At 33.0% G+C, this 144,179-nt stretch overlaps 6 protein-coding genes across 7 annotated transcripts; 1 reads left to right on the top strand and 5 right to left on the bottom strand.

Annotated features, from left to right (window-relative positions):
• Positions 1-88,831: 88,831 nt before the first annotated feature.
• LOC139839934 (putative receptor-like protein kinase At1g80870) lies at positions 88,832-91,113 on the bottom strand. The gene has a single exon (XM_071830149.1). The coding sequence runs from the start codon at positions 90,958-90,960 to the stop codon at positions 89,032-89,034; it is 1,929 nt and encodes a 642-aa protein (XP_071686250.1). The 5' UTR covers positions 90,961-91,113; the 3' UTR covers positions 88,832-89,031.
• Positions 91,114-103,364: 12,251 nt separating this feature from the next.
• LOC139839427 (putative cyclic nucleotide-gated ion channel 8) lies at positions 103,365-106,860 on the top strand. Its single transcript, XM_071829491.1, has 6 exons — positions 103,365-103,904; positions 104,452-104,664; positions 104,792-105,096; positions 105,268-105,379; positions 105,719-105,955; positions 106,150-106,860. The coding sequence occupies exons 1-6, from the start codon at positions 103,365-103,367 to the stop codon at positions 106,858-106,860; spliced, it is 2,118 nt and encodes a 705-aa protein (XP_071685592.1).
• A 142-nt stretch (positions 106,861-107,002) lies between these two features.
• LOC139840531 (protein LPA3) lies at positions 107,003-111,813 on the bottom strand. The gene is made up of 12 exons (XM_071830794.1): positions 111,467-111,813; positions 110,840-110,870; positions 110,640-110,732; positions 109,543-109,605; positions 109,324-109,435; positions 109,086-109,177; positions 108,790-108,848; positions 108,236-108,338; positions 108,072-108,132; positions 107,920-108,002; positions 107,762-107,842; positions 107,003-107,214 (listed from the first exon to the last, which is right to left on the bottom strand). Exons 1-12 carry the CDS (start codon positions 111,769-111,771, stop codon positions 107,155-107,157), a joined length of 1,143 nt encoding a protein of 380 aa, XP_071686895.1. The 5' UTR covers positions 111,772-111,813; the 3' UTR covers positions 107,003-107,154.
• Positions 111,814-119,745: 7,932 nt separating this feature from the next.
• On the bottom strand, positions 119,746-124,529 carry LOC139840406 (uncharacterized). Its single transcript, XM_071830676.1, has 10 exons — positions 124,419-124,529; positions 121,951-122,154; positions 121,676-121,857; positions 121,458-121,581; positions 121,296-121,379; positions 120,983-121,198; positions 120,823-120,893; positions 120,678-120,729; positions 120,484-120,573; positions 119,746-120,298 (listed from the first exon to the last, which is right to left on the bottom strand). The coding sequence occupies exons 1-10, from the start codon at positions 124,527-124,529 to the stop codon at positions 119,777-119,779; spliced, it is 1,656 nt and encodes a 551-aa protein (XP_071686777.1). The 3' UTR covers positions 119,746-119,776.
• A 988-nt stretch (positions 124,530-125,517) lies between these two features.
• On the bottom strand, positions 125,518-130,283 carry LOC139843923 (uncharacterized). Its single transcript, XM_071834106.1, has 10 exons — positions 130,143-130,283; positions 129,173-129,376; positions 128,891-129,072; positions 128,647-128,770; positions 128,488-128,571; positions 127,593-127,763; positions 127,431-127,501; positions 127,310-127,361; positions 127,126-127,215; positions 125,518-126,287 (listed from the first exon to the last, which is right to left on the bottom strand). Exons 1-10 carry the CDS (start codon positions 130,260-130,262, stop codon positions 125,760-125,762), a joined length of 1,626 nt encoding a protein of 541 aa, XP_071690207.1. The 5' UTR covers positions 130,263-130,283; the 3' UTR covers positions 125,518-125,759.
• Positions 130,284-131,485: 1,202 nt separating this feature from the next.
• On the bottom strand, positions 131,486-140,192 carry LOC139843859 (uncharacterized). Of its 2 annotated transcripts, none has more exons than XM_071834030.1 (13): positions 140,088-140,192; positions 137,404-137,607; positions 137,127-137,314; positions 136,020-136,143; positions 135,773-135,931; positions 135,567-135,665; positions 134,546-134,616; positions 134,415-134,466; positions 134,107-134,196; positions 133,672-133,736; positions 133,547-133,598; positions 132,929-133,018; positions 131,486-132,372 (listed from the first exon to the last, which is right to left on the bottom strand). In XM_071834030.1, exons 1-13 carry the CDS (start codon positions 140,184-140,186, stop codon positions 131,914-131,916), a joined length of 1,752 nt encoding a protein of 583 aa, XP_071690131.1. In that variant the 5' UTR covers positions 140,187-140,192; the 3' UTR covers positions 131,486-131,913. The 2 variants fall into 2 exon arrangements, with proteins under 2 accessions (XP_071690131.1, XP_071690132.1); XM_071834031.1 differs by having other exon boundaries at positions 134,546-134,601.
• Positions 140,193-144,179: the final 3,987 nt, after the last annotated feature.

Raw genomic sequence — 144,179 nt, 5'->3', positions numbered from 1 at the left:
AGTCTAGTTCATTTGATTTCAAAAGGCCATTCTTTTAAAGTGTATGCATTCGATTTTTGTTTATGTGACCAAGGCGACAATGCCATAAGTAGGAATCACTCAAATCCCTTTTGAGTTTCTTGGTGCTAGTATGGTATATTGAGCTACTAGATGATGTGTCATCATGAACCAATTGATAAATTCCATTTGAAGGCGAAGCCTTAAAATAGAATACATTATCTAAATAAACGTGGATAACATCATTAACAAAATTAAGATAAAAACCACATTGTTTTAAACGGGAAACTGAAATAATGTTTCGACATAAATCCGGTGCATACAAAACATTGTTCAAAATAAGTTCCAAACCACTTGGAAGCTTTAATACAAAGTCTCCTTGAGCCTTCACTTGCACTTTGGCTCCATTACCCATAAAGAGACTTGATGTTCCCGTTTGCTTGCTACTTCTTTTGAACCCCTGCAAAGAATTGCAAATGTGAGTTCCACATCCAGTGTCTAATACCCATGTATTAGAAGAAGTAATACTAAGCTCTATATATACCATATATATATTACCTGAGGTTTTCCCCGCATCCCTCTTTTCCTTCAACTCCTTAAGGTAGACCGGGAAGTTTCGTTTCCAGTGACCCATTTCACCGCAACCGAAGCACGGGTCTTCCTTGGGGTTTGCTTGTCCGGCAACTTTTTGCTTCTTGTTCTTGTTTTTGGTTGGGGTAACCATCCTCCCCTTTCCCTTGCCTTGATGGGCGGGTCCTTTCCTCTTAGCCGCCTTTGGCTTAGAGGTGTTATTACCTTTGGACCCACCATCATTGATCATTAGCACGGGTGAAGCCCTCTTACCCATGCTAGTTTCTGCCGTCCTAAGCATGCCATGAAGTTTGCCAATGGTCTTATCCATCCCATTCATATTGTAATTAATTACAAATTGGTCAAACCTCTTTGACAAGGAGTTTAGGATAAGATCTGTGGCTAGCTCATTAGATATGTTGAGATTAAGACGGTTTGCGCGATCAATGAGGCTTTTCATCTTAAGGACATAAGATGAAACGGATTGGGAGTCGTCCATACGACATGCATGAAGCGCTCGAACCGTTTTAAAGCGCTCGACACGAGCTTATTGAAGGAACATCTCCTTCAATTGCGTGATCATGTCGTATGCAGTATGATGCTCGAAATCCTTTTGGAGTTCGGGTATTATAGTCCCAAGCATTAGGCAAGCAACTTGCACCGAATCGGCGCAATACTTATCCCAATAAGCCATGCCTTCCGTATCATCCTCGTCGGGTTGATCGGGAATGGGGTCTTCCAACACATACGCCTTATCCTCAAGTTTGAGGACAATCCTAAGATTGCGGAACCAATCCATAAAGTTCGTATGGTTGAGTTTGTCTTTCTCGAGGAGAGACCTTAATGATAGGTTGTTCAAGTTAATAGGTGCGTTTTGCATGTTGTTGTTATTGGCGGCCATCTACAAAATTTAACAAAGTTCATTTAAGTATCGATTTTAAATTTAACAATCAATACCCTTTAAATCCAATTGATATATATATTAAATTTTAGAATCCAACGGTAAACCAAATTTTGGTTAGGTGACCTTTATCCCGTCATTTGATTTAGCTAGGTAGTCATTATATGACAATTGCAATCCTTTTGCAACTTCTAAGTTATGGGATCATGCAATCCTTTTGCATGACATATTATCCCATCAACGCCTATTTGTTCATCATGCTTCGGTGACCCTAAGTTCATGATTTCCAAATCAAGTCGTCCTACTTGTTTAGACATGTAAACTTAACATACAAGTGGTTAGGTGACCTTTATCCCACAAGTGTGCGAAATTTACCTTAATCATATTAGTTTGCTCATAACGGTTAGGTGACCTTTATCCCATTGTGAGTTCCCTAATATTTTTAAGCGTTGCAAAAAAGGATGGCGTTTAACTTGTTTGCCTCGTTAATAAGGGATTTTAAGTTTTCATTAATTCTAGTTTGAGAAAACTTTTATGCCATACACCAACATGCATTTAGTGTATGGTTCATTTGAAATCCATTTTCATGTCTATAAACCATTTTATATATATGATCCTAATCATGTTCTTAATAACCGTTTATTAATGTCCTTTTAGCCATTTTTAATTTAACCAATTAAATTATCGTTTTGCTTGTTGTTAACTTGTGTGATTAACTTGTAGCATACAACCATACAATCCACAATCATACAATAAACAACCATGCATGCAAAATAAATATGTTCACAATCAAGCCATTTTGGTAGACATTTGTTTAGCCGAAAACAAATGCCACCGGATAAGGGGTTATAACACAAAGTAGGAGATTTCAAATCTCCCACTTAACCTTGCATCCAAATGCTTCTTCATGTGTTCTTCAAGTCTTCATCATTCTTCATCATTTTACAAAATATATCCTAATACATTTTGTCTAAAAAATGAAATTACAACCTAATCTATTTTACATACCAAATATAAAATAAATTACATAACCAAATGAATTATTACATGCCAAATGAATAAATATTATTACAAACCAATTGAATAAATATCAATCAATCATGCATGCAACCAAACACAAGGTCAAGGCTTAGATTGTGAACATCATCAACATAAGTGATAGGCAATACAGAATCACAAGTGATTGGAAACACAGAATCACAAGTGATCTGCAACACAGAATCACAAGTGATTGGCAATACAGAATCACAAGTGATCGGCAACACAGAATCACAAGTGATTGGTAGTACAGAATCACAAGTGATTGGCAGTACAGAATGCAGAATCACAAGTGATTTTGGCCAAAATGACAAACCACCCAAAACCGAAAATTTTACATTCTACTTCATGCATGTTCATAGAATGCAAAATTATAGTGGGTTTAATAACCATCTCGAAGCATATTTCAACAACTTCGGCTCTAGATACCATTGTTGGGATTTAACAAGTTCATAATATACTTAAACCATTTTAAGAATTAAGAAAGCGGAAGCACGTTAATTACCAATTTTAGTCTTGTTAAACTTTAACCAATTAAAGTTAAATCCCAATTAGGATCAAGTTGTGAAACATACTTACAAACTAAGAGTGGGTTTAGAGATTATACCTCCTCAAGCTAGTTGAGGGTTGTTTTCAAAGTTGCAAGATGATGATGAAGATGATGATGAATGCAAGCCTCAAAGTGATGAAACCTCAAGAGATTATACCCCAAACTTTTCACCAACACCCTAGCTTTTAGTTAGGATTTATTTGACACTTGAAACCAAGCTTGAAAAGAAGAAAATGGATCTCCTTATGACCTCCAAAGGCCACGGCTTGGACAGCTGCAAAAGAGGAGTTTTGTGCAGTTTTTTTGAAGTGTAAGTGCATGTGTGTTTTGTTCCAAGAGTCAAGATGCTAGTATATGGAAGTGGGAAAGCATGGGTTAAGGAATCTAAGTCATAAGCATGTGAACTTGCAACTCCAAGGCCACTTACTCTTCCATGTTATAAAATAAGTTTTATATAAATTAAATTTTATAAAACTTTTATAAAACTTCCATATCAATATATATTTGTTATGTACATATATTTTATAAAACCAAAACTTTATAAAATGTAACATAACAAAATAAATTATTTAACCTATAAATAATTTAAACCCTTGTTATATAAATTATTCCATAATTTATATGTATACACATCAAGTAATATTTCAGAAAACCATTTTTCTTAAAGTTCAAGTGTCGCGTATTTAATCAATGATCCAATCGTTAAGATTAAATACGTATAAGGTGTCGGTAAGTTTGTTATTGGGTATGACCCGACTTGGATCATAACACATTAGCCACATTAATTTAATATGTCTCTCGGGCATACGAAATACCTTCACTACAGTGATTTGCTACAGTAAATAATATTTGCTACAGTAAACACTATTTGCTACAGTAAACACTATTTGCTACAATAAAATACTATTTGAGTTCGACGAACTAGCAAACAAAAACGGAAAAGGCGGCCATGCGATCGCATGGCAAAAACACTGAAAACTCGTGCGATCGCATGAGCTACAGTAAATCAAAAAGTACTATAAAAGGTCAGTTTTGCTCGACGAATTTTTCATAATCATTTCTGTACGTAAATTTTATATTTATAATTATAATTATAATTTTAATTTTAAGTTTAATAATAATAAAGTATATTCGAGGGTATTTTTAATTCGGGTTTCAAACCGTTTTAAAATAAGGAAATATTGGGTATTGTTCGGGGTATTGTTCTTGAATCCAAGACCAACCATACAGTCGTCTACCATCATTACGTCTACGCAATTTGCCTACAATATTGAATCGCAATATTGAACTGTGAGTTATAGTCTCCCTTTTTAAATACTTTAAATATTTTTGGGCTGAGAATACATGCAATTTATTTTAAACGCAATAAGACACAAGTACATACAAAATTCTACACTGAGTTAAACCAAAAATCCCTTAGCTTTGGTAACTAGTAGCTGCCAGTACATAGGATATGGACTGGTGGGCGCGAATAATTGTATATGGATCCATAGGGCTTGACATCCCCATCCGAGCTAGAGCGCTAGCCTTTTAACGGACGTATGTTATATGAGTTTAAGACATGTTGGTTTGCGCGTATTAAAACGAATGGGGTAATTATCACTATAGCGTTAAGTTTAGTTACCAGGGTGCTCTGTTACGTAGAATCTATTGATAAACTTTTGATGAAATCTTGTGGTCTATCTTTATATATGTTTATGACTCGAGCAATTAAACCTATAACTCACCAACATTCGTGTTGACTTTTTAGCATATTTTATTCTCAGGTCCTTAGACTGCTTCCGCTGTGATGTGCTTGTTGCCTGCATGGAGTCTCTCATGCTTTGTACAAAGTTTATTGCATTCAAAATAAAACTGCGTTGTGTAATAAATAATTGGACTGTGAAGTCAACCTGTAAATTAAAGACTTATGTATTTTGGGGTTTTGCTTATACTTAAGCACTCGCCCACATGTTTATAACTTTCTATGTTTAGAAAGTCACTTATTTTAATGAATGCAATATTTTATCAAAACGTATCATATAGAGGTCAAAACCTCACTGTGGAATCAATGATTAACGTGCTGCGTCAATAGCGATTTTGACGGGTCGTTACAGTTGGTATCCGAGCTTGAGGTCATAGGGAACCAGAAATTACATTAGTGTGTTTAACTGGTAATTGTTAGGATGCATTAGTGAGTCTGGACTATGACCATATTTGTTTTTACTGAATTTTGCTTATCATTTGGTTAAAAACATTATATGTGATATATTTATATGCTAACGTAATTGTTGTTTTAATTATGTGACAGATGACTTCTTCTAATCCTATCATTTTGTACGACTCGGAATCGGACACTGAATCTATTCTATCCACAACTGAAAAGGGCGTTCCAATACCTATTAAAGAAGAAATTGTGTTAGCCGGGGAATCTCAACTCCCGGTAAACCCAGAGGAGGTTCCAGCTCCACCCAACTCTAGTTTTCCGGAGCCACAGTATCGTTGGCATGGACCCATGATCCCTGGAGTAAATGAGGATCGTCCATTTCTAAACAAATATGGACATTGGTCCAGATATACCGCCGACGGGCGGGTTGTGCCGATTACGCCTGGCAGATTTCGGTTCATGACCACCGGTACATATTCTCGCAGTTCGTCATCATATTCTCCTACACATGACTCAGACAGTTCGTCTTCAGACGAGATCAGTAAGGAGGAGGATTTCGCTAATGAAATAAAAGAGATCACTAAGGAGAAATTCCAACTTGCTATAGATAATAAAAACAACCACAATAATAAAAAGTCCTTAATTATTAAAAAGGAACAGGACCATTCGATCCGTAACCACCCTTATTGTATTAAACCCACTGAGGCAACGGGTACCTTAAAACCCCAACCAAAAATAAAATACACTGCCAGAATGTCTGTCGGACCATGTGCACACAAACAATTGGCAGAGAGAACCAAATGGGAAGAAGTTTCTGATAGTTCTGAATAAACGACCTCGCAACAATAAATCTTCCATGCGCTATTCTATTGCTTATGTGTGCTACTCTATCTTGTTATGTAGAATAATCATATGTAAAATATCGGTATTGTATAGTATTGTATTATTTTGGTTTATTAATAATAAATGCATGGAATGATTATTTGTATTATTAATACTTATTATTATTATTACATAATAACGTAGTAACTCGCTATAATTTTTCATAGTGGAATATTATTAGGATTTTAGTAGTTAATTCCTTGTACTAGCTATTATGTATGAACTTAACGGGTAGGTAATACCCTAGAAATAATTATAAAATGCTAATAAGAAGAAAAGGCTTTTATAATAATCGGTTCATATTATTAATATGCTACGATTAACTATTGACAACTCATTTTACCTATAATATTCTATATGATTAAATTATATCTGTTGTGTTTATTGAAGAAACATGTCTCAAATGTCGGATGCTGAGTTTGAGCAACTAGTCGAGAAACGTGTGAATGAAAGAATTGCTGCAGCCGAGGCAGCAAAAGCAACAGCCGAAGCAGCAGCCAAAGCAGCAGCCGTAAACACAAACTCACGAAACGGATGCTCATACAAAACTTTTCAAGGATGCAAACCGCGGACATTTAGTGGAACCGAGGGACCGGTCGGTCTAACCCGATGGTTTGAAAAGATGGAGTCCTTTTTCAAAATCAGTAATTGTGCGAACGGAGACAAGTCAAAGTATGCTTCGTGCATGTTGCAAGACGGTGCACTTACTTGGTGGAACAATTATGCTAAAGCAGAAGGAATAGATACGGCATATGATATCTCTTGGGAAGAACTGAAAAAGATGCTAATCGAGGAGTACTGTCCTCGAAACGAGATCAGAAAAATGGAATCTGAGTTACGTAATCTGAAGGTTATCGGCGCGAATCTCAATAACTATGAAAAGCGTTTCATGGAACTAGCCTTGTTGTGTCCCGAATTGGTGCCAAACGAGAAACGAAAGATAGAAATGTATATTGACGGTTTATCGATCAATATCAAAGGAAATGTTACATCGGCCAAACCGAATACGATGCAGGAAGCCATGACAATGGCACACCAACTCATGGACCAGATCACAGAGAGTTCGATTAAGGCACCAATTACCGAAGTCAAGACAACTGAAGGAAAGAGGAAATGGGAAGACTATAAGGGCAAAAGTACTCAACTGAAGAAACAAGAAACTTTTAAAGGTAAACAAGATGGGGCAACTGCAAGTCCAAACTATAAGGGACCCCATCCGTTCTGCAAAAGACGTTACACACATCATGCAGGTTATTGCCAAGTGGTCTATGACAAGTGCAACAAGAAAGGACATGTGGCGAAAGATTGTTATGCCACCGTTTCTGAAGTAAAGACAAAATCGACCGATGTCAAGAAATGTTATAGATGTGGGAAGTCTGGTCACTTTATAAATCAATGCCCTAATAAGGAGAAGAATAAAGAACCCGCACGTGGGAGGGCATTTAATGTTAGTGCCAGTAAAGCACGTGAGGATCCTAATCTTGTCACGGGTACGTTTACCGTTAATAATCAACTAGCTTCTATTATGTTTGATACGGGTGCTGATAGAAGTTATATGTGTAAAGACTTTAGTTTTAAACTAAAATGTCCATCATTACCTCTAGACGATAATTATACTATTGAATTAGCTAATGGTAAACTGATAAAAGCCGATAAAATTTGCCATGGTTGCGAAATGAATCTCGCTGGTGAAACCTTCAAAATCGATTTGATACCCGTAGAAGTAGGAAGTTTTGACATAATCGTTGGCATGGACTGGATGTCCAAAACAAGAGCAGAAGTTGTTTGCGCTGAGAAAGCAATCCGCATCCCTCGTAAGGATGAAACGTCATTAATGATTTATGGGGAGAAGAGCAACTCAAAGCTGAACTTTATCAGCTGTATGAAGGCCCAGAAACTTATAAGAAAAGGTTGTTATGCTATTCTGGCACACGTAAAGAAGATCGATACTGAAGAAAGAAGCATTAATGACATGCCGGTTGTAAGAGAATATCCCGGAGTATTTCCAGAAGAATTACCGGGGCTACCTCCACACAGATGTGTAGAATTCCAGATTGATCTCATACCAGGAGCTGCACCTGTAGCCCGATCTCCATATAGACTTGCACCTTCAGAAATGCAAGAATTACAAGACCAGTTGCAAGAATTATCGGACCGTGGATTTATTCGTCCTAGTTTTTCACCTTGGGGTGCTCCTATTCTGTTCGTCAAGAAGAAGGATGGATCTATGAGAATGTGCATAGATTACCGAGAATTAAACAAATTAACGATCAAGAATCGGTACCCATTACCGAGGATTGATGATTTGTTTGATCAATTGCAAGGATCAAGTGTTTATTCCAAGATTGATCTACGCTCCGGATATCATCAGTTGAGAGTGAAGGAAGAAGATGTTCCTAAAACCGCGTTCAGAACCCGTTACGGTCACTATGAGTTTCTAGTCATGCCTTTTGGATTAACTAATGCTCCGGCAGTATTCATGGATCTAATGAATCGCATCTGTAGACCGTATTTAGACAAATTTGTCATTGTTTTTATCGACTACATATTGATTTACTCGAAGAACAAGGAAGAACATGAGCAACACTTAAGACTGGTACTAGAGATACTCAAGAAAGAAGAATTGTACGCAAAATTTTCGAAGTGTGATTTCTGGTTACAAGAAGTACAATTTTTGGGACATGTTGTCAGTAAACATGGAATTAAAGTTGACCCTGCCAAGATCGAAGCCATTAGTAAATGGGAAACACCGAAGACTCCAACACAAATCCGCCAATTCTTAGGTCTTGCTGGTTACTACCAAAGATTCATTCAAGATTTCTCTAGAATCGCCAAACCCTTAACTTCATTGACTCAAAAGGGAAATAAGTATGATTGGTCCACGGAACAGGAATCCTCATTCCAGTTATTAAAGAAGAAGTTAACGTCTGCACCCATTTTGTCATTACCAGAAGGAAATGATGATTTCGTGATCTATTGTGACGCTTCGCGCCAAGGTTTAGGATGTGTATTAATGCAACGCACAAAAGTTATCGCATATGCCTCACGACAACTAAAAATTCATGAAAAGAACTATACGACACACGATTTGGAACTTGGAGCTGTAGTTTTTGCACTCAAAATATGGAGACACTATCTATATGGCACCAAGTGTACAGTGTACACCGACCATAAGAGTCTTCAGCATATTTTTGATCAAAAACAACTCAATATGAGGCAACGTCGCTGGGTAGAGTTGTTAAATGATTACGATTGTGAAATCCGTTACCACCCCGGAAAGGCTAATGTTGTAGCTGATGCCCTAAGTCGAAAAGAAAGAGTAAAACCTCTTAGGTTCCGAGCTTTGAATATTACAATTCGTACTGATCTCACAAAGCAAATTCAAGCAGCACAGTTAGAATCTTTAAAAGAAGAAAACGAAAAAGGTGAAATGAGTAAAGGGTTAGAAAAACAACTTGAAGTAAAAGACGATGGAACCCTGTATTTTGCTGGTAGGATATGGGTACCAAGACATGGTAACCTAAGGCAACTAGTACTAGATGAAGCACACAAAACGAGGTACTCAATTCACCCAGGAAATGGGAAAATGTACCACGATCTCAAGAAGTTCTATTGGTGGCCTAATATGAAGACAGAAATTGCTACTTATGTAAGCAAATGTTTGACTTGTGCAAAGGTTAAAGCTGAGCACCAAAAGCCGTCAGGATTACTGCAACAACCAGAAATTCCACAGTGGAAATGGGAAAGAATAACCATGGATTTCATTACGAAATTGCCAAGGACTGCAAGTAGTCATGATACTATTTGGGTGATAGTTGATCGTCTAACTAAATCAGCTCACTTCCTACCAATAAAGGAGACAGACAGTATGGAGAAATTAGCACGCCTATATTTGAAGGAAGTAGTTTCCAGGCATGGTGTACCCATCTCCATCATATCTGATCGCGACACCCGATTCACATCACGTTTTTGGCAATCATTACAAAAAGCATTGGGAACTCGATTAGATATGAGCACCGCTTATCACCCACAGACAGATGGTCAAAGTAAAAGAACAATACAAACATTGGAAGACATGTTACGGGCATGCGTGATTGACTTTGGAACCAGTTGGGATCGACACTTACCGTTGGCAGAATTTTCATACAATAACAGCTATCATACAAGCATCAACGCAGCGCCATTTGAAGCACTTTACGGTAGAAAGTGCAGATCTCCTATCTGTTGGAGTGAAGTAGGAGAAAGACAACCTACTGAACCAGAAATTATTCATGAAACCACCAAAAAGATCATTCAAATACAACAGCGATTGAAAACGGCCATGAGTCGCCAAAAGAGTTATGCTGATGTAAGAAGAAAACCGCTAGAATTTCAAGTGGGCGACAAAGTCATGTTGAAAGTGTCACCCTGGAAAGGCATAGTACGATTCGGTAAACTAGGAAAGTTAAGTCCTAGGTACGTAGGACCCTTTGAAATCACAGAAAGAGTTGGAACAGTTGCTTATCTGTGACGAACCGAAAATTTCCGACTAAATTTAAACTTTATCTTTATATTATTCTGACACGATAAGCAATGTTTGTTAAGTTAAATCTCAAGGATTTTAAACTATGTTTATACATTCATTTAAACCTCGACCAAATTCCAATGATTCACGAACCATTAAATGAACATATATGAATATGTATGTATATGTGTATATGTTATAAATTGAAAATGTCAACAAAGTATTTAAACGTATAATGCTTTATATGAACGTATTTGTTTCAATATGATTATCGACGAAATTAAAAAAAATATATTAAATGATTGAATTATCAGAAACATTGAATTATGATTACAAGTCTCTGTTGAGAGGTCCACTATGATTTGAGAAAATCTATTCCTCTTAACGATATTCGGAATAATTTGTAAAGCTATTTATAAATAAAAATAAAAAGTGTCATTTACGAAAGTTAGATAAAAGCTAGTGGAGAATTGGTTTCCATAATATTCTATTAATCTATTTTCAAACGTACAAAAACGTTTTCAGTTTAAAAAGAACTTTATTATTAAAACGTATATAACTTTTATAAATATCTAGAATCACTTTTGACAACTCATTACTTAACCAGCATAATAAATATAAATATATTTATATTTTATTTCATTAAATATATATAATGATTTAAATTAATATTATATATATACGCGTATTATACATACATAGTTTTTATACTTTTACTATACTTTAACTTTACCTTTACTTTACTTTTACTTTACTTTAACTTTAATAATTCACTTTAATAATTCATACTTTAATAATTCACTTTAATAATTCATACTTTAATAATTCACTTTAATAATTCATACTTTAATAATTCACTTTAATAATTCAAAAATCTATTATAAATAGAATTCAATAGGTTTCATTATTTCATAGAAACTTGAAAATATATTTCTCTAAACTCTCTCAATCGATTTACACACACACACACACACACACACACACATATATATATATATATATATATATATATATATATATATATATATATATTTGCTCTGTATTATTTCAAGATATTATTAGTATACATAAAATATTACGACGGAGTGATGTCCGAGTGATTTCAAAATAGTTTTTTTGAGTGAGTCGAAGCTAAGAAAATTATGGGTTATAGCTATGGAGGTGATGGGTATGGTTCATGGGTATGCTCGTGAGGTCAATCTAGTGTTTATCATCTCAGTTTCGTCTACGTACTTTCCTGCAATATTGAATCTCAATATTGATACGTGAGCACTCATAACTTAACTTTTATATTTCAATAGTGTATCCCTGACTAGTGCTTGAGTATATAGGATTATGCATGCTTGTACATTCGATATTGTCCTTAGATAGGTTTGTTGAATCCTGAATTAGATACATATGCTACTGAGATAGGATATATGATATGCATGTCATTGGAAAGCTAGCGAAAAATTAAGAACTTTTCATTTAGATATCGAATGGTTTCGATGAACGGATTAGAAGTTATAGTCAACTGAATTTTAGTATTATTGTTAAAATGATTATTATTACTATCGTCGTTATTATTTTAATAGAAATATCATTGTTATTATAAAATATCATTATTAGTATTATGTTAGTATTATCATTTTATCATAATAACATTTTTAGTAAATATAAATATTGTTATTTTTTTATAGAATAATAATAATTATTATTACAAAATAATACAACTTTTATTTATTATTATTATTATGATCAATATTATTTTATCAAATAAATAGGGGATACAAAGATATTTTTCACCAAGCGTAATAAAATTACATTAATAATACTTACCACTATAGTTTTACGATATTAAGTGAACTTTATAAATTTTACTACTTAAGATATATAAAAGTATATTTTATCATATATAAACGTTAATATAAATTTTTATTAATAAATGACTTTTATTATTATAAAATCTAATAAATATATTTAAATATATAAAATGACTATAGTTAAGTTATATAATAAACACGTATAAATTTTAGAAGTCATTTTGGGTCAAGTTGACTTTTGTTGACTTTTGCATATTAGTCTCGAGCATATTAGTCAATGATAAACTCCATTTTATCGAAGAACCTGTTGAAATCATGGACCGTGAGGTCAAACAATTAAAACAAAGCAAAATACCGATAGTTAGGGTTCGTTGGAACGCTAGACGAGGACCCGAGTTTACTTGGGAACGTGAGGATCAAATGAAGCAAAAGTATCCACATTTGTTCACTGATATCGCTCATGAAACAGGTACTACTCAAAATTTCGGGACGAAATTTTCTTTAACGGGGAGGTTATGTGATGACCCGGAAAATTTTGACTAATTTAAACCAATTCTCTATATGATTTAATACTATGTATATATATATATATATATATATATATATATATATATATATATATATATATATATATGTATATATATATATATATGTACAAGTAAAAATGACTTTGCTACAGTAAAACACTATTTGCTACAGTGAAACCGTATTTTGCTACATTGCTACAGTGAAAACGACTTTACTACACTATTTGCTATAGTAAACACTATTTGCTACAGTAAACACTATTTGCTACAGTAAAATACTATTTGATGTCGACGAACTAGCAAACAAAAACGGAAAAGGCGGCCATGCGATCGCATGGCAAAAACACTGAAAACTCATGCGATCGCATGAGCTACAGTAAATCGAAAAGTACTATAAAAGGTCAGTTTTGCTCGACGAATTTTTCATAATCATTTCTGTACGTAAATTTTATATTTATAATTATAATTTTAATTTTAATTTTAAGTTTAATAATAATAAAGTATATTCGAGGGTATTTTTAATTCGGGTTTCAAACCGTTTTAAAATATGGAAATATTGGGTATTGTTCGGGGTATTGTTCTTGAATCCAAGACCAACCATACAGTCATCTACCATCATTACGTCTACGCAATTTGCCTACAATATTGAATCGCAATATTGAACTGTGAGTTATAGTCTCCCTTTTTAAATACTTTAAATATTTTTGGGCTGAGAATACATGAAATTTATTTTAAACGCAATAAGACACAAGTACATACAAAATTCTACACTGAGTTAAACCGAAAATCCCTTAGCTTTGGTAACTAGTAGCTGCCAGTACATAGGATATGGACTGGTGGGCGCGAATAATTGTATATGGATCCATAGGGCTTGACATCCCCGTCCGAGCTAGAGCGCTAGCCTTTTAACGGACGTATGTTATTTGAGTTTAAGACACGTTGGTTTGCGCGTATTAAAACGGATGGGGTAATTATCACTATAGCGTTAAGTTTAGTTACCAGGGTGCTCTGTTACGTAGAATCTATTGATAAACTTTTGATGAAATCTTGTGGTCTATCTTTATATATGTTTATGACTCGAGCAATTAAACCTATAACTCACCAACATTCGTGTTTACTTTTTAGCATGTTTTATTCTCAGGTCCTTAGACTGCTTCTGCTGTGATGTGCTTGTTTCCTGCATGGAGTCTCTCATGCTTTGTACAAAGTTTATTGCATTCAAAATAAAACTGCGTTGTGTAATAAATAATTGGACTGTGAAGTCAACCTGTAAATTAAAGACTTATGTATTTTAGGGTTTTGCTTATACTTAAGCACTCGCCCACATGTTTATAACTTTCTATGTTTAGAAAGTCACTTATTTTAATGAATGCAATATTTTATCAAAACGTATCATATAGAGGTCAAAACCTCACTGTGGAATCAATGATTAACGTGCTGCGTCAATAGCAATTTTGACGGGTCGTTACAGAGGGGGAGCATGAGAATGAAAAGGCTCCTAAACAGCAAAGGAGAGATGGTGATGATGGTGGTGATGGTACTGGCACTAAGCCCAGCAACACTCATACTGAAGCTGGTGTATAGGCAGCTGGTGAATCTCAACCCAGTGTGTCTACCACATTAGTGGATGATATTGGTTCTGGCAGTAAGCCCAGTGACATTTCTGAATTGGCTGTTCCTGAATCTTTTGCTGTCTTTCAAACCATTGAACGTAAATTGAAAAGAAAAATGGAGAGACATCAGAAGAGACAACAAGAATTAGATGCTGCTTTCAACGCTAAGTTTGGGCCCTATGCTGCTCTAAAAATACTTAAAATGGAGCGTAGGCGAACCCTCACTCCTGATAAGCGTGAAATTGATGATGATCTGATCAGCATTGAAGAATATAAAAGGGCTACCCTGAAAAGAAATGCTAAGTTCATGATCAAGTATGATAAAAAGAAAGCCAAGCTGTATGCTGAACGAGCAGATAGAATAAAGAAGATGACTCCTGAAGAGATGAAAGACTATTTAGCTTCTACTGAGTCAGGAGGAGTTAGAGTTGATGTATTTATGAAATGGCTAGATGCAATATTAGAAACCAGCTCATCTTCTCGACCAGTATCGTCTACTCAGCCAGCTACACAACAACAGCCAACAGATGTTGATGTTCAGGGGGAGCATCTTGCTATTGTTCCCCATATGCCACCACAAGAACCAGTATCAACACAAGAACCATCAGCTGAACCCAAGCCAATTGACAAACAAAGGGTGAAATCTGCTCCTAGCGACAACGAACCCCTAAGGAAAGGACCCCTATTTGAGGCAGCTGATGAAGATACTGTGGCAGTTGTGCAAGCTGATACTAATCAGTCAGCTGGTACCGAAGACACAACAAGGAGTGTTGTGAATGAAGACCCAGCCAGTAGTGTGCTGCTGGGTGAAACAAGTGTTGAAGACCCAGCAAAGGTGGATGTGCTGGGTGCTAATCAAGATGATGATACGGTTAATCCTGCCGACTTTACAGTCTGGGGTAGTGGATATCACTTATTTGTTCAATCACCTATCTCTCCCCGGACCCTCATTTATTTTAACAGAACACGGGATAATCGTGTTAACCAGTTTCCAGTGAGTTCATCTGGCATAGGTGAATCAATCATGTATCCTCCATCTTCCACAAAACGTCATGGTAAGCACAGAACTTGGGAAGATGATTCAGTTGCCAGTGGTGAGCCAGATCTATTTAGAACGAATCCAGATGAAAGAGACGCTTACAGGCTGGAGATCACTGTACCAGAATTGCTTGAGCAAAGACAAGCAACTATTAATGAAAGGATACGCCAAGTTAGATTGTTGCATCATCCTCTTGATCAGCCATTCTAAATCACTGCCTTAACTTAAGGCATTGAAATTGGTGTATACTTAAATAACAGTGGTCAAAGGCTCTCTACTGATGAGGAAAAAGCTCAATTTCAAGAGGCTCGCCAGCTGGGTATGGATTTAAGGGAGTATCATGCTGCCCTTAGAACTGAAGAGGGTAGAAAGATGATTGAAACAGCAAAGTCCCTAAAAATTACTGCCAATGATTATCTGTTGGGCTTAGAAGCTGAAAAGCAAACAAGGGAGGCTGCTGATGCTGAACTCGCTGAGAGGTTAAGGCTTCAGCAAATAGAAGACAAATTGGCTGCAGATAGAAAGCTAGAGGCTGAGTCCCTCAAATTAGCTAAAACCATTGTCAAGGAACAGGATAAGGCCTTTGATGAACTAGAAGCTGCTGAGAAAGCACTTGCTATTGCTCCTATAGAAACTGCCCGAACCATAGAACTATCTGATCATTATTATAGGAGTAAGTATGGTGATGTGATGAACAGAAGATCAAATCCGAGCAAGATCATCAAAGTGCACAAGGGCTCAAAAAGAGTTTTCAATGTCAGCAGGGAAAATAATGTTCAAGAAAGGATAAATTATGATGAGTTACGATCCTTAGGATTCAGTGAATGGATGGAGATATCGGAATACTTCATTGGTAAAGCTGAAAGTGGTATTAAAAAGGCATTGAAGCCAGAACTTCAAGACCTCTTCAACAAAGCTACAAAATTTGGGAATGCACCAGTAGTAAACGTAGAAGAAGTACTTTCTCAAAAATCTAAAGGAAATAAATCTACTGGTGAAGGCCCACAAAGAAGAGATCGCATCATTCTACCTTCTCATATCCCTGTATTTGATCCTGCTGATATACCTATCTTATTTCCTGAAGCCTGGAAAATCAAACAAGAGGAGCTATCTGAAGAGGAATTAGATAAAGATAAAGATAGATAGCCCTCTAGTGCTCAAATTGTATCTTTTGTTTATTTTATTTTTCATTATGATGTTCTTATAATTACTGTATATACTCTATTGTAATGAAAGTGAAATGAGTTTATCTTCAAAATCATATCAAATTATAAGATATACATAACTCAGCAAAAGATCCCAAAAACAAACTTAAAAAGGGACAAATTTACTGCCTATTTTTCATTAGGTCCCTCGGTGCTAGCTTTAGTGTTTTCTCTATATGTCATAGGTTTTGTCATCATCAAATAGGGGGAGATTGTTGAGTCCCCAAAATGATTAAGGATTTAATTATGACAAAACTGTAATTTATTTGCACTAAAATGTTATGTGCAGCCAGCACAAGTTTGTTTATGTATAGTCAACAAATATTGCTGTGTCAAGTGTTTAGTTTGCTGCTCAGTCTACCAGCACAAGGTAGACAGTGTTCTTTAATCAGCACAAGATGTGTACTCAGCAGTTCAAGAATATCAAGTGTCTCAGCAATGAAGAACCAGCACAGCTGGAATGCAGCTTACTACACTAGACAACTATGATCCATTATAAACATAGTATTTTCCCGAGTGGTATACATCAATTGTACTATTCAACAGAAGTCAAAAATAAAGTTTAATAGTACAATTGATGTAGACCACTCGGGAAACTACTATGCTTATAATGGAGCATAGCTGTTTAGTGTAGTAAGCTGCATTCCAGCTGTGCTGGTTCTTCATTGCTGAGACACTTGATATTCTTGAACTGCTGAGTACACATCCTGTGCTGATTAAAGAACACTGTCTACCTTGTGCTGGTAGACTGAGCAGCAAACTAAACACTCGACACAGCAATATTTACTGTCTATACTAAACAAACTTGTGCTGGCTACACATAACATTTTAGTGCAAATAAATTACAGTTTTGTCATAATTAAATCCTTAATCATTTTGGGGACTCAACAAATAGTATTATTACTCTAATTATATTTTACTTAATCAACCTTCATTATATAATCTTATCATGTTTATTAAAACAATAATGTTTATCAAAATCTCATAATCATAATACTTTCATTCATATCCAAATTACCATTCAATATTGTGATTCAAGTATTATCTTTTAAAGTTCATGTCTTTTACCAAATTTAAATACATAAAATTTATTCATGTTCATACGTATACTTTATGTATGTTATATATGAAAGGACCCATTCATATACATTATAAACGATTCACAATAGTTGATTACATTGCGAGGTATTTGACCTCTATATGATACATTTTACAAACATTGCATTCGTTTTTAAAAGACAATCTTTCTTTACATCGAAAATTGACAGGCATGCATACCATTTCATAATATTCACTATCCAACTATAAATTGATTTAATAATAATCTTTGATGAACTCAATGACTCGAATGCAACGTTCTTCGAAATATGCTTTGAAAAACTCCAAGTAATATCTTTAAAATGAGCAAATGCACAGCGAAAGATTTCTTTAACACCTGAGAATAAACATGCTTTAAAGTGTCAACCAAAAGGTTGGTGAGTTCATTAGTTTATCATAATCATTTATTTCCATCATTTTAATAGACCACAAGAATTTCATTTCCAGTTCTCATAAATATACGTCCCATGCATAGAGACAAAAATAATCATTCATATGGTGAACACCTGGTAACCGACATTAACTAGATACATATAAGAATATCCCCTATCATTTCGGGATCCTCCTTCGGACATGATATAAATTTCGAAGTACTAAAGCATCCGGTACTTTGGATGGGGTTTGTTAGGCCCAATAGATCTATCTTTAGGATTCGCGTTAATTAGGGTGTCTGTTCCCTAATTCTTAGATTACCAGACTTTAATAAGAAGGGGCATATTCAATTTCGATAATTCAACCATAGAATGTAGTTTCAATTACTTGTGTCTATTTCGTAAAATATTTATAAAAGCGCATGCATTCTCAGTCCCAAAAATATATATTGCAAAAGCATTTAAAAAGGGAGTAATGAAACTCACCATACTGTATTTCGTAGTAAAAATACATATAACGTCATTGAACAAGTGCAAGGTTGGCCTCGAATTCACGAACCTAAATTAATTATATATATTTATGTGTTGGTCAATATTTGTCTAACAAATTAGGTCAAGTCATAGTGTATCACAATCCTAATGCTCGAGACTAATATGCAAAAGTCAACAAAAGTAAATTTGACTCAAAATAATTTCCAAAAATCTAAACATGATTAATATATAGTTTAAATATCGTCGTTTTACATTTTTAAATATTTTTAAAAGATTTATTAGAGTAAATAATATAATTTATTTATTAATAAATAAAATTTTATATTAAATTTATATAATAAAATATACTTTTATATATATTAAGTAATAAAATTTTATATTGTTCATTTAATATTATAAAGATAATATGATAGGTATTATTAAAGTAAGTTATTACACGTAGTAAAATATGTTTGTATCACATATTTATTTGATAAAATAATATCTATAATGATAATAAGTAAAAGTTGTATTATTTTGTAATAATAATTATTATTATAAAAATATCAATATTTATAATTACTAAGATGACATTATGATAAAACGATAATTCTAATTATGATAACTTTAATATTTACGGTAATTTTTAATATTATCTTTAAAATAATAATTCTATTTAAAATAATAATAATAATAATGATATTTTATAGTAACAATGACATTTCTATTAAAATGATAATTTTTGTTAAAATGATAGTTTTAATACTAACGATACTTTTAATAATAATAGTAATGATAAAAATAATAAGAACGATAATTTTATCTAAATCAATATCTTATAATATTTTAATTTCATCATGATACTCTTACCCATTATTTCCTAATCATTTCGTTTAATAGCTTTTAATCGTCTTTTATATCGTGTTCATAATAATGATAATAATAGTAATCAAAATAATTAGGTGTTATAAATATTTATTTTAATTACACTAATATTAATAATGATAGTTACTATAACATTATTAACGATAATACTAATAATTATCTTAATGATAATATAGTAATAATAATAATAACAATAATCATTTTTAAATAATGATATATATATATTAATAATGATAATAATAATAATAATAATAATAATAATAATAATAATAATAATAATAATTGGATAATAATAATAATACTAATTATAACTTTAACGATAATAACGATAGTAATAAAAAAATAACAATTTTTAATGATAAATCTCTTTTATTGATAAAGATAATAATAATGATAATAATAAGATAAAACTAGAACGACGATAAAAACGACGATAATAATAATCATTTTTAATAAAAATATCGAAAATTCAATTGATTATAACTTCTAATCCGTTCATCGAAACCATTCGATATCTAAAGGAAAAGTTCTTAATTTTTCGCTAGCTTTCCAAGGACATGCATATCTTATACCTTATCTCAACCGCAAGTGTAACTAAATCAAGATTCAACCTAACCTGTCTAAGGGCAATATCAAAAGTACAAGCATGCATAATCCTAAATACTCGAGCACTAGTCAGGGATACACTATTAGTATGTAAAAGTTAAATTATGAGTACTCACGTATCAATATTGAGATTCAATATTGCAGGAAAGGTACGTAGACGCAACAGAAATGATAAACACTATATTGACCTCACGAGCATACCCATGAACCATACTCAATCACCTCCATAGCTATAACCCATAATTTCCTTAATCCTATCCCACTCGAAAAACAATTTCGAAATCACTCGGACAGCACTCCGTCGTAATATTTTATGTATACTAATAATATCTTGAAATAATACGGAGTAAATATATATATATGTAAATCGATTGAGAGAGTTTAGAGAAAAATATTTTCAAGTTTCTATGAAATAATGAAACCTATTGAATTCTATTTATAATAGATTTTTGAATTATTAAAGTGAATTATTAAAGTATGAATTATTAAAGTGAATTATTAAAGTATGAATTATTAAAGTAAATTATTAAAGTATGAATTATTAAAGTGAATTATTAAAGTATGAATTATTAAAGTGAATAATTAAAGTATGAATTATTAAAGTATGAATTATTAAAGTGAATTATTAAAGTTAAAGTAAAGTAAAAATAAAGTAAAGGTAAAGTTTAAGTATAGTAAAAGTATAAAACTATGTACGTATAATACGCGTATAAATATATATAATATTAATTTAAATCGTTATATATATTTAATAAAATAAAATATAAATATCGTTATCTTTATCATACTAGTTAAGTAATGAGTTTTCAAAAGTGGTTCTATATATTTATAAAAGTTATATACGTTTTAATAATACAGTTCTTTTTAAACTGAAAACGTTTTTGTACGTTTGAAACTAAATAGATCAATCGAGTCTTTATGAGATTCAATCTTCCACTATCCTTTGTCTAGTTCTCAATGATTGACAATTTGTTTTTATTTATAAATCACTTTACCATTTTCTGAATATTGTTAAAATGGAAAGATTTCTCAAATCAACGTGGGCCTTTCAACAGAGACTTGTAATCATAATTCAATATATCTGATAATTCAATCATTTGATCTTATCTTCTAATTCCATTGATAAACATTTTGAAACAGATACAATCATATAAAGTATTTAATCTAATATTTTGTTCACGTTTCAAGTTATAATATATATACACATATACATATATAATCATATTCGTTTAATGGTTCGTGAATCATTGGAACTTAGTCGAGGTTGAATGAATGTATGAACATAGTTTAAAATTCTTGAAATTTAACTTAACAAATATTGCTTATTGTGTCGGAAACATATAAAGATTAAAGTTTAAATTTGGTTGGAAATTTCCGGGTTGTCACAGTACCTACCCGTTAAAGAAATTTCGTCCCAAAATTTGAGTGGAAAGGTCGTGAATGATAATAAGTATGTTTTCATGATGCATACGGGCTGAAAATTAGAGTTTTATCATCAGCGAATAATTTGGATAAACAATTCATTTATATGAAGAGTACAAATGAAGCTAACATAGAAGAGTGAAATGAGTAAGTGTAGATTCATCTTATCATTTGACGTAGATATGATTGATTCCCAGATTTCAAGGGATTTGAAGAAAATCTTCTTAATAAGATTTGACTCTCCGGTAATCAAGGGAATTAGGATCCGCTTTAAATGAGATCGTCCATTTTAATTGTTCTGTCAGAGATTTTCTTATAAATTCACCTCCTTCATTTCCTTAAAATTCACACCTTCTGTTGATGCATTTTATGCAAGTCCCTAGACATCTACCCACGTCCATTGCAGGTACAACAGTTTACAGGCCACCATGATTGCTCATTATTATCCTATTCGTGTTTGTATATGGTTACAGGAACTGCAGGAACGAGATTTAGATGTTTGACTATGTTAGACTTAGTCAGACGTACGAGTGAAGCCTCACTAGTACGGCTGACAGGCTCATACGCACGGTTGATGCTGAGCTAAGTCACAATTACAACCTAAATGAGAAGACACGAGTGAGTGATCAGCCGTACGGCTGATGAAGCCAACTCGTATGTGTGATGAATGAATCGTATGGGTGAGTCAACAGCAGGGGTATATAAAATCTTATGTTCTTCATTTTAGGTTAAGCCTCTCATTTGTTACACAAACTCATATCTAGTGAGCTCATCCGATTCTCTCTCAGTCCAAATCACCCAGGTGGTGAATAATAGCTCTAGGTGTTGATCTAATCACACTTGATTTAGTTGTGGTTTGACTAAATTAATCAAAAAAAAACTTAATCTATTCACTAGAGGGTTTGATTCACTTATTCTGCCATTGTGTGAGTTAAATCTGTTGATTTCTAAGTTCCTAGTCATGTTTCATCACCTTCTATTCTTTCCCCCTCAACTCATATTTTAAAGTATTCATCAATATGCTCCATCCAGTTCTGATTCTCGATATACTTCTAACTTTCATATCGGTCATTCTTCTTTTTCATCTACCGCCGGAAGAATCTATTTACTTCTACTATACTCTTGGGTTTATAGTATTTCTAGTTCTCCCGTGTCTTTATTTTGCTATATGCATCGATATATATGGTTTATAATTTCTGGTTTATCGTTGGGCTTTATATGTTCCCTTATATTTCAAAGTCTCTACTTTTGTCTTCTATAATCATTATCATTCACAGTTAATGCTCTCTTTTATTTGCTGCAATTTATACCCCAATTTTTATTTCGGAGTTTTGTCCTTTCGTTTCTTCTTCTTGTGATTAAGCACCGCTTGTAATGGTCCAGAATTCACAGATATGAATTTCGAAATGAACATTGTTAATGTTCTAGGAAGGAAATTGTGATGGCACGATCTTGACTTGTCAAATTACTAGAATACCTTGGAAAATGCCGAATCATCAAGAAATGTTTTCTTGATATTTTAAAGGTTAAATAGAATACAAGAGTCGTATAACATGGCACATGATGATGTTATGATCTGTGAATCATCACGTTCCATTTAGAAACTCAGTATGACTTACTGTAATATAATCACGTTGATCAAGTGTCATTATATTATACTAATTCATGCTTCAGTTCCCAACACTACTTCAAAATATTCCTATTTTAAACTTGAATGTTTCAGAATTTAGAAACTAAAATAGTTTCTTTTATGATGTAATACAGATAGCGCGAAGAGGTAAATGATTTCAAATAAGAAAAATTAAGAAAATATCTTCAGAAATATGGAGGATATTTATAATGAAAGATATGATGATATTTTAGAATTTCTAATATCAAAAGATGATGAAGAATATTGTCCGAAGGGGTTTAGAGTCAGGAGCAAGGTATTCGTTAATGACTTCAGCAGGTACTGAATCATTTGGATCCTTTGAAGTCAGGTTCAGTCTTTGTAATTTGTTTACAGCCTCCTTCCTACTTTGCTCAATCCGTTTTCCAGTTCCAAAACTTCTCTTTTTCTGCGCTTTGCCAGCACACTTCATCATTATCATCCAGCTTTTATTGTTTAAAGTCGTTTATAGTTTTTGCTGCTTCATCAGTATTTTTTCCATTTTCGGAGAACCAATTCGTAGTTCGGAGTATTTTTCAGAAACTTCACATTCAATTTAAGTCCAGAAGATAGACGTTATATATACACATATAACTGTTGGCGTAGACATGCTGCGAGATTTCAAAATACTGATTACTAATTCCCAATGATTCGTATGGCAATTCTCATTACAAGATGCGAATGAGTAAATGATGGGGTTTCAATAAATAATTATAATGACTTTTTGGAGAGGCTAAAGTCAAAGGGTAATGAAGTTATTGGTACATCTGCTAATAATGTGGTGGAATGTAAAAGGTTCCCTGGTAACGATGGTGTATATCTCAAGGTTATAATAAGGTTAGTCTGACTGAAAAGTCGAAGTTGACTTGCTGGAGCTGTGACAAAACTGGCTACTTTGAATAGGAGTCGCAAAGTTATTTTTGCTAATAAATGCCAAAGAATCTGACGAAGATACGTTGTTTAAACTTTTACTTTGGTTTCAAGAGTTTTTCGGGTACATAACTGTGGGTAACATGTGGTTGGATCATCATCTCGATTGCTCATCATTCGAAGTGTCTTCAGAAATTTTCAAAGGGTTTGAACACAGATTGTAATCGTTAACATACATTTGATGTTCTAACACAGTTTTGAAGTCAAAATATAGCTTGTGAAAGATGTAAGGATCTAAGAGTGATGATTTTGGTCATATCTCGAGTTGAATTTTGAGATTTCAAAATCAGAATATGTAATTAAATTTTAAATGAGTATGGTTGTTTTGATTTCTATAAAAGAATGTATATTGTTATGAAAGTAGGGAGTATAATGGATGATTTGCTGAATCAGATTAGAAGAATGTAACATATTATTTGTGAATTTATATATCTCTCGGGTATTACCTACCCGTTAAAAAAAAATTCACAATTAATATTTTGTACAAAAGAATTTTATTACAGTCTTTATGAAATATATATATATATATATATATATATATATATATATATATATATATATATATATATATATATATATATATATATATATATATATATATATATATATATATATGTATGTATGTATATATATATATATATGTATATTTTCTTCAGATGTAACATAGATTTAATGAGTTAATGTTAAATTAAACTCATTTGATTTACGGTTGAAACTAGAATTGAATAATCCCTAAAGGCTTTAAAAAGTACATAACTTTTACGCAGTATTTCTTTAATGACATTGAAATTATGAATCAATACTTCGTTATTTGTTGATGTATGATGTTCGGTTCGTGGAATTCTTGTGAATTTCGCAAAGTACGAATGATGTTATCTGAAAAGTTTCGGGTACATCGATGATGAAAGTGTAAAATCAAATATATACTTGATTTATTATGAATTGGAATTTGTTGAATTGCGAAAGAGATTGTAGTTAACGTTGGTTAAGTTGCGGCCGAAGGACGTACATTATTGCATATTTGTAATATGAATTAACCGAGTAGTTAAGATTCACACACAATAGCTTAGCACGGAAAGATTTATTTCAATATATATATATATATATATATATATATATATATATATATATACATACATACATACATACATATAATTTCTTCAGAGGGAATGAGTTAATTCTTCATAACTCGTTGATACAATATACACGTTATTGATTCGTAATGATGTCCACAGTGATTCTTGAACTGACGGAGTATGTGATGTTATCGGTGTTGTTGATTCGGATGTTGACTGTACTGACGATGCTGGTAACGCTGACGGTACTATTGATGCTGTTGGTAAAGCAAGTTTAGCTTGTTAATCACACACCATTTTTGTCAGGGTTTCTACTCTTCCTTTTATCATTTTGGTTCGCTTAACTGATTTATGGTTAGGGCTAGATTAGATAATCTCTAAGACTTTAGAGATTACATAATCGCCGCGGAATGTTTCTCCAATGAAGTTATGAATTAATACTTCGTCAGTTATTGTTGTTGGTACTACTTGGTATCTATGGTGCGTATGATGTTGATGCTCGTGGGACAGATTATGAAGTTGAGGTTTACGACGCGGTTGTGGTTGGAGGTGGTAATGGTACTATTGGCGTTGATGATGGTGGTACTGGTTATGCTGCTGATGCTGCTGCTGGTGTTTATAATCTCTGCACCATATTCTCCAAAGCCACTACCCGAGCGCGAATTTCGTTGACTTCTTCTATTACACCGGGGGTGATTGTCGGTTCGGACGAGCGGATAAATAAAATCTAAAATTTGATGTAATATATAATCGTGACAAGATACTCTGGAAATGAGCGAGAATATGGTATTTCGGACAGGTTCGCCGGTAAGTGCTTTAGGTTCTTCGTCAAGAGGGCAATGTGGTGGATGGAATGGATCACCTTCTTCTTGTCTCCAATGATTGAGGAGGCTATGAACCCATCCCCAATTCATTCAGAATAGGTAATGACTGATTGGTTGATCTATTCCGGTCACACTGCTTTCGGAGCTTGAATGGGATTTCATTTCGAAATCTGAGTGACTTGAATTGATGACGAATTCCATTTCGCACGATTGGATAAAGGATTTTTTTTTTCCGATATGAAATGATTTTGGCTAACGGATGGTATTCTAATTACATATAATATATATATATATATATATATATATATATATATATATATATATATATATCAAAAAATTTCGTAGATTACGGAGGACTTTGCGGGATATGTCAGACAAAGTTTAAAGTAACAGATACGATAAGATATGATTTAGCAGATATGCTAAGATATGAATTTTTGTCTATACACTATTCATGCAATCAATGCAGCAAGACGTGTCTTAGACTAAAAATGATAAGCATGTAATTTCCCGAGGATGATAAGTAGTTAATTTTCGACACAAAATGATAAGCAAAACTTTTGACATGCAGACACGGTCGAAGTCCAGACTCACTAATGCATCCTATTGACTTATCAGTTAGACACACTAATGCAGACCTGGTTCGCTAAGATCACCGCTCTGATACCAACTGAAAGGGCCCGTTCATATACATTATAAACGATTCACAATAGTTGATTACATTGCGAGGTATTTGACCTCTATATGATACATTTTACAAACATTGCATTCGTTTTTAAAAGGCAATATTTCTTTACATCGAAAATTGACAGGCATGCATACCATTTCATAATATTCACTATTCAACTATAAATTGATTTAATAATAATCTTTGATGAACTCAATGACTCGAATGCAACGTTCTTCGAAATATGCTTTGAAAAACTCCAAGTAATATCTTTAAAATGAGCAAATGCACAGCGGAAGATTTCTTTAACACCTGAGAATAAACATGCTTTAAAGTGTCAACCAAAAGGTTGGTGAGTTCATTAGTTTATCATAATCATTTATTTCCATCATTTTAATAGACCACAAGAATTTCATTTCCAGTTCTCATAAATATACGTCCCATGCATAGAGACAAAAATAATCATTCATATGGTGAACACCTGGTAACCGACATTAACTAGATACATATAAGAATATCCCCTATCATTCCGGGATCCTCCTTTGGACATGATATAAATTTCGAAGTACTAAAGCATCTGGTACTTTGGATGGGGTTTGTTAGGCCCAATAGATCTATCTTTAGGATTCGCGTTAATTAGGGTGTCTGTTCCCTAATTCTTAGATTACCAGACTTTAATAAAAAAAGGCATATTCAATTTCGATAATTTAACCATAGAATGTAGTTTCAATTACTTGTGTCTATTTAGTAAAACATTTATAAAAGCGCATGCATTCACAGTCCCAAAAATATATATTGCAAAAGCATTTAAAAAGGGAGTAATGAAACTCACCATACTGTATTTCGTAGTAAAAATACATATAACGTCATTGAACAAGTGCAAGATTGGCCTCGGATTCACGAACCTAAATTAATTATATATATTTATGTGTTGGTCAATATTTGTCTAACAAATTAGGTCAAGTCATAGTGTACCACAATCCTATTGCTCGAGACTAAAATGCAAAAGTCAACAAAAGTAAATTTGACTCAAAATAATTTCCAAAAATCTAAACATGATTAATATATAGTTTAAATATCGTCGTTTTACATTTTTAAATATTTTTAAAAGATTTATTAGAGTAAATAATATAATTTATTTATTAATAAATAAAATTTTATATTAAATTTATATAATAAAATATACTTTTATATATATTAAGTAATAAAATTTTATCGGGTTCATTTAATATTATAAAGATAATATGATAGGTATTATTAAAGTAAGTTATTACACGTAGTAAAATATGCTTGTATCACATATTTATTTGATAAAATAATATCTATAATGATAGTAAGTAAAAGTTGTATTATTTTGTAATAATAATTATTATTATAAAAATATCAATATTTATAATTACTAAGATGACATTATGATAAAACGATAATTCTAATTATGATAACTTTAATATTTACGATAATTTTTAATATTATCTTTAAAATAATAATTCTATTTAAAATAATAATAATAATAATAATGATATTTTATAGTAACAATGACATTTCTATTAAAATGATAATTTTTGTTAAAATGATAGTTTTAATACTAACGATACTTTTAATAATAATAGTAATGATAAAAATAATAAGAACGATAATTTTATCTAAATCAATATCTTATAATATTTTAATTTCATCATGATACTCTTACCCATTATTTCCTAATCGTTTCGTTTAATAGCTTTTAATCGTCTTTTATATCGTGTTCATAATAATGATAATAATAGTAATCAAAATAATTAGGTGTTACAAATATTTATTTTAATTACACTAATATTAATAATGATAGTTACTATAACATTATTAACGATAATACTAATAATTATCTTAATGATAATATAGTAATAATAATAATAACAATAACAATAACCATTTTTAAATAATGATATATATATATATATATTAATAATAATAATAATAATAATAATAATAATTGGATAATAATAATACTAATTATAACTTTAACGATAATAACGATAGTAATAAAAAAAATAACAATTTTTAATGATAAATCCCTTTTATTGATAAAGATAATAATAATGATAATAATAAGATAAAACTAGAACGACGATAAAAACGACGATAATAATAATCATTTTTAATAAAAATATCGAAAATTCAATTGATTATAACTTCTAATCCGTTCATCGAAACCATTCGATATCTAAAGGAAAAGTTCTTAATTTTTCGCTAGCTTTCCAAGGACATGCATATCTTATACCTTATCTCAACCGCAAGTGTAACTAAATCAAGATTCAACCTAACCTGTCTAAGGACAATATCAAAAGTACAAGCATGCATAATCCTAAATACTCGAGCACTAGTCAGGGATACACTATTAGTATGTAAAAGTTAAATTATGAGTACTCACGTATCAATATTGAGATTCAATATTGCAGGAAAGGTACGTAGACGCAACGGAAATGATAAACACTATATTGACCTCACGAGCATACCCATGAACCATACTCAATCACCTCCATAGCTATAACCCATAATTTCCTTAATCCTATCCCACTCGAAAAATAATTTTGAAATCACTCGGACAGAACTCCGTCGTAATATTTTATGTATACTAATAATATCTTGAAATAATACGGAGTAAATATATATATGTAAATCGATTGAGAGAGTTTAGAGAAAAATATTTTCAAGTTTCTATGAAATAATGAAACCTATTGAATTCTATTTATAATAGATTTTTGAATTATTAAAGTGAATTATTAAAGTATGAATTATTAAAGTGAATTATTAAAGTATGAATTATTAAAGTAAATTATTAAAGTATGAATTATTAAAGTGAATTATTAAAGTATGAATTATTAAAGTGAATAATTAAAGTATGAATTATTAAAGTATGAATTATTAAAGTGAATTATTAAAGTTAAAGTAAAGTAAAAATAAAGTAAAGGTAAAGTTTAAGTATAGTAAAAGTATAAAACTATGTACGTATAATACGCGTATAAATATATATAATATTAATTTAAATCGTTATATATATTTAATAAAATAAAATATAAATATCGTTATCTTTATCATACTAGTTAAGTAATGAGTTGTCAAAAGTGGTTCTATATATTTATAAAAGTTATATACGTTTTAATAATACAGTTCTTTTTAAACTGAAAACGTTTTTGTACGTTTAAAACTAAATAGATCAATCGAGTCTTTATGAGATTCAATCTTCCACTATCCTTTGTCTAGTTCTCAATGATTGACAATTTGTTCTTATTTATAAATCACTTTACCATTTTCCGAATATTGTTAAAATGGAAAGATTTCTCAAATCAACGTGGGCCTTTCAACAGAGACTTGTAATCATAATTCAATATATCTGATAATTCAATTATTTGATCTTATCTTCTAATTCCATTGATAAACATTTTGAAACAGATACAATCATATAAAGTATTTAATCTAATATTTTGTTTACGTTTCAAGTTATAATATATATATACACATATACATATATAATCATATTCGTTTAATGGTTCGTGAATCATTGGAACTTGGTCGAGGTTGAATGAATGTATGAACATAGTTTAAAATTCTTGAAATTTAACTTAACAAATATTGCTTATTGTGTCGAAAACATATAAAGATTAAAGTTTAAATTTGGTTGGAAATTTCCGAGTTGTCACAATATAGTAATATAAGTTATATGTATGTTGTATATAAATATTCTTATTTATAAACTCATATAGTATTTATATTTATAATACGTTTGAATCTTTATATGTCTATATAAGTTGATAAGTACTATAATAATAACATTAAATAAAAGAGTTATTGTATTATAATTTATAACTTGCATATACTATATGAAATGCCCCGTTCATATACAATATAAATGATTCACAATAGTTGATTACATCGCGAGGTAATTGACCTCTATATGATACATTTTACAAACATTGCATTCGTTTTTAAAAGACAAACTTTCATCACATCGAAAGTTGACGGCATACATACCATTTCATAATATATCCAACTATAATTGACTTAATAATAATCTTGATAAACTCAACGACTCGAATGCAACGTCTTTTGAAATATGTCATGAATGACTCCAAGTAATATCTCTAAAATGAGCAAATGCACAGCGGAAGATTTCTTTCATACCTGAGAATAAATATGCTTTAAAGTGTCAACCAAAAGGTTGGTGAGTTCATAGTTTTATCATAAAACAATAAAATTCATCATTTTGATAGACCACAAGATTTAAATCCTGCATGGTACAAATGGGCCCGAATCCTATACCCACTTGTAATGTACATGCGATATCTTTTAAATACAGTACACTTTTCTCGTGTACGAAATCATCTTTCATAAATCTTAGTAACCGTACACATATCTTGTGCACAAAAATAACATACACATAACCTGTGTATAAAATCATTCTCTCGATACATAACATTCATTTTCATTTCTTTCATAGGTTCGCTTGGTAACCGACCTTAACATATAATGCGCATAATAATATTCTCAAAATAGAACATCTCGTCTGTATAATAATCATATAAACTTCGAAGTACTAAACACCACGCCCACTAGCCCTTCCGTTTAGTGAACATTCTAGGTGGGGGTGTTAAACCCGGTAGCTACCTTTAGGATTCGAGTAAATTAGGGCCATACCCGATTCTAATTCTTAGGTTACCAAGCAATAATAATTAGGGGAAAAATATATTCATCAATTGGTGACAATTATCACGTCCACATAATTCATTCGAGGAATGTTTTGCTTGTGTCTATCTCGTCAAACATTTATAAAATCTTTTCATGTATTCGCAGTTCAAAATATATTTCAAAAGCATTAATAAAGCAGTTGTAAAAATAGCGTATGTATTCTCAGTCCCAAAAATGTAAAGAGTAAAAGGGAATCAAATGAACTCACTGTACTGTATTTGTAGTAAAAATACATATGACGATATTGAACAATGCAGGGTTTGGCCTCGGATTCACGAACCTATATCATTTGTATATTTATTAATACTCATAATCGTAATCGAACATATATATTTATTATTATTATTACTGATAAAATTTTTGTATTAATAATTTATATATATTTTATTATTTAATTAAATGTATTCATTTTAAATGAAAATATTAATATAGTTAGGTTAAATATATTTTTATATGATTATCATTTATTTGTTGAAAGTATTAATTATTATTATAATAAGATACTACTTGAAATGGTAAAAATGATAATATTGATAATACTTAATGTTACTGATAAAATATTAATATTAATAATTCTAATAGTGATAATAATAATGATAGAATTACTAATTATGGTATTACTAATAATTATGACATTACTAATATTAGAAATGATAATGATACTATATAATAATGATAAAAGTTATAATAAGGTTAATAAAAATAATAATGATTTTGATAATGATTTTAATACCATGTTGTATAATAACCAGTGTTGTAAAAGTCGGCCGACTTGGCCGACGCGTCGGTCGATGCGTCGTTTTTTTGGGTTTCCCGTCCCGTTTTTTCTGAAAACGACTCAAAAGACGGTCAAAGCTAAAAGTTCAGTCAAAGTCTGTCAAAGACTGTCAAAGTTGGTAAAAAAAAGGTCAAAATCAGTTAAATTTTTGTCAAGATGTGATATGTTTATAAATTAAGGTTTGTTTTCATTTTTTGAGCCGCTTTTTTTTCTGTGTCCTTACTGATTATGTACTCGGTAACATTAATTGTGTTTGAAGTTTGATTGTATTCAAATTCAAGTTCTTCTTTAATAAATTTATGATACATAATCAACTATTTTATAAATATATCAATATATATTTAAGAAATTATTAAACAAGTCAACGCTGGTCAACGACCGATGCGTCCCCGACGCGTCCCCGACTCGGCCGACGCGTCCTTTTTAAGTCTCGACCGATGCATCCCCTACTCGCGACTTTTATAACCTTGATAATAACAATGATATCAATAATTATGATAATCCTATTAATTTCTTTAAATCATAATCTAATTAAAATTTTAACTTAATCAGTTCCATAATAATATTTATATTTAAGATTTCTATAATTATATCTTAACAATATCATTAAAACTTTTATATTCATAATAACAATCATAATCTTCGCGTTTAATTTCTAGCTAGTGACTAAAGTTTCTTTAACATTGATTTGTAATCCTAATCATAATAATAATAGTAGTACTTATATTAATAATAGTCTTATAAAATTAATAATAACGATAATAATAATAATATTTAGTGATAATACTAATAATGATAATGATAGTAATATTAGTAATAATAAAAGTTATATTATTAATCTTAGTGCATATATAATAACAATTATATTTACTAACAATAGCAATAATAATAACAATAACAATAACAATAACAATAATAATAATAATAATAATAATAATAATAATAATAATAATAATAATAATAATAATAATAATAATAATAATAATAATAGAAAAAATAAGAGTGTATACCCTTGAAAAGTTTTCTAAAAAGAATTGTCCCATTCGAGACTCGAACCCGTGCCCTCTCGAACCCGAAAACACACATAAACCATGGCCCTGTTGCTACATAACTGATTAAAACCCCATATTAATTTTATTTATCCCGTTTCCTATTTGTTTTTCCTTCTTAATCTAATCCCATTTATAGCCTAGTCCATTTGTGTAAAAGAAGCCCAAGTTTGTAACTCATTTAACTAACCCAAATCCATTTATATCATAATCTGCAATGAGTTCGATGGTATCCTGGTACAACAGAACGGCGAGCACCCTTCGTTCTTCAATCATCATCCTCATATCATCACAATATCATCCTCTTCATCGGTTAACAACATTAACAAACATACACTATTCACCATCTTTTTAAATGGGTTTCTGTTAGCGACAACAGTGGGTGTGGTTTCCGATGGTGGTTTGATTTGAACCAGAAACAGAAGCGAAAAGACGAGTGGTAGAAATGGTGGTTTGCTGTGGTTGTTCACAATGGTTTTATTGTAGGTTCACGAACGAGAAATCAAGAAAGAAGGAGGAGAGATAACTAGCGGGTTACAGCCAAAATGGAATTAGAATAGAAAATAATAACAGTAGTGATCGGTTCCATAGCCACCATGATGGTTGTCATGAGTGGTGATTGTTTAAGACATTGATACGGTGGTTTAAGATGGTGATGATAGTGTGGTTGTCAATGGTGTTTGTGCTTGACAAAAGAAGAAAGAAACCGAAGAAGAAACGCAATTGTAGCAAAATAGTAATGAGGGTGGTTTCGTTCGTCCACAGCAGGCATGAAGGCAGTCATGGGTTATGGTGGTTTGAAATGGTTGACGGCTACAATCAAGAGGTAGCATTGAACAGTGAGCAGCAGTAATTCTTGATGGATAGAGTAGTTCTTGAAGGATAGGTGGTGTTCACGAAGAAAATAAGAAACAGCAAAACAAAGTGATGATGTTGAAGATCTTGAAATGGGTCTCGATGGTTGTTGTTGTAGTTTAAAGGTGATGGAAATGGTTATGGCTTCGGTGGTGATTAATTGGTTTTTGATGAAGATGATCATGGTGAGGTTTCGTTTGGTTTTAGTGTAGTCAAACAATATAATTATCAAGTAGAGTGGTTGGAGCAGGTAGTGTGGTCTTGGTTGTGGTTTCTTGATGTAGAAAGCTAGGAGTGAAAATATATCAAGTGGGTTTGGATAGAAAGCAGGAGATGTGTTAATATATCTATCTAATATGTATATGTGCATATAAAGAATTAGATGGTGGAAACAAAGTCAACATAGTACACAAATAATAGCAGTAAATTATCGACAATATTGAGGGGAGATTTGCAAGTTGATGGAAGTCCACACACATAAATATACACATCACTTATTATTTTAATACTAATCATGCGGATAGATATCAAATTTTTAAATCATGAAAACGTGTTATTGCCAATTAGAAATAGTATGTAGTCAATAATTTGGTGTCACTCTACCGACAGTTTTCACGGACTACTATTTCGTATCCCGTTGACAATTAATGGCGGATAAAAGTTTTTCAGAAAAATCCCATATTTTTAAATTAACTATATTTATTTATTATGGTCATTATGGTATAAAATTCGATCCTTAATTTGTTAATTAATAATTACCTCAACTGTCCCTCTCAATTCTGGGTAAAATACAAAAAGTGTTAAAACTTAACAAATAGTTTCCTAAATACATTTTTAGTAAGCCTAAAATTTATAGAACTCATTTTCAAATCACCGTTTATTTTAAAATTACATAAGTTTGAATTTAACTTGCTTAATATCAATCGAAACATCAAACGAGTATTACAATCATATAATATTTATTTTTTAATATACTTTATTTATATAGAGAGATTTATTTTAAATAATAATTATTATAATATCCTATTTTTATTTTATTAATTTTTTTAATAGCAACAACATATAATACTTCAAATTATATTTCGAATTATTATTTATATATACATACACACATATCTATTTACAATTAGTTGTTCGTGAATCGACGAGAGCAGTCGAAGGTCAATTGAATATATGAAACAGTTCAAACTTTTTGAGACTCAACCTAACAGACTTTACTTATCGTGTCAAAATCATATAAGAATTTAAGTTTAAATTTGATCGAAAATTTCCGGGTCGTCACAGTACCTACCCGTTAAAAAAATTTCGTCCCCGAAATTTGATAGTGATCATTATGGTTGACAATAAGTATGTTTTCATGACGAATATGAGTTGATAAATAGAGTTTTATCATCCTTGAGTAATATGAATGAAACAATTCGATTACTCGAAATGTACGAGTGAAGCTACCACAAAAGAGTGAAGTGAATGAAATAAAGATTCGTCTTAACTCTTGACGTAGTCACATTTGATTTATGGAATTCAAGAGATTTAATGAAAATCTTATAAAGATTTGATCCTTCGGAAATTAAGAAAATTATGATCCTCATTAATGTTCTAAGAAGGAAATTGTAATAGCACGATCTCGATTGGTTAAATTACTAGAATTTAAGAGAAAAGATAGAACTATCAAGAAAATATGTTCTTGATATGTTTAGAGATTATGTAGAATGTAAGAGTCGTGTAACATGGCACATGATGACGTTATGATCTGTGAATCATCACGTTCCATTAGAAACTCAACATGACTTACTGTAATATAATCACGTTGATCAAGTGTCATTATATTATACTAACTCATGCTTCAGTTTCCAAAACTACTTCAAAAGCATTCTTATTTTAAACTCGAAGGTTTACAGAATATAGAAACTAAGACAGTTTCCTTTTATGATATATCACAGATAGCGCGGAGAGATAATTTATATCGGACTAGAATATTTATGAAGATATCTTCAGAAATATTGAGGATATTAATAATGAAAGATACGATAATATCTTAGAATTTTTGAATCAAATTGTGATGAAGAAATTCATTCACGATGATTTAGAGAGATTAAGGAGCAAGGTATTCGTTAAAGATTTCATCAGAATCAGAATCATCAGGATTCTTTTATGTACAAGTTTAGTCCTTGTTCAAAGTCTCTTTCATGATTTGTGATAAGGCTAAAAAGGAACATATATTTCATAGCAAAATCCCCCAAGAAAGACAAGATTTTAGTTGCAATTGTTCCATTTTCGAGTAATATTCGTTTATTTTAAATAAGTGCGAAGACAAAAGGCGAAAACGAAGATTTGAAGACGCAAAGGTCCAAAAAGCTCAAAAGTACAAGATACAATCAAAAAGGTTCAAATTATTGATGAAGAACGTCTAAAAATGACAAGAGTACAAGTTACAAAACGCAAAGTACACGATATAAAATTGTACGAAAGGACGTTCGAAAATCCGGAACCGGGGCATGAACCAACTTTCAGCGCTCGACGCAACGGTGTAAAAATTACGAGTCAACTATGCACAAGAATAAAATATAATATTTAAATAATTCATAATAAGAATAATATTAAATAATAAAAAGTTGTTAATTGAGCATAGTTCAGGGGTCGTAAATGAAAATTTAATTTCATATTTTGCCTATAAAAGGCGATGATTGTCGATGTATTTTAGGCATCCCTTTTTCTATCCTAAAAATCTATTATCAATATCAATATCTAAAAATCTCTATCATAATGTTAATGTAATAAGATATAACAATAATCTTAATTTTAATTTTAAATTATGATAATAATAAGATTTATGATAGAGATCGTTTGAGTGTGTAAGTCGAAATTCTGTCCGTGTAACGCTACGCTATTTTTAATCATTGTAAGTTATGTTCAACCTTTTTATATTAATGTCTCGTAGCTAAGTTATTATTATGCTTATTTAAAACGAAGTAATCATGATGTTGGGCTAATTACTAAAATTGGGTAATTGGGCTTTGTACCATAATTAAGGTTTGGGCAAAAGACCGACACTTGTGGAAATTGGACTATTGACTATTAATAGATGGGGGGTATTGTCTAATTGAGTGACAACTCATTGGAGTCTGTCGAACCTATCTTCAAATTAATTATCCTAATAATTAATAATGATTATGGTTGTCCTATTTAGTGACGTTCATATGGAATCTACTATAATCATTTAATTAATTATTCGGGTTGGGTAATTGATTATTCAAACTGATCAAGTGGATGAATTAATATTCATAAACTAATTAAAACGGAGGTGGATTACATACAGTGATAACTGGTGTAATTGTTGACAGAAGTGATAACTGCGTCACAGTTTAAATCCTTAATTAGTTGGAATATTTGACTTCGGGTATAAGGGTAATTTGACGAGGACACTCGCACTTTATATTTATGACCGATGGACTATTATGGATAAAAACCAGATAGGTATCAAATAAACCATGACAAAGGACAATTAACCCGAGTAACAATTAATTAAAATCAAAACGTCAAACATCATGATTACGGAAGTTTAAATAAGCATAATCCTTTTATTTCATATTCTATCGCAATTTTATTTATTGTTATTTTATTTATCGTCATTTATTTATTTTACGCACTTTAATTATTGTCATTTATCTTTACGCTTAAAAATATAAAATCGACAAACCGGTCATTAAACGGTAAAAACCCCCCTTTTATAATAATATTACTACTTATATATATATATATATATTTATATAAATATAGTTTTATAAAAATATAGTACGTAATCACTAGCTCCCTGTGGAACGAACCGGACTTACTAAAAACTACACTACTCTACGATTAGGTACACTGCCTATAGTGTTGTAGCAAGGTTTAGGTATATCCCATCCGTAAATTAATAAAACTTGTGTCATATTTTGTAGTATTTCCTAGTAAAAATAATACTATTTCGTACACCCCGCTGCACACATCAAGTTTTTGGCGCCGCTGCCGGGGAGCGCTAAAACGCTATATTTTTAATTATAATAATATTGAAATAAAATATAATAATATAATAATATTGAAATAGAATATAATAATATAATAATATTGAAATAGAATATAATAATATAATAATATTTTAGAATTTGATACGTAAATTTTAAAAAAGTCGTATTTATTAAATACTTCAGGGGTATATTATGTAACTTATAATTAATAATTTCTATAATGTCGCTTTCATGTGAATAGTAAATTAATTAATTTCTTTTCATTTACTATTCATGAATAGTAAATGAGTTAAAAAAAAATTTGTGTAAAAAAAAAAACGTTTTTTTTTAAAGAAAAAAAAATTCGTTTTTTTTATAAAAAAAAAAAAAATTGTAAAAAAAAAACGTTTTTTTTAAAAAAAAAATTCGTTTAAAAAAAAAATTGTAAAAAAAAAATCTTTTTAAAAAAAAAAAAAAAAAAATTAAAAAAAATAATAAATAATAATATTTTTTTTTTTAAGTTTTATTACCTTTAGATTTTTAGATTATAGTCGCAACTTTTAGTATTAAGTTTAGTTTTGCCATAGTTATTTTCATTTTTAGATTTTTAGGCTTTGCCGTAAAATCCCTTAAGTGCTTATTCCTTAGACTAAGTTTTAGGTGCTTTAAAATTTTGCGACGCCATTTTTCGCGCTATTTTCTTATTTTTATTTTTCGACGCGTTTACCTATGTATCAATTACAATTCCAATTAGTGATCTCCATTTGTAGCTTTAATTTTAAGATAGTGATCGTTATAAGGTTGGATTAACCGCGTGTTTACAAACCACTCTTCGTCTTTTTCATTTTTCGACACTTTTCGACGCGCACTCTTTTTCTCTCTTATTTCTCGCCATTCTAGTTTTTAGGACTTAGATTTTTTTCTACTTCTTCTCTAAATTTCTTAAAATTACGAAAATTTATTTTAAGTGGTTAAATTGATAGACATCAAAATTTTCTGGTTCGTAGTAATAGTTGGATTTGTACGTGGATCGGGTTATTGGAGCCAAACAGTACTCAATTATTTTGAGACCAAACGAATCCTGCCCCTCTGCTGCATCTTTTGGCTATTCGAAACGTGGGCAAAATCAGAAAAGTCTATTGATTGGATAACTTATATAATTTTTCTTTCCTTTTAAAAAAAAAAAAAACTAATAGGATATTCAGTGAATGCACCGAGCAAGACGTTCGCCGCCGGTCATACGTTCACCACCTGTAACTCGATCAAGACATCTAGCAAATATTGTCGCCGTTGATTTTTCTTTAGAATCGTCATCTAGTCGAACAAGAACTCCAACTCAAATTTCCGATAATCCATCTTTTGAACCCGACTTCACAATTAAGAACCCGGAGCATATTCAAGGACAATTCCAAGATCTTGAACCACTAATTATTCCTCCTGAGCCACAAACCATTAAATCAGAATCCTCTAGTGATTCGTATTCAACAAATTCAATTATGGAAGTAACGGAACCTCTAAGTATGGAAGATCGAATGAGAGCCACACGCACGGGCCAAGGTCACGCCATTATTAAGCCAGAAGTTAATGCGCCAGATTATGAAATCAAAGGACAAATTCTACACATGGTAACTAACCAATGCCAATTCAGTGGTGCACCGAATGAAGATCCTAACGAACACCTTCGTACGTTTAAAAGAATTTGTACACTATTCAAAATCCGAGAAGTGGAAGATGAGCAGATCTATCTCATGTTGTTTCCCTGGACTTTAAAGGGAGAAGCCAAAGATTGGTTAGAATCGTTACCTGAAGGGGCGATTGACACATGGGATGTTTTAGTTGAAAAATTTCTTAAACAATTCTTTCCGGCATCTAAAGCCGTGAGACTTCAAGGAGAAATTGTTACGTTCGCGCAAAAGCCAAATGAAACATTATATGAGGCGTGGACAAGATTCGGAAGGATGTTGAGAGGATGTCCTCAACACGGTTTAGACACTTACCAAATAGTACAAATATTCTACCAAGGTGTCAACGTTGCTACACGAAAAGACATCGACATAACAGCTGGTGGTTCCATTATGAAGAAAACCGCAACTGAAGCTTACAAAATTATTGATAACACAGCCTCCCACTCGCATGAGTGGCACCAAGAAAAAGATATTTTTCGTTCATCTAAAGTGGCTAGAGCCGATTCTAGCCATGACTTTGATTCCGTTTCAGCAAAAATAGATGCTTTCGAAAGACGAATGGAAAAGATGAATAAAGATATTCACGCAATACGAATCAGTTGTGAGCTATGCGGTGGACCACACTTATTGAAAGATTGTCACATTGAACCAACATTGGAACAACGAGAGAATGTTTCCTATATGAACCAAAGGCCTGGAAATAATTATCAAAATAATTATCAACCGACAAAGTTAAACTTCAATCGAAATCAAAACATTCTTTACAATCCAAACGGACCCAACAACAACTCGTACAACCAACAAGGTCCGAATAACCAACCAACTCAAAACAACACTTTCAATCAACAAAGACCTAGCTTGTATAAACCACCACAACAAACCGAAGAGAAAAAGCCAAATCTAGAAGAAATGATGGCAAAGCTGATTGAATCTCAAACACAATTCATTACATCTCAAACCCAAACGAACGAGAGGTTTGATCAGTCATTAAGAACTCAACAAGCTTCCATTTTGAATCTAGAAAAACACGTAGGTACTCTTGCTAGCATGATGAGTGAGAGGGAACAAGGAAAGCTACCGAGTAATACTGAAGTAAATCCTCGGAATGAGAATGTTAATATGGTTTCAACGAATTCTGAAAAACCAGCACCAGAAGATGGGAAGGTTTTAGATGAGAGTAACAATGAAGAAGTTACACCACCACCACCCGAGTATGTAAAGCCAGTGGTGGCACCATACAAACCACCCATCCCGTTTCCAAGAAAAGGAGTTGAGTATGAGCAAGTGATAGGTAATAAAGATTGTGATACCTCTGGAAAGAAGAAGAAGAAAAAGAATAAGAAAATGCAAGAAACAAAAGCCGTAAATATAAACCCGGTGAAGACAGTTTCACCAAAACCTCCACCTAGGGTAGGTGATCCGGGTGAATTTATTGTTCCTTGTCTACTTAGTGATTGTGTCATGTATGATGCACTAGCAGATTTAGGTGCAAGTGTAAGTGTTATGCCTCTTTCCTTATATAAGAGATTAGGTGTAGGTAAGTTAAGTCCAACGGATATGAGTGTTCGACTCTTTGATCAAACCATTAAGCACCCAGTTGGAATTGCTGACAACCTACCCGTTCAAGTAGGCAATTTAACCTTTCTAGTCGAATTTATTGTCATTGACATAGAAGAGGACTCAAACATTCCTCTAATTTTAGGTCGACCATTCTTAGCGTCCACCGGGGCGTTATTTGATGTAGGAAATGGAAGAATGACACTTAAAAGTGGTAACAAATCAATCACCTTTATGATTCGAAAGTCTAAATCTCCACCAACTAAAACCGTTGAACCAGTAAAAACGATTGGTAATAACCATGTTGTTTTACCAACTACAACGGTAGTGCTTAGCAATAATAAAACGCCTAAGTGTGGGGAAAATGAAGTAACACCTAATGATGACTTGATAATAAAGAACCCCGTTGTTGATACGAAATTAAATGACCCCGTTATTAACAGTTCAATGAAGAAACTTTTTAAACGGGCTATCGATGCTAGAAGTAAGGGGAACTTTAAGTTATGTAACCGGTTAGTATCCAATCTGTCACCTAAAGAAAAGGCGAAACTAGTTGAAATTGTGGATATTACTGGAGAAGCTAGTCAATGGCTTAAAGAAAAAGTCACATATATGCAAGTTGATTATGGACCAAGAGAAATTGAAGATGAAGTTAATCACAATTACGACACCACAGCTACCTAAGTGTGGGGAGATTCAAATGTTCTAAAAGAAAATGTTATTTAGAATTAGTTGTTCTGTTCTCGTGTAGTTCCGAGAATGGAATCCGATTGGTCTTTTCCGCTAGCAGACACTAAAGAACTAGTTTTCTCCCTCCATTCTGAATTTTTGTTTTGTAGGTCTTATATGAAATTAATATGCTTTTAAGTTTTGTGTGATATTTAAAAACAAAATTTACTTTATTACATTAAGTTTAAAAAAATTGATTTCTGAAATTCGTCGTGAGTTGAAGACTAGGTCGTTGAGCCGAAATTGCTTTACCCGAGGGCGGGGCGACAAATTTTGTTATCATTATTTTTAATTTTATTGATTTAAAGTATGCCAAAAAAATATTAGATTTTTTTTTTATATAAATTTTTGAATGTGGGGTAATATACCAAACTTCAAAAATATGTATATATGTTTGTATTTTATCTTATGTACAAAACAGGGTAAAACAACGCACTTTCAAAGACTGTCATTAAAGTTCAGCAAAAGGTACTAATTTTGACGACAAGACGCAAAACAACAAATATGATATAACAAATGAAGGAATGAACGATGAGGCGCCATCAATCATTCAACGAGCTTTGTAATTACAAATTCGGTATTTTTAATCACTTTTCTACACTAATCACCCTCATGAATTTATAATTATAGTCTGATTTCATGCAAATGAGGGCATTGCATGATCTCAAGTGTGGGGAAGGGTTATAAATTCTCTCGGGTTTATACTTGGTTTATTTGCCAAATTTTGTGAAAATTTGAAAAATTTTCAATTAAATGAAGTCAAAATCATGTTTATACATATTTATGAACGATGAAAACTAGGTGTTAATGCCGAAATTATCGTTACCTCGGAAAGGACATAAATTGAGAAACAACCAAAATGTTAGAATTCATTTAAGAATGGAATAGAGGAGAAAAAGGCAAAGAAAAACATAAATAAAAGCCAAGTGTGTGAAAACTCTACCAAGTTATTCAAAATATATCACATATTTTTGTACAAACAATTGAAAATACTTTTGTTTTGGACGATAATCAACTGTTTTACCCGATGAAAGAAAAGAAGAGATGGATCTACACGATGAATCAATTCCATCATTAGAAGGAAGTAAAGTCTTCCGAAAAAGACACGCGCTTCTTGATTTAGGTCAAGAAGTTGTCGTCCAGACCAGCTGTAGGTTGACGAAAAATCTAGAAAAGTCATCTCTAAAATCAGAAGGAAATCCATGGACCTCAGCATCAAACAGGGTCGCCAAGTGGTCAGATTTATCCTAACCATGAGAAGGATTTATCTCGTACAATGGGGGGGTACCATGCAAATTAGCTGGATAAGACTAATGAATCAGATCCCCAGAAAGGATAATCTCCTTAAAGATTAAAAATCAGCTTTTAAGCCTGATATTACTCAATCCTTGAGATTGACCTTAAAGATTGAGAATTTAAACTCATGGAATTCGATGATATCTAAACTCGAGCTTGAACGAGAAAATATTTTGATCAAAATTATAAACCGATTTGTTTTCTGAAAACCCATTTTCAATGCGTTCATTACCATTGAACGTAAAATCCTAGGAATTCACCTGGAATTCATTAGGTCACCTGAACCAAATCGGGTGTCAACCGTAAGAACGGTGGTTGCATAGCATGGTCGGAGACAGGACCTTGTGCCAGACCGAAAAATTATAGGATGATCTTTACTATTGCTCCTACCAAGGATAGTTCTAGCATCTGACACGTTAATAAGACCATAATCATCTGCATGTCATGGGACATTGCCCTAACAGTTTCTTGTTCATCGCTTTCCTTTACAACTGGACGGTAGTTTACCGAAAGGTAATATACGGAACAAGTAAATTGGATGTGTGCTTTCCGATACCGGGATAGCAGTGGATTACACGAACCTAAATGTTTTTAGCCAAAATATTGATCCACAAATATATTTTGCAACACCGATGGTGGGTCAAATCAGAAAACTTGTCTAGGGTAAAATCTAGCTTGAATTTTTAAAAGATCAAATGTTTTCATAAAGATCCAATTTCCTAAAGGATCTACATTTTTATAGTCATGTGGGACTGTAAACCGCCTTTCAAATGTGCACTTTGCTTTGGAAACCGAAAGTAAATCGGCTATTTGATTGCAAGTGTCGTTGACCTAAACCCAAGGCAACTGTGGATGACACACCCACCTTTAACCATGGTTCTATTGTTAATATCATTGTTTATACCGCTCTATCAAAATCACTGATGTACAAAGTGTGAAGAATAAAGAAGTGATTCGTGTGATGTATTATATTATTTCAAGACTGTATTGCTTGAGGACAAGCAACGCTCAAGTGTGGGGATATTGATAAGGCTAAAAAGGAACATATATTTCATAGCAAAATCCCCCAAGAAATACAAGATTTTAGTTGCAATTGTTCCATTTTCGAGTAATATTCGTTTATTTTAAATAAGTGCGAAGACAAAAGGCGAAAACGAAGATTTGAAGACGCAAAGGTCCAAAAAGCTCAAAAGTACAAGATACAATCAAAAAGGTTCAAATTATTGATGAAGAACGTCTAAAAATGACAAGAGTACAAGTTACAAAACGCAAAGTACACGATATAAAATTGTACGAAAGGACGTTCGAAAATCCGGAACCGGGGCATGAACCAACTTTCAGCGCTCGACGCAACGGTGTTAAAATTACGAGTCAACTATGCACAAGAATAAAATATAATATTTAAATAATTCATAATAAGAATAATATTAAATAATAAAAAGTTGTTAATTGAGCATAGTTCAGGGGTCGTAAATGAAAATTTAATTTCATATTTTGCCTATAAAAGGCGATGATTGTCGATGTATTTTAGGCATCCCTTTTTCTATCCTAAAAATCTATTATCAATATCAATATCTAAAAATCTCTATCATAATGTTAATGTAATAAGATATAACAATAATCTTAATTTTAATTTTAAACTATGATAATAATAAGATTTATGATAGAGATCGTTTGAGTGTGTAAGTCGAAATTCTGTCCGTGTAACGCTACGCTATTTTTAATCATTGTAAGTTATGTTCAACCTTTTTATATTAATGTCTCGTAGCTAAGTTATTATTATGCTTATTTAAAACGAAGTAATCATGATGTTGGGCTAATTACTAAAATTGGATAATTGGGCTTTGTACCATAATTAAGGTTTGGGCAAAAGACCGACACTTGTGGAAATTGGACTATTGACTATTAATAGATGGGGGGTATTGTCTAATTGAGTGACAACTCATTGGAGTCTGTCGAACCTATCTTCAAATTAATTATCCTAATAATTAATAATGATTATGGTTGTCCTATTTAGTGACGTTCATATGGAATCTACTATAATCATTTAATTAATTATTCGGGTTGGGTAATTGATTATTCAAACTGATCAAGTGGATGAATTAATATTCATAAACTAATTAAAACAGGGGTGGATTACATACAGTGATAACTGGTGTAATTGTTGACAGAAGTGATAACTGCGTCACAGTTTAAATCCTTAATTAGTTGGAATATTTGACTTCGGGTATAAGGGTAATTTGACGAGGACACTCGCACTTTATATTTATGACCGATGGACTATTATGGATAAAAACCAGATAGGTATCAAATAAACCATGACAAAGGACAATTAACCAGAGTAACAATTAATTAAAATCAAAACGTCAAACATCATGATTACGGAAGTTTAAATAAGCATAATCCTTTTATTTCATATTCTATCGCAATTTTATTTATTGTTATTTTATTTATCGTCATTTATTTATTTTACGCACTTTAATTATTGTCATTTATCTTTACACTTAAAAATATAAAATCGACAAACCGGTCATTAAACGGTAAAAACCCCCCTTTTATAATAATATTACTACTTATATATATATATATATATATATATATATATATATATATATATATATATATATATATATATATATATATATATATATATATATATATATTTATATAAATATAGTTTTATAAAAATATAGTACGTAATCACTAGCTCCCTGTGGAACGAACCGGACTTACTAAAAACTACACTACTCTACGATTAGGTACACTGCCTATAGTGTTGTAGCAAGGTTTAGGTATATCCCATCCGTAAATTAATAAAACTTGTGTCATATTTTGTAGTATTTCCTAGTAAAAATAATACTATTTCGTACACCCCGCTTCACACATCAATTTGCTCAATTCATTTTTCAGTATCAAAAACTTTGAGCTTTTCCAACACTCCATTCTTTATCATCAAACTTTTGACTGTTAAGGCAGTCTTTAGTTTTCACTGCTTCATCAGCTTTTTCAAAACTCGGGAAACTGATTCATAAGCTAAAGCGCTTTTCAGAAATTCAGAATTGAAATTCGTAAATCCAGGAGATAGAAGTTATATATATATATATATATATATATATATATATATATATATATATATATATATATATATATATATATATATATATATATAAATTGTTGTCGTAGAATCGCTGAGAATTTCGAGATTATCGCGTGATGCCTTCCGGTACTTGGTATGGTAATTATTGTTACGAGATACCGATGAGTTCATGATAAGACTTCAATAGATAAATATATTGATTTGTCGTAGAGATTTAATCCAAGGAGTAACGAGGTTGCTGGTACGTCTGCTGGTAATTTAGTGGAATATAAAAGATTCCCCGGTAACAATAAAAGAGCACGTATATATATATCAAGGTTATAATAAGGTTGTTTCGAACGAAAAATCGAAGTTGACTTGTTGGAGTTGTGACAAAATTGGCTAATTTGAAAAGAGTTTGCAAAGTTATTTTCGATAATAATAACGCTAAAGGAATTAGCACAGCTACGCGTTAAACGTTTACTCAGTTTTCGAGAGTTTTCAGGTGCATAACTATATGCATCGATCTTTTCTTCCGTAGATGAAGTGCGGTTGGTTCATCCTCTCGATTGAGGTGTTTTCAAGAATTATGAAAGGTTTGAACGCAGATTGTAACCGTCAAAATACCAATGAGGTTTAAGACAAAATCAAGTGGCAAACTTGAAGAAATGTTTAGTTTCATATGTTATAATCAATATTTTAATTCATTTTAATTGTCCAATATTAACAGTCCACAGTTAGCAGTCCAATAATTCATATATAGTTTATAATATTCGAATTAATTAATACGTATCGTGACCCGTGTACATGTTCCAAACTCGATCACAACTCAAAGTATATATATTATTATAGAATCAACCTCTACCCTGTATAGTGAACTCTAGCATTACAGCATATAGAGTGTCTATGGTGATTCCAAATAATATATATAGATTCGTCGATATGATATGTCAAAACCTTGTATACGTGTCCCGATATTTAAAGTGCGTAAAATAAATAACAGAAATTAAATGACGATAAATAAAATTGCGATAATTAAATTGCGATAAACAAAATGTAATCAGTTAGCTAGGAACAGTTAGCTGGAAACAATTAGCGTGGATTCTTAACAAAATTTTTCTTAGTTGATTTGTTTGTTTCTAACAAATTTTATTTTGTCCCATGTTTTCTTCATTATGCCACTTGTTGGATTCTGATAGGTCAAAATCCAAATATGAAATTGAATGAAAATGGTTATTCTGCGGTGAACGGATTCGTATCTCTGTAGAGGTAATTAGGATAGTAAATGAATGTTGAATCAGATTTGAAGAATGTACAGTGTAACTTATTAATGTGAAATCTAAATATTTCTCGGGTATTACCTACCCGTTAAAATATTTTCACAATTAACAATTTGTACAAAAGAATTTTTAATTACAATCTTTATGAAAAAATATATATACATATATATTTTCTTCAGATGTAATCATGGATTTAATGAGTTAATATGATATTAACCTCATTTGATTTACCCTTAGAATAAGAATATATAATCTCTAAAGCATTAGAGATTACATAATCGACATGTCGAATGAAGATAAATGACGTAGAACGTCATGTAGAACGAAGATAATCAAGGTAGGACATCATGTAGTATGATGATTATGCTGGAGGTACAGAATGTGAATTTGAGGCATGTAGTGTTGAGGCTTGTGCTGCAATGCTGTTGTTGGTAGTACTGGTGTTGCCGGTGCTGTTGTTGAAACTGGTAAGTTTTGCACCATGTTTTTCTAAATTGATTACTCGAGCGCGAAGCTCGTTGACTTCTTCCATTATTCCAGGATGATTGTCGGTTCGGACGAGCGGATGAATAAGATCTAGAATTTTAGATAGAATATAATCGTGGTGAAATACTCTGAAAATGAGTGTGAAAATGGTGTTTCGGATAGGTTCGCCGGTAAGTGCATCAGATCTTCACCAAGAGGTGAATTCGGTTGGTGGAAGGGATCACCTTCTTCTTGCCTCCAATGATTAAGTAGGCTATGAACCCATCAGATGAATTGGGGATGGCTGATTAGTTGATTCATTTCATTTACACTGCTTTCAGAGCTTAGGTGAATATCCATGTCAGAATAGCTGTCGGAATAACTATTGGAATAGCTATCGAAATCTGAGGGCCTCGACCTGGTCGAGGGATTCATCTCGTACGATCAGATGAAGGATTTTCGATAAGAAATAGATTATAGGATGTAGATTAGTACCCTGTAATACATAATTTACATATGCATATATAATACTAAAATGCCATAAGTTACGGAGGAATCTACGGAAGCTGTCAAACAAAGGTAACAATAACAGATACGCTAAAATATGAATTTATTTATACACTGTCTATGCAATAGAGGCAGTAAGACATGTCTAGACTTTAGGGATGATAAGCAAATAATTTTCGACACTAAATGATAAGCAAAACTTTTGACATGCAGACACGGTCGAAGTTCAGACTCACTAATGCATCTAAACAACTATCAGTTAGACACACTAATGCAAGACCTGGTTCGCTAAGACCACCACTCTGATACCAACTGAAATTCAGTTGGCGACACCACACGTCCCACCCAGTGTCTTCCCAGCTAACCGCCTGGTGACCACTGAGTGTACCTCAGACACTGATTTTACGGCCCTGCCTCTCGTCAAAACCAACCATATTCGGACCGCGAGGAGTAAGAGCCAATGCTTCGTCACAGGTAACACTGTGAGAACCCCCTCTACGATTAAGCAGACGACACAGCTTAAACCAGCTCTGATACCAATTGAAATGCCCCATTCATATACAATATAAACGATTCACAATAGTTGATTACATCGTGAGGTAATTGACCTCTATATGATACATTTTACAAACATTGCATTCGTTTTTAAAAGACAACTTTCATCACATTGAAAGTTGACGACATGCATACCATTTTATAATATATCCAACTATAATTGACTTAATAATAATCTTGATGAACTCAACGACTTGAATGCAACGTCTTTTCAAATATGTCATGAATGACTCCAAGTAATATCTCTAAAATGAGCAAATGCACAGCGGAAGATTTCTTTCATACCTGAGAATAAACATGCTTTAAAGTGTCAACCAAAAGGTTGGTGAGTTCATAGGTTTATCATAAAATAATAAAATTCATCATTTTGATAGACAACAAGATTTAAATCCTGCATGGTACAAATGGGCCCGAATCCTATACCCACCTGTAATGTACATGCGATATCTTTTAAATACATTACACTTTTCTCGTGTACGAAATCATCTTTCATAAATCTTAGTAACCGTACACATATCTTGTGCACAAAAATAACATACACATAACCTGTGTATAAAATCATTATCTCGATACATAACATTCACTTTTCATTGCTTTCATAGCTTGGCTTGATAACCGACCTTAACATATAATGCGCATAATAGTATCCCCAAAACAAAACATCTCGTCTCTATAATAATCATATAAACTTCGAAGTACTAAACACCACGCCCACTAGCCCTTCCGTCTAGTGAACATTCTGGTGGGGGTGTTAAACCCGGTAGCTACCTTTAGGATTCGCATGAATTAGGGCCATACTCGATTCTAACTCTTAGGTTACCAAGCAATAATAATCAGGGAAAAATATATTCATCAATTGGTGGCAATTATCACGTCCACATAATTCATTCGAGGAATGTTTTGCTTGTGTCTATCTCGTCAAACATTTATAAAAGCATTTCATGTATTCGCAGTTCAAAATATATTTCAAAAGCATTAATAAAGCAGTTGTAAAAATAGCGCATGTATTCTGAGTCCCAAAAATGTAAAGAGTAAAAGGGAATCAAATGAACTCACTGTACTGTATTTGTAGTAAAAATATATATGACGATATTGAACAATCCAGGGTTTGGCCTAGGATTCACAAACCTATATCATTTGTATATTTATTAATACTCATAATCGTAATCGAACATATATATTTATTATTATTATTACTGATAAAATTTTTGTATTAATAATTTATATATATTTTATTATTTAATTAAATGAATTCATTTTAAATGAAAATATTAATATAGTTAAGTTAAATATACTTTTATATGATTATCATTTATTTGTTGAAAGTAGTAATTATAATTATAATAAGATACTACTTGAAATGGTAAAAATGATAATATTGATAATACTTAATGTTACTGATAAAATATTAATATTAATAATTCTAATAGTGATAATAATAATGATAGAATTACTAATTATGGTATTACTAATAATTATGACATTACTAATATTATAAATGATAATGATACTATATGATAATGATAAAAGTTATAATAAGGTTAATAAAAATAATAATGATTTTGATAATGATTTTAATACCATGTTGTATAATAACAATGATATCAATAATTATGATAATCCTATTAATTTCTTTAAATCATACTCTAATTAAAATTTTAACTTAATCAGTTCCATAATAATATTTATATATAATATTTCTATAATTATATCTTAAGAATATCATTAAAACTTTTATATTCATAATAACAATCATAATCTTCGCGTTTAATTTCTAACTAGTGACTAAAGTTTCTATAACATCGATTTGTAATCCTAATCATAATAATAATAGTAGTACTTATATTAATTATAGTCTTATAAAATTAATAATAACGATGATAATAATAATAATATTTAGTGATAATACTAATAATGATAATGATAGTAATATTAGTAATAATAAAAGTTATATTATTAATCTTAGTGCATATATAATAACAATTATATTTACTAACAATAGCAATAATAATAACAATAACAATAATAATAATAATAATAATAATAATAATAATAATAATAATAATAATAATATTATTAATAATAATAATAATAATAATAATAATAATAATAATAATAATAATAATAATAATAATAATAATAATAATAATAATAATAATAATAATAATAATAGAAAAAATAAGAGTGTATACCCTTGAAAATTTTCTAAAAAGAATTGTCCCATTCGAGACTCGAGCTCGTGACCTCCCGAACCCGAAAACACACATAAACCATGGCCCTGTTGCTACCTAACTGATTAAAACCCCATATTAATTTTATTTATCCCGTTTCCTATTTGTTTTTCCTTCTTAATCTAAGCCCATTTATAGCCTAGTCCATTTGTGTAAAAGAAGCCCAAGTTTGTAACTCATTTAACTAACCCAAATCCATTTATATCATAATCTGCAATAAGTTCGATGGTTTCCTGGTACAACAGAACGGCGAGCACCCTTCGTTCTTCAATCATCATCCTCATATCATCACAATATCGACATATAGTTATCATCATACTATATCTTGTATCATTATCATCGTGCGTATCATTATCATCATCAATATCATCCTCTTCATCGGTTAACAACATTAACAAACATACACTATTCACCGTCTTTTTAAATGGGTTTCTGTTAGCGACAACAGTAGGTGTGGTTTCCGATGGTGGTTTGATTTGAACCAGAAACAGAAGTGAAAAGACGGGTGGTAGAAATGGTGGTTTGCTGTGGTTGTTCACAATGGTTTTATTGTAGGTTCACGAACGAGAAATCAAGAAAGAAGGAGGAGAGATAACTAGCGGGTTACAGCCAAAATGGAATTAGAATAGAAAATAATAACAGTAGTGATCGGTTCCATAGCCACCATGATGGTTGTCATGAGTGGTGATTGTTTAAGACATTGATATGGTGGTTTAAGATGGTGATGATAGTGTGGCTGTCAATGGTGTTTGTGCTTGACAAAAGAAGAAAGAAACCGAAGAAGAAACGTAGCTGTAGCAAAATAGTAACGAGGGTGGTTTCGTTCATCAACAGCAGACATGAAGGCAGTCATGGGTTATGGTGGTTTGCAATGGTTAACGGCTACAATCAAGAGGCAGCATTGAATAGTGAGCAGCAGTAATTCTTGATGGATAGAGTAGTTCTTGAAGGATAGGTGGTGTTCACGAAGAAAATAAGAAACAGCAAAACAAAGTGATGATGTTGAAGATCTTGAAATGGGTCTCGATGGTTGTTGTTGTAGTTTAAAGGTGATGGAAGTGGTTATGGCTTCGGTGGTGATTAATTGGTTTTTGATGAAGATGATCATGGTGAGGTTTCGATTGGTTTTAGTGTAGTCGAACAATATAATTATCAAGTAGAGTGGTTCGAGCAGGTAGTGTGGTCTTGGTTGTGGTTTCTTGATGCAGAAAGCTAGGAGTAAAAATATATCAAGTGGGTTTGGATAGAAAGCAGGAGATGTGTTAATATATCTATCTAATATGTATATGTGCATATAAAGAATTAGATGGTGGAAACAAAGTCAACATAGTACACAAATAATAGCAGTAAATTATCGACAATATTGAGGGGAGATTTGCAAGTTGATGGAAGTCCACACACATAAATATACACATCACTTATTATTTTAATACTAATCATGCGGATAGATATTAAATTTTTAAATCATGAAAATGTGTGATTGCCAATTAGAAATAGTATGTAGTCAATAATTTGGTGTCACTCTACCGACAGTTTTCACGGACTACTATTTCGTATCCCGTTGACAATTAATTGCGGATAAAAGTTTTTCAGAAAAATTCCATATTTTTAAATTATCTATATTTATTTATTTTGATCATTATGGTATAAAATTTGATCCTTAATTTGTTAATTAAAAATTACCTCAACTGTCCCTCTCAAGGGTAAAATATAAAAAGTGTTAAAACTTAACAAATAGTTTCCTAAATACATTTTTAGTAAGCCTAAAATTTATAGAACTCATTTTTGAATCACCGTTTATTTTAAAATTACATAAGTTTGAATTTAACTTGCTTAATATCAATCGAAACATCAAACGAGTATTACAATCATATAATATTTATTTTTTAATATACTTTATTTATATATAGAGATTTATTTTAAATAATAATTATTATAATATCCTATTTTTATTTTATTATATTTCGAATTATTATTTATATATACATACACACATATCTATTTACAATTAGTTGTTCGTGAATCGACGAGAGCAGTCGAAGGTCAATGGAATATATGAAACAGTTCAAACTTTTTGAGACTCAACCTAACAGACTTTACTTATCGTGTCGAAATCATATAAGAATTTAAGTTTAAATTTGATCGGAAATTTTCGGGTCGTCACACTATATATCCCAATATAGACAGTGTACTTGAAATCCTTTTTTTTCCTTTTTTTTCACACAAGCTAATAATATATCATATGTAAATATATGTATTTTAGTTTTAGTGATAGTTTATAAATATGGTTATAGTTCAGGGACTAAATTCATTATTATCCTAAACTTTATCATCATCTTTCTTTGTTACATGTTAAACAAGTACTACGAACTTTTTTCTTTTTTTTTATATACGAATATTACACATATAATAAATAAATATTTTAACTCATTGTAATATGAAACAACTAGTAGCAATTTGGTACATATATTCTTTTATTTATATATACATATATTGGTATTTGTGTTTGTGTTTGCATAAAAGAATATTAAAATACATACACATACTTAGTGTAAATTACATGATACATATATATGGTTAATGATATAAATTTAACAATTAAGTTATTGAGTAAAAGTGTACCTTTAGATTAAGTATAAAAAAAAACAAGCAAGAGTGCATCTGATTTTCGGTGACTAGTAACAACAACAAGAATTAGAAGTTGAAAAAATTCAACTTGTAGGTGGTGTTTGGTCAATACACGTGGAATTAGAGCAAAAACAATTTGCTTGTGGTGATCGGCCACAAAGCCGATGTGTTTTGTGGTGTGAGTGTCGACAAGCACAGGAGGGAGAGATTTTGAGGTGTTTTCAAGTGAATTTGTGAATGAGATTTGTGAGGTTACGATGGGTTTATATAGGGTAACAATTAGGGTTGGTCTAGCATACTTAGAGTAGGGACCAAGTAATTAGGAATGATCTAGAATGCTTGGGGACCAATTAATTAGGTTTATTATCGCAGAAAGCATAAACTTTAATTAACAGAGAGTGTCGACTAAAAATTTACTATTTGGTCAACGTTTTGGTCAAATAAAGTTTACGAGCACACAAACCCTAAGGGCAATTTAGTAAAATATGAATGGAAAAATGCGGGTTGTTATATTATTGTTAAGGGTACGTGCCGCGAAACGCAAGGTACTAGTTTTCTATGCGTTCGAGAGACCGGAACATAAGTCGAGTGACAACATACGAGTCATAGGAACAAAATTACAAGTTAACTATGCACGTGAATATAATATAATATATAATTAATTATATAAATTAAATATATTATATTATATATAAAATATAATAAAAATCGTCGGAAAGAAGAAGTTAAATGGGAATGACCTGGATTTCCGGAGTACCGCGATTGCGGAATCAAACACCTCAATACCTCCGCTATTGCGGAGGCAGTGGGTTCTAGAACGGGGCTATAAAGCTCGAGGTTTCGGTTGAATTCAATTCATCATTCTATCTCTCGATCTAATTACTCCTTATATATTTATTTTTATTATTATTATAATTAATCTTATTAATCTTAATAATATTATTAGTATTATTATTATTATTATTATTATTATTATTATTATTATTATTATTATTATTATTATTATTATTATACATAAAATACTACGACGAAGTCATGAGCGAGTTAGTTCAAAATGGGTTTTTGGAGCGGGATATAGCTAAGAAATTATGGGTTATAGCTATGAAGGTTATGGATAATGTTCGGGGGTATGCTCGTGAGGTCAATCTAGTGTTTATCATCCCCGTTACGTGTGCGTACTACCCTGCAATATTGAATCACAATATTGATACGTGAGCATTCATATCTTATCTTTTATATATTAATAGTGTATCCCTGATGAAAGGACCCGTTCATATACATTATAAACGATTCACAATAGTTGATTACATTGCTAGGTATTTGACCTCTATATGATACATTTTACAAACATTGCATTCGTTTTTAAAAGACAATCTTTCTTTACATCGAAAATTGACATGTATGCATACCATTTCATAATATCCAAACTATAAATGACCTAATCTGTCATTTACTTAATAATAATCTTTAATGAACTTCAACGACTCGAATGCAACGTCTTTTGAAATATGTCATGAATGACTCCAAGTAATATCTTTAAAATGAGCTAATGCACAGCGGAAGATCTCTTTCAAACCTGAGAATAAACATGCTTTCAAGTGTCAACCAAAAGGTTGGTGAGTTCATTAGTTTATCATAACCATTTATTTCCATCATTTTAATAGACCACAAGAATTTCATTTCCAGTTCTCATAAATATACGTCCCATGCATAGAGACAAAAAATAATCATTCATATGGTGAACACCTGGTAACCGACATTAACTAGATACATATAAGAATATCCCCTATCATTCCGGGATCCTCCTTCGGACATGATATAAATTTCGAAGTACTAAAGCATCCGGTACTTTGGATGGGGTTTGTTAGGCCCAATAGATCTATCTTTAGGATTCGCGTCAATTAGGGTGTCTGTTCCCTAATTCTTAGATTACCAGACTAAATAAAAAGGGGCATATTCGATTTCGATAATTCAACCATAGAATGTAGTTTCACGTACTTGTGTCTATTTTGTAAATCATTTATAAAAATTGCGCATGTATTCTCAGCCCAAAAATATAAAGGGTAAAAAGGCAAATGAAACTCACCATACTGTATTTTGTAGTAAAAATACATATAACATCATTGAACAAGTGTAAGGTTGGCCTTGGATTCACGAACCTAAATTATTATGTATTTGTCAATATTTGTCTAATACATTAAGTTAAGTCATAGTGTACCACAATCCTAATGCTCGAGTCTAGTATGCAAAGGTCGACAAAAATTAGTTTAACTCCAAATGATTTCAAAACTTTATAAATGTTTTATTATATAATTTAAATATCGTCATTTTATATTTTTAAAATATTTTTTTTTTTTAAAGATTTAATAAAGTAAATAATATAATTCGTTTATAAATAAAATTTTATATTAAAATATACTTTTATATATCTTAAGTAATAAAACTTATAAAATTCATTTAATATCATAAAAATACTGCGATAGATTCTATTAAGGTAGTTATATAATTTGTATTACATTTCTAGTTAATAATATAGTATTGATAATAATAATAAGTAACAGTCGTGTTATTTTGGAATAATAACAATTTGATAAAAAAAATTAAGACAACGATATTAACGACGATAATAATCATTTTTACGAAATTTTAATTGACTATAACTTTTAATCCGTCCATCAAATCTATTTGGCATCTAAAGGAAAAGTTCTTAATTTTTTTCTAGCTTTTTAAGGACATGCAAATCTTATATCTTCCTTCAACTATAATATAACAACCTTTAAGATTCGGCATAACCTATCTAAGGGCACTATCAAATTTACAAGCATGCATAATCCTATTTTCTCGAGCACTAGTCAGGGATACACTATTAGTATGTAAAAATTAAATTAGGAGTACTCACGTATCAATATTGAGGTTCAATATTGTAGGAAAGGTACGTAGACGCAATGGAGGTGACAAACACTAGTTTAACCTCACAAGCATACCCATGAACAATACTCATCACCTCCATAACCATAACTCATAATTTCCTTAGCTCTATCCCGCTCATAAAACCCGTTTTGAAATAACTCGCCCATGACCTCGTCGTAGTATTTTATGTATAATAATACTAATAATAATAATAATAATAACACTAACAATAATAATAATAAATATAATTATAGAGAGAGTGTGAGAGATAGATAGTTAGAAAACAATTATGATCGATCCTATATATATAGATTTATAAATAATATAATAATATAATATAATATTAATAAAAATTAAAAACATGTTGCATAGTGAGCCGCCACCAAAATATGTCGGCACAAGATTACACGTTTCGTGTAGATAGGTACACGATTCGTGTATGGTGTCTTCATGAAAGTTGTAGATTTTTGAGTTACGGTCGTTTGGACACCGGAATCACCCTTTTTCGAGTCAGTATGATTTAGTTATGATTTTTCTCGTGCAAGTGCGCAGGTTTAGTGATTTCCAACATTTTAACTTTCAATCTTGTGATGAAATGTTGTAGTCTTTTGGTGCTCATTAGAAATCTTTATTTTATATTTATTTTTATTTTTATATCATTGAAAATCCATAAAAATATTTTATAATCAAATTCTATTATATCGAAAAAAAATGTGTTTGTACTAAATTGAATAAATATAATTTAGTTTTCCAGAATTAGTTATATTCAAAATCATTCTTTAAAAGGTTTCATCTATATCGTAAAACGTCTTCAATATTAAGAAAACTAAATAATTAACCTACCAAGTGACACAAGTCAATCATTGCAAGGTACGCTTTTGTTAATTAAACGAGACTCTCCGCTAACCTCTGTCTAATCCTCAATAATAACACTTTTGTTCTTACATGGAATCACTTTACTAAATATTCCGAATACCGTTAAAAGTAAGAGTTTTCTAATTCAAGTGGACCTCATAACAAAGACTCGTAATTATAATTCAATGTACCTGATAAATCAATCACTTGATATTATCTTTTAATCTCATTGATAAACTTACATCGAACAAATACGTTCAAGTAAAGTATTATTCACTAACTACTGTGATAGCATTTCTATGTTCATAAAATAGATCTCGTAGCTTATATTCATATCAACTAATTCGTTCAATGCTTTCAAGTCACATAATAATCTCATAATCTATTTTTGTATCACCAAGCTCTTAAATGTTTTATCAATATTTCTTAGCTTAAAAAAAAATACACATATGTACATACACATACATTTCTATTTACACATTTTTGTTCGTGAATCGTCAGACATGGTCAAAGGGTAATTGATTACATGAATATAGTTTTCAAACTTTTCGAGACTCAACATTACAGATTTTGCTTATCGTGTCGGATACATATAAAGATTAAAGTTTAAATTTGATCAGAAATTTCCGGGTCACTACAGTACCTACCCGTTAAAAGAAATTTCGTCCCGAAATTTGATAGAGGTAGTCATAGCTAATAGTAAGAATGTTATTATGACGAATATAAGCTGATACATAGAGTTTTATCATGATTAAGAAGTACGGATAAAATAATTCGATTTCTCGAAGCGTATGAGTGAAGCTATCGTAAAAGAGCGAAATGAGTAAATGTAGATTTGTTTTAACTGATGACGTAGCTATGATTGATTTCCAGAATTTAAGGGATTTAAAGAAAATTTTCGTAATAAGATTTGGTTATTCGGCGACTTAGGAAATCAGGATCTTCTTTGAGTAAATGTAATAATCTGTTCCGATTGCTCTGTCGGATATTTTTCTATAAATCCACCCTCTTTGTTTCCTTACAACTCACACCTTCTATTCTTTCTCCTCAGTTCATACTTTAAAACATTCGTCAATATGCTCCATCCCATTTTGATCCTTGATATACTCTTAATTTTTACATCTGTCATCCTTCTCTTTCATCTACCACCGGAAGATTTTATTTACTTCTACTATTATCTTGGGGTTATAGTGTTATTAATTTTTCCGTGCCTTTACGTGGCAATACGTATTGATATGCACGGTTTGTAGCTTCAGGGTGGTTGTTGAGTTTTATATCTTCCCTTATATTTCGATGCCCCTGCATCTGTCTTCTATAATCATTGTCACCCATAATTAATATTCTCTTTTATTTGCTGCGGTTTATGCTCCAATTTCTAGTTTGGAGCTTCATTCTTTCGTTTCCTCTTCCCGTCCTCGAGTCAAGCGAGTAATGGTCCAGAATTTGCAGTTATGAATTTCGGAATGAACATAGTTAATGTTCTAAGAAGGAAATCTTAATGATGCGATTTTGACTTGTCAAATTACCAGAATATCCTGTAAAAGATCGAATCATCAAGAAATATTTTCTTGCTATGTTTAAGGATTAGATCGAATGTAAGAGTCGTGTAAATGGCACATGATGATGGTGCTGTGAATCATCACATCCCATTAGAAACTTAACATGACCTACTGTAATATAATGACGTTGATCAAGTGTCATTATATTATATTAACTCATGTATCAGTTCCCAACACTACTTCAAAAACATTCATATTCGAATTTTTCAGTATTTAGAAACTAACACAGTTTCTTTTTATGTTGCAGATATTACAGAGAGATAATTGATTTCAAATGAGAATACTTATGAAAATATCTTCAGAATTATCAAGGATATTTATAATGAAAGATACTATGATATCTTAGAATATTCAAGATATGATGATGATGAAGAATATTTGTCTGTGGAGATTTAGAATAAGAAATAAGGTGTTCGCTAACGAGTTCAGCAGGCACTGAATCATTTGGATCCTTTGAAGGCAGATTCAGTCTCTGTGATTTGTCCATGGCTTCCTTCATACTTTGCTCAATCCATTTTTCAGTACCAAATCCTTTCTTTTTCTGAGCTTTACCAACTCACTATCTTTTATCATCAAACTTTTGACCGTTTAAACCATCTACCATTTTTATGTTTCCTCTGCATTTAATGCAATAATATCTGAATCTCTGGTTATCAATCTGAGGTGGGTTCAGAAGAATCGTGTTTTAGATGATTAAACGCTGGTGGTAATATGGTGGAATATGAAAGGTTCCCCAGTAATAATGACGAAAGGGCAACGTATCTATCAGGGTTATAATAAGACTGGTCCGACTGAAAAAATCGAAGTTGACTTGCTGGATCCGTGACAAAATTGGCTACTTTGAAAAGGAATCGAAATGTTGTTCTTGCTAGAAGAATTCGACGCAGGTACATGTTAGATTATGACTTTGGTTTCGAGAGTTTTTCAGGTACAAAACTTCGGGTAACGTGTGGTTGGATCATCATCTCAATTGTTTATTATTTGAAGTGTCTTCTAGAATTTCGGAGGGTTTTGATTGCAGATTGTCATAGTCAATATCCAAATGATGAAATCGTCCTAAATCCCGAATGATTTCTCATATCCATCTTGTGTGTTACGATTAAAAGTGATGTGCTATCACAGTTTTGAAGTCAAAGTATAGCTTTGAAAAATATAAGGATCTAAGAGTGATGATTTTGGTTGTATCTCGAGTTGAATTCTGAAATTCCCAAAATCAGAATATGTAATTAGATTCGAATGAGTAGGATTGTTTTGATTTCTATAGAAGAATGTATATTGGTTTAGTTGATGATTATTGAATCAGAATTGAAGAATGTAACATATTAATTGTGATTTTATATATCTCTCGGGTATTACCTACCCGTTAAAAAAAAATTTCACAAATAATATTTTGAACAAGAATTCTCATTACAATCTTTATGAAAATATATGTGGGTATATTTTCTTCAGATGTAGTACAGATTCAATGAGTTAATATCATACTAAGCTCATTTGATTTTCGGATTGAATTAGAAATGAATTTTCTCTAAAACATTAGAGATTACATAAACTTTGCGGAGTATTTCACTAATGTAATCAATGCTTCAATATTTATATGTATTTCCTTAGTGAATCATGTTGATGCTCATGGAACTCTTGCTAACTTCGCAAGATACGAATATTGTTTTCCCGTAAATTTCGGGTATATCAAAGATGAAAGTGTATAATCAAACATGTTATTGAATGATACACTTGATTTATTATGAAATAAAATTCATTGAGTTGAAGCAGAGATTGTAGTTAACAATGATTAAATTGTTAACGAAGAATGTACATCATAGCAAATTAGTAATATGAATTAACCAGATAGTTAAGTTCCATACATAATAGCTTAGTACAGAAAGATTTATTATGGTAAAAAAAATTTTTTTTTTTATAGAATATACATATAAATTCTTCGGAGGAACTGAGTTAATACTTCATAACTCGTTGATACAATATACTTGTTATTAATTTGTAATGGTTTCCACAGTGATTCTTGAATTGGCGAAACTTGTGAGGTTAGAGGTGCTGACGATTCTAACAATGTTGACAGCATTGACTGTGTTGGTGAGGCTATTGGTACTGCTGATGATGTTGGTAAAACAAGTCTAGCTTGTACCTTACGCACCAGTCTTGTTAGGGTTTCGGTTCTTCTCTCTATCATCTCTGTCCACTCATCTGGTTTACGGTTAAGGCTGAGATAGATAATCTCTAAAACTTTAGAGATTACCTAATCACCACAGAATGTTTCTCCGATGAAGTTATGAATCAATACTTCATCGTTTGTTGTTGTTGGTACTCCTTGGTATCTTTGGTGCGTGTGACGTTGATATCCGATATACAGATTGGGATATTGAGGTGTGTGATGCGGATGTGATTGTTGGTGGTGGTAATGATCCTGTTGATGTTAATAATGGTGGTTGATGTTGATGTCGGTGATGCTGCTGGTGCTTTTAGTATTGAGACTTGCGATGTGGATGTTACTGGCGGTACTGGTTACGCTGCTGGTGCTGCTGATGGTGTTTGTAACCTTCGCACCGTATTCTCCAAAGCCACTACCCGAGCGCGAAGCTCGTTAACTTCTTCTATTACACCGGGGTGATCGTCGGTTCGGACGAGCGGATAAATATAATCAAGAATTTGGTGTAGTATATAATCGTGACAAGATACTCTGGAGATGAGAGAGAAAATGGTTTCTCGAACAGGTTCGCCGGTAAGTGCTTCAGGTTCATTGTCAATAGGGCAATTTGGTGGATGGAAAGGATCACCTTCTTCTTGTCTCCAATAATTGAGGAGGCTACGAACCCATCCCCATTTCATCCAGAATAGGTGATGACTGATTGGTTGATCTATTCCGGTCATACTGCTTTCGGAGCTGGAATGAGACTCCATATCGGAATAGCTGTCGTAATCTGAGGAATTCGAACTGGTTGAGGGATCCATCTCGTATGATCAAGGGAATGAATTTTTGATATGAAATAGATTATAGGAGTTAGATTTGATATCTTTCTATACATAATTTACATATGTATATATAATACCAAAATCCCATAAATTACGGAGAATCTTTGAAAAATGTCAGTCAAAGTTCACAGTATCAGATATGCTAAGATAAGAATTCGTCGATACACTATTATGCAATAAATGCAGGAAAGCGCGTCTAGACTTAAAAATGATAAGCAGGTAATTTTCGACACGAAATGATAAGCAAAACTTTTGACATGCAGACACGGTCGAAGTCCAGACTCACTAATGTATCCTAACGACTTATCAGTTAGACACACTAATGCAGACCTGGTTCGCTAAGACCACCGCTCTGATACCAACTGAAAGGACCCGTTCATATACATTATAAACGATTCACAATAGTTGATTACATTGCGAGGTATTTGACCTCTATATGATACATTTTACAAACATTGCATTCGTTTTTAAAAGACAATCTTTCTTTACATCGAAAATTGACATGTATGCATACCATTTCATAATATCCAAACTATAAATGACCTAATCTGTCATTTACTTAATAATAATCTTTAATGAACTTCAACGACTCGAATGCAACGTCTTTTGAAATATGTCATGAATGACTCCAAGTAATATCTTTAAAATGAGCTAATGCACAGCGGAAGATCTCTTTCAAACCTGAGAATAAACATGCTTTCAAGTGTCAACCAAAAGGTTGGTGAGTTCATTAGTTTATCATAACCATTTATTTCCATCATTTTAATAGACCACAAGAATTTCATTTCCAGTTCTCATAAATATACGTCCCATGCATAGAGACAAAAAATAATCATTCATATGGTGAACACCTGGTAACCGACATTAACTAGATACATATAAGAATATCCCCTATCATTCCGGGATCCTCCTTCGGACATGATATAAATTTCGAAGTACTAAAGCATCCGGTACTTTGGATGGGGTTTGTTAGGCCCAATAGATCTATCTTTAGGATTCGCGTCAATTAGGGTGTCTGTTCCCTAATTCTTAGATTACCAGACTAAATAAAAAGGGGCATATTCGATTTCGATAATTCAACCATAGAATGTAGTTTCACGTACTTGTGTCTATTTTGTAAATCATTTATAAAAATTGCGCATGTATTCTCAGCCCAAAAATATAAAGGGTAAAAAGGCAAATGAAACTCACCATACTGTATTTTGTAGTAAAAATACATATAACATCATTGAACAAGTGTAAGGTTGGCCTTGGATTCACGAACCTAAATTATTATGTATTTGTCAATATTTGTCTAATACATTAAGTTAAGTCATAGTGTACCACAATCCTAATGCTCGAGTCTAGTATGCAAAGGTCGACAAAAATTAGTTTAACTCCAAATGATTTCAAAACTTTATAAATGTTTTATTATATAATTTAAATATCGTCGTTTTATATTTTTAAAATATTTTTTTTTTTTTAAAGATTTAATAAAGTAAATAATATAATTCGTTTATAAATAAAATTTTATATTAAAATATACTTTTATATATCTTAAGTAATAAAACTTATAAAATTCATTTAATATCATAAAAATACTGCGATAGATTCTATTAAGGTAGTTATATAATTTGTATTACATTTCTAGTTAATAATATAGTATTGATAATAATAATAAGTAACAGTCGTGTTATTTTGGAATAATAACAATTTGATAAAAAAAATTAAGACAACGATATTAACGACGATAATAATCATTTTTACGAAATTTTAATTGACTATAACTTTTAATCCGTCCATCAAATCTATTTGGCATCTAAAGGAAAAGTTCTTAATTTTTTTCTAGCTTTTTAAGGACATGCAAATCTTATATCTTCCTTCAACTATAATATAACAACCTTTAAGATTCGGCATAACCTATCTAAGGGCACTATCAAATTTACAAGCATGCATAATCCTATTTTCTCGAGCACTAGTCAGGGATACACTATTAGTATGTAAAAATTAAATTAGGAGTACTCACGTATCAATATTGAGGTTCAATATTGTAGGAAAGGTACGTAGACGCAATGGAGGTGACAAACACTAGTTTAACCTCACAAGCATACCCATGAACAATACTCATCACCTCCATAACCATAACTCATAATTTCCTTAGCTCTATCCCGCTCATAAAACCCGTTTTGAAATAACTCGCCCATGACCTCGTCGTAGTATTTTATGTATAATAATACTAATAATAATAATAATAATAACACTAACAATAATAATAATAAATATAATTATAGAGAGAGTGTGAGAGATAGATAGTTAGAAAACAATTATGATCGATCCTATATATATAGATTTATAAATAATATAATAATATAATATAATATTAATAAAAATTAAAAACATGTTGCATAGTGAGCCGCCACCAAAATATGTCGGCACAAGATTACACGTTTCGTGTAGATAGGTACACGATTCGTGTATGGTGTCTTCATGAAAGTTGTAGATTTTTGAGTTACGGTCGTTTGGACACCGGAATCACCCTTTTTCGAGTCAGTATGATTTAGTTATGATTTTTCTCGTGCAAGTGCGCAGGTTTAGTGATTTCCAACATTTTAACTTTCAATCTTGTGATGAAATGTTGTAGTCTTTTGGTGCTCATTAGAAATCTTTATTTTATATTTATTTTTATTTTTATATCATTGAAAATCCATAAAAATATTTTATAATCAAATTCTATTATATCGAAAAAAAATGTGTTTGTACTAAATTGAATAAATATAATTTAGTTTTCCAGAATTAGTTATATTCAAAATCATTCTTTAAAAGGTTTCATCTATATCGTAAAACGTCTTCAATATTAAGAAAACTAAATAATTAACCTACCAAGTGACACAAGTCAATCATTGCAAGGTACGCTTTTGTTAATTAAACGAGACTCTCCGCTAACCTCTGTCTAATCCTCAATAATAACACTTTTGTTCTTACATGGAATCACTTTACTAAATATTCCGAATACCGTTAAAAGTAAGAGTTTTCTAATTCAAGTGGACCTCATAACAAAGACTCGTAATTATAATTCAATGTACCTGATAAATCAATCACTTGATATTATCTTTTAATCTCATTGATAAACTTACATCGAACAAATACGTTCAAGTAAAGTATTATTCACTAACTACTGTGATAGCATTTCTATGTTCATAAAATAGATCTCGTAGCTTATATTCATATCAACTAATTCGTTCAATGCTTTCAAGTCACATAATAATCTCATAATCTATTTTTGTATCACCAAGCTCTTAAATGTTTTATCAATATTTCTTAGCTTAAAAAAAAATACACATATGTACATACACATACATTTCTATTTACACATTTTTGTTCGTGAATCGTCAGACATGGTCAAAGGGTAATTGATTACATGAATATAGTTTTCAAACTTTTCGAGACTCAACATTACAGATTTTGCTTATCGTGTCGGATACATATAAAGATTAAAGTTTAAATTTGATCGGAAATTTCCGGGTCACTACACCTGACTAGTGCTCGAGTATATATGATTATGCATGCTGGTATGTTTAATTTTGTCGTTAAATAGTTTATGATAAATCATGAATTTAATATATATGCTACTAAAGTAAGGTATAGGATATGCATGTCGTTGGAAAGCTGGCAAAAAATTAATAACTTTTCATTTAGGAATCATGTGGTTTCAATGAACGGATTAAAAGATATGATCGACTGAATTATTATTAATTCTAATATTATTATTATTATTATTACTATCGTCGTTATGGTTATCATTATCATTATTATTATTATTATCTAATAAGTATTTTTATTATTATTATCGTTATCGTTATCAATATACGTATTATCATTAAAATTGTTATTGTTATTATTAACACTATCGTTATTATCACTAAGGTTATTATTAATATCGTTATTAGTATTATTATTATTAAAAGTATCATTAATATTAAAACTATCATTTTTATTAAAATATTCTTTTTTAATAGAAATATCATTGTTATTATAAAATATCATTTTTATTATCATTTAGTTTTATTATTATTAAAAAGTATCATTTTGAATAGAATTATTATTATTATTACAGTTAGTATTAAAAAGTATCGTTATTATTAAAATTTTTATTTTATTATAATTAATATCATTATTAGTAAATAAATATTGTTAATATTATTATTAATAGAATAATAATAATTATTATTATTATTACAAAATAATACAACTTTTATCCATTATTATTATCAATATTATTTTATCAAATAAATATGTAATACCAAGATATTTTACCACACGTAATATAATTACATTAATAATACATATCACTATATTTTTATAAAATTTAGTAAACTGTATAAATTTCATTACTTGAGATATATAAAAGTATATTTTTATCATATATAAATTTTAATGTAAATTTTTATTAATAAATGACTTGTATTATTTACTCTAATAAAATTTGATAAATATATTTAAATATATAAAACGACTATATTTAAGTTATATAATAAACATATATAGATTTTGGAAGTCATTTTTGAATTAGATGACTTTTGTTGACTTTTGCATGATAATCTCGAGCATTAGGATTGTGGTACACTATGACATGACCTAAATTGTTAGACAGATTTTGACCAACATATGTATATATATATATATATATATATATATATATATATATATATATATATATATACATACATACATACATACATACATACTTAATATAGGTTCGTGAATCCGAGGCCAACCTTGCACTTGTTCATTGCCGTCATATGCATAATTACTACAAAATAGAGTATCGTGAGTTTCATTTGCTCCCTTTTTAAATGCTTTTGCAATATATAGTTTTGGGACTGAGAATACATGCGCTGTTTTATAAATGTTTGACGAAATAGACACAAATACTTGAAACTACATTCTATGGTTGGATTACTATACCGAATATTGCCCCTTTAACTTGGTAACCTAAGAATTAGGGAAATGACCCCTAATTGACGGGAATCCTAAAGGTAGATCTACGGGCACTGACCAGCCCCAATCAGGGAATTTGAACTGCTTTAGTACTTCGATTTAAATGGTGATTGCGATTGCCAGTATATGGCATACTTGCGAGTATGCGGGGGATATTCTATATGCATTAAAGTTAATGTCGGTTACCAGGTGTTCATCATACGAATGGATTTTATACACTTGCGAGTGTAATGATATTTATGAAAAATGAAATCTTGTGGTCTATTAAAATTATGGAAATGATTGATTACGGTAAACTAATGAACTCACCAACCTTTTGGTTGACATTGAAAGCATGTTTATTCTCAGGTATTAAAGAAATCTTCCGTTGTACATATGCTCATTTTAACGATATTACTTGGAGTCATTCATGGCATATTTTAAAAGACTTTGCATTCAAGTCGTTGAGTTCAATAAAGATTATTATTAAATAAATGACAGATTAGGTCATTTATAGTTTGGATATTATGAAATGCTATGCATGCCTGTCAACTTTCGATGTAATGAAAGTTTGTCTTTTAAAAACGGATGCAATGTTTGTAAAATGTATCATATAGAGGTCAAATACCTCGCAATGTAACCATATGTTATTGTATTCATGCTCATGGATTAGGATGGGTTGCTTCACATACCAGATCTTAAGCCGGAGCAGCAGATTTCTGGGCTCATACATGGTATAAATTCAGAACGTCATCCAACGCTGGTCAAGCGTCTGCGCCATACGGTGCCAACAACTTATGCTGAAGCACTTAATGAATGCCACGATTATATGCAGAGTGGTAAAGATAATGATATTCCCACCGCTAGCTCACGCAATGAGAGGAAAGACGATGATGATCGTTCGCGCGATCAAAGCCGCGGTAACAGTTCTCGCAGAAGGTATCCTAGCGGTGGTCCCATAAGAAGTCATAAGGGACAGGCAAGTGGTAATTATCGAAACAATAATCAGCGCGACATTAATTATCAGAACTACGCGCTGCTCAAAAGCCTGTCTAAAACACCAAAGGTGATTTTGGCCACTGAACCAGTATGCGCAAACTTTGCGGTCCAACTCCGCTAACAGAATTTGGTAAGTGGAAAAAAACAAAGTACTGTGAGTTCCATGATGATCACGGCCATGACACAAATCGATGTAAAAACTTAATGGAACGAGTCCTGGAGGCACTGCGCGTAGGAAATATAGATCATTTAAAGCCACCAAAGAAGGATAAAGGGAAGTCCGCGAAAGAAGGATCTAAAGCCAAAACTTTTGCGTGGCAGAAAACGGACAAAGCTAAAAGCGCCGAAATAACCATCAATATGGTTGACGCGGAAAAAGTCGGTCAGCGAAGAAAATACAATGACCATAAGGATTGGGAACTCGTCCCAATTTCATTCCCTCCTGTCATGTCAATCGACACAGCTAATGAGCCTGTTATCATCAAGTGTCGCATTCCTGATCGGGGAATACAAATCAGATGCATGCATATTGACACTGGAAGCGGTGTCAACATTATGTACGAGCACTGCTATCGTTTTCTTTCCGCAGAAGTCAAGGCGCAGTTACGCCAGCCTGATATTACGCTGTCAGGATTTTCTGGGGAATGTTCATGGCCATTGGGCCGGATAGAGCTCGAAGTTGAACTTGCGGATGACGAAAACCCGTAGTTGGTTCGGAGCGAGTTAATCAACTTCTATGTGGTTCGTTCGACTTCGCGATACAATGCGCTTATGGGGAGAAATTTCATACGACGTTTCAACATTATACCCTCAGTGGTGCATGGCTTGATTAAGTTTCCCACCACGAGTGGAATTTCCATGATTGCGTCACATCAAACAACTGAGCTATGCTGTTCAGTTGTGACCATAGAAGTTCCCATCGTAGGCGAACAACTTAAGAACAGCGCAGTCATAGCTAATTAATTAAAATCTTGCTAGCTAACGCAGATGTTTTTGCATGGCAAGAATCAGATATGACTGGGGTTCCGCGGGACATTGCGGAACATAAGTTGAATGTTAATCCATCACTCACGCCTGTTAGACAAAAGAAGCAGCACATGTCCCTGTAACGTAGTGATTGGTTATGCGCAGAAGTCGATAACCTGGTCAAACCAAACATCTTGCGGGAAGTGCGGTACCAAACATGGGTTGCTAATCCTGTGTTGGTAAAGATGGCTGACGGCAATTGGAGGATGTTTGTTGACTTTAAGGACATTAACAAAGCGTGTCCTAAGTATAACTACCCTCTCCCAGAGATTGACTGGAAGGTAGAATCGTTATCGGGTTTTCGATACAAGTGTTTTCTCGATGTATACAAGGAAATTCTCATGGCCGCCAAAGATGAGGACAAAACTACTTTTCATACACCACAGGGTATTTATTGTTACACTAAAATGCCCTTCGGATTAAAAAAACGCAGGCGCTACCTATCAGCGCGTAATTAACGCGGCTTTCAAACACCAAATTGGTAGAATTCTTGAAGCATATGTCGATGACTTGGTAATTAAAAGTAACACCAAAGAACAGATGCTCGCGGACATCCTAGAAACGTTTGCGTCTTTGTGCAGGATAAACATGAAGCTTAATCCACTCAAGTGTAGTTTCGGGGAAGAGGAAGGTAAGTTTCTAGGTCATGTGGTGACAGCGCGAGGAATCAAGGCGAATCCCAAAGGGATTGAAGCCATTGATAATTTACCATCTCCAAGAACAAAGAAAGATGTGCAGAGTCTAACCGGAAAGCTCGCGGCGATCACGCAGTTTTTGTCAAAAGCTGCAGAGCGGCAGTTGCCATTCTTCAATACTTTGAAGAATTGTTTAAAGAAGAAAGACTTCGTATGGACTCAGGAAGCAGAATCAGCCTTTCAGGAGATGAAGAAGGTGCTTGCGGAATTACCAACATTCACTGCGCCGGTATCGGGTAAAATGCTTACGCTGTACCTTGCGGCATCAAAAGAGGCTGTCAGTTCGGTTCTCATCGCTGATCGCGGAAAGGTAATCCATTTTCCTTTATTTATATATATGAGTTATTTATTTCGTGTGCAATTAACGCTGAGGTTTTCTCAGACACAAATGCCAGTCTACTTCGTAAGCAAGACGCTGACAGCAAGCGAAGTAAACTATTCACCAATTGAGAAGCTAGTATATGCGCTGGTCCACACAGCGTGACGTTTGCGTCGGTAATTTCAAGCACACCCAGTTGTGGTACTAACCGATCAGCCAATTAAACAGGTTGATAACTGCCTATATTGCGGCAATGTCCGGGAATACAGCATTGACTAACGTAATTATCTTTCTTTCAGGTGTTATACAAGCCTGAGGTTTCTGGCCGAATGGCTAAATGGGCAGTCGAGTTAGGGGAGCACGAAATAAATTTTTCTTCACAAAGCGCGGTTAAGGGTCAAATACTTGCGGATTACCTAGCAGAGTTACCTGCAGATGTTGAAGCATCAGCTAAACATCACGACACACCTGCACCAACTGTGACACCGTGGGAGTTATATTCCAATGGTGCCTATAGCGCAGTTGCCGCAGGTGCGGGGGTAATTTTAATCGGCCCGGATGGCGAAGAGCATACATATGCGCTGCGATTTAATTTTGCTATTACAAATAACGAAGCAGAATACGAAGCTTTGTTGGAAGGTATGCGGATTGCGCATAAATTAAATGTTAAAGTTCTGCACGCTTTTGTGGATTCAAAGCTAGTATGCAGCCAAGTTAATGGAGACTTTGAAGCGCACGACATAGCCATGCAGCAGTATCTATCGCTTATTCATAACCTCGCTGATCAGTTTGAGGTTTTTCAAATTTCTCATGTAATGTGAGGGCAAAATAAGAAAGCGGATGCGCTTAGCAAGTTGGCTGCATTGGCCTTTGATCATCTGGGGAAGAGAGTTCTCATAGAGGAACTGCATGCGAAATTCATTGTTATGATACCTTTAGTGGCACCTGTCGAGGAATCCAGCTCAACATGGATGACACCCATAATTGCTTTTCTGCGGGAGGGAACTTTGCCCGCGAACTCTGTTGACTCAAAGAAAGTTCGTACCAAGGTACCAATGTATGCCCTTGAGGGTGACGTCCTATATCGAAGAAATTATTAATGACCATATTTAAGGTGCATTAGCCCAAATGAAGCAGAGGAGGTTACACACGAGGTGCATGAGGGTGCATGCGCTCTTCATTCGGGGCACAGGTCTATTGTGTCAAAAATAATGCGGTTAGGTTATTATTGGCCAACTATGTACGCAGACACTACATGCATAGTTAAGCACTGCTAATCATGCCAAATATATGCACCAATCAGCAGAGCACATGCGCATCAAATGATTCCAGTCTCCTCACCATGGTCATTCTGCAAATGAGCAATTGACATAGTCGGACCATTTCCAAAAGGCTAAGGTAATATAACCATTTATGTAACATCATAATTACGCTACCTACATCAGTATCTTACGCATACTCTGCATAAGCAGGAAATATAAAATTCTTGATTGTTGCAATTGACTATTTCACAAAGTGGGTAGAAGCGAGACCGCTGGCAACAATTTCAGGGAAAAAAGTGCGGAATTTTGTATGAGAAGACATCGTATGTCGATTCGGCATACCAAACGAAATTGCTGGTGATAATGACACGCAGTTTGCGGGGGATCCTTTTCGCAGTTGGTGCGCAGAGCTCAATATTAAGCAAACTTTCACATCCGTTGCGCACCCGCAAGCAAATGGTCAATGCGAAGTTACCAACCGAGATATAGTGGCTGGAATAAAGTCCAGACTGGGTCATGGCCGAATTGGTTGGGTAGATGAGCTACCAAAGGTGTTGTGGGCACATCGAACAACGTCTAAAGCAAGCACGGGTGAGACTTCGTTCAGCTTGGTATATGGGTCAGAAGCTATTATGCCCGCAGAAATTGGGGTACCAATGTTCCGCATCCATAATTTTGATGAAGAAACCAACTCGGAAGCTTTACGAGAGAATCTTAATTTTCTGGAAGAACGCAGACTCTCTGCGGCAGTCAAGGAAGCTAACAATAAGCAGAAAATCGCAAAGTATTACAATCAACGTGTGCGTTCATGCTCTTATAAGTGTGGGGATCTAGTACGGTGTCAGAATGACGCAAGTCATGCAGAAGATACTGGGAAATTGGGCCCCCGCTGGGAAGGCCCATACAGGGTAGTAGGAGCAAGCAACACCGGGGCATACCATCTTGCTACGTTGGATGGGAAACCTGTGAAACGCACTTGGCATGCAACGTTATTGAAAAAGTGTTACATATATCTGGTTGGACCTGATCATTCCAACATACTTTAGAGCATTATTTTTCCTTTTAATGAAATTTCCGTCCGTTTGGATGTGTCGCGGTTATAACCACATTTAATGCCAATGAAAATATTTATTCGCGCATACTTTTTCTATATATATGTTTTCTTTTCGTATGCGGTTTCCTGCCTACATAAGGGGTGTCCTCTAGCCCCCGCACGGCAGAAGCCTATTTGGTTACAAGGCTAGATATACACGGCAGGTGAAGGGAATTGGTTTTCCCTAGCCAAGCGCCACGCAGACTAAAAGGCTGCAAAGTCGACTTAAAATACAAGCATTGGTTTGCTTCTGCAAAATCACTCTATTGCATTGGTTTGCTTGAGGAACTCTTAAGTATAAAGGCATTGGTTTGTTTTTAGTTGCGTTGCTTACCGTACAGCTAAAGTGCACCTCTAGTACATGACAAAGCAAGAACGCAGTAGCTTTTGAGTCTAAAAAACTTAGGGTAAACTTGCTAAAATATTGGTTTATTTTACGCAATGCCCGTGTATGCGCATAAGTTTTGGTTAACCCATACGCATAGGCATGCGGTTTATATTTGTTTTGATTCGCGATATATAAACACTATAATGAAGACGCGTGCAAAAGATACAAACATAATATACATAAATATACAATGAGAAGTATTGTTTTAAGCGTCTGCCCAACACGGGACTTAGGGCTCCAAAAATTTAAATACATAAACCAGCCTAAGCATAGGACTTATGGCGTGGTTGTTGGGGGCATTATTTATAGTTTACAAATTTTCCTTTAACAGCTGATCGATGGAGGCTTTGGGATCCGCGGAGAAAGCTGCGAGCTTCGGGATTTCAATGCATTGGATCACTTGTTTTGCGTCCATGAGTACTGCGGCCGTGTCCTCCTTGATATGTTTCTGGATGGCATCTGGATAGGGGGAGCAAGGTCGCAGCATTGGAGCACCTCCCTCACAACCTTGTTGCGGTCATGCTCCATGGTAGCGTCCACATAAGCATTGAACTTTTCGGTTACAGGCTCCGTGTCCATGACCTTTTGCGCGATGGCTGGGAGTGAGGTGCGCACCTTCATCAGGTCCGCTTTTGCAAGCTCGGGGCCCATCACAGCATCATCTTTTTCTCTGCGGACCTTTTTGAGTTCAGACCTTAAACGCTCTGTCTCTCCCTTAGCTTAATCCACGGCCCCCACAAGCTCGTGGTTCTTCTTCCGCTCGGCAATCAAGGCAGTTTTTTTTCTACCGCAACAGTTTCAGCAGCCTTGTGTGCTTCGTCCGCATCTCTCCTATCGTTTCTCAATTGATCAACACCTGCCTGTAGTAGACTAAGCTCAGTTTCCTTTCGCAGTGCCACTTGGTATGTGACGACCCGGAAATTTCTGACCAAATTTAAACTTGATCTTTAATTAAATTCGACACGATAAGCAAAGTCTGTAATATTAAAATCTCAAAAACTTTGAACTGCGTTCATGTATACATTTGACCTTTGACAAATCCCGACGATTCACGAACAATTGTTGACAATATATATATATATATATATATATATATATATATATATATATATATATATATATATATATATATATATATATATATGTGTGTGTGTGTGTGTGTGTGTGTGTGTGTGTGTGTGTGTGTGTGTGTGTGTGTGTGTGTGTGTGTGTGTGTGTGTATAAATTATAATGTGAAATAATAAAATACAAATTTATTAGTAGAATTAGTTATGTAAAATTAAATTTAATATAATAAAGTTATTAAAAAAATACAATTTAGCATTTATATTGTTAATGATGATTATAATCATTTTCATAATCGTTAATGTTATTATTAATTATTATTATTATTATTATTTATAAAATTATTATTATTATTAATATTAATATTATTATTAATCTATTTAATTATTTATTAATATCAAATATGTAAAGAAACTGTATATATAGATTTGGCAGCTCAGAATTTGATTCGGGTCATTGTCCTTCTATTGGTGATTGTCAAATTCGTACAAATTAGGTTTCATCTTTACAACAAATCCAAAATATGTTACCTTTCTCCATCTACTTTTATGTTTCTTTTGTTTAAATCTTTCCTGATCGAATATATGATGTCGAGAATCATTGGGCTATAACTCAAATGAATTACTCATTGTTATTGATAAAAATAAAACACTTTTCACTCCCATTATCAACTATAGCTATCTCTTACTACAATTGAGATTTTAAAAACCAAACACCCTACACCTATTCGATATGGTCGTTGTTACTACCCTTTTTTTTTAAAACCGAAGCCAAACCCAGCAACCATCACTTTTTCTTCTTGTTTTCTTTTTCGTAAGAAATACCACTTCACCACCCAACCAAACTAACCGCCACCACATATGATCAACCACCCTTCACCTTCCTCTCTTCATCTATCTACCACCCCAACAAGCCACCATTCTTCACATGTTTTAGACCCATTTAAACCTTCACTCTAATGATTCTTCAAATCATTTTCTGTTAAACGATTTATGTAGCAGTTTTACTTCCGTTTGAAAACCAATGACAATCACAACCTTTTAGATGTTGGGCTGCTTAACTACTACTGCTGCTATACATATTTCTTTTATAGAACCAAACAAAGTTAGAAGATTGATGCAGCCATGTATTCGTTTCTTTTTCAAAACAATGAAAGGATATTGGGACTTTAATAATGATGAAGAGAAAGTAATATTACAGCTATTGGTTATATATATTCTAATCCAATATAACTCAATCATCATTGATTTTATATAGTTGTGGTGATCCCCACTTGCTTGACTAGCGGATATAGCACTTTCCATTTGATAAACAACGTACCGAATCATATTACCTAACTTTTTTTGGCCGAAGGTTTCAATCAAACAAACCCCACAACCCACGATCCAATTTAATATATGCCAAACTTTTCTGTGTCGGTTGATAAAACTTTACCTAATGCTGGACAAATCGACATCTATAGTTTGATACAACTTGGAGCTACTTTATTCTCTTTTGGCCGAATGAAACAAAAACCCCACCTTCCACTAAACACTTGCCCCCTTTAATTTAAACATGATATAATAAATTTTGATTATAGAAGTGAAACAGGCACGTACGAATTCTTTTTATTCTTCCCTTGCGTTTTCTAATCCAGTCGACTTGAAGGCTCATTCAAATTATGGATTAAATACTCATCTTGGGCCGTATATAGATAATGGACTCACAAAATAGGTTTATTTGTTGGGCTGACTCTTATATAATGGTATGGGCCGTAGACTTTTTAAGTAGGAGGAGTACCGATATATTTTTTTGATGCAGGAAGTTAAAGGGGTTTGCTTGTGATAAATGGGAATATTATCATCATTATGGTGCTAATGATGATCATAGTGATGATGATAATGACGATCGTAATAAGTGATGATGTTAACTAGGATGATGATGTTAATTATGTTGATGATGATAATGATAAAGCTAATGATAGATGATGATGGACAATATTGAGGAAGTAGATAATGAAGATTATGGATGATTAGATTATGATCATGATTATGATTAGAAGAATGATGATGATAAGGATGTTATGATTAAATGATGACGAAAGATTTAGATTAATAATGAAATAAGATAAAGATGATAAATCGTTTTGTACGGGTTAAATACTACAACACGCGACTTATAATCAGAAAAGCAATAGTAGAGTAGTGGTTAAGGATTAATTTGGGTTAGCGGGACGTCGCGGGTTTAAACCTGGACTTGGGCATTATTTTTAAGAGCTATTTCTATTGAGGTAGTATGTTCATTAATATTATTATTATTATTATTATTATTATTATTATTATTATTATTATTATTATTATTATTATTATTATTATTATTATTATTATTATTATTATTATTTATATTTTTTATTATTATTATTATTATTATTATTATTAGTATTATTATTATGAACATAAGTATTATTATTATTACAAATTATTATCATTATTATTTTTATCATTATTTTTATTACTAGTATTATCATTATTATTATTTTTACAACAAATAAATATTATGTATATAAAATTATACTTATAATAACATTACATATTATAAACATATTTTTTTATATAAATATTCATATATAACAAATGATGTATTTTTAATGTAATGTTAAACATATATAAATATTAATATAATTAAATAAACATTAGTCATTTTTAAAGATACATACAAATTAAATATATATAATATATAATTTAAAATATAATAAATTTGTTCGATTACAAATATATGTGTTAATATATATAAATGATATAGGTTCGTGAATCCGAGGCCAACCCTACTCTTGTTAAATGATGTCATATGTATTTTTACTACAAAATATAGTATGGTGAGTTCATTTGCTCCCTTATACTCTTTACATTTTTGGGACTGAGAATACATGCGTTGTTTTTACAACTGCTTTATTAAATGCTTTTGAAATATATTTTTGAACTGCAAATACATGAAATGCTTTTATAAATGTTTGACGAGATAGACACAAGCAAAACATTCCTCGAATGAATTATTATGCAGACAGAAGTTCTGTGGATTATTATTGAATTATGCGGACTTGATAATTGCCACTAATTGTTGTGAATATTTTTCCCCTGATTATTATTGCTTGGTAACCTAAGAATTAGAATCGGGTATGGCCCTAATTCACGTGAATCCTAAAGGTAGCTACCGGGTTTAACACCCCCAACCAGAATGTTCACTAGACGGAAGGGCTAGTGGGCGTGGTGTTTAGTACTTCGAAGTTTATATGATTATTATACAGACGAGATGTTCTATTTTGGGGATATTATTATGCGCATTATATGTTAAGGTCGGTTACCAAGCCAAGCTATGAAAGAAATGAAAAGTGAATGTTATGTATCGAGAGAATGATTTTTGTACACAGGTTATGTGTATGTTATTTTTGTGCACGAGATATGTGTACGGTTACTAAGATTTATGAAAGATGATTTTGTACACGAGAAAGGTGTACTGTATTTAAAAGATATCGCATGTACATTACAGGTGGGTACAGAATTCGGGCCCATTTGTACCATGCAGCATTTAAATCTTGTGGTCTATCAAAATGTTGAATTTTATTGTTTTATGATAAACCTACGAACTCACCAACCTTTTGGTTGACACTTGAAAGCATGTTTATTCTCAGGTATGAAAGAAATCATCCGCTGTGCATTTGCTCATTTTAAAAGACATCATTTAGAGTCGATCATCACAATGGGACCAGATGTTGGTGACTTCGTCCAGATAGATTAGGACGGGGTATGACATGGTACAGATTGTTGGAGCGGTGGGCGTAATCTGCAAACATGCCAAAAAACACGAGGCCATTTTGAATGATGGCATCATGTGCTTGGCGGAAAGGCAGCGCGGAGAGTTGGTAGCGAAATTCCACCGGAAAGATTTGTTTCAAAAAGGCAGATTACTCAGCGGCATTCTCTACGGAGGACTAGGTGAGCTGGGCTAGATTGGCCAGGCGGAAGCTACGCGGTGGTGTTGGTGTAGTATCTGAACCCAAGTCTATGGCCTGGTCTTTGGAGGTTGCGGTTGCTTCGAGGTCAGGATTCACCTGCGTCGGTGTTTGATGCGTATCATCAATGTGCTCTGCGAGGACTTGCATAAGTTAGAACAAAAATAATGCTCCTGTTAAATGAAAAATGAAATGCTTACCAGTAACTGGAGGAGGCAGGTTTGTGGATGGCTGCTCTATGGGAACGAAGTTGTCATTCCGCATATCCTATTTTTGTTTCGAGGTGAGCTTCTTCTTCTTGAATTGGTTCATTTGTAGGGTTGCGGCTTCCTTGCGTTTGTTGGCCGAGGTCTGCGAGGCGGATACCTCATTCTCTCCAGTCTTTTCCTGCTCTAATGGCTCCTCCACATTCTGTTTGCGGAAAGAGATTGCCGCAATCTCCTTCATGGTTAGCACCCTCTTCATCTTCATCTCTGCATACACAAGCACGCAGATTCAATGCAAACTTATATGACTGCGTAAAATAAAATACACATAAAACTATTCCTACCCTTGCCATTCGGTGCGACTATGGCTGGTCGCATGTTCTCTCATGGCCAATGGGCAGATATCTTCCCCAACCACAGCATCACGTTCCCATAAGCGCAGTGGACAAGTTGTACGTTTGCTCATTCCGCAAGCAGCTTGGCTTCCTCATCATCCAGTTTTGGGGTTTTGTTCACATATTTGGCTACACCATCGCACCATACCAGGGTCTGCGGAAAATTCGTACCCACAACGGTTTGGAGGTTTTCGTAAAGTTTTGGCATGCGAAGAAAAATGTTTCCTTCCATTGGCCGACGTTGGATTTGGGGGTTTTCGTAAAGTTTTGGCGTGCGAAAAAGGTAAACCAGGATTTATGATGAATGTCAAGGTGGTATAGATGACAAAATACATTGACCATGGGTACTTTGTTTAAAGCCACGCACCACATTTCGAAAAGAACAATCTTTTCGATAGCATAAGGGTGCAATTGCCCTAATCTTACGTGATAATGATCTAGAACGCCTAAAAAAAATCCGACGGTGGTACCCTAAAGTTTCCATGCTTAAAGGTGTGTTCGTAAATGGCTACCTTTTTCTTCGGTGGTTCGTGGGCACGTTGATGGGTGAGGGGAGGAATCGGGTTATATTGTTTTAACGGCGGATATTGTTTCACTAACGAATCTATATGCTTCTGTTCTATGACCGATTCTACGCTATCTACATATGTCTCAGTGGCTTTCGTCATTTTCAAAGAGTGATCGAAGAATTACTGACCTTTTACGACTTGCCGGAATGTACGTAGGTTGATCGGAATTGATTCAGCAGCGTGTTGGAGACGATTTGGCTGAAAAGTGGAAATGAGAGTTTTTTGCGTGTATTTATAGGCGAGAGTGGGATGGCAATCTCATCGTGGGCGTACACGTGTTTAAATCGAACGGTTATTATTTATAACCCATGAATCATCAATGGTTGTCGTTCCCAATACAGGGCGAGTGGTTCACGCACGCCGAATCACTGTTGCTTTATGTCTTGTCAGCCGGACAGGCTTCTGTGGCAGTGACAGGTATTAAATAGTCTCGGGCCGCGTGTGGAGAATTTAATGCTCTGCGTTTTCTTTTTCTTTTTTTCTAATAGTTTGCTATCATATGTCTTGCGTCACATAACACCAAACTGGGGGGACATAATAATACCGCGGCCCGCAAGCGCATGCTATACATACGCGGGCAAGCACTAGTATGCGCATGCGCATGGAATCTCTGTGGTATGCGTAGCGTATTGAATACTTTGTTCCCGGTAGGGCGGTTACTTGTTGACCAAGTTCGGTAATCTTTTCCATAATTATGTCTGATATATGGGGGAGTTGGTTATGGAAAGGATTATCACAATCATGGGTGAATCTAGAATTAAGGTTTGCCTATATATACTAACCCTAATCATCATTCTTGAGGTAACACATCTTATGTAACATCTATCATCATCTCATCTTCTAAGGTTAACAGGTTAGTTCCCCGTCGACTGTTTCCTACAACCTTATCTAGGGCCTTTTGATCGACAACCATCATCAAAGGTGGACTTAACCACTTAGCCACCCCCGCCGACATCATCATGTCAGCCTGGGTTATTCACGGTAGCCGGACCGGAGAGCTAAGTTCTAAGATCCTTAAACCCCTTTAAACGTATTGAACATGCATATTTACCTTCTGAAAATTATACACATGATCATTAATATATTGTAATATGTTGTACTACACAAATATTTAACATTATGAAGCATGTTTCGTAATGTATGTACAAAAAATGATTATGTGCGGATCACTTCTCATTGAAAAATAACTCGACCAAAGGTACATTACTTTGTTAAAAGAATTAAACAACTCATACCTTATTATTCAAAATTCGACCTTAGCGTGATATGAAAGTGAAATAGAAGGTAAATGTTGCTAGTATATAAATTTTGTTTTAATAAATGTAAATTATAGAAAGTTAATTTGGTAAGTAGAATGTAAAATTGGAGGACGTTATAAAACTATCAATAAAAATAATAATTAGATTATACTCTACTTTAACATTGAGTTGTAGTTCAGTTGATAGTGGTCTGCCTCTCTTAGCGAGGGGTCGAGAATTCGAATTCCCTTGGGTGCAACACTGTACTCAATGTTATCCCTGGTATGAGGTATTCCACTCAGGTCGCCTTTCGCTTAGTGCGGAGTGCAGCGGCAAGAGGGAGGGGGGGGGGGGGGGGGGGGGGGGGGGGGGGGGTTGTTTGGGGGGTTTTACCGGCATGCTCTCATATTGGTCCGGATTTCCTCAAGAGCAGTAGTTGGGGCGAGTTATGCAATTACGGGAGATAATCCCCTCTAGATGATATTTGAAGAATAAAGTGTAACTAATTTATACTTTAATTAAATAATGCACGTTTAATTAAGTTAATTAAGCTGAATACATGAAAATCATGAATAATTTAATAAAGCTTAATTAAGTTTAATACATGATCACAATTATATATAATTAGAATATAATATTACTTGACACGGTAAGTGTTCAAAATTCGAAGGGTATGACAAGGTAACTATAAGACCATTTGTAGTGATTGGGAACGTGGGTTGAGAACGTGAGTTGTTTTTTAATGACTATGACGTGTGGGTTGTTTTGTGTGAAGTGGTGGGGGTGTGGGTTTATGGTGTGGGTTTATGGTGTAGCTTAGGAGTATTGTGATGATGTGTTAAAATATAATTAAGTTAAGTATTAAAAAGGGATAAAAATAATAGTTTTAAATTAAATAAAAAATAAAAACTTAGCAACAATGTCGTTGCTTCTTCCGTTGCATAGCAACGCATAGCCAAGCAATGCCCCAATAATGCCCCAATACACCATAAATTGGTGTTGCTTGCTTGGCACCTATGATTGGCCACGCCTTTTTTTTTTTTTTTTTGCTAACCTGGGTATCCAACATTTTTTTAACTGACTAATCCCAGGGCGACTACCCGCTTTGCGAGTAGTCGGGAGTCATTGCAGGCGAACTTCCTGGCCATGAGAGAGAATAAGTTAGGCGTTTAGATATAAAAGTCCATAGTGGTAGAAAAAATAAGTAGAGAAATTTTTATCTTCAAAGTAGATATAACAATAAAAACCTAAAAAACCTAAAAAGAAGACAATGTTGGCCACTATTTTCACCGAATAGAATGGCGGCAACAATGGTAGGTTAAAAAAACATATTAAAATTAAAACTAAAATATATATAAATAAACTTTTGCTTTATGAAAATATAATATCATACGGAGTATATATTAATAAAATTGAATAACTGTTATAATTTAGGAGTTTATGACTACCTTTTAGGCTTAATTCTGGACTACAGACTACTAATAGATATAGATATTAAAGATGAAAGAAGTGAGTATATGAAATATATTCAAGTAAGAAGTGTCTCGAATGTTTACATCTCATGAGTATTTATAATACTAGAATTTACTGTACGTTTATCATGCTCATTTGGATTCATATGAAATTGGCAGACACTTTTTCTGACTTTTATAACACTCCCCCTTGGATGACAATTTTAGTTCATTATAGAGCAACTAGTACTGCCTCGTTAAAAACCTTGCTAAAGAAAAATCCAGTGGGAAAAAACTTTAGTCAAGGGAAAAAGGGTGCAGTATAGAGTTGACTCCCCCTCAAGTAGATATCGCTGAGTCGTCACATCTTTTGAACTTGCCCCATGTCAATATTGTGAACGTGTGTTCTAAAAACAGCGGTTGACAGTGCTTTGGTATAAAGATCAGCAGAGTTGTTGATTGAACGTATCTCATTTTAATCTGGTTGTCTTTTACGAGATCTTGAGTATATGAGAAGAATCTGAGGTTTTCATCTAAAACTGTATCATCTAAATCTTTTATGTACAAGTTTAGCCCCTGTGATTTGTCTACAGTCTCCTTCATGGTTTGCTCAAACCCTTATTTCAATTCCTATTCCCTTTTAGTCTTTTCTGAGCCTTACCAACATACCATTCTTTTCCATCAAACTTATGACCGTTAAGACCGTCTATGGCTTTGGTGCCTCGTCAGCATTTATATTTTGTTCTGTCACTTTTGATACTCTTCTTTCATTTGTATTATGCAAGCTGCATTATCTTCATATATAGTTGTTGGTGAAGATAGTTGTTGGTCTTTTATAGCGTTTTAGTCCACAAAAATCAATAATGATTTGTGTCATTGATCTCAACCAAACACATTTTTCGAGTAGTTTTATATAATGCAATCACTTCGTCATGATTTGATGATGTTGCAACAAGTGTTTGTTTTAAGAACGCCATGATTTTGTGGTACCTCCATTTAGGAATACATATCGAGTTTGAGATTTATCTTTATGAGGATTTAATGAATGACCTGCATATACATAATCAACCAAATCTTGTTTTGAAGCGTTAGAATAAAATAATTTTAAATCAGCAGTTCCTCAAGGGTATCAAAATATCTGCTTGATCCCATTTCAATGTCTTTTTGTAGGGGTTGAACTGAACCTTGTCAACAAATTAACTACAAAAGAAATGTCAGGTCTTGTACAATTTGTAAAATACATAATAACCCAAATTGCACTAAGATATGGAACTTCTGATCCGTAAAGATCTTCGTGATCTTCACAGGGATGAAATGGATCAGTGTCAATATTGAGTGATATATCAACAAATGGTTTTGTCTTTAAAAATGTTTTAAAATCTTTTCGGTATAGTTTGTTTGATGTACAAGTAAACCATTAGGCATATGCTCAATTTGCAATCCAAGGCAATACCTTTTTTTTTTCAAGATCTTTCATTTAAATTTTTTTAGAAGTTGAATGATTTCATAGATCTCTTTATTTGTTCATATGATGTTATGATCATTGACATAAACAACTTACAATCACATATCCGGACATTGTTTTCTTAATAAGAACACATGTTCAAATAAGATTATTTGTATACCCTTTTTCTCATCAAGTAATCACTTAATCAGTTATACTATTGTATCAACCCATATAAAAATTTTTGTGATTCAATGGAATACATTTCTTTGGGTTTTACATTAGATGTTTTTGATACCTTAAACCCTTCATGGATATTCATGTATATATCACTATCAAGTGATTCATTTAAATAAGTAGTAATAACATCCATGAGATGCATTTCTAAATTTTTAGAAACTATTAGGCTGATTAAGTATCTAAAAGTAATTGCATCCATAACAGGAGAATAAGTTTTTCTCATAATCCATTCATGGTCTTTGAGAGAAATCTTGAGTTACAAGTCTAGCTTTATCTTGTAACTTCATTTTTTCTCATTTCTTTTTCGGATAAAAATTCATTTTTTATTTCATACGTTTCACATCTTTAAAAGTGATAACGATTGATACGAAAACTTTTCTTTTATTGAGCGATTCTAATTCAGCTCGTATTGCTCCTATCCATTGAGTCCAATCATGTCTATTTTGACATACAATGACATATTTTGGTTCCAGATCATCATCTTTATTCATGATGTCATCGTAAGATTATATGAAAAATCAATATTTGTCATTTTGTTTCGGTTCCATAATATTGCTTAATTTATTGCAATTTATGTATTTACATCGTCAATATCCTCTGCAGAATGAATATTGATATGTGGTTCTTCTTGAACACCTTTTTTTTACCTCATTATCAGCTGATTTTCTTTTTCGATGATTTTTATCTTTGGAACCAATTGGTCTCCCACGTTTCTGGCGTGGCAAAGACTCAAGAGTGACATTATTTCCAGCTTTTGGAATTTCAATTCGAGCTGGAGCATTTGCTGCTGGTATATATGATTTAGTCACTCTTTTTGTAACTGTAAATGCATCAGGCAATTTATTCGCAAGTTCTTGCATATGCATTATTTTTTGAACTTCGGTCTCGCATTCTTTTGTGCGAGGATCAAGATACATTAATTGAGGTTCACACTATGAAACATCATTTTCTTTATTTTTTATTTCTCCCCCTAATTTAGGGATAAATGTTTCACTAAAGTGACAATCAGCAAATCGTGCTGTAAAAACATCACCCGTTATGGGTTCAATATATCTTATGATTGAAGATGTTTCATATCCAACATATATTCTCATCCTTCTTTGAGGACCCATTTTAGTACGTTGTGGTGGTGCGATAGGAACATAAACCACACAACCAAATGTTCTAAGGTGGGAAATATTTGGCTGATGGCCAAAAGCAAGTTGCAAGGGAGAATATGTATGACTTGCACTTGGTCTAACGCGAATTAATGATGCAGCATGTAAAATTACATAACCCCATACAGATACTGGGAGTTTTGTTCTCATTATCAATGGTCTAGCTATTAACGGCAATCGTTTAATTAGTGATTCGGCTAAACCATTTTGTGTATGCACATGAGCAACAGGATATTCAACAATCCCTGTAGACATATAATAATCATTAGATGCTTGAGATGTTAACTCACCAGCATTATCAAGTCTCATCCTTTTAATGGTGTAATCAGAATAATGTGTTCTCAATTTAATAATTTGTGCAAGAAACTTTGCAAATGCCATATTACGGCTTGATAACACACAAACATGAGACCATCCGCTAGATGCGTCTATTAGAACCATGAAATATCAAAATGATCCACATGATGGATGAATTGGTCCATATATATAACCTTGAATTCTTTCAAGAAACATTGGTGATTCTTTCTCAATATTCTTTTCATTAATCACCATATGTGCTTTTCATTAATCACCATATGTGCTTTTTCGTTAATCACCATATGCGCTTTTCATCATATATCCTTTTCACCATATGCGCTTTTAATCATATGCGTTGCGCTTTTCATCATATGCGATGCGCTTTTCATCATATGCGCTTTTTATCATATGTACTTTTAATCATATGCGCTGCGCTTTTCATCATATGCGCTGCGCTTTTTATCATATGCACTTTTAATCATATGCGCCGCGCTTTTAATCATATGCCCTGCGCTTTTCATCATATGCGCTTTTTATCATATGCGCTTTTCATCATATGCGCTTTTTATCATAAGCACTTTTAATCATATGCGCTTTTCGGTGCTACATAGGTATTTCTCATTTCCGGTTATCAGGTATTTCTCATTTCCGGTTATCATTGACTGATAATCATATCCATTATGATATATATCAGAGAAACTTAACAAATTTCTCTTTGATTTGGGAGAAAATAAAGCATTGTTTATCAGAAAATTCACACCATTTGGTAATATATATTTTTGCCTTTTCCGTTCCTTATATCAAGTTTGCAAGACCTGATATAGTATTTATAATTCTTTCATTTGATTTAAATCAATGAAATATTTCTTAGATTTGATTATAGTGTGTATGTTACCACTATCTGCAATACATAGGTCTTTACCATTTAATTGATGTTTTATTTCAGCAGGATTCATACTAAAACTTCAAATAAGATAAGCAAATAATGAGTTATATTTCAGCAAGATAATCAAATTATATTACCTGCAAACAAGTTACAATCTGAAGTACATAAAAGATAACACTTAATAAACATATGCGTTATGGTCTAAAATCATTTATTTATGAGTGATGCATAACAAGCTAGACATCTTAGAAAATTCAAACCATTCAAGTCTCAAGATAGCTCAGGGTTTATTTAATCAAGATTTTTCAACAGATTCACTCTCGTTTTCTTTTCTTTTGGGACTTATTTGTAGAGATAAACAAATTGTTCATGTTTTCAAGAAATACTAGACTGATGATCCACGTTACCAGATCATTAATAAGGATTCTTATAAGAGCGTCTACTAACATCTTCAATTTTATTCTTTCATGGATCACCGTTATTTCTTGATAATTAATATCGTATCTATCTTTGAGTATTTTTCATAATACACTTAAATCTTCGATCATATAATATGTAGATTCTAAAGACTCGTCAATATGTTTGCTAAGAAAAATACTTGCTATTGTTTTCTCTTGTTCGGAACAATTGTTATTTTCATTCAGGGTTTCTAAAATACCGATTGATTCGAGATGTTTTTCTACATTCATAACCCATGTTAAGTAGTTGTTCCCACTTGATTCTAAAGGAGCAAATTTAAGCCTTTTCAAATTCGACTTTTTCTGTTATCAAAAAGATGAACAACATAAATCATAATCATAATCAACTTCTATTCATAGACAAATAATAAAATGAAATTAGAATCATTTTAAATTCATAAGTAGCAAACAACAGAATAACGGCATGATTACAAATGATAAAACCACAAGAGCAGAATAGAATATAGGTTCACCCGGTGGTATATTAGCAATAATGATGATAGTTAGTATGACCAATACAATAAGAAAAATCATTCTTGTGTGAATCATCTTTACAAAAAACTTTTTTAGAGTGGTAATCTGAGAAAATGAAGATTGATTTGTGAAAATGTGAAAACAGAGATGTTTATTTTATATTTGAAAAATATAGTCGTTGTAACGTTGTCAGTTGACGTTAACAACCGTTATGTATATATGACCGTTGTAACGTCGTTAGTTGGCGTTAACGACTGTTATGTACTCGTTGTATTAATAATAATTTTAATAAAAGAATTTTATTAGTACAAATACGATTACTATAAATGCATTTAATATAAATACGTTTAGTATAAATACGAAGATTAAGAGAATAAACATATTATGCATAAATAATAAATTTTAAGAATAAACATTAGTATGCATGAAATAAATAATGATTAATTGCATAAGTAATCATAAATGTTAGATAACATAAATATAAATGTTAGTGAAGTTAATAAAAGTTAGATTACATAAATATAATTCAGGCGGTATAACCGACCATATATAACTTAAATAACATAAATATAAATGTTAGTGAAGTTAATAAGAGTTAGATTACAGAAATATAATTCAGGCGGTATAACCGACCATATATAACTTAAATAACATAAATATAAATGTTAGTGAATTTAATAAAAGTTAGATTACAGAAATATAATTCAGGCGGTATAACCGACCATATATAACTTAAATAACATAAATATAAATGTTAGTGAGGTTAATAAAAGTTAGATTACAGAAATATAATTCAGGCGGTATAACCGACCATATATAACTTATGATGATAATAATATTTACCTTGCTAATAAATAATAGAAGATATCGTTAAAGAATTTCTTACTTTGATTAGTGACTTGTGCTTGCTTAGATAAACCTTGATTATACGGAGCACTTCGTGCTGATAACGTGTAATAATTTAGGAGTTTATGACTACCTTTTAGGCTTAATTCTGGACTACAGACTACTAATAGATATTAAAGATGAAAGAAGTGAGTATATGAAATATATTCAAGTAAAAAGTGTCTCGAATGTTAACATCTCATGAGTATTTATAATACTAGAATTTACTGTACGTTTATCATGCTCATTTGAATTCATATGAAATTGGCAGACACTTTTTCTGACTTTTATAACAATAACAAGTTTAAATCCCATCACTTTTTTTATAATTAAAGTTATCACAAAATGGATTGGAACGTTTTGATTTACAAAGTAGACAATTGTCAAAAGCAACAACAAAAATCAGAATGCCAAACAAAGTTAACATAAGTATAGGAAAATGGTCCCATGAACAAATAATCGATCAAAAAAATGTCTATTTATTATAGCAAAAACATTCCATCACTTTTAATATAATATAATAAAAATACTTTATGTACACACTTTTGTTTGTATATTTATATTTATTATATTATATTATAAAACAATATAAATGAATCTATCATAAACCACTTCCAATATTAACATTAGAGGTTCAAATATCGCACATTAAACATATCTTCTTCTTCTTTAACATCAAAGAAAAAGTCAAAATTATCACAAAAAATACTGTTGTATGATTTAACTGCATATATATATTTTATATGAGTAATTACAGTAACACTAGCTTTATCTCACTCTTTTATCCCACATGAATTAAAAATTCAAAAGCTATAACAAAGTGGTGAACTTCCTATCCACAGTTCTCCAAACCAACAAATAAAACCAAAAGACAAAACAAAATAAACAATAGGTATACAGAAAAATGATCCCCGTGAGCATATAATCTGTCAAAAAAACTCATAACTAATAAATAATCATATACAAATACAATTTTAATCCATCTATCAACATTTCTTTTGTAACTTATCCGTTAGATAGATATAAAACTTAATATCAACACTTAAAATCTAAACAAATTTCAATCTACATTACTCTTGTTCTTCCTTTTCGATCTCGATCCCGATCTCCCGATCAATTTCGAAGGAGGAGAGGGAGAAAACTCGAACGGAACAACCGGTAGTTCCATTTCCCCTTTCAAAACCTTAACAATATCCCCGATATCCGGCCTCAACTCCGGCATCTTTTGTAAACAAGCAAGAGCCAAATTCACACACAAACTCGCTTGCGCTTTATTGTACTCGTTTTTCAATCTTTCATCAACGAGTTCCAACAAATCGCCGCCATGAGCCAATTGTCGACACCAACTTATCAAATTCGCCTTTTCAAGCTTCATAGGCGAAGCCAAAACATGTAATGGTCTTCGACCCGAAACAATAACAAGAATCAAAACACCAAAACTGTAAATATCCGCCTTTTCCATTAAGTAACCACAAGCACCGTACTCGGGTGCTACATAACATAGTGTCCCCCTCATACTCGTCGTACTACTTAACTCCCGACTAAAAACGTCACCCCCATTCATTTCGACGTTTTCTTTTGAATTCTTTCGAAAACTAAACTCTGTTTTGTGATCCTCGTGCTTCACTTTTCGTCTTCTTTTAAAGATCTTGATCTTGAATCTCCGTTTACCTTTCGTTTCAACTTTCTTTTTCGCAAGCTCGTCTAGGTGTTCTTCTTTCCACCATTCCTGCATTTTCCGATGTTGCTTCCACTCGCTTCGTTCATCGGACACTTTATTCACGTTCTCGTTCACATTATTACTCAAATCGGGTTTTTGAGAGTTCTTATCGTCGTCCCAATCTGCATTCGCCGATGGACAAATCTGACTCCCGATCCATTCCCGAACGTAATCTTTCGAACAAAGCTCACCACTCCCTTCTTGCTTCCACCACCAATCTTTCCCCCATTGTTTCTTACCAACTTTATGATCATCAGAACCAATCAAATTTCGTTCTCTAACACGATCACCATCAAAATTTCGACTTAAATCATCATCATAACCGCTAAACTTATCGTTCTCCCAATCGTCTGAAATATCCTTCCCTTTTTCAGTCCCAAACCCTAACCCTAATTTTTTACACACAACCTTACTATTAATAGGAGTTGAAGATGATGAAGCTTGTAAAGCAAGTGCAAAATCTACCTCATTATTACTACTCATTTCAGCTGGAGTCCCAATAGCAGGTGATTCAATCGCACCCGCTACCAGAGCTCCAGATAAATCCTGACTGAACAGATCCGCTTCAAATTCGGATTCAATTTTCAATCTGGATAGTCCGAAATCCGAAACTTTCGCTCTGAATTCGGCATCGAGTAAAACATTACTAGGTTTTATATCTCCGTGAATTACGGGAGGATCACACTCGCAATGTAAAAACTCGAGTGCTCTAGAAACATCTAGAATGATCTCGAATCGTCTCTCCCATTCCAATCCACGAACCGAAAACAGCAATTCCTGTAAGCTTTTATTAGGCATGTACTCATAAACAACCAAACGTTTACGTTTATGAACACAATAACCTAGCAACGAAACGACGAATTGCGATTCCAATCCGCCGAGAATTCGCAGTTCGTTTTGGAATTCACGTTCGGCTTCTACCGAATCGTTATCGAGTAGTTTAACCGCAACGAGTTTACCGGTTTTTAGAATACCGCGGTAGACGGTACCGGAACCGCCTTTACCGATGTAATTATCGGGATGGAAGTTATTAGTAGCGGAGTCGAGTTCTTTATAAGTAAAACGACGTAGTTTTAAGAAAATTGGACACGAATCGAGTGGACTGGTACGTGTTCGGTGGATTAACGAGTACCATACGTAGTAAATTAAGTAAATGATACCAAAAATTACAATTAGTGAAGAGAAGATTGTGATTATAATGAAAATGAAAGTTGTTTTATGCTTTGTTGATTGTTGATGAGTGAAAGAAGAAAGTTGTCTTGAAGGCATCTTTTGTTGGGCAGATTTTGTGTGAATAAGGATTTGTAGGTGTTTATCATTTGGAAATTTATTTATGGAATAAAATGATGAGAAGTTTAATTTAATTTAATTTAAATTGGATTGAAGAAAAAGGTGGATTGGTGTGGGGGAGATTAAAAGGGGGCCATTAGGCAGTATGGCTTTTGACTAAAGAGAAAGAATTTGCAGGTAAAGATAATGACTTTCTGGGAGAGATGAAGGAAAATGGAGGGAATATAGTGACAGGTGGATTGCAGTATCAGCGGTTTATTTTATTGTGAATTTTACCTTTTATGTTTACTAAAATTTATATTTATAATTTATTCATGTTTTACACGTCCTTTTGTTTGATTGTTACTACAATTGAGGCATTGAGCAGAATTTTTTTTTTTTTTTTTTTTTTAACATTGAAAACATCACTTTTCATGAATTCGAATAACATTTTTTGACAAGTCTCTTTAAAATGTACTCCGTAATATACTAATGAGATTTGAATCTTAAGATTTTGTGGAAAAATTTTGAACATCAATCACCATACGGCACTTGTGAATCCAGAATGAAAAATCAGTAGGGTTTTAAAATAAATTTCAAAACTAATTATAATTAAAAAGCACTTTAATGGTTATTTATTTCCAAAAAAATCATAAATTTTAAAAATATATAAAGTCATATACGTAGTAGTAGTTAATTTTAATGAGTTGTAATCACTTGCATCCATAAATTTGCTTGAAAACAAAGGAACCAATGAGAACGCGACATGTGGCGCGAAAATCACATGTGATTGAAAAAAAAAAATCGAAAATTTTTTTTTTCAAATTTTTTTTTTTGAAAATTTTTTTTTTTGAATTTTTTTTCCGAATTTTTTTTTTTAAAATTTAAAAAAAAAAAAATCATATGTGATTATGCATGTCAATCACATGTGATTGTAAACCCAATCACATGTGATTATGCATGGCAAATCCAATCACATGTGATTGTACAATTCAATCACATGTGATTGTGCAGGTAAATCACATGTGATTGTAAAAAAAAAAATTTTAAAAAAATTTTTTTTTAAAAAATTTCGAAAAAAAAATTCAAAAAGTTTTTTTTTCAAAAAAAAATTTTTGAATTTTTTTTTCCAATCACATGTGATTTTCGCGACACATGTCGCGCTCTCATTGGTCTCTTGAATCTCAACTTAATTTATGGACTCAAATGAATATTCCTCTAATTTTAATGATGTCTTATAGTCATTACAAATTGAAAAATACATAGTATATTTTTTTTTCATATTATTAAGATCATAAGACCCCACCCTAATGCACTAGTATTATTTTGTGATGATTACAACTATTCATTGTAAATTTAAAGTTTAAACTTCATCTTTGATCTTTGAAGCTCTTTATAGTGAATGCTTCATCATCGAAGCTCTAATACGTACTGTTGTGTTTAATTGTGTCATTTAACTTCTTATTATTATTATTATTATTATTATTATATTATATTATTATTTAATCTTATCTTATCTTATTGGTTAATTACTTTTTGTGTCTCTGTGCTAGAACTAGTACTATCTTCCCTACTCTTAAGTGAATCTTGATTTTTAAACTCGGTGTCAAACGGGTCTTTCGTAAATGGTTCATGATTTGGCAAGTTGTCTTATACTCTTATAACAAGTATGTGATCGAAATACAATAAGACAATATTCATGTCAACTTGGGGTTTATAAAAGATGAAGTTTGATTATTTTATAAGTTTTTTAAAAAAACGCATTTTATCTATGCATCTTTAGGAGTTGCAATCTTCTTCAAATGCTAATGAAAGAATGAATGTATTCTATTTCATTTCAATTCTTTAAATTAATTAATTTAATATTTAATAATTATCAAATAAACAAAATATCTTCTAACCTCGAAACATTATTCGTGACGCAATTATCACTCCTCATTCTCTAATAAATTTTGCCTGGCTTGTAAAAAAATAGGACTATATGGACATGCATTATACTAGTACTAGTATTATATTACTCCTACTACTGAACGAAACTAAAATCATACCGTCATTATGCAAACAAAGAGGGTCACTGGCTTATAATATTCTTTTTTTCTTCTTCCTGAATTGGTGTTATCAAAAAAGTTTGAAGGACTATTTTGTCTTTATAAAAAATAGTTTCATGGGATCCTTTTTAAAGTGGTGGTAGTGCTTTTTCTACATCATACAAATTCTCTCATTATTATGTTTCCAAGGGGGATGATTCTAACACACCCTTTTTTGATCCTCACACATCTATTTTAACCTTTTACTCTTCTAATAATACTCTATTTCTTTAAATTGGTGTGTGAGGATCAAAAAAGTGTGTGTGAGAATCATCCCCCTTCCAACAATGATATTATATTTCTTATATATTTTTAAATACTAAAATTAAAATATTATTATTTTCTTACTAATTATTATATTTGAACAGCAGTACAACACGGGGATATAAGTACTCACGTTCATCTCACGCAGTTGCATAACCTGCCCCTAACTACTGCCCAGGAGAAAACCCGACCAAATCCGAGGACATGTGCAGTAAAACCCCCTCCCTCACTGCCCCCGCAGCGCCATGTGCGGAAGGAACCCATGCATGGAATTCAAAGGTAAAAGGTCAACCTTGTGGGCAATGCTGCACCCCACAGGAGTCAAGCTCCTAATCTCTCGCTAAGAGAGGCAAATCACTACCACATAAGCGACAACACAAGATTATTATTTTCTTATTATATACATTTTCTAAATGGCGGTATTAAACTCGTTTACGGCGGTCATTAGTCACCCACCTGATCACATCCAAAAAATCACATGTCATATCACTTCCTACACCCGTTATGAGAAATCAGAAAACTCCCTGAAAAAACCTTGTTAAATATGGAGATAACTCACAATTTGCAAGAAAAAACCCCTGAGACTTCATAACCAGTTGTAAAGTAAATTTCATTACAAAAAATTACGAATTGAAGCTTGAACTCGTAACATCCGGACACCCAGAAAAGGTTGATATCCACCGGATGAATGGAGATGGTTTATTTTCTTATTACATTATTTCATTGTATTATTATTATTATTATTATTATTATTATTATTATTATTAACGTCTAGGTATCTTAATCTTGTAGTTACTATTATATCGCAACTAGTTGGTTTTTCTCTTTTTTATAACAACAATAAGGTTTTGTTTGTTTTTTAAGATGTTTTTTGTCTGAAGATCTGCGGACCATGTCTGTAAAAAAGATGTAGACTGAAGGTCTGTATGCTGAATAATGAAGACTGTTTGTTTTTAGGTCTGCAACATAACTTAATTCTGTCTGCAGCACTTAGAAGCACATTCCTAAGTCTGCGAGGCTGCAGACATAATAAGACATAATTTTATCTTATGTCTTCAGAAAAACAAACTGTCTGCAGTCAAAACGTCTACGAACGCGCAGACATAAGACATAATAAGGTCTGCAGCCAGCAAAACAAACAACAACTAAGAGTCATGATGGTATAACTTAGTGTCTACTTCATTGTCTAAGAACACACTTAAAAGAGATTTTAAGTGGAAAATTGAAAAGTGGTTTAACGTCTAATTCAGTGTCTAATTTTAATTTAATTCATTTTTAAAGTTTTTATAATTATCAAATTTAAATTAAATTAAAAATATATAAAAAAATAAAATAAAATTACATTAATTAAAAAATTACAATACGTTGAATAAACTAATAACATATATATATATATATATATATATATATATATATATATATATATATATATATATATATATATATATATGTGTGTGTGTGTGTGTGTGTGTGTGTGTGGGCGCGCGCGCGCGCGCGTGCGTGCGCGCGTGTGTGTGTTGCGCGCATGCACACGAGTGTGAGTGTGTGTGTGTGTGATTGATTAAAAAATTACAATCACTACATTTCAAGATTAGCTCAAAGATGTTCCACCAAGTCAGATCGTAAGTTTCGTGTACACTCCTATCACCTATTACTTTTGTATGTTTAACACATCTTGATCCAAATAGTTTGCATATTATAAACTCGTTAAGAACACCAATCATTTTCATTAGTCATTGAATAGCATTGACATTGTAAGCCCTTGTCGGTTGTTGCGCAGTATATGTCAACGACCCTGTACAATACAAAAATTCCACAACATCCTTGCGGGCAACCACTTGTTTCTTTGAAATGTAAGAACGTTATGCATTACTTGCCTTCCATATTTCTGAGAAATATATGTTGGCCGTCATTTGAAATTCTCATTGTGATATTTTGGATCTTCAACAATATTTATTGTGACGATCGCTCCAAATCCATATGGACGAACACGTCATTCATTGATTTCATTGCGAGGTATTTGACCTCTATATGATACGTTTTGTAAACATTGCATTCTTTTGAAAAGGCACACCATAAATGAATATTTAAATCAAAGGTTTTCGACATCTGATGATTTCTACATATAGACAATCACCATAAATAATAGTTTACAACATCATTTCTGTTGACAATGCAGTCAAAATAAGATACATGGTGATGATTTGGTAAATGCAACGTCTCCTTGAAAAATATGTCACGCAAGACTCCATGCACATAGCTTGTTTAACATCTAAGCAAACAGCGGAAGACTTCTAGGAAACCTGAGAATAAACATGCTAACAAGTGTCAACACAAAGGTTGGTGAGTTCATAGTTTTAATGTTGCTCATAATCTGTATATAAAGGTGGATCACAAGATTTCAGTTGTTTAATCCATAAACGTTTATCAATAGATTCTACATAACAGAGCACCCTGGTAACTAAACTTTAACGCTTATATAATTTGTACCCTTTGTATAATCATCTTAATAATACACGCAAACCAACGTGTACGCTTCTCAAATAGCATACGTCCGTTAAAAGGCTAGCGCTCTAGCTCAGACGGGGATGTCAAGCCCTATGGATCCATATACTACTACTCGCGCCCACCAGTTCTTATAATTGGCAGTTACTAGTTACCAAAGCTAAGGGATTTTCGGTTCAAACTCAGTGTAGAATTTAGTATGTACTTGTATCCATTGCGTTTAAAATAAAGTGCATGTATTCCCAGCCCAAAAATATATATTGCAAAAGCAATTAAAAAGGGAGCAAATGAAACTCACACAAAATCAGTTTTAGTATTTGTATCCATATAGTAAAACAGTTTATAATACTGCGCATGTATTCTCAGCCCAAAAATATAGTTTGAAAAAGGGATCATATGAAACTCACGCATATAAATATTGTATATCGGTTAATAAAACATTTGCATGTATTCGCAGTTAAAAATATATTTCAAAAGCATTTAATAAAGCAGTTGTAAAAATAGCGCATGTATTCTCAGTCCCAAAAATATAAAGAGTAAAAGGGAATCAAATGAACTCACACAAAATCAGTTTTAGTATTTGTATCCATTTAGTAAAACAGATATAAAAGCATTGCATGTATTCTCAGCCCAAAAATGTAAAGAGAAAAAGGGATCATATGAAACTCACACAAAATCAGTTTTAGTATTTGTATCCATTTAGTAAAACAGCGCATGTATTCTCAGTCCCAAAAATATAATTTGAAAAAGGGATCATATGAACTCACACAAAATCAGTTTTAGTATTTGTATCCATTTAGTAAAACAGATATAAAAGCATTGCATGTATTCTCAGCCCAAAAATGTAAAGAGAAAAAGGGATCTCATGAAACTCACTATTTAATATTGATATACAATATTGTAGAAAAGCACGTAGACGCATCGGAGATGATAAACACGAGGTTTGATTCACAAAAATACCCTCGAACATTACCCATAATTTCCTTGGCAATAACCCATATTTTCCTTAGCTCTAGCTCGCTTGGAAACACGTTTTGAAAATTACTTGGACAGCACTCCGTCGTAATATTTTATGTACATTATTATTTTTGTATCGCAAAAATAATAACATTAATAATAAAAATAATAAGATTAATAATAATCTTATTAATAATAATAATAATAATAATAATAATAATAATAATAATAATAATAAATAATATTACGGAGTATATCTATATTTGTGTATGTGTGTGATTATCTCGAGCCAAAAACTGCAATTTATAGAACCTGGCCTGAAATCTGGAGTCATGCGACTCGCATGGAAATGGCCTTCTGGCCATGCGACTCGCATGAGGACCAGGGACAGCTCACATTGTTTTGTATTTTAGTTTGTCGACATATTTAAATATAATATATATTATATTTAATTTATATAATTATTTATATATTATATTATATTTACGTGCATAGTTAACTTGTAACTTTTGTTCCGATAAGTCGTACGTTGTTACTTGACTTATGTCCCGGTTCCGGTTTCTCGAATGTCCTTTCGTACGCTGAGAAAACTTGCATTTTACATTTCGTGACTCGTACCTTTGTTAAAATATAGCTTTAAATTATTCCTAAACTATACCACTCAAAGTATATCTTAAACTTTCGAGTATTTTGGTCATTTACTTCTATAAATCATCGTCTCACTATTTGTTAAAATACATTTTTAAAATAGTGGTTTACTGTAGCAAAGTTACTGTAGCAAAGTCAATTTTTACGGTAGCAATTCACTGTAGCAAAGTCAATTTTACTGTAGCAAATAGTGATTTTCGAAAATACTGTAGCATTTTGGGTACTGTAGCAATTTGAAAATACTTTATCAAATTAGTGTTTTACTGGTTCATCTTAAACGTTTTAGTTAACTTATCTAAATATCAATCAAATCAATAATCGAATGTTACTATCGTTTACTAAATAACTTGAAATCATATATATTCAATTAGATATATAAACCAATAAGTTTAATGTACGGTATTATGCAATGAAAACTTTGTTACGTTTTCAAGTTATAGTATATATATGTATCTATTTACATATAATTGTTCGCGAATCGTTGAGAAAATCGAAGGGTACTTGAATAGTTCAAAAATTTTGAGATTCAGTTTTACAGACTTTGTTTATCGTGTCGAAATCATTAATCCTTTAAAGATTAAGTTTAAATTTAGTCGCAAATTTTCGGGTCATTACATTTATCAAATAGACGTCTATGTGCAACACGATGTTCACATTGTATATAACGTTGTGTGTTTGAATTGTTCGTATGTCGCTCGATATATCATCGTCGTTTAATATATCAAGCAAAAGTAAAGTACATTGATCATCGGAAAAAGATGTAAAAGACATAATTTTTGATTATATAAAATATATAGCGAGAATTAATATGTAAAAGTGTATATTTATCTATAACACGTTTTGCAACCGCTGACTTTTTTATTATGATTATGTCAAACGCATAATCAATTTTGAAAACGCATATCCAAACACCCCTTAAATTATGATTTATTTGATACGACTTGAAAGGCATATCTTTAATCAATTTTATAAGAATTCTATCACTTTGTGTGGGTCTTGCTAGGGATGGCAATAGGCACCTGATCCACTGAATATCCACCCGATGCATCCGCTTCGTGATGGATATAGATGAATTTAAATGGATACAGATATGGATGAACACAAATATATATGGATATGAACATGGATAAAAAGCTTCATCCATTTATATATCCATTAACACCCGAAATACATATATAAATACATAAATATAGATATATGCTTACATATTTACTATTATAAATACACTCACCATTAGATTTACAAGTTGCTTTCGACCTTATAAATACACTCACCATAAGGAAATCGGGTGTCTTGGGAGTCAAGTTTAACTTATGGAGCAAATATATTACTTTAGGAAAGTTCTTTAGCTTGAAGGTCAAGAACGTGAAAGACTTGGTCGAAAAGTAAATTCTGGAAGTTTCTGGGAAGATCTCGCAGTTGCGAGCCTAGCTTGGCCAGTAAGTCGGTTTAGATTGTTTCCCTATTTAGTTTTACCTATATAATGTAACCCTGACCTTATTGTAATGTATGCACGAAAATTATTTCAAAAATCTCTAGTTTGTGCTCGTGGAGTACACTCTTCTCTGCGTTCTGGAGTTGGAATATAACCACGTTAAATCTAGTGTCGTTATTATGCTTTTATTTATCGTTCTTGCTTTGGCTACTTCGTTTATCATTCGTGAGTGTGTGATTAGTTTAAATCACACGTTTGTTGGGTCCTACAATTCCTAACATAAAATGTGTATATCTAACAAATAAACATACATACTCCGTATTACATATTGAATTTTTCATAATCTATATTCAATATTGAATTTAACAAATTGTATTTCATCTTCGACAAAAATTACACATTATCAATTGTGGATAGATTTTAATTATGTCATGTTATATTTATTTTTGTTATATCACGTTTTTGTTTTGATCGCATATTAGAAAATATTATAATATTTTTTTTAATATATTCAATGGATATTCATTAACCCGCTTAATACAGTGGATATGGATATGAGTGGATGAAGTGAAATTAAATGAATATGGATATGGATAAACATAATTTAAATGGATATGAATACGTCATTACCCGATCTATATCCGATTCATTGTCATCCTTACGTCTGGTTATCTTTAAAAAGTATATATCCGAAATTGATACGGAGTACAATATTTCAAAAGGGCCGACTAACAAGTACATGTATAGATCGATCGTAAGGCTACTTTCTATATGCTTTGGAAGTAGCTAACAAAACAACATGGTAGGGTTTATATTTTACTCTCCGTTTTGTATGAAAATATCAATATCAATAGATGTTTGACAAAAGATTCTTTATTATAAGTTTTTTTTGTCAAGATTATTATTATTATTAAAAAGTGAGTGTATCATTTAAAGTTGTCGTAACATGTAAATTCGTAAAATCGTATTGTACAATTGAATATCTAAAACTATAAAATTAATAATCTATCAATATGTAAAATATTTTATGTGTGTTAAAGACTACTTCAATAGCAAGTTTAAAAAAATTCTCTGTTAATTACACTATTAACTACTACGTATTAATTTTTGCATCATCATTATCGCTCCATATTGGTGTTTTTGAATATTTTTGGAGGTCAAAACTAAAACTTTGAGACAAAGAAGGTTATACTTGCGTGCACCTATTATTTTACTCACATGCCTTTAGTAAATGGGTGAATATACCAGAAATGAGATCTAAAAGCATAATTCATCACTTCCTTTTTATGGTTAGCCTTTTTGATTTGGCTTATGAGTATGATTGATTTGTTTCTTAATCATATTGTTTTCAAAATCATCAAGAAAAAGTTTTGGCACATTATATACTTTTAGGTTAATTAGATTGGCAAAGAAAAGGAACTCCATTAAAGCCAACACCATGGCTCCTTATATACTTTCTATAAAGCTTCTTTAATTTTGCATGAAAGCTACTACTAGTACACAAAAGGACCAATTAAAAGGTAATTTATATCATTATGTGTATCCAAAATGAGATTTGAATCATAATCAAACTCTATTATTGCTAAAACATACCGACGCAAAATGCTTCATAGATATGTTTACCATTTACTCCAATATCCACTTATAATAACTAAGGTTTTATATTTAAACATCTAGCATTCGTTATTTTTGTATGATATCGAGGGTGTTTGCGATTGCATATACGGAATAGATATTGCATTTATGTAATGGCATTTTGAAAAAAAAAACACATTTTCTAAAACCAATTGGTGATAGAGAGACTTCCCCTTTGACTTATATGCATATATTTGTTTTTATCCATGATCGATGTGGGATAACTTCCCAACAAAATCTCACAATCGGACTTGAGTTCTTGACTCGTACCAATAATTATAGCCTAATAGTTATAACCAAATACAACATATACAACATACTATGCAAACAAAAGCTTATTTTTTTAAAAAATATAACCAAATGTGGTTTGATATCTTTACAACATGCCATTTATTTTCTAGTAACTCAAACATTAATAGGTACTCCGTAACAACGCATATCACTAATAAAAAATAAACAAAAATTACGGAGTAATAAAAAAAAAAAAAGATGATGAATATCAAAACGCCCACCACACTTGTCACACAATTGCGAACCAAACTACATATGTAATGTACCATGTCTCAAATACGTCATATGTCCGTACTCTAACCATTATCTGGAGATGAGAGAATGGTATCATTAAGCTAAAGTGACATGGTAATTTCGATAAGCTGATATTTTGAAGCAACTAGTTAAATATGGATCTCATCTCGTTGAGGAAAAAAAAGGAAATTTTTTTTAGTATAGATGACATCATGATGATGTCAACGACTTAGTAAAAAGAGGAAAAAAAAGGAGAAATTGTAAAAAGACCTACCGGTGTAAACAATAAAACTTCTATGATAATTACCAAGGTTGTAAAACACATAAGTCGCAGACGTGTCGGTCGAGATCTTGACAGGACGAGTCGGTCGAGACGGGGACGTGTTGGACGTTGATCAACATTGACTTTTTAAAATAGTTTTATTAAATATATATCTATTATATACTCGTATAATATATAATATTATAGAGAAATCGAATCTTAAAATATTAATTATATTTACAATAAACATGAACAATTAACAATATAATACTTTTTTACTTTGACCGACTTTGACCACCTTTGACCGACTTTGACCGAATTTGACTGACTTTTCCGAATTTGTGACTTTTTTCGACTTTGACCGACTTTTTACTGTTGACCGTTTTTTAGCCACGACGCATGGACCATGCCTAAAAAATGACGCGTCGACCAATGTGTTAGTCAAATCGGCCGACTTTTACATCACACTGGTAATTAGTACATGAGGAAATGTTATGCTTTTCAAGTCATGCTAAGTATCAAAACAATGAAGGAGCTTCTTTTTAATTTTTATATTGTTTATATTTAATAAAAAAAACTATTTATTTATTTATATTAAAACTAACAAAACTTTAGACTTGTTTCTAGCGTATTTAAATATTTCAAAGATGGTGCGGTTTGTAAATTTTACTCCCAATCTCACCAAAAAAATGCGTATGATTGGTGATGAAAAAAGACAATGTTAATAACAACTCTGAAAGTTGTCATTTAAAAATTTATACATATAAGTTTTAATTGTACATTCTAAATAACTACTTTATTCTATGAAAAAAAGTACAATCTAACTTACAAATATACTACTATTATTGCATAAAAACAATTTAATAACAACTCTAAATGTTTTCAACCATACATGATAATAAAGTTTAGAAACACAACAATTTCTTCTTATTGTGAATCCTCAATTAATTAATAGAAAAAGGTAAAAAGGTAAAAGTTATAAGGTGTTTTTTTTGTTTTGGCTACCTGGAAGGGCAAGTAATCCGACCACATATTCTGGTGTACGCAGACTAGTAGGATTACTCCGTGGCTGTTTTCAACTCATCCCCGACCACCACTAAATATTTGTTATAGACATGATTCGAACCTAATACTTCTTAATTTTTTATATTTAATTTATCACTTACAAGCTCAAATTAGGTATTGAAGTATATAAAATCTATACCATGTTATTTAATCGTAAGCAAAATCCATTTTTATTACCCTATAAATAAATTGAGATATAAAGATATTAACCAACGGCTAACCATATTTAGCGGGAAATACTCCCGTTAACACCTCTTGATATTTTCTGTCAGCAATTTCCCCCTTTTTTACGCGCCAAATTATTTCCCCAAAATAAACTCTCATCTGCATCTCACGCGTGTGAAACCCTAGTTTCGTTTTGATTTCGATCCCTTCTGAACACAATAAACAGATAATCTTAAAGGTAAATGAATTCCTCCATTTTGATCTAAAAATGTTAAATCTGTGCAACGTTGCTAATTTTGCTAATTTTTTATTCTCAATTTTCGTCCCGCTGTTACATGAACTTGGCGAATTTCTTCATCTACAGAATATACATTTTCTTGCGTGATTTAGAGATACATCCCCATTTTAAATCCTGTCATATGATTCAGGTAAATTTCTAGCTGTTACATGATTTTTCATATTATTACAATAGTGTATTTTCAGCTGAATTAATGACTAAAAAGCTTCATTTTTATTTGTAATTTAATAATACAGATTAATTAATAACATGGATTGTTGATTGTCTGCTGAAGAGATTGCATTATTGCTTCTCTTGTTTCATCAGGTGATATTCACGTTTGTAATTTGGCGTTCATCATCGTGTAATATAAGCGCCTAGATACATCTCGAAAACAATTAATAGATGTCAATCAGAATATTCGGCTAGTTGAAGATTGTGAATGTCATGTTTGTGATGATTGGAAAATTCTAAAAGTATTTGACAGTTGTTACAAAGCAACATATATAGGCACCCAATTATTATTCGGTTGTATGATCTGGATTTGAGATTTGTGTATATATTCTTCGAATACCAGTTATGATGAAGAGGTGTGGGTTCAATATAGAAGGAGCGAACAATACTGTTCCTCCTCGTCCAACTGCATCCAAGTCGATAAAGTTAGGAATGAGACGAGGGTCCGAAGGGCTAATAAATTTTGGTCAAAGTTTAAAAACCGGAGTCACACGTGCAGTTTTCTCCGAAGATCTGAAAGTGTCGGAGAAAAAAATAATCGATCCGCAAGACAAGAATCTTTTGATATGGAACAAGCTTTTGGTGTTATCTTGCATTCTTGCAGTATATGTAGATCCTTTGTTCTTTTATATCCCTGTTTATCATAATAAAGAAAGATGCTTAAAAATACACAAAAGTTTAGCACATTCAATTACAACTGTGAGGACTATAGTTGATATTTTCTACCTTGTTCGTATCGGTCTCCAGTTTCGTACAGCATATATTGCACCGTCATCTCGAGTTTTCGGACGTGGTGAACTTGTTATTGATCCTGCTCAAATAGCAAGGCGTTATATGCAACGTTATTTTGTAGTTGACCTTCTATCTGTGCTACCTTTACCACAGGTTAACCTCTGTTATATGTGTTAGAGTAAATTACTTCGTTAGTCCTTATAGTTATATCAAAACTACTGAGTTGGTCCTTTTAACTTGATTAATTATGTTGATAGTCCTTTATTTAAAAACTTATTACCTAGATAGTCCTTTATCTATAACATGTTGCCCAGATAGTCCTTTAATCTAAATTATCAACATTTAAATTATTAACGTTAATTTGATTAATCGACCGTCTAGGTAACAAGTTTCTTATTAAAGGACCGTCGACAAGGACCAACTAAGTAATTTACTCTTTGCGTTATTTTTTTCTCCGTTTTAAAGGGTGTTCCATGATGGGGTGGCCATGGAAGGGTTGGAAACAGCCATATAGTATTCCTAATGGGCTGCGTACAGTAGAGTATGAGGTCAGATTACTCGCCCTTCCCGAGTAACCCGAACATGGAAAACCTTACAACTTTACTTTATAGGGTGTTTTGGACGAGTTATTAAAAGGTGCTTATCTTTAACACTCTTCAAATGAGGTACCGAATTGACATTTTTTGATGATTTTGTGCAGATTGTGGTGTGGAGGTTTTTTCATCAGTCGCATGGTTCGGGTGTGTTGGGTACAAAAAATATTTTACTGTGGATTGTGATCGTACAATACATTCCTAGATCCGTTCGTATCTTACCGCTATTTTCAGAGCTTAAAAAGACTGTTGGTGTCATTACTGAAACAGCTTGGGCTGGTGCAGTGTATTATTTAGTTTGGTTTGTTCTTGCTGGTCACGTAAGTTTTATCGATCCCAGTCAATACATCACTTTTGAAAACTTATAAAGATTAAGTTAAGCTTACTTTTCAAGAAAGATGTTATGATATGAGCAATCTAGTTATATGATATAAGCTATTTTAACAGATTTTTGGGGCGTTCTGGTATATGTTAGCGGTAGAACGTAAAAGTTCTTGTTGGGAGCAAGCTTGTATAAAGGAAGGTAAATGTGAAATAGAGTATCTGTATTGTGGACATGAAAAAACAGATGGGTATAAAGCTTGGGCGGAAGTTAGTAAGACGACACTCGATGAACACTGTGTTGAAAACGAGGCGTATGGAGAATTCGATTATGGGATTTACTTACAAGCGGTGCAATCGCAAGTTGATTCATCTGAACATTTTATATCTAAATACTGCTATTGTTTGTGGTGGGGCTTAAGAAACTTGAGGCAAGTAAATTTACTTTCTAAATTTTTAACAAATAAGTTACGCATCAAATTATTATTACAAAACTGATACAATTGTACTCTGTTTATAAATGAGCCTCAAATGCTACATTGTATCTATAAACAAGTGAAATGTGTACTTACGAGTTTTGATTTTACACGATACTGCTGCAGTACACTCGGCCAGGGACTCGAAACCAGCACCTATGCTAAAGAGATAATATTCTCAATCATAATCGCAATTTCTGGGCTCATTTTATTTGCCCTTCTTATTGGCAACATGCAGGTAAGAAAGTGACTCTCACTTCTTTATTCGAAATATTACAGGTAGTAATATTGACCCATTTACTTATTAAACGAGCTTATTCAAGTTATATTCATGTCTAATGGTAAAAGCAAAGAAATTAGACAGAAGGGCAGAATATAATCAAGCTTCCATACTGTAGCTTTTAGAACATCAAATCTTCCAAGTCATTTTATTCAACAGTTATATTATTATTATCATCAATAATCAATAATATTATATTATATATTTGATTGATCATACTTGACATGTTGACTAATTTAAATATGTTAAACCTGCCCATATTGTAGTCATAACAAGACACATTTGTTTTGTCAACAGACTTATCTCCAATCACTTTCGGTTCGTTTGGAGGAGATGAGGATAAAAAGGCGAGATTCGGAACAATGGATGCATCATAGGTTACTTCCTCAAGAACTAAAAGAAAGAGTACGTCGATATGATCAATACAAATGGTTGGAAACAAGAGGTGTGGATGAAGAGAGTTTGGTTCAGAGTCTACCAAAAGATCTCAGGAGGGATATTAAAAGACACCTTTGTTTGAATTTAGTTAAAAGGGTATGTACCTACTACTCATTTGCAAATTACACCATTTTTAACACCTTTGTTTGAAATGACCCATCTCAACTTTAATCTGATTTCACCTATTATCAAGCCTGTATAACCCACCCGTTTTGCCACCTCTACTTAGACATGTTACATATCTACCTACCATATGGATCAAACGATTAATCCTGTTTATACCCGTGCAGGTGCCACTGTTTGCAAATATGGATGAACGATTACTAGACGCTATATGTGAGCGTCTTAAGCCGAGTCTGTACACAGAAACGACATACGTATTAAGAGAAGGGGACCCTGTTGACGAAATGCTGTTCATCATCCGTGGCAGATTAGAAAGTGTCACAACAGATGGTGGCAGAAGCGGGTTCTTCAATCGCGGTTTCTTAAAAGAAGGCGATTTTTGTGGTGAAGAGCTTTTAACGTGGGCCCTAGACCCAAAATCAGCATCTAACTTACCACCATCAACCCGAACTGTAAAAGCATTAACAGAAGTTGAAGCTTTTGCGTTAATTGCAGATGAAGTCAAATTTATTACAAGTCAGTTCAGAAGACTTCATAGTCGACAAGTGCAACACACGTTTAGATTTTATTCGCAGCAATGGAGGACGTGGGCCGCGAGCTTTATACAAGCTGCGTGGAGGAGGTATTCCAGAAGGAAGCTTCTAGAACTTAACCGAGAAGAAGAAGATGAAGAAAATGATTATGATGATGACAATGAAGATGATGAGATTAATGAAGAAAGTGCGTTGATTAAAGGACGTGCATCGTCATTTGGTGCAACAATGTATGCATCAAGGTTTGCTGCTAATGCTATGAAACGAATGCAGAGGAAACGTGGTGTGTCGACAGGGTTTATAAGTCTTCAAAAGCCTTCAGAGCCTGATTTTAATGTTGATTGAGATGAATAGTTTGTTTGTTTGTTATATATATGTACAAGTTAAAGTTAACTGAGGTGTGTCTCTGGTTTGAAATATGTATATTCTTCACTACAATCAGTATGAGATGTTTTTTTAAAAATGAATGAGAAACACAAAAGAAAAATTAAAGAGAATAATTGTGTACTGATATACATGGTGTACTTACTGATATACATATGAAACTGTATGGACTGATTGCGAATGGGCTAGGTCTTCAACCACATCGCTTGAAACGCTATCTTCCAATTTTCATTGTAATTTTTATAGTGGTTCAACTTAGGTACGCCATGCTGAAGATAACTCCAATTCAACGTCTTCTTCCCACCAAGTAGCAGTCTGCAAAAATGGCAGAAAGTTGCTTAATTTCTGAAGTCTTCTAAAATACACAAACCCTTGTAATTTTAATTCACATTATAAGAAAGCTGATTAATGTTAACCAAATCAAAAATCTATAAAGTTCAAGAAAACCTAAAAAAAATTTATGCTTGTAAATTGGCCAACCTGACCCGACTGTGTTAACTCGCAATAATAGGTGCTATTCGAATTGGGTGTGCTTTGACCTGCTACTCAACCTGCCTGAACGGGGGCCATATACAACCGAAAAGTTCTAGGTCTACACTACAATAGCATAAAAGTAGTTTTTTTTCTTCTTATACAACAAAAAGGGTATGCTTGACTATTTGATTGTCTAAATACCCTTCAATACGACAAAAAAGAAACAAATATTGTGGAATGCCATCAATATATGTCTTTAATGTTGAAGATTAGTTAAAAAAATAATAAATAATGAGAGGTTTCACCTAAAAACTTTCTATAAAACAAATATGGCGTATTTTATGAGGTGAAAGGGGTAAATTAGATATAAGTTCAAATAGAAGTAGACCTTGTATCCCCTGCGAAGGAACTCAAGCTGGCTTCCTTGTTCCTCCTTCAAACCAAGGACCCTCAGTAGTTCTTCTTTCGTCTGCACATGCCAAACAACTCTGAGAATTCACTTGTAATTGCAACAAAAAGAGAACAAGGGTAAAAATGTAATTGTACTTCATTAAGAGTGAATCGAGTTTCACTTTCAGCAACACAAGCATATGAATTATCAGATTGCTTAAGCATCACTTGCCATGGTCCTGCAACACTAACGAATTTGGATGTTATCAACTTACACACTTAGGGTTAGCTTAAATCAGAAATTATACCAGGGTATTGACGAAAGAGTGCTCCAGTGTAGTTCAGGATATATGGTGCCACTGCCACTGTCTAACATTTATAAACGAAAACTTATATTAAAATTTCAAAAAAATGTCAAAAATAACAAAAAGAATACAAACATAATAAATGCAATCTGAAGAAGAAGAGGTACCTTAGAATAATCTCTTATTCGAATATAAAAGACTGGAACAAATTGAGAAAGAAATCGGTAGTGCAGATCTTTGGGTGGGAACCCAAGAAGGCCAAGATCAGCTCTGCCTTATACAATAGTTTTATTAGTCAAACAGTCAAAGCAAGTAAATTTGATGGTAACAAAGATAAGTTCTAGAGGCTGTAATTTTGACCTTTTAACCTATAGCCATCATCTCAGCTGTCTTTCAACGGGTCAAATAGGTCACTTCAAAAAGTTTTGCTAAAAGGTATATCAAGTTCATTTTCAATGCATACAACTTCCTAACTCTTTCAAATCAAATTTTTTTATACAAAACTGTTTTTGTAGTCTAATGGCTTAACTACTTTTAAACTAAATGAACAGGTGAGTGTTGGTGGGTCAACCCGACTCGGCCCGAGCTACCCTGATATGTATACTTAAAGACACAAGTTTCAACCAAAACCCTTTTCCGTCCACTACCTAACTCGAGTGCCCAATCCTACTTGATAACTTTATTAAATTGTATCTGAAAATAGAAATACATTAAAAATTACCGCAATGTCTCAAGTTCCAGATTAAAAAGGAGGGCGGGTGTTGATGTACCAAAATTTTCCTGCACAAGGCATACATCAGCATAGAACGTAAACTATGAATGTTGGCCGATGTGTATGCATACCGCAGATAATCTCAATCAACCTATTAAATAAATAGGATTATTTTAATAATATAGATTTTTAAGTTGCATTTGACACACCAAATATGTTTGAAATGGATTAAACCAAGAAACCTACCAAATATCCAATTATCTTTGCCATTCTTAGATAAATAATAATAAATAAAAAAACATTACCAGATATGTCTCAATGGTAGCAAGTTCACGAGTGCTGCAACTAATGAATACAAATATTGTTGGTGGTTTGTCATTCTGCCACCTCCCTGAGGCTATAAAGTGGTGAAATATGAAATTAAATATTGATTCAAAGGCCGTTTTATGCTTTACATAGTCATAAAAAATAATCACGTATGTATAGATTATTGCCAGAGTAAGGAAATTTTATCATCAAAATGTGGGTCTTCTTGGGACTAACCTTCATTTTCATCATCAAAATCAAAATCGAGTGTGTTCCGTATGGATCTGAAGAAAGAACCAACAGGACCAGTCGGGATATCATCCAACGAACCAATAGTGATCCCGTCAATCTGAAAAAGAAAAAAAAAAGCATGAACATACACATCAAACGTTAAATGCCTTGAAAGAAAAAAAAAAAATAATCTTTAGAAAACTTATAAATATATTACTCGGTTACCAAGTCAATAGCAGATTTGAATAACTCCGAAGCTCTACGCTTTTCTGGATTGTCAGGAAAGACCTGCATCAATACGTTACGTTCAATATATATACATCAAACACTATTTCTTAATGGATCTGACATGGGTTCAAGTTTATGCCTAATGTGAAAAGGTTTATCTATAGCTTAACTGGTAATATGGGTTAAACGGGTTTTAAGTAACCCAAAGTATAGTTTTAATATTGAGAACCTCCTTAATCATTTGACTCTATGATTGCATTATGATTTATGTATACAGCATAACTTTTATAATCATGTTTGACACACTTGCAATATTATAACTCCAAAAGACCTACATCAAATCGCTAAGTTCAATATTTATACATTCATACACTATTTCTTAATGGGTGATCTGACATGGGTTAAAATTTGTATCTCTAACAGGTCAAAAGTGTAGTAATAATGCATAAAACCTCCTAAATTGTTTTAGGGTGCGTTTGTCTGCCTCTTAATGGAATGGTTCAGTGCTGAATGCTGAACCACTCAGCATTCAGTGCGTTTGTTTCTGACCTCTGAATGACATATGGTGCTGAATGGTTCAGAATTCAGCGCTGAACCATTCAGAGATGAAACACTCTCTTAACCATTAAGAGCCTAAATTTTTCTGTAATTTTTTCTCAAATCCTATCCTGAATACTTAACTAACAAGTATATTGAATATTTTATTCATGTTACACTTTGATAAGGTAATTTTACTCAATTTATATCGTTCATTCTCTATGATTATCAAACAGCTTATTTTCATTCAGAACAAACTTTATTCAGAGGCTTTGAATCATTCAGATTCTGAACCATTCAACGCTAAATCATTCAGTTTTATCAAACGCACCCTTACTCAAAGAATAAAACTTTTATAATCATGCATGACTCACTTAAAAATTTATAAAATTAAAAATAAAACTTCACACACCTAAAATTATGGGTTACACAGCACTTTCTGACCCGTAAAGTTAAGACCCATATACCATTCTGAGCCATTACACAATATTACCATTTTGCAACCTCCAGTAGCTATAACCAATGAACAAAACGTATGAAATAAATTGTAGTCTTACAATGCAAGCTCGTGTTTCTCGATTCTCTTGAAGCTTCTTAACAACAGCCAATACAAGTTGAACATTGGCATCACTAAATTCATCTGAAGATCCCTTCACAATTTCATGAAGTATAAGCATAGCTTTTTACTAAGAATGTAAAACCTTCAAAAAACCCATTCAACAGAACCAGCAAGAAAACAAGAAGGCTATGAAGATACCTTATATGAAGAGATGCTGGTAGGCAATGGCCTGTTGGTGCCATCAATTTCAAATATGTAAGCACATGAAAAATTAGCAAAGGTAAACTTCAACAAAAAATTATCAACAATCAAATTTTCAAAATTCATACATAATCATTACTAGTCCAATAACATATGCATCGTACATATAGACAAAGGGGCGAAACTATCTGGGGGCACGGTGGGGCGCCCGCGATTTGCAATTTTTAGTGTAAAATTTTTGGGTTTTTCGACTTTGGCCCAGGTGGATTTTTTTTTTTTCCCCAAAACTTATATATTTTGCCCCCAAATTCAAATTTTGCCCAAAATTCTCCAACTTTTGCCCCAAAACCTTCGAATTATGCCCAAAAATCTTCAAATTTTTCCCAAAAACCTCCATAATTTGCCTAAAAACTCAATTTTTTTCCCAAAAACTCTATATTTTGGCCAAAAAAATTGCAAACGGTTTTTTTTTTTTTTTTTTTTTTTTTTTTTTTTGCCTCCACTGAAAAAATCCTAGTTTCGCCACTTTAGACAATTAATCAATTCTACAATAAAAACAGGGTAAAAGTACATTGAGCACAAAGTGTTTGATAAAATGCTTGAGAGAAGATATAAGAAAATTACGGAAAATCAATTTCGAGACGAATTTTGCCGTCATCGAGAGCAGCAGCAAGTGAATTAGCAGCATCAGTAACAAGAACTTGATATGATTTAGGTTTGTAAACTGAGACTCCAAGTTTTTTACTGGCAGTTTTTGGTTCGCTGTTGTCAGTGCTGTTGCATCTGATTGCATTTAGTGCACATCTATGATTAATGAGGGAAGATAATGGAGATGAATTGAATTGTACGTGCACAGGGAATAAGGAATGAAGATGATGATTTTGAGTGTGTGATGAAAGTGATAACGAAGAAGAAAAAGGCATAGCCATTTTAGAAATTGAGGTGTCAGATGACGATGATGAAAGATATAACGATAATTGTTGCAGTTATGATTAACGGCTGAGAATCAACTTCCGTTATTAAATCTTATTGCTGTTGCTATTGTTAAAGTGCATACTTTGTATGCAAAAAAATTAGGTACTTTGATTAAGGGAATTAAATATTTACCATCTAAATTACTCCTTTCACTATAATATTAATAAGTTGTACTGTACAATTCAATAATACATATGTTTAGTTAAAAGAACAATTTAAATGATGAATATATCATTTCCCTTTAATTAATTAACTATAACCATTGTTATAAAATTGGAAGATCATATAGTTCATTAAGCTTTATCATAATAAAAAATTAAAAATTCAAAAGTTAGTTGGATTAATTAAATTTAAATTGCAAATTTAAAATATTCTATTATATTAACTTTTCATATTAAATTTTGCAATAGTATTTAACTTTTAGTTTTGATTGAACTCGTCATACCTTTTTGACAAAATTAGCGGGTGGCTTTTAGCTGTTAACTAGTAGCTGTTAGCTTTTAGCTAGTAGCTGGTAGATTGTAAATTTTTATATGTATTAGCTGTTTGGCAGAGTAGGAGAAACTGTTAAAATAAAGAGTAAAATAAGAAAAACCTAGAAGTTAAAAGCTAAACGCTAATTCTAGTAACTTTTAGAACTAGCATTTAGATTTTAGCTTCTAATTTTTTACTCTTTATATTAACTATTTCAGTCAATGTTGCAAAACACCCCGTCTCGACGCCCGTTGCGATGGTTTGGTGACAAACCCGTCCCGTCTCGAAGAAAACCGTCTAATATGACATTCAACGGTCAAAATTCGGGTCAAAGTTGAAAAAAATCATGTCAAAGTCTCTCAAAATTCGGAAAAGCCAGAAAGTCGGCAAAGTCAGTCAAATTTGTCATATTTTAGTTTAAATTTTCAGTATTATATTAACGGTGATAGCAATTATGAGTACGAATTAGTCAATTAAAATTTTTGTCTTTAAAATATGTGCACATATATACATTTACATACTTATAATTTAGGGCTGTAAATGAGCCGAGCTACTCGTGAGCTACTCTAGTTCGGCTCGCTAAAAACTCGATTCGAGCCGAGCCTAAACGAGCTCGAGCCAGAGTTCGAACATATATTAGGGCTCGTTTGATAAACGAGCTCGAGCTTTATATATCGAGCTCGTTTAAGCTCGCGAGCCTAAACGAGCTTTTATATATATAATATTTTTTTATTCAAATATTACCATCAGTAATTTTAAATTAAAGTATATAATGAGTATTAACTTTAAGGCCACTCCCTATCCTGACTAAACTATTCATCCTCTTAACATGCCACATCAGCGCGACATCAGCACCCAAATCCTATAACTAACTCATAAAATCCTATAACTAAACACTGCCTATCATGGCTAAAACATCTTCCTCTTACCTGCCACATCATTAATTATTTTTTTTTTATATTTATTTTAATCAACACAAAAAAGTTGTAAAATATGCATAAAAGGTTTGTACATTTGGTGAAAGGGGTATTTTTTACAAAAAGCTACTGGCATGTGGGGTGAGTAGGTCCCATTTTTTCCAATAACCATTCGTTAAATCCATGGTGAGACTCCTATAACTAATACCTATAATGAATCCGTGCCTATGGCATTATGCGGGTAACTAACGGGTAATGACGGGTGGCTACGGGTAATGCTCCCAAAGGGAGTGGTCTAATAGACATATATATATATATATATATATATATATATATATATATATATATATATATATATATATATATATATATATATATATATATATATATATATATATATATATACATGTCAAGGCCCGAGAGTACATCTCCATTTAATGGTAGCTTTACCTAACTTTTCCTTATCCCAACATTTTTTACTTTCTAACTTGACCATCCAGTTTTCAATATATCAATTAGCCGTATTTTTTTGGTTCCCAATATACTCACTCGTGTCTTCTTCTCCATCTATAACCATCATCGTTAAACCATTCCAATATATTAACTGTCTTTCTTCTTCTTCCCCATCTCTAGCAAATATCGCTTAACCATCCCAATTTATTCACCATCTTTCTCATGCGTAATGACTCAAAAGCTCATTAACCAGCTTACACAAACTAATAAACTTGAATATTTCTTACGAGCCAAGCTTAAATTGATCAGATGCACATTAGAAATTTTTACAGAAAAAAGGAGCTCGTAACGAGCCGAGCTCGAGCTTTTGACATATATCACGAGCCGAGCTCGAGCTAAAAATCTAGGCTCGAACCGAGCTCGAGCTTTGTAAAAATCAATCGAGCCGAGCTCGAACACTATCCAGCTCGGGCTCAGCTCGGCTCGTTTACACCTAGTTATATATTTAAAAGTCAACTTTGATCAACGTCCGTCTCGACCCCGTCTTGAACGTCTCGGCCTTTTTAGGACCCAGCCGTCTCGACCCCGTCTCACGTCTTTTGCAACCTTGATTTCAGTTACAACTAAATACATATAAAATTTAACAGCTACCGGCTAAAGCTAAGGACTAAATCCTAATATTTTATTTTAGGAATTTTCACCCCATATTTTTCCAGGCTTTCACTAAAGCCCGTTTGTGCACATCTAAGCCCAAATACTCAATCACCTTGGATTGGAGTGAAACACCGCCAAATATTTTGGTTCAAATCAAATAAGAAAACGCCACCTATACGAATACCATATATAGCCGTTTCGTCTACTTTACAAACACAGTCAAACAAACCCTATATCAAAAATGGCGCCCACATTATCTGATTCTTCAGTCAATCACCCAAAAATCATGAACGACCTAATGGAAGCCTCACATCAGCTGTCATTTCTTCCGTTACCAAGTGCAGATCTACTCATCAAAGTTCTCGCGGTTAGTGTTTTTTTTTTCTTGTCATTCTATTAAAAGATGGTCTATTTTTAACTTAATAATCATATGTGAGTACATATTAATATATTATATATGGTTTATTTTTAATTTAATATAGATCGATATAGATAGATAGATAGATAATACCATTCCCAATGGTAAGCGTGCCTGCTGGACCGCTCTCAAGCCCGCCCTACGAGGGCGCCAATGGCATTGGTGCTGCCCTCCGCAGCCCTCATGTTTCTCTCTCCCTTTCGCTCCAGCATTTGTCATTCTCAAGCTGAATTGAGAACGAGTATCTCTCCTATTTTTGCAATATTTACTTGTACCCACACCATAAACACTTGTACCATAATTTATTTAATTAATTTTGTGGTGTATATGATGGGGAGGGACTAGGGAGTATGTAATTGTTGAGAGTGGTGTGTGATGGGGAGGAAATGGAGAGAGAAAGCTGATGTGACGGTCTGCTCTGGGGAGGGAGGATTTCATGGTTTGGAATTGAATGGTCTAATTGATATACATATATGGTTACAATGGGCTTAGCCCTAATACTAACTAAATACATTGCTGAGCTCCTTTTTTTGTTACAGAAAATGGAGAATAATTTATCCTGTGTAGAACAATTGCCATCTGAATCGAAGAAAACATTGCATTCAATTGCCAAGGGACTCGCAGTTAAAGAACTTGTGAGACATCCTGATATAGATGTCAACATCTCAGTTTCATGTTGCATATGCGAGATATTGAGAATTACGACACCAAATGTCCCTTACGACACAGAACAGATGAAGGTATCAAGCATCTGAAATCTACATAAACATATGGTTGAACTCATGTAATAACAAACCTTTCAAGTAATTGGTTTATACTTGTTATTTTTCTTTTTCTTTTTTTATTTTTTCGATGCACAGGAGTTTTTTGAGTTGGTAGTGAAGATATTCGAGAAACTAGCTACTGTATCAGATGGATGTTATGATAAGATGACTAAAGTTCTGGATATATTTGGAGGTAATAGATTGGGGGTGTTGATGGCGACCATGCAGCTGGACAGATTCGTATTTAGACTATTTAAACAGTTTTTAACTGTTGCTGAGTAAGAAATCTTTTTTGTTGCTAATAGTTATACATGTGCCTGATTAAAACATGCTATTGAAACAGGGCTCATATTATATGTTTAGGGGTTGTTTAGATAATTGGATTGCCTGTTCTTGCAGTACGTTTTTAACATCACATAAATCTACTGGTGTTTTGATAGGTTATTAGTGTTTGGATAAACTTATATTCTTGAGATTATATGCTCATCTTGAGGGGGTATACATATATAAGCTAATTATATTTCTAGTGTTTATGCAGATAGGCAATAAGCTTTAAAATTAAACTCATCCAAGCACACCTAAAATTTCGCTTATTTGCTTATATGTTTAAACACTCTTAATTGAATAGGTTCATTCTTGCTTATCATCTAAACTATAAGTGGCGCTTTATATTAAGCAATCAAATATCAAATACAGATTAATAGGTATACCTATAACCAGGTCTCTTATATTAGGAGTTTATAACGCAGGTTCTTAATTGTTGATCTCGGAAGTACACTCACTTTAAATAGATGTTGGGTAACATGTGTACTTTTGATGTGCATTTTTTCGTTTAATTCTTAAATGTGAATTTTTCAGCTCAAATTCTTCTGCAATTGTACAAAACATGGAGAGTATCATGACCATGATCATAGAAGAAAGTGGGATGATTAATTCTGAGATTGTAGATGTTCTAGTTACGAGTGTGAGAAAGGATAATCAGGTACGTGATTATTATGCTGCTGACCTTCATTTTTTTATAATCGTTCGGTATATGTGATTTATATACTATATATTATACTGAATCATTGTTTCTCTCATATATAGATTGCTTCACCTGTATGTTGGCAACTAGGGGAAAAAGTTATAAAAAACTGTGCTGCTAAACTCAAACCGCATCTCCCTGCAGATATGGTATGGCCGGGGACGGGGTTTTGCTCATTGCTTTTATGATTTAAGCAAAATGTTTGCATGTATTTGTAATGTTCATTGTGTACAATATACTGACCGGGTGTAAACTGTCACCTATAGTTCCTTACATTGGCGATTCCAGAACCAAAACTTAATGAGCTCCCGATTTTTTTCCCAGTACTAATTATATTTAAATTATACTTAAATTCTATTTTAATGGTTATTTACCTTAAAAAACTAAAAAATTCTAAATATATATGGACATGACTAGTTAAATTTCGTGGTATCCTATACAGTTTAAGGAAAAAGCTGTAAATTCGAAAAATATATGGGGTCTTGTAGCTAAATTTAGTGGTGTCTTATAAAATTATAAGGGTATTTTCTACGCAAAATTTTTAAACTAGTGGTGTCCGGTGACCGAAGGATAAAAGGGTGGAGTCGCCACTGGTTCCTTACATGCCATGTCATCATGAACTATACACGATTGGCATGCCACGTACCGGTAATACAAAGCTGTGGAAAATTAATCGAAACAACTTTAACATGAGTGGTTACCTCTCTTTAGAAAAGTTTGATACATACGCTAGGAACATTTAAAGTTGAATGCATACAATACAAATTAAGTCAGATAAAGTCCAAATACATATTCGGAAACTTAGCCCGGCTTTTTTGTCCCTCTATTAACATTCATTGTGAACTGCGCAGCGTTCTTAAATTGTTCTCTAGTGTGCAAAAAAGTTAAGTCATGTTTTTTTTTTTTTTCAGGAGGTTAAAGAAACTATTACATGTACAACAAAGAGAAGCGAGTTAAGGAACGACACTGCACACAAGATGAAACTTGAGTGTCTAGAGACAATAAGCCAATATCAACCTGAAAATAAAGCGACCACGTTTTCTGATGATGTACCAAAATGTGCAACAAAGGTGAACGGAAAACGCAAGAGAAATAACACTTCATGGAAGAAACAGGTAATACCATCTGCTATTGTTTTGATCATTTTGAAAATTTATACCATTACGATATATTTTGATTACATTTTGGTTAACTTTTGATCCTGCTTGACCCGTTTCGTCAGTTAGAGACAATGTATAAACCAAATTTACATGTTTACCCGTATATGTTTTCAACATGCCAGTTTCTGTAACTCTAACAAATCTTTCTTTATGCTGACAAAAAACCTAAACTGATTTAGACTCCATCTATTGAGCATGGTGAAAAATTGGTGGGGAGCAGAATAAAAGTTTGGTGCTCTTTACGTAAAGTGTAAGTTTTTATAACCTTTAAGTGACATTCATTAATATTTGCAGCTGCACTAATGTGACCATCTTTTATTGCAGTTACGAGGAAGGAGTTGTGAAATCCTTCGACTCGGGATTAAAGAAGCACAAGGTATGAAGTTGCCTTTTCTAGATAATATGACTTTTGTAATTTGACTAGTTATTGTAATATCTATATCTATTTAGGTATTGTATGATGATGGTGATGAAGGACTTGTAGACTTGAAGGTGGAACGATGGAAGTTATTTGAACATGTGCCTATTTCACCCGATGCAGTATATATCTCTCTTTCTCTTTTTTACAACTTGACCCGTTCGACCCATTTCACAACTTGACCTGACCCGCTCATTATGTCCTCTCTACAGGTAAGTCCAGCAAAGGTTTTGTCTCCTGAAAGTGACACAGTTTGTATCCAAGGCTACCAAGTAAAGTCGAGTATCGCACCATTACTAAAAGCCATTTTCAAGAAACATGGTGACATAGCATCTGAATGTGTATTCAAAGCAGCTTCTGTGAAAGCTTATTTTCTCGAGATTATTTGTGAAATTGTGAAGCGGATTCAATCCTGTGACTTTAAAAGCATTGTAATCGAGATGGAAGAAATAGAGAGACAGGTGTCGGATGCAGAGGCATCCAACATTAACGTGTCGTGGCTTCGACCTCACCTTGAAGCTTGTATGCTTATGAACATCAGTTTGGTAAAAAGAGCAGCACAAATGGATAGAAATGAGAGATATGCAAAGCTCCTGACTGCTCAGAAACGGTTTGAAAAGGCTGAAACTCGTTTGAAAGTACTGGATGTTGTCGAAAAAAACTTAAAAACGACTCGTGGGTGAAACAGTCGATTTAATAGTCGAAACTAAGCCATGCCTTTGTATCATATCACAGTTACTTCAGAAACATGTCAGATTTTTGTTGAAAGGGGTTTGAGCTGGTGACCCTTTTATGGAAGAAATGGTTACGAGTATGTTTTATACATTTATTGAAATAAACTTTTTTATAATACTTGGGATTAGATAGTTTCGAAATGATCAGTTTTGAGATGCTTTTTTAAGGTTACAATGCAACTATATTCAGTGTTTTAATCCGGAATATGGGGTGAGGTCAAAATGGATCGGTTTAGGTTTAGTTTGATTTGGGGCCAAAATGGATCGGATTGTGTTGAGGTTTTTGCAACGCACCCTGGCTAACTTTTCCCAAAATCGACTCGTTTTATAGAATTATCAACCAACAAGAGCTTGAGATCCATGGTTTGAGGTTGCACCAATACGTTAAGTAGCTACTATGTAAGCTTTTAATGAGTCAAGCTTGAGTAGCACGCCTTTTTAATGCCGTTATGTTATGTTTATAACGATTTAAGCTTTAACAATTGTTGGAATCCCATAAACACACACACATTTATAACTATAAACACACACATTTATAACTATGGCATGATGATTTTAATAAAGCTTTGTTGAGATTCTACATGTTACTTGTTATGAAATGCAACCTAAATATTTCTTTTTTTTTGGGTAAGCGAGGAAACCCTCCTATGAACGAGCACATTGGCTCCCCCATAGAAGGCAAAACCTCGGGTAATCAAGCCTCCCGAGCGCGAGACCTGGTACCGGGTGAATTGCGCATTATGCGCACCCTTTAGTCACACTTCCTTTTTGAACAATTTGGTATAGCCAGGAATTGAACCCGGTGGTATGAACCTAAATATTCTCTAATAATTACACAAAATATTTTATAATAATTACACAAAATAGCATATGATTACAAAAAATAGCAAGTGTGTCAAATATTTTCTAATAATTACACACAATAGCATATGTTTTAACTAGCCTATAAAATTGATTGTGCAGCTTCAATTTCCACTTTTTTGTCATTTAGCTTCTTTTGAACAAGACCGAGTATTTTCACGCAGCGTTCAGCCTTTTCAAATTTTCGTTGCGCAGCCATAAGTTCTATTCGTGTCTCATCAAGTTCCATTTTTGCAGCTCTTTTAACCGAAATGATGTTTTCTTTCGTTTTCCTAATCAAAACGGACTCCATGAAGGCCTCCTTCCTTTTCTTAGCGGCTTCAAAGTGCGCTCGAATCCACAACACATTAATATTGGCTGCCTCCGCATCTTTAATTTCACTCTCGATTTCTTTCATCTCGATAACATCGTTGGTTTGAACGCGTCTCACAATATCACAAACAACTGTAAGTAAAGATGCTCTCATTGAAGATGCTTGCAATGAACAATTTGCAGCAATGTCACCATGTTTCTTGAAAATGGCTTTAAGAATCGGTGCAATACTGCTTTTTACCGTGTAGCCTTGGATACACGTCATGCCAGATTCAGAACAAGAACCTTCTTCCTGTATGCAATGGATATTATTAGAGGTGGCAAAACGGGTAGATCCAGCAAGATGGGTAGCAAGTTGACACACTACACTTTCTTTTAATACAGTGAGAATCGGGTTAAGATTAACATGCCAACACATTTTTGTACATTTTGTAATAAAAAATTGTGAATTATAAAACGAGGGATGGAAATATATACGGAATCCGACGTAGCAAACACATTCTGAACCAACTCCCACTGTTCTCGCTTGAGGTCCAACGTTTCTTCATCACCGTCATAATACAATATCTAAAAGGATATAGTAACACATCTTAGTCAACAATTCAAATTATATAAAATTTATGCTAATCACACTTTGAAAAAAAATTGTTTGTCAAAATTATATTTCACACCTTGTGTCTCTTTCGGATACCGTCGAAATATATTACAACTCCTTCGTAATACCTGCAACAAAAGATTTTCACATTAAAAGAGCCAAAGGTTTCAAGAATATGAATCTCACTTGAATTAAGCTAATCACACTATGATACTACTTGCATTTTATCATCAGGCCAATACACTTTTATCCTGCTACCCACCAAATTTTCACCATAATCAACAGATTGAACCTACATCCATATATAAAGATTTATATAATTCTGAATATGATTAGCATAGATATAATACAATTAGGATAAACATAAGCAAATAGTATTACATTTCCCTTTTTTGGAGAGAGATCTCTTTTGCGTTTTCCGATCAATTGCTTTACGAATCCAGGTGGTACTAGTGGATCATTATACGAGACAGATTTGGTATCAGAGTCGATGCCTGATGTGTTACTTGTCCCCTCTAGACACTCGAGTTTTATCTTGTGAACTGTAACCTTCCCCAAATTGATTTTTTCAGTTGTATGTGGACTAGTATCCTTAAACTGTAAAATAAATATAGTAACCAAATCAACAATTTTATTTCAATAAACTATAATGACAACAAACACGCCACATCATTCAAGAATAATTGTTGTATACCATATGTGGAAGATGCGGTTTCAGTTCAGCAACACAGTTGTTGATAACATTTCTCCCTAATTGCCAACAAACAGGTGATACAATCTGCAATACGCTCAAGATGTAAGTATCACATATATTAATTTAATGGTTGAACAAAGTGTAAACTTTGGTAAAGATCACCTGTTTATCCTTTTGAACACTTGCGGCTAAAAGATCTACAAGCTCGAGATTAAGTGGCTTGCTTTCTTCTATCAACATAGTCAAAAATTCTTCCATTTCCGCTACAACAGCGGATGAATTTGAGCTTCAAACCAGCAAAAAAAAGCACAACGGTTAAAGTATTTCAATAAAAGGCATAAAGTTCCCTTTTTGATGAAGCAAATAAAGAATTTACTTACTCAGCAACAGTTAAAAATTGTTTAAAAAGTCGAACTACTAATCCGTCGAGCTGCAAATCCGACATAAGTGCTGGCATCTTAAAGTTGCTACATATTGTAAAAAATTTAGCCATTCTTGTATACGATCTTCCAAACGCAGAAGATAGTTTCTCGAAAGTCATCACTACAAGTTCAAGAAACTCCTGCAACCACAAAAACAAGATTAATTGATAATTAGTAGTATTACACTATCTTCTGAAAGATTAAACCAAAAGCTCATTCATTTGTGTTGCAACCTTCATCTGTTTATTGGTGTAAGGAAGGCCTGGTGCCATAATCCTCAAAATCTCACAAATGCAACATACAACCGAGATATTTACGTCCATATCATGATGTTTCATCAGTTTTTTAGCAATCAGTGGATTAACTATTGGACGTATTGCACGTTCTATCGATTCCGATAGTGGTCGTTGGACTTCAGACAGAACTTGCTCCACTTCCTGTTACAAGAATGCACCACAAAGTTGAATATTGTTAACTTTAGCAATTAACTATTACCCTGTCCATTGTAAAATTATTGTCCACAATAGCTCAGTGGTACTCGCTGCCTTTGCCAAAATGGGTGCAGGTTTGAGTCTCACTCATGGCAAGGATTTACAACTCTTGACAAAGTTGGATGATACTCGTTCCTAGCACATGCGGGTATTCGGTAGAGGTATTCTACAAGTATCTGATCTTACGGAACAGGCTTGATGGGTTTCTATAGGAAACACCGGGTTTTAGGTGTCCTGCCAATCTACCCCTTCTGCCAAAAAGTCTATCATAATCAACCTTGACCTCACTTAAGTCAAGATTATAGCCAAAACTCGAGTTTAATATTGAGCTCATTCGAGGCAATATCGAGTTTACGAAACTCGACTAGAGATGGTGACCTTAATGGCTTAAAATTGATTTCAAACTTTATGATAGCCTTTTTTATCTTAATAAATTAATAGGTGATAATCCGTGTACCACAAATTTTTTTTTGGATTGGCTAACTTATGCCCTAAGGGCATAAGCTAAGTATCATTTACTTCACTCAAACTTTCTAAATATAACACAAATTTAATTTATTAAACTCGCAAATTTCCAATTTTACATGTATATTAATTACATTTTAAATATTCATGAAAACTTTGAATTCATTAAACACCATTAACTTGTGTCCTTAGGGCACAAGTTAGCTTTTCCCTTTTTTAACCATACATATTAAAGGTATTTAAGAACATTGTAACGTATAACATTTTAGAATGGTGTTTGTTGTCTATGAATAAAAGTAATGATGCACGGATCACCTAACACCCTTAACTAATGCAGATAAATATGTGAAAATGTTGATATGTATTTTCGGCCAGCGGCTTATCGGTATTAGTGATGGTGTAGAACTCTGTAGCGGGCTAGAATGCCTACTCTTGGGACATCGTCCCTGCAGACCCGATCACGGTTTAAAACAGTGGGGTGGCTTAAGTCAATCATGCGGAGCCAAACTGTGAGTTTGTCCGTCTAGTGCCATGCAGCTAAGTCTTCAAATTTTAGAGTGAAAAAGTAGAGAAAGTGTGTGCTTTGCCACAAGTCCAAGTGCCTGAAAAATGATAGCCCAGGTGGCCTATTTATAGGCATGAGTGCTCCGTAATGTTCGGAGACACGTGTCACGCTGTCATTGATTGATTTATGCAAAAAGTGCGTGACTGACTTTATGTTTTACGCTGACGTGGAATGTGTGTTGTTCACGTGTTCTTTTTAGGGTTTAAGCATGAAAAGCGACATGCAGGGCTTATGCCTGTTTGTTATTTTAATATGATTCTTGCCGGAGAACGCTGAGCATATTGATTCATACAATGTCTTTAATGTTGTTTTTCATGCCTTTTAAGCGTTTCTTTAATCCTGTAAAGGCGTTTTTATGCGTACAAATCATAGGGCGCACCATTAGAAAGAGAATTCGAAATTAGAAAACTAAAGTGACTATTCGACCTTGAAATGGACACCAAACCTCATTTTAATCAATTTCAAGAGCCATTTTCGACCTTGAAATGGACACCGAAAAATGGACACGGACACCCACCTCGTGCTTTTTTTTAAGGCAAACCTACAATCTACACACGAAATCACGAATATTTACATCTCAGTGCCTCAAGTGAAGCTTGAACCCACAACCTCTTGGTTGAAGGGTTCCTCTCATACTGTTAGACCAAGGGCCCTTTCGTCCTCGTGCTCTTAGTTTGCGGTTAGTCTTGTTCCAATTTTTGTCATATATCATTAGCGACTTTTTTACACACTTTTTATATAAAAAGCTAACTTGTTAGATGAGAACATCACTAATCAAATAAAAAATAAAATACTTACTGAAAAACTAAAATATATTTTAATAAAAAAATGTATGCACTTTAAACTAAATTTTTTTTTTTTTTTTTTAAAAGCATCATTGATTATATATCAATATAAACAGAATGTTCACAGATGGATACACAACAGTAGCGTGGCCTGCACAATGAACAAAAGGCCACCGACAACACAGAATGTTCACAAAGACACACTAAAAGGCTAGGATGCTAAGGAAGCATCTTAAAGAAAACAGATTACATACGCATAGAAGAACAGCAACCTAAGCAACGAGTGACCGAGGACTATGTAGCCACGTATGCACTTTAAACTAAATAGATAGCTCGAAACCCTAACCCTTAAAGCGACATATAAAAAAGTAACAATACAAATAAAATAAACTAACAGCAAGAACGTCGAGAAGATTTGGAATTGTAGAAGGAACAGTCAACAGCTTCTTTCTAGCATTAATTAGCTTGGTTTGTATCTTTGAGACACATGTTGATTTGGCCTCCATTTTAGAAGGAACTCACACTACAGATTTTTGCCCTAGATATTTTTTTTAAAAATTAAACAAAGATTTTGAAATTGAAATGCCCCGGGGTGACCACTGAGTACTCTCACCCCCTCCTATATCTATTTCTGTTTTTTAGCTGATAGAAGGTCAATTTCAATCGGTGGGTCCCACGGTGTCCAACACCATTTTCAGTCATGGCATAATATTTTCGAGAACACTTTCTATTTATGTACATAAAACTTTAATATAATGACTTTAGCTCCACCTTTCAATGCTTTGTTTACTTTATTTATTTATTTATTTTATTTTTTTTTATTTTTTTTTGTAGATGAGAAGTGTATAAAAATATAAAATGACTACCTGTTTAGTAGTTTAACATTTTGTAATCTAAGAAAAAAGCAAGCATTTTATGTAACATCAAAGTACTACAAAAAATATTGTCTTTTTAAGCACAACTAACGGTTTTATTGAGTTTAGTTTGAAGTAAAAGGTTGATAAAGTATAATAATATTAAAAAGTGTGAAGTTGTGATGTGGTCCAGCGGTTGGTGGCCTGCCTCCTTTAGGGGAGGTCAGGAGTTCGACCCCCGTTGGCTACATATTAAAACACAATTTCATCTCTGTTATGAAGTATCACCTTTCCCATAAAAAAAAATGACAAAGGAAGAAAAATGACTGAGTTAAGTAATTTGAAATTATTAAAAAAAAAAACATATATTATCATTATCACTATTATTACTGTTACTATATTGAGAATCTCCCTTATGAAATTAGAGAATATGAACGTGTATTTATTTTTTATTATATAATTTTTAGAATTAATTAATTAATTAAATTATAACATCCCTTTATTATTATTTGTAACGAATGTTGATAAGCTTGGATAGTCGTCTTCTTTGAACGTGTTTGAATGTGGAACTTTATTCATCACTTATCTATTTTTTTTTCCCGCAAATATTAATATTAATATGTATATAAAATACGTCCAATGAACCGGTGGTAATACAAAGCAGATCCTATCGATCTGTGGTGGGAGTATGGTCACAACCGACCAAACCTCATTGGCACTCGCCTTGAGTGTCCTACACAAACTGGACGAAAACATTAAAACCAGAGCGAGCACTGTTAAAATTGCAAATGAAAAAAACAAACAAACAACAACCAAACAACCACCACCAACAGACAACTTATCTCTTTTTTGTTGCTTAATTGTACAGATGATTTAATTACACTATAATATTGATTGTGATTGTGAAGCTTCAGTTTCCACGTTGTTGCCATTTAGCTTCTTTTGAACAAGGCCAAGTACTTTCACGCACCGTTCGGCCTTTTCAAATTTTCGTTGCACAGCCATAAGCTCAATTCGTACTTCTTCCATATCCATTTTTGCAGCTCTTTTTACCAAAATGATATTTTCTTTTGTTTTCCTAATCAAAACGGACTCTTTGAAGGCCTCCTTCCTTTTCTTAGCGGCTTCAAAGTGAGCTCTAATCCATGACACGTTGATGTTGGCTGCTTCTGCATCTGAAATTTCACTCTCGATTTGTTTCATCTCGATAACATCGTTGGTTTGAATCCGTCTCACAATATCACAAACTACTGTAAGTATAGATGCTCTCATAGAAGCTGCTTGCAACGAACATTTAGCAGCAATGTCACCATGTTTCCTGAATATGGCTGCAAGGATCGGTGCAATACTTCGCTTTACATTGTAGCCGTGAATACACGTCATGCCAGAATCAGAACAAGAAACTTCTTCCTGTATGCAATGGATATAATTAGAGGTAGCAAAATGGGTAGATCCAGCAAAATGGGTAGCAAGTTGACACACTACACTTTCTTTTTTTTACAGTGAGATTTGGGTTAGGTTATCATGCAAACACTTATTTGTACATTTTAATAATAATTGCTTTAGTCATGCTAGAACAAATGACATTCTAATTTTTAAAGAATACTTAAATATATATAATAAAGAAATTTAGAAGTTGTAAACCTTTAAAATATAAACTTTCAACCCATTCAGTATATTGGGCCCAAGATGTCTGATTTGACCAGTTTGAGGTACAAGGTTGCAGAACTCGGAATTACTTGGCAAGAACTCAATTTTTGCAATTCGGGGATGAGTTTCGGTCAAAGTTGGTCAAAATCAGCCAAAAGCTCGGGATTAATCGAAAAACCGATCAAACCTCAGCTAAAACTCAGAATTACTCGGAAAATCGATCAAAAGTCGGTCAAAACTCAGTAACTCGGGATTTCTAGGAATATTGGTCAAAACTCGGTCAAAAGCGGTCAAAGCCAAACTTGGTCAGCATCCGAGTACTACCTAAAAGGCCCGGACCAAGTTGCTGAGTACTTCCTAAAAAGTCCCGACCGAGTACTCCTAAAAAGTCCCGACCGAGTACTCCCAGACTAGCGATTTTTGTAACCTTGGAGGTAAAGTACAACTTATATCAATCAATTCCTATATAAGTAAATGGGTAGAAACTACCATCTCCTATATAAACCAATGAAAAGGAGAGTAATACTAATTTAATAACATGGAGTTGAGCAAAAATATAATAATTTTGAAATATAAAATTAGGGAGGGAAATATATACGGAATCCGACATAGCAAACACATTCTGAACCAACTCCCACCGTTCTTGCTTGAGGTTCAAGGTTTCTTCATCACCATCATCATACAATATCTAAAAGAAAATAGTATCACATGGTAGTCAACAATCCAATATATATAATTTATGCTAATTGCACTTTAGAGAACAATGTTTGTCAGTCTCACACCTTATGTCTCTTTCGGATACCGTCGAAATATTTTACAACTCCTTCGTAAAACCTGCAACAAAAGATTTTTACATTTAAAGGTTTCAAGAATCTCACTTAAGTACATTATGAAACTACTTACATTTTATCATCGGGCCAATAAACTTTTATCCTGCTACCCACCAAATTTTCACCACAATCAACAGACTGAACCTGCACCATTTTACATATTTATATAATCATTGAATATGTTTCTCATAGCTAGAATAAAATAATTAGCATGAACAAAAGCAAATAGTATTACATGTTCCTTTTTTGGAGAGATATTTCTTTTGCGTTTTCCGCTCGATTCTGTTACAGATCCACATGATCCTGGGAAATTACTTGTACCATCGAGACACTCAAGTTTTATCTTTTGAATCGTACCCTTCCCCAAATTGATTTTCTCAGCTGTATGTGGACTAGCTTCCTTAAACTGCAAAATAAGTATCACATTTACAATATAAAAATTCATAGTCACCAAATCAACAATTTCAATATAATATTATTACAATTTCCATTAAAAACTATGAACTAGTCTATATTAGATATATACAAGTACGGGACATAGCAACCATACCTGGCAATTGAGACCCATACTCTCAAATTTAGGTCAATTGGGTCAAGCTTTTGGGTCAATTGGGTCATGACTCATGAGAGAAATTAGCCATGGCAATGTAATCCAAAACTTAAAAAAAGTTCCAATGGGTTTCCCTCCAACCTATTGGCTCCTATACCAAATTTAAAGAAACGGGTCAAATGAGTATCAATTCCTAGAGCTCGATATCCATGGATAGGTCTAATGGTTTTTGTGAATCGGTCAAATGGGTCGAGCATAAAAAGTTTCATTCGTCAAACATTTATGAAAACAATCATGGTTATATCGTTTATTGTGTATATTAATATTTCTTATATGTATACTGTAAATCATAAATTTAAACGTAAGCATGTGAAGGTAGATGAAATGTTTAAACCCATTTGACCCATGACCTGTTACCCAAACCGACCCATTTGGACCCGTTAAATATTTTTCACTGTTTGACCCATGACCCATTTCAACCCAAAACCGTTTTGACCCATTACCCAAACCGACCCTGACCCGTTTGCCAGGTATAATAACAACAAACACACCACATCATTCAAGAATAATGGTTGTATACCATATGTGGGAAATGTGGTTTAAGTTGATCAGGACAGTTGTTAATAACATTTCTCCCTAGCTGCCAACAAACAGGTGATACAATCTGCAATACGCACAAGAAGTTAGTATATCGCATATAATAATGGATGAATAAAGAGCCAACTTTCGTAAAGATCACCTGTTTATCCTTTTGAACACTTGTGACTAAAAGATTTACAAGCTCGAGATTAAGTGGATTACTGTCTTCTATCATCATAGTCAAAAATTCTTCCATTTCCAGTACAACAGAAGATGAATTCGAGCTTCAAACCCAGCAAAAGAAAGCACAAACTTAGCCGACTTTTGAAGTCTTCCGATAAAGAACATAAAGGTCCCTTTTTGAACAAGTCTAACTGCTAGCAAATAAAAAAATTATTACTTACTCAGCAACAGTTAAAAACTGTTTAAAAAGTCGAACTACTAATCCGTCGAGCTTCAAATCCGACATAAACGCTGGCATATTGAAGTTGCTACATATTGTAAAAAATTTAGTCATTCTTGTATAGCATCCTCCAAACGCAGAAGATAGTTTCTCGAACGTCATCACTACCAAATCAATAAACTCCTGCAACCACAAAAGCATGATTACTTGATATATAGGTAGTAGTAGTATTACACTATCCTCTGAAAAATTAAGCCAAAAGTTCATTCATTTGTTTTGCAACCTTCATATGTTCATTGGTGTAAGGGAGATCAGGTGCCATAATTCTCAAGATCTCACAAATGCAACATGAAACCGCGATATTCACGTTTATATCATGATGTTTCGTCAGTTTTTTAGCGATCAGTGAGTTGATTATTGGACGCATTGCACGTTCTATCGATTCGGATGGTGGTCGTTGGACCTCAGACAGAACTTGCTCCACTTCCTGTTACAAGAATGTAACACAGAGTTGACTATTGTTAACTGTAGGCTGTAGCAATAAACAATTACCCTGTCCATTGTAAAATTATTGTCCACCTCACTATTTTAATTATTTCAAATTGATTAACAAATAAAAGTAACTGATTAAGTTTCCGAAATTAGTCCTGATTAAACTGCATAAAACTCTAAAAACATCATTCTATCATTCAATTATAAAGGCTATAATAATAAAATAAAAAATTGGAACTGCATGCTCTTGACTACTGACTGGTAACAACTATTTTTGAACCGAGATATGGTTGCAAACTAGTCGAGCTTTTATCGTGCAACGCAAGCTCGAGCTCGGCTTGACCTTGAGCTCATTTAAGTCGAGCTAATAGTCGAAATTGGAGCATAATACTGAGGTCATTTGAGCCGATATCGAGTTTACAGGGCTCAAATCAGAATGGTGATCTTAACTACTTTGTGGCAGTCTTTTGTATTATATTCTTATCGACTTTTTTACAAAAATAAAAAAATTACACAATTTAAAAAAAAAAAAAAAAAAAAAAAAAAAAAGCAACTTGTTAAATGGGAACATCAGGGGAGCTCCATTAACTTTTGTAAATGATAGATTATTATACAATACGTACTAAAAAACTACTTAATACAGTAATAAAATTTAAAAAAAAAATGCATGTACTTTAACCTAAATAGGTAGCTCAAAACCCTAACCCTTGAAGCGACAATGAAAAAAGTAACAACAAAAAATAAATAAATAAAAAACTAACAGCAAGAGCGTTGAGTAGATTTGGAGTTGTTGAAGGAACATGCAACAGCTTGTTTAGCTTCTTTCTAGCATTAATTAGCTTGGTTTGCATCTTTGAGACACATGTTGATTTGGCCTCCATTTTAGAAGGAACTTGCCCTAAAGATTTTTGCAATTGATGTAATAGTAATAGCGGAGTAGGAGATTTTAGCTGGGGTTTTTGTTGAAACTAGAGATAGTAAACGAGTTTTTCGTTTTCTTTTTTAAATTACTGTATACTGTATATTTCTTAAAATAATTTTGTGATTATAGGGGTGTTTGGCTTTCTGTTTAAAACATTATTAATTGATTATTATTACATTTTTAAATTATAAATAATTAACTAATAATATTTGACAAATTAAATTATAAAATCAATTATTTGTTACTCAAAGAGTGAAATAGAAAATGAGATCATTCTCTACTACATCAAAATGTGATAATCAATTTAACTCTATACATATACGAGCAATATTTACCATAGTTATGTGTCAAGTTATCAACTAAACTGATTTATCAAATATTTACAGAATTGATTAATTGATTAGTGCATTATCATTATCAATTTATCATATAATATAATCAAATTCAAATATCATTAAGTCATAAAAAAATTTGTTATAACTAGTTATCTGATTCTAATTATCTAAACGTATAATACTTTTTAAAACACAAATTAAAACATACTTAGAGTATGATAATAGTAAAATTGAACTTTTAGTATTTTAGAGAATAATAACAAAACTTGTGGCTTTCTTTTGCCTTTTTATATACTCCGTAGTCCGTACATTATACGGGTCAGAGTTCTTTATGAAAATAGTGTATTTACCTTCGAGTAAAGGTATGGTAATTGACTAATTGTCTGCATCCTAAACTTAATTATTAACCCCCTTTGAGAAACTTTTTGGCTCCAACATGTCATGATTCATTTTCCATATCATGTATGCAATGCACATGATCACTTAGCCTTACCTCTTTGTTGGTCTAGTGGTAATGGCTCATACCTCTTTGTTACAGGGAGTTCGATTCACTAGAGTGGCAACACTGCACACAAGGATATTCCCTTGATCTTGAATTCCACCTAAGGTCACCTTTCGCACATCGTGTTGCAGGGGCAGTGGGGATGAGGGTTTTATCGGTCATGCCCACGGATTGGTCTACGTTTCCTCTAGGGCAGCAGTTGGGGACGAATTATGCAGGGAGATGATCGCGTGAGTGGTTTAGTCATTAGTCCTTAGGTGATCCCAAACTGCTGTTCAATATAAAAAACTTAGCCTTACCTCATTTATACTAGGACAAGGTAAGGCTAATACATTGTACGTGATATGGAAAATGAATCGTGACACAACCGTACAGAGAAACCTCATGATTAATGTATGGCAACGGTACTGGCCATCACTTAAGAGACAAACTGTCAAAGACATCTGAAGATCCCAAATCACATGACCCGTCACCAAACCAAACTAAGCGACCTTAATCGTGAAACTCTAGTGCACAATATCGACTATAGACTCGTGTTCTTGTAATCTTTAACATAGCAAAAGCAAAATGGTATAAACACAAGCCAATCCCAAGTATTTTTTTAAGCCTGGTAAAAACTACTACGTATTTCTAGTATGTCCCTAGTAACATATTTTGGTTATCCTTTAATAAAGGTTGTTAGGTTGTTACCCGCGAGACTTTGTTTAGTTTCAAATCCCGATATGTTATCCTATAGTTTTTTTTTTTTTTTTCCCCCCTAAATGTAACTACTTTCAAGCGGTAGTGCTATGCATCACGAGCTTCCTTGGTCTCTCTTTCAGGTCCATTTTAGCAGCTTCTTTAACCAAAATAGTGCTAGCTCTCTTTTGTGGTAGTAAACTCGGTGTTTTCATGTCCAACTTCTTCTTAATGTCTGCTAAATGAACTCGAAGCCACGCCACATTAATGTTGGCTTTTTCTGCATATGACACCTGGCTCTCTATTTTTTGTATCATAGAAGTGATGTTTGTAACATCTTTGGTTTGAATCTGTCTGTAAATATCACAGATATTATCAACGATAGAGGATCGCATGAGATCTGCTAACACACATTCAGCTGCAATGTCACCATGTTTCTTGAAAATGTCTTCAAGAATTGGCTTATTATTCTTCTTCACCTCGTAGCGTTGACAACGAACGATGCCCGATGGACGTGATAATCTTTTAGGCAGTGCCAAAACAAGTTTTTTGGCCTGTACAAAATGGATATAAATTAGTTTTCATTTTCTTTTGAATTTCATTGTAACCTAACTTTTTAATGTTATTTGTAACTTATTATTAATTCCTGAAACTAATAACTTGTAGCGTCAACAAGACTTTTTTGTGCCGGTGGTCCCTCATTTATACATTAAATTGCATGCCGTGTCCCTGTCATTTTTTTAGCTCCGGTGGTTCCTTAATTTTACAAATGTTATTGGTGGTCCCTCCGTCTATTTTTCGTTAAATATGTCTGTTAAGTATAACACGTGATGTCGTTTTATGAAGTTTGATTCATCTTAAACGGCATTACGTGATAGCACTTAACGGACACGAAAAAATAGACGGAGGGATCACCAAGGCAACATTTGTAAAATTAAGAGACCACTGAAGAAAGAAAAAATGATAGAGACACGACATGCAAATTGGTGTATGAACGAACTGAATAGATCGGGATCCATTTACGCCAAAAATTTCATATTAATATAAATCATAACAATGCAATTCATCTAAAGATATTCCTAACTTAAAGAGAGTGCAAGAGATATATACTGGATATGACACGTGGGACGAATCTTTAACGAACTCCCAACGTCTCCCCTTGAGGCATATGAGTTCTTCATCACCATCATCATACAATACCTAAGATAATATAGCAACGAGCATTAATCAATTTAAATATATAAGATCAAAAAATTGGTGGCGAGTGATTACAATTATTATATTATATCACTAATTATTTAATATTTTGTGCAAAAAGATTTATGAGGCTTTATGGACTAAGAATTAGCACATGACGACTTTAGAGTTAGATGTGTAAAAAATTAAAACACGACCCGGATTAACAACTACCTCTTTTGACTTTTCACCACTAAGACACGTTAGAGATAAAACATGACATATATGAACCTTTAATAAGTAAATGGGTCGACATTACCACCTCTCACGACTTTGACCCGTTTGATCTCTTATAGACAAAACTAACAAAAATGAACTATTTACAAGTATATGGTCTGGAACAACCACCTCTTACAACTTTTGACCTCTTAGGGATTCAACATGACCCAAATCAACCCACTCGTGAGTAGATGGGTCAATATTTCTACCTTTTAATACAAATTTTTAGAAAGTACGGATCAAGAGCTTTGGAAAAAAAATTGAACATCAAACCTTGTGTTTCCTTTTTATGGGGTCAAAGGATTCCACGACTCCTGCATAGTAACTGCAGCAAACGATATTCACATAAAAAAAACAACAAAGATTCATAAATGTCACTCAAATGCAATGATACTTACGCTCCATATAATGGCCACCAAACTTTTATCCTCCTCCTCACCAAATTTTCACCATGCTCAAGGACCTGAACAAATATAAATTTGTATAATTCAGAATATTATACTATTAGCATAACTCAAACAAAGTTCAAGGTATCGATTGGTCCCATATTTCCACCTTTAATTTTCAACGGAGTCTGCCATCTCTACAGACTTTATGTTACTTTAACGAAGCCTATTTGTTTAAATTCTATAGTTGCCTTCAATTGTTTCTATTAATATGTTGCCATGTTGGTGGTAGACCAAGAAGGGCCTTTTCAGATTTTGACATGTACTACGAAATGGTAGCTTATAACCCAAACCATGTTGACTTGTTACTTGACCCGCCCATCTTGCCATCTCTTTAGTTGAGTAAAAGAAGCTGCAAAGTATAAAGAGAAGGAAGAAGGTATATACAAAATCTGCCACAGTAGGCGAGTTTTCCACCAACTCCCACTTTTCCTCCTTGAGGTCTAAGATTTCTTCTTCATCGTCATCATACAATACCTGAAAAGATATAGCAACATATGTTGGTCAACCTAAAAAAAGCAGAATACGGGTGGTTTGGGGAGAGGGGTCAAAATGGGTGATTTTAGTTGTTCAAAAATTTCAAGTATTGTAATAAATAATAATAATAAGTGAGTCAAGTATGACATTTCCACATCTATGAAAAGTTAAGAAAATGAAATCCGATAACTTGGAGCAAATGTTGGTGAACATCCCACCTTATGCTTCTTTACATTACAGTCAAAGGATTTAACAACTCCTTGGTAATACCTGCAACATCATATCATATTTTCACATTAAAAGAGCCAAGTGAGGTTCATGAATCTCGTTCAAATGGTATGATACTTACATTTTATCATCAGGCCACCAAACTTTTATCCTGCTCCCCACCAAATTTTCACCAACCTTAACAGATCGAGCCTGAATCAGTATACAGGTTTATGTAATCCAGAATATAATTAGCATAACTTGAATGATGAGGTGTTCATCTTTCCTTTCTAATGAGAACACGAATTAGAGGTGGCATTTTAGAATGTGGACCCTACTTTGCCTATAACAGCTTTACTATGTAACATTTAAAGAATTGGTTAGAACGGAAGCAGCTTGAACCAGCAGATCAGATAGGCTGAAGCTTACCCAAAATATATTCAAAATGCATAAAACCTCCTAAATCTTGTGTTATTAAAAGAAAGTAGATTCATATTGTAATAATATTTCATTTCATATGTGATAGTAAAAGACAAACAAAAAAGTATTTGCTGGTCAACCTAACTCGTTCTGTCACTTCTACGTATACTTGGCAATTAAGACCCATACTCTCAAATTTGGGTCAGACTGGTCAAGCTTTCGGGTCAATTGGGTCTTGAAAAAGATTAGGCCAGGAAATGTAAATAAAAATTTAAAAAAGGTCCAATGAGTTTTCTTCAACCTATTGGGTCATATACAAAATATAAAAAAATGGGTCACATGGTTATCAAATCCTAAAGTTCAACAAATAAAGACAAGTCTAATGGGTCTTGTGAATGGGTCAAATGGGTCGAGCATAACAAGATTCATCCGTTAATCATTTATGAAAACATTAATGGTTACATCATATATTATGTGTATATATATATATATATATATATATATATATATATATATTAAATTAAATATTAATAATAAATAATAATAACTAAAACAATATAACAAATGTAAAAAAATCCAAACCGAACCAACCTAATCCGTTTGGACCCGTTTAAAATTTTTACACGTTTGACGCATGACCCATTTCAACCCAAAACCGTTTTGACCTATTACCCAAAGCGACCGAACCTGACCCGTTTGCCAGGTATACTTCTACCTATAGAAGAAAGTGTAATATTGTATACCTTTTTCGTTTTCGGAATGTCATTTCTTTTGCGTTTTCCCTTCACATCGGTCACTTCTTCAGATGGAGTTGGTGGATCATCATTCTTTTCATCTTTAATCTAATATACATGTGAAGATGTGAAGAAATCAAGTGTAATAGCAACAAAATCTCTATAACAATAATATATATATTTTATATGCATAAAAATCTGAGCAAGAGTAATACCATGATGTCATTTTCTAAAGCAGATTTACGGACACATGCAACCAATTTGGCATAATCATAAAGTGCAATGCTCATATCTCGACTCATTTTTTGTAATTTTGGTTTTTGTTGAACCTCACAGTTCATGAGAACTTTTTCCGCTAGCTGCTTACAAACAGGCTACAAGAACAACAACACTTAGTGTACGATGTAAATAGTGGTGAATTGAGAATCTGGTTTAGTATTAGGATCACGGCATAATTAAAACCTGATTTTCTTGTTCAATAAAAGTAGCCACGAAACCACGAAGCCCAAGTGCGAGCACCTCACTTTCCAATATGATCATGGTCATTATTTTCTCCATCTCGTGTACAATCAGAGAAGAATTGGAGCTTAAATGTCAAAAAAGAAAAAAAAAAGTCAGTTTACCTTCAAAAAGTCACCACTAATGACATAAGTTACAGTTTTAATATCTTTTTATTTATCTATATGATATATGATTATATCTTCTGTAACAAAATGATATTGAACACAAACTATTCTTCATTGTTGTGCCAAATTACTTGCATAGATGTAAACTTTCAATAACAGGGCCACCTTGGATAGGTTGGTATGCATTGAACAAATCAAAGACACCACAATCTAATCTTTATTTTGTAACTTTCTTGCAATAGAACCAACTCAAAGGAAACTCGAGCATGATAATTTTTATGTCGCGTTCCCAAAAGTTCGACCTAATTGCTTAATAAATCCACTTTAACATGATTGACTTTTAACCCATAGTTAAGAAAATTTAATTTGAAATAATTTAACTTGTGGTGCTTTACAAAGCTACAATTCCCGATTCTACAGTATCGAACACGTGACATGGTTTTGAGACTTTGCAAAACACCCAAGTTAAATTATTAGAGTTTTGAAATTTGGATTTAAAAGTCAAGTGTGTTAAAGTGGATTAATGAAGCAATTCGATTGAACTGTTTGTGAACTTGACATAAAAGTTGTCATGCTCAAGTCGACTTTGAGTCTAATCTCTTATAAGACACTACAAACATTTAGATTATATTGCGGTGTCTTTGAGCCATCACCAAAGTAGACTAGTAACCTGAACACGAAAGATCTCATCCATTTACCCGTTTATGGTGGTGTCTGATTATAATGTATGAGAGTGTAAAATATTCCTTGTTTATAAACCATTGATATTGTTGTTTCTAGCATATTTCAATTAATAGCAAAATATAGAAGCATTAGTCATATACCGATTTGAGCGTCAAACACTTTGATATTAAAGCATGAAGTATTTTAACACAAACATGGTAACATTCTTATTAAATTTGATGCACAGGTTTAGCTGCTAGCAAAGAAATAAAGTTCTTACTCAGCAACGCTCAAAAACAGTTTAAAAAGCCGAACAATTAGCCGGTATCCGTCCAACTCCAGGCCCAACATCTGTACCGACAATCTGTATTTGCTTAATAATTTGAGAACTCTAGTCATCTTAGTGTAGCATCCACCAGATGCACGATATAAATTCTCAAACGTGGTTACAACTAGCTCAAAGAAATCCTGCGCATTAACAAGAAGGAAGGGTCAGTTACGTAGGAATATAATACATTTTATAAGTATTTTTTTTTATCTCAACAATTTGTTCATACCTTCATTTGTTCACTGTTGTAGGGGTTTTTTGGTGCCATAATTCTCGTGATCTCGCAGATACAATTTGCAACAGAGATATTCACATCCATATTAGGATGCCTCACAATTTCCTTAGCAATAAGTGCCTCAATTATTGGACGCAATGATTCAAGCATCGATTCAGATGGTGAGTCTTTCACCTCAGACAGCAATTGTTCCATATGCTATTACAGAAACACACGAGAATAAAATTCAAGTAGAAGCGAAAACCTTGGTTCAGTGAAAGCATTACAGTGCAATGAAATGTAAAAATAAAAACATAATACACATCACTCATGTCAACTAAAAGGGCAATGATAAATCCACCACGTGTATGCATTAATAAGTTGCACAGTACAACTTGTTAATACATACTTACGGTGGATTTATCAAATAATGTGGTGGATTATCACTTATCACTACCCCAACTAAAATGTTCAACAGTAAGGTTAAATGCTAAGTATAGGATGGTAAGTTATCACGAAGAAACAAACTTGAATGAGAAAAAGTAAATAAACAAACATTAAGTTTGGGTAAATCACGGCTAGAGAGATATTATTGATTTAGATTTTGATACAGGTTTATGATTCACATTAGCGTTGTTTATACGAAGCATGTAATAGTAATCCTAATCAAGCAAAATTTAACCACGCAGGCTTGCCTGAGTGGTCACCGAGTTGCCCAATGAAGCACACCACCCGGGTTCAATTCCTGGCTATGCCAAATTATTCAAAAAGGGAATGTGACTAGAGAGCGCGCATAATGCGCAATTCACCCGGTACCAGGTCTCGCGCTCGTGGGCTTGATTACCCCGGGTTTTACCTTCTATGGGGGAGCCAATGTGCTCGTTTATAGGAGGGTTTCCTCGCTTACCCAAAAAAAATAAAAATTAATCAAACAAAATTACTTGCATTCAAAGGAACAGCCACCAACTTACATTTCTGGGGCTAGTAACCTCATAACTCAATCAAGGATTCAAGGTTACGAAACTCACTACTCGGGGAGTACTCTGTAGGGACTTTTGTAGGGACTTTGGAGAGAGTAATCGGCAACTTGTCAATTAATCGGATTGGACTTTTTATACATTTAAAGAAATGAATTCCAAAATTATATGTGTAAATACAAAAACAATCATAAACATAAACATTAACATTAACATAATTGTCTAGAAACATAAACATAACCGTTCATTTCTCAAAAACTCTAAAATTGTAGAGTTTAAATTCATATAAAATTTTGAGCAATTTTGACTTGAGCGACTAAATTCGACTCTGATTAACAAATTTGAGTTTGACCCATTAACAAGGTTGGAGAAATCGGGGAGATCTCGGTCTAGAAGAGGCTCTTTATCTTCTCCGACCACCACTAAAGTTGTTTGATCGCCTTTGACCGGCGATTGACTGCCGGTTTCACCTTGTTTTCTTTCTATTTTGTCTTCTTCTCCTTCCTCATCTTTTCTCAATTCCGGCAACATCTAAGTTTCCCGACGCCGTTGACTGGTGTTTGACTGTCGTTGACCGGTGATTGACCGAGTTTTTAACGAGTTTCGTCCCGATTTCTCGTTTACATCCTTCTGATAATTTCCCTCGAGATCTCACCCGAGATGGCCGAGATCTACAACCTTTCCCATTAACAGACGATGAGCGATTAATTAAACGGATTTTGAAAAAACAAATCAGCATATTCTTAAAAAGGAGTGATCGGGAATTAATCAGGAGTAATCGAGGATTTTTACAACAGTGGACTCTACAGGACACAATTAGCCTAGGAGATGATTTGGCCATCCTCGCAAATATAATATTCACAATCTTTTACTTTTTTGAAAAGCAATATAACTATTCTATACATGATCAATAAGATTACATATTGATTACAGTATTGTGTCGACAAAAAACCATACTACTCCCGTCCGGGAAATAAGTATCCAGTTCGGGACCATATTACCGAAACTGGAGAGCAATTCACACAGATGCCTCGTCTAGCCAATTAAATCTCCCAAATAAGATTACATAATAAGATTGCATAAGGATATCCCAAATTAATACTTACTTTTTTGGGAACAGCAAACACACACATCCTTTTTGTCCACGACAAAACTTGAACTCATAACTTCGGTTGATGAGTCCCTTAGTACCGCTTTATTCCAAATTAGTACTTACTCATAACCTCATCAAAGTACTTGTACACTCATTTTGAAAAAATTCACTTATGACTCAGGGAAGCTCATAAACTATAGTTAATAAGCTCATAAGCAGTTTAAAAAAATTAGCTTATCAGCTTTTTTCAAATTTTAACAAATTCACCCAATAGTTACATTTCTCTTGTAAGCAATTACCCAATATGAAGTGTAAATTTTTTTAATATTATACAAATTCAGTGAAGAAAAAAAAAAAAACCCTAACTATTTCAATAAATCTCAAATAGCTTGCACCCTGAACTAAAAACAACTGACGTCATCAATTCGTTTCCAGTTCGTACACAAAACACAACTAACAGATTCAAGCATCATGCAACATAAAATAAACATAAACGTATTCATATAATACACGTATAATACATATATACAGAAATGAATATATATATATATATATATATATATATATATATATATATATATATATATATATATATATATATATATATATATATATATATATATATATACCACGAGAATGTTGAGAAGCTCAGCATTTGAAGAAGGAGAATGAAATAGTTTCTTCCCCACATTCATGAGCTTAATTTGAGACTTACTGAATGAGCACATTGTTCGATTTTGTGTGAAATCTAACCAATTTGTTGCTGTAAGGTAACAAATACTATTAAATACTCGCGTTCATATTTATCATCCATAAAATTGTAAAAAGTGACATAACTCAATTATCAATTACGGAGTATCAATTATTTACGGAGTACTTTTTATACTGTAATAAATAAATAAATAAATGATAAAATGATACGAGTAAATGATTAAATGATTAATAACTAGAAAAAATCCGACCGCGCGTTGCTACAGTTGTATTCGACGCGCGGTCCAATTTGAATATACGATGTCCGTTTCGTGTATAGTTAGTCGTGTTGTATATGTATATATATGTATGTAATATAACCCGAAATATTTATTTTTTTTAACGATGTCCGTTTCGCGTATAGTTAGTCGCGTTGTGTTCGTAAAATTATTTCGAGTTGAACGGTGGTCTCGGAAAAATTTAACTCGCACCGAGCGTGAATATAGGGCCCGTTATTTAGTGTTTTTTTAACGATGTCCGTTTTGCATATAGTTAGTCCCGTTGGGTTCGTGAGATTTTTTCGAGTTGAACGGTGGCCTCGGAAAAATGTAACTCGCACCGAGCGAGAAGATAGGACCCGTTATAAATTCGGGTGGAGTAAGGTTTTTTTATTTTAATTAAATTATATATTTACATTTTTTACCCCTAAAAAAGTGCAAAGTTGAGGGGTTGTTGTATAATTTGTGCGAAAGTTGGAGGACCATTTGTAGTGTGAACGCAAACTCAAAACGAAAACTCGTTAAAACTGAAACGACCAAATTTGGGAGGAGGTTTAGTATATAAGCAAACTCAAAACGAAAACTCGTTAAAACTGAAACGACCAAATTTGGGAGGAGGTTTAGTATATAAGTATAATATAATATAATATAATAATTGGAAAATGCAAAATGGCAAATAGCCCAAAGCACTGAACCTGTGGCCGGGGGTGAGCATGCGGTACGGGTTGCTGGAATCTATTCAGCTTTGTTTCTTGCTATTTTTACTTTTTTCCTATTTCTTATTTTATTTTATATTTTATTTTAGACAAAACTAGTTTTTCAACCCTCGCGCCGGGTTCAGTTTCCAATGTATTTTATTACGGAGTATGTTTATTTTGTAAAATTATTTCGTGGCTAACGATGATGTCGTTGAAGCGCAACTCGAGTCGAACGAAAAGGTATAACCCGTCAAAGATTTAGATGTTATCTTAAATTAACAATATATGTGTATTTCCGCGTTTCGCTATGGAGTTGTTGACTTTTTAAAATTTAACGCAATTAACTCGTTAGCTTGTATTAACACTCCGTATGATTTAAGAATAAAATATTTACTGAATAATATCAAAAAAATTACTAAATATAATTTTTTTTTAAAAATAATAAGACCCATATGTATATGTTGTTAATAGATGAAAATAGGTACGGAGCCCATGAGGAAAAAATAAACGTGTATGAAAGGTGGATTCAAATATTTAGCGTTTTTTAAAAAGCGTCTGTTTTGCGTATAGTTAGTGACATTGTGTTCGTAAAATTATTTCGAGCTTAACGATGGTGTCGGAAAAATTTAACTAATTGCGCGCGAGAAGATATAACCCGTTGAATATTTGAGTGGAGTTTAGTTGAGATTTTTTATGAAAATGTTGATTTGACACTTTACCCCCTGTTTGGGGGGTCGATTTTAAATTTCTAACAAAGTGTGGGGGGTTTTTTGGAAAGGAAAAAAATAATAATTGAAAAGACGAAAATCCCCTCGGTACTATTCATGGATTTTGTCTAATAGTTAATATAGTAAATTGCGCGGTTGGTCCTTAAAGTATGTTCAAAATTACATGTTTGAACCAAAAGTATTTTTTTGATGTGGATGACCGTGATGTTTGCATATGTTGCGCAATTACAATTGCAAACATTAAGGTCATCTAGATCAATAAAAAAGGAAAAGGTTGCCAATGCTATTTGATACAAAGTTTAGGGATCAACGACGCAATTTTGTCTTTATTTTATTTATGTTTACCTTTTTTAATTATTTTATCTGAATTAGATAAAAAAAAAAAAAACCCCCGCCATGTGTCTAATCTCCAGTGGTCCAGGTATTAAAATTAATATAATATTTTAAAAACACCACGTGTCAAATCGCTAATGGTTCAGGTAACTTGTAGTAATTTTATTTTTTCTATTTGATAATGTATATTATATAGTAATTAGATTTAAGAGTCCGTGCGTTGTACGACAGCTCTAAATCTAACTAATCAGAAACTCTACAGGACACAATTAGCCAAGGAGATGATGTGGGCATCCTTGCAAATATAATATTCACAAACTTTTACTTTTTTGAAAAGCAATATAACTATTCTATAAATGGTCAATAAGATTACATATTGATTACAGTATTATTATGTGTTAAAATGCAATGCAAATTTAGATAATATGGAATTAGTAATGTATGTAAATATCTAGATATTAAAATGTAAAAGAAATATCTAGATATTAATGAGGAAAAATCTAGATGTTAAAATGTAAAAATCTAGATATTTTTATGTGGTAAAAATATCTAGATATTTATCCATGGAAAAATCTAGTGTGTAGAAGTTTCCATGGAGTAGTATAAATATGGGTGGTGATTTCATTTGTGAGTAAGTTGTGAGAGTGAAATAAGAAGTGAGTTGTGAAGAAGAGAAGAAGAGTGTGAGTTAGCGAAAGTAGAGAAGAGAAAGCTTGTAAGTAATATTGTAATTGTAATTTAATATAAGTGTTTTTATTAAGTTTCCCGATCAAGCCTTAGTTTGTGTTTAAGTTCTTAGTGCACTTTTGTTGTTCTTATTATATGGTCGGCTCTGCCGCCTAAGTAATACATGGTCGGTTATACCGCCTAAAGATATATGGTCGACACTGTCGCCTAAGTACATTGTGCACTAAGGATTTATAAAATTAAAGGCTAACCAACGTCAAAGTGTTGGTGTAGTGAGTCTAGTACAGTCTAGGTCCTCTATAGTGGGTGTGTTGGGCTCGTCGAAGCTTCCAACAATTGGTATCAGAGCGGGTCGTTCGGGACCATTTCTAGTGGAGGAAATCGGTAAACGTTGGACGTTTACATCGACTTGTTTTCACCAAGGCTCTAAAGGAGATTATGTCATAGCACAGTTAGGAACTGTGAAAGCTCATCGGTCAGGGACCAAGCTTATTGGACGTTGGACGTCATGATGGCAGATCTTGCAAGTACGAGCAGTGGAATCAAGAGTCTCAATAACCACAACTATGGTTATTGGCGGACTTGTATAGAATCCTACCTACAAGGACATGATTTATGGGAAATAGTTGATGGCAGTGACACAACGCCTCCACCGAAAGAAAATGCTGAAGCCTTAAGAAAATGGAACATCAAGGCCGGGAAGGCTTTATTTATACTGAAGACTACAATCGAGGAGGATCTATTAGAGCACATATGTGACGAGAAAACACCGAAGGCAGCTTGGGAAACTTTTGACAAGTTATTTTCAAAGAAGAATGAAGCACGCCTCCAGCTCTTGGAAAATGAGCTCGCGGGTATCTCACAAGGAAGTCTATCCATTTCTCAGTATTTCACCAAGGTGAAATCTATCTGCCGTGAGATATCTCAACTTGCTCCTGAAGAGAAAGTGAGTGAAGCAAGGATGAAGAGAATGATCATCCACGGCCTAAGATCCGAGTATAATGGATTTATAGCCGCTGTGAGAGGATGGCCTACTCAACCATCATTAATAGAGCTGGAGAATTTATTGGCTAACCAAGAGGCATTAGCCAAGCAGATGAATGAAGTGAGCATAAAAGGCGAAGAAGAAGCACTCTTCACCAATAAGAAGAAAGCAACATCTCGAAGACAAGAGGCGATTAAAGAAAGTCAGACATATGGATGGAAGAGTCACCCAAAGTCAAAAGGTAACGCTTCAGGGGGAGCTCGGGGAGCTCAACAAGGAAGAAGAGATCATCGCCAACAACATGGAGAAAATGATAAGAGAA

The sequence above is a fragment of the Rutidosis leptorrhynchoides genome, chromosome 4 (assembly GCF_046630445.1).
Source record: "Rutidosis leptorrhynchoides isolate AG116_Rl617_1_P2 chromosome 4, CSIRO_AGI_Rlap_v1, whole genome shotgun sequence".
In the NCBI taxonomy this organism is placed as follows: domain Eukaryota; kingdom Viridiplantae; phylum Streptophyta; class Magnoliopsida; order Asterales; family Asteraceae; genus Rutidosis; species Rutidosis leptorrhynchoides.
The sequence above is the reverse complement of the archived record's forward strand: the minus strand, read 5'-3'. Positions and strand labels throughout refer to the sequence as shown.

Excerpts from the sequence above, each read along its gene's own strand:
- LOC139840531 (XM_071830794.1), bottom strand. The coding sequence starts at position 111,771 with ATGGCTATGCCTTTTTCTTCTTCGTTATCACTTTCATCACACACTCAA. Across the intron at positions 110,871-111,466 it reads CGTCTCGAAATTGATTTTCC|GCCATTGCCTACCAGCATCT; the intron begins GTAATTTTCTTA and ends TGGCACCAACAG. Across the intron at positions 107,843-107,919 it reads CTCGATTCACTCTTAATGAA|ACGAAAGAAGAACTACTGAG; the intron begins GTACAATTACAT and ends TGGCATGTGCAG.
- LOC139839427 (XM_071829491.1), top strand. The coding sequence starts at position 103,365 with ATGATGAAGAGGTGTGGGTTCAATATAGAAGGAGCGAACAATACTGTT. Across the intron at positions 105,097-105,267 it reads TGGGGCTTAAGAAACTTGAG|TACACTCGGCCAGGGACTCG; the intron begins GCAAGTAAATTT and ends ATACTGCTGCAG. Across the intron at positions 105,380-105,718 it reads TTCTTATTGGCAACATGCAG|ACTTATCTCCAATCACTTTC; the intron begins GTAAGAAAGTGA and ends TTTTGTCAACAG.
- LOC139843923 (XM_071834106.1), bottom strand. The coding sequence starts at position 130,262 with ATGGAGGCCAAATCAACATGTGTCTCAAAGATGCAAACCAAGCTAATT. Across the intron at positions 129,377-130,142 it reads ATCTACTCAACGCTCTTGCT|GAAGTGGAGCAAGTTCTGTC; the intron begins GTTAGTTTTTTA and ends TTCTTGTAACAG. Across the intron at positions 127,216-127,309 it reads GTATCCGAAAGAGACATAAG|ATATTGTATGATGATGGTGA; the intron begins GTGTGAGACTGA and ends ATTTTCTTTTAG.
- LOC139843859 (XM_071834030.1), bottom strand. The coding sequence starts at position 140,186 with ATGTGCTCATTCAGTAAGTCTCAAATTAAGCTCATGAATGTGGGGAAG. Across the intron at positions 135,666-135,772 it reads CTTTAGAAAATGACATCATG|ATTAAAGATGAAAAGAATGA; the intron begins GTATTACTCTTG and ends CATGTATATTAG. Across the intron at positions 133,019-133,546 it reads CCATAAAAAGGAAACACAAG|GTATTGTATGATGATGGTGA; the intron begins GTTTGATGTTCA and ends ATATTATCTTAG.
- LOC139839934 (XM_071830149.1), bottom strand. The coding sequence starts at position 90,960 with ATGCCTTCAAGACAACTTTCTTCTTTCACTCATCAACAATCAACAAAG.
- LOC139840406 (XM_071830676.1), bottom strand. The coding sequence starts at position 124,529 with ATGGAGGCCAAATCAACATGTGTCTCAAAGATACAAACCAAGCTAATT. Across the intron at positions 122,155-124,418 it reads ATCTTCTCGACGTTCTTGCT|GAAGTGGAGCAAGTTCTGTC; the intron begins GTTAGTTTATTT and ends TTCTTGTAACAG. Across the intron at positions 120,730-120,822 it reads TATTGGCCTGATGATAAAAT|GTATTACGAAGGAGTTGTAA; the intron begins GCAAGTAGTATC and ends CTTTTGTTGCAG.